This window comes from Myxocyprinus asiaticus, chromosome 38, assembly GCF_019703515.2.
Source record: "Myxocyprinus asiaticus isolate MX2 ecotype Aquarium Trade chromosome 38, UBuf_Myxa_2, whole genome shotgun sequence".
In the NCBI taxonomy this organism is placed as follows: Eukaryota; Metazoa; Chordata; class Actinopteri; order Cypriniformes; family Catostomidae; genus Myxocyprinus; species Myxocyprinus asiaticus.
The window spans coordinates 6271588-6415766 of record NC_059381.1 but is presented as its reverse complement, the minus strand read 5'-3'; the positions used below and the strand labels follow the sequence as shown (position 1 = coordinate 6415766).

At 37.6% G+C, this 144179-nt stretch overlaps 4 protein-coding genes across 7 annotated transcripts in view; 2 read left to right on the top strand and 2 right to left on the bottom strand.

Annotated features, from left to right (window-relative positions):
- Positions 1-3493, bottom strand: part of LOC127428807 (corticotropin-releasing factor-binding protein-like) — a 6970-nt gene extending 3477 nt beyond the window's left edge. Inside the window, exons 1-4 of the mRNA XM_051677415.1 lie at positions 3232-3493; positions 2466-2559; positions 1243-1400; positions 1-14 (exon numbers count right to left, since the gene is read on the bottom strand). The exon at positions 1-14 is cut by the window's left edge and continues 197 nt beyond it. Coding sequence (XP_051533375.1) covers positions 1-14; positions 1243-1400; positions 2466-2559; positions 3232-3318 — 353 coding nt within the window. The 5' untranslated portion in view covers positions 3319-3493. The remainder of the gene's footprint in view (positions 15-1242; positions 1401-2465; positions 2560-3231) is intronic.
- A 23347-nt stretch (positions 3494-26840) lies between these two features.
- Positions 26841-45838, top strand: LOC127428679 (angiogenic factor with G patch and FHA domains 1-like). Of its 3 annotated transcripts, none has more exons than XM_051677193.1 (16): positions 26841-26931; positions 27018-27074; positions 28683-28899; positions 29003-29102; positions 30689-30876; positions 35004-35147; positions 35281-35481; positions 40098-40563; positions 40876-40978; positions 41140-41191; positions 41296-41397; positions 43099-43276; positions 43492-43571; positions 44759-44886; positions 45070-45169; positions 45363-45838. In XM_051677193.1, exons 2-16 carry the CDS (start codon positions 27037-27039, stop codon positions 45567-45569), a joined length of 2304 nt encoding a protein of 767 aa, XP_051533153.1. In that variant the 5' UTR covers positions 26841-26931; positions 27018-27036; the 3' UTR covers positions 45570-45838. The 3 variants fall into 3 exon arrangements, with proteins under 3 accessions (XP_051533153.1, XP_051533152.1, XP_051533154.1); XM_051677192.1 differs by having other exon boundaries at positions 26867-26911; XM_051677194.1 differs by lacking the exon at positions 40098-40563 and adding an exon at positions 37774-37840 and having other exon boundaries at positions 26867-26911.
- A 2675-nt stretch (positions 45839-48513) lies between these two features.
- LOC127428678 (high affinity cAMP-specific and IBMX-insensitive 3',5'-cyclic phosphodiesterase 8B-like) lies at positions 48514-119470 on the top strand. Of its 2 annotated transcripts, none has more exons than XM_051677191.1 (22): positions 48514-48726; positions 78957-79013; positions 85304-85494; positions 91784-91843; positions 91932-91989; positions 92240-92328; positions 92428-92506; positions 94665-94805; positions 94978-95066; positions 95228-95282; positions 102666-102717; positions 104864-104941; positions 107095-107171; positions 107786-107950; positions 110710-110767; positions 111934-112063; positions 112316-112514; positions 112933-113150; positions 114027-114165; positions 114266-114433; positions 114932-115061; positions 115958-119470. In XM_051677191.1, the coding sequence occupies exons 1-22, from the start codon at positions 48679-48681 to the stop codon at positions 116065-116067; spliced, it is 2391 nt and encodes a 796-aa protein (XP_051533151.1). In that variant the 5' UTR covers positions 48514-48678; the 3' UTR covers positions 116068-119470. The 2 variants fall into 2 exon arrangements, with proteins under 2 accessions (XP_051533151.1, XP_051533150.1); XM_051677190.1 differs by lacking the exon at positions 48514-48726 and adding an exon at positions 51377-52199.
- Positions 119471-119614: 144 nt separating this feature from the next.
- Positions 119615-142578, bottom strand: LOC127428680 (WD repeat-containing protein 41-like). Its single transcript, XM_051677196.1, has 13 exons — positions 142069-142578; positions 137902-138017; positions 134795-134843; positions 132003-132131; positions 131570-131632; positions 131311-131422; positions 129264-129326; positions 128955-129078; positions 128297-128468; positions 127991-128112; positions 127782-127867; positions 125915-126051; positions 119615-123820 (listed from the first exon to the last, which is right to left on the bottom strand). The coding sequence occupies exons 1-13, from the start codon at positions 142114-142116 to the stop codon at positions 123680-123682; spliced, it is 1362 nt and encodes a 453-aa protein (XP_051533156.1). The 5' UTR covers positions 142117-142578; the 3' UTR covers positions 119615-123679.
- Between the last annotated feature and the right edge of the window lie 1601 nt (positions 142579-144179).

Sequence of the window (144179 nt, the reverse complement as noted above, 5' to 3'; positions counted from 1 at the left end):
CAGCCATCAAACACCTTAAAGACAATTATAACATAAATACAGAAACGTAACTCAATGAAACTAAACTTAAAAATGTATATTAAGCACAGTTCAGCTTGGCTTGAGTCTGTTGAGTTCTTTTTAAAGGTAAAGTTTGTCATTTCTGCACCACTAATGTCACCAAACAGAATTGCAAATAATAAATGAATAAAAAAATAAATAAAACTGGTTTTCCAAACAGTCCCCTATTGGTCAAACTTCCATTAGTCAAACATATAGTCCTGCCCCAAACTCACACCATTAGTTGAGCCAGTGTTGCAGGATGCTCAAACAAACAGAACAATATTTTAATAGCATACAAATGGTTTACTTATAGTTTTCTCTGCATATTAAGTTGGGATAGCAGTGGTATTTTATCACTGAACAAATGACACATTTCACATTAATTCTCTTCAGCTTAATTTAGTTCTGGTTTTCTCTGTAGATCTCAGATTAGCTCTGTTGGTTCAACTCCACTCATTTTAGTTCCGGTCAGGTCAGGTTGAGTGTACTTTAATTCCCTTCAGTGCAACCATGCTCTAATTGTTTTAGTTCGGTTGAGCTGCACATCAGTTTTGTTTCGTTGCTAATAAATTGGATTTCCGCTCATTTAATTTACGTTTCGTTGAACAGGAATGAATTCAGGTTCACTTGATTAATTTTAACAGTATACCATATGTATACCCAGTCCTATTAAACCCATTCATTTGACATAAATCTTGCACAGTCTGTAAACCGAAAACTGAACTGGTCTGGCTGAACTCATGACAGAATTAGTGGTCTGTAATCACTTTAACTGCCTCAGTGCTGTCGTCATAGTTCTGTTTTGTTTAACTTGATTTTTCATTCAGTTTTGCTGCAGTGTGTATGAGCGATTACTGTTGTTGTAGTGTTTGCATCAGGCTTAAAATGACGTAATGTCGTGATCTTTTGGAGCCCTGAGTTAACCTGGCTTAGTGTGCAACACACACACATGCACAAACAGCTACACAGATACAGACAAACACATAAACAACCACACGTGCTTCCACACATAAACATAATAAAAGTCTGTGTAGTCCTGTTGAAGAACTTTTTGTAATAATAAAAAAAAAAAAACGTTCACATATATTGTTATTAGAGGTCGAGTAGTGTTATTGACAGACTAAATGTGAATAAACCTGCCTACCTCACTGAAAAAGACCAAGGTGTTTGATTATATCTATGTGTGTGTGATCATTTCACCTTTATAAAATCTCCTCCTCTGCAGTCGATGTTGACAGAATCATACTCGATACTAATAATGTCACTGGGCTCGCCGATGAAAAAGACACCGCAGTTTAACTGTGGACGCTCTGCTGTAAATGTGAATTGACCCTCTACAGCCACCATGTCTATACATCCTGCAAGACAGAGATGAAGATAAAGGAAAAAAGAAAAGAACAAAAATAGTTTTAGTGCCAAATTTTACAATGCAGAGAATATATCTTGAATTAAGTTGAATAAAGTGTTTTTCTTGTTGAAAATATAAACCATGTTTATGCTTAAACAATTGCCACTGAGGTATAGAAAACTTCATTCAAGATATATTCTTTAAAGATATACACGTCTTATTAACTTACAGAATTTTCTCCTCTAGTAAATTTATCTGGTTCTAGGGGATTTTCAATATTTTTTTACTGGAAAACAAGACCAAAAATGATTTTTTTTTTTTTGTAGTGTACACAGTAAAATTTTGTTACTACTGACTTGTCTGTACACATGGAATACTGTTACCATAAAAATTACCTTTGATTGTGTAACCTTATGTATTTTAGGTTGATTCAGTCATATATAAATCATATTATTTCTTTCTTGAATTAAACCAGTTCATTTAGATGTTACCTCATGAAGTGCATGATGACATGTTAAGCTTAACTGACAAAACATTATAACATTATTATGAACTAACATTAAAATGTGATGAATAACCATTCTTTAAATACTAGCAAATAAAAGTTTCCAGATCAAGTCATTGTGCTACCAGATCAATTAACAGTTAAAAAAATATGGGTTATTTATTAAAGAAACATCATTGGTAACGTTTTATAATAAGGTTCCATTAGTTAATGCATTAGGTATCATGAACTAACAATGAACAATATCTTTTTTACAGAATGTATTAATCTTTGTTAATGTTAGTTAATTGTTAGTTCATGTTAGTTCATAGTGCATTAACTAATGTTAACAAATACAACTTTTGATTTGAAAAATGTATTACTATATGTTGAAACTAACATTAACCAAGATTAATAAATGCTGTAAAATTATTGTGTATTGTTAGTTTATGTTAACTAATGTTAACAAATGGAACCTTATTGTAAAGTGTGAAATCTTTAATCCAATTTTATATGATGTAAATGAAGTTTTGGCAAATGAAATCCCAGTGGTTTGAGAGATGGTTGCAATTTGGCTCTCTTGTCACTTACTGAGCGCTCTGCGGTACACAAACTCCTCTGGTAACTCTCTCTTCAGTTCAGAGCTCAGCAGAGATAATAATCCTTCCGGGCTGATCTCGTTATCCTGAAAAAAGAAGGATAAACTAGAATGACTTACAATGCTCAGATTAGACAAAAAAAAAAAAAAAAAAAAAAAAAACATAATAAACTTGATTGTGTTTGTTTTTAGAATTCGGTTTAATTATGATTTCAGTTACAGTCCTTGTAAAAAGTCAAGATTTTAGGATTCAGGGACTACAACTTTGAATTTTAGGAGTTCTTGGATACAAAAAAGTCTTATCATTGTTTTCCATCTATAATTTTCTTGAGTTAAAGCAGTTTGTCTCTTGGAGATTATTGGTTTATCGGTTCTTTAATCCACTAACACATAGATTGTATGCTGAAAAATTGAGAATATAATCAATGTCCTTTGTACAATTTAAAGAGGTTCTTCTATTATATAAAGCTACTAAACCAATTTGATAATAATTGGAACCTCTGTTTTAAGAGTGTGAGCGCAACATAAAACATATTATATAATATGCAAGTGTTATATTAGGATGATTGTTATATTCAGCAGACTGTAAAAAAGTGTCTCTGTATACCTGAATTGAATGCTAAATGCCAAAACATGAATAAACATGCAAACATACTCATTTATACACGTCACAATTAAGGATATACACAAAGAAACAACTAGGTGCATTACATACAAATGCACGTTTGCCTATGTAAAGTATGTCAGTGTAAACCTCACCTGTACGTCAAGAAAGCGCGCGTGCCCCCGGAGAGCCGTGACGCTCAACAGGAGGAAACACAACTGCGCGCGCAAAGTCCCCGACATCTCCGTTCCGTGTGTTCGCGTAAAATTGAGCAATAAGAGGAAAATATCGAGAGCTCACACCTCGACTGCTCCTTTTATAACCCCTCACATCGATAGAGGAGGGGGGGCTGCCTGTATAGATCAATTGATATGAGAGAGAAACTTACGTGGTTGTGACGAAAGCTGGAGAAAGAGAGAGAGAGAGAGAGGATAGCCGGGGCATGACAGATGCCTTACGGCTTTAAACTCCCGATAAGACCCCGGTGCGCATTCAAGACAACCTACACACACCCATGAGAATGACACTTGTCTTTATCTGTAGTGAAAATGAACACTCCTTTTCATCAGCTGAGGAAAAAGAGAATTTCACTGAAGTGGGAAGTGGGTGAAGGAAATTAGGAAGTAATGGATGTCACATATAGAATAACTGGAGGCAGTGAGGTATTATCGTGTTCTTTAAAGGAATAGTTCAACTTAAAATGATAATTCTGCCATCATATTTTCATGTTGTTTCAAACAAGTTTGATTTCCTTTTCTTCAGGAGTGCAACACAAAAGGAGATGTTTTGAAGAATGTCAACACGCATTTTCACATAAACAACAAAATGTGGATGGTGATTTGTACTCTCAACCTGCCAAAAGGACAAGAAAACAACATAAAAGTAGTCAGTACAACTCAGGCGCTATATTCCAAGCATTATATTCCAGGTTATATTCCAAGTCGTTTTTCCTCTAAAAATCTTGTCCTTCGTCATAGCTCTCTTATCTCGTTTTTGCTTTTGCATTTTCAAATTGACCGCCTCAAGGGGCGTTCACACTACACTCCATTTATTTCATTCAAACGCATCTGAAAGTGGGAGAATGGAAACCCAAGCTCATGCGAAGAAATTATGACGCTGCGTACCAAAGTTCAAGTTTGGAGAACTATGTACTGCAAATCTCAAGTAGGTATAGCTGCAGGCCGGAGACCTCCAAATGGGGGCAAAATCTCCACACACAAAAAAGGCGGGGTTACTCCAAAATGGGGCGGGGTTACTCCAAAAGGGGTTTGCGGCAACTCCAAAAGGGAGCGTCACTTCTACTCACAGTTAAGGTTAGGGAAAGGGTTAGGTTTGGGGCTCCCTATATCTTCAATGGCGATTTGGAGCTCACGCCCCTTTTTGGAGCAATGCCTGCAGCTATACCCATCTCACGAATCTGGATAATGAGAGGACGCGTGACCAATAGAAGAGCAAAACGTCACACACTGAGCTCTTGTCTTAGGTCAATTCAAAGGATGCACATATTAAAGCTGTATTATGTCAGTATTTTCTAACATTTTTAATATTATATTATACATTTTTTGGGAAGTGTTATTTACTAAAACCAGAAGCCCTCCGGCGTGACATCATATCCTGGTCCGTTGCGTTGCCAGAATTTTTTTTGTATGTTTAAAGCCTAGTGTGACCGCCCCTTCAGGAAGTGTCGTGGCAGGTTTAACGTCAAACACCAACTGGTTCTTCGTAGTTTTCAAATCATATTTACAGCTGATACACGTGGTGTTGCAATTCATGTTGAAACCAATGGCTTTTGTCATCAAACCTGGTTTCAGAACGCATTTTGAATCACAACGTTTGAATATGTGCAATGCCAGTTTGATTTGAAATCTACGGTGGAAGGCAACATTTTGAACGGATAACAATTTAAATTTCAGTCTGTTCATCAAAGTTATCGTTTGGCTTTAGAAAACTTTGAATATACCACACAAATTATAAGACTATTATGGTGCTTTTTGGTCATTTTTGACAGCCTGAGATCACTGAATATTTTGTTATTAGGAAAAGAGCCAATAGTTTATCCAAAAATTTAAATTCTCTCATCATTTACTCACCCTCATGCCATCCCAGATGTGTATTACTTTTTTTCTTTAGCAGAACACATTTGAAGAAAAATTGAATAAAATCTCAGCTCACTAGGTCCTTAAAATGCACCTGGATGGTGATCAGACCTTCGAAGCTCCAAAAATCACAGACAGTCAGCATAAACATCATTTAAACCACTCCAGTGGTTAAATCAATGTCTTATTGATTGCTTTTGGTGAGAAAAATATCTATATTTAAGTACTTTTTAACTATAAATCATCACTTCTGGTCAGCAGCATTATGCACGTTTACGTGAGGGTGGAGTTCCCACACAAATGCCCCATTTTGAGTAAACAAACCGTTAATATTACAGATCTAAACCAAAACCAACGAAGCTGTACAGCATTCCTCCTACTCAGCTGTAAACAGCACTGCTCTTCTGGGTGTATCGCACGTGTCTGTTCTCGCATGAACATGGCAACGCGATTACATCACGCACGTACTGCTGCTAACCGGAAGTGATGGTTTACAGTTAAGAAGTACTTGATCTTTTTCACAGCAAAGTGATTGTTTCATTTAGATGACATTCATTTAACCTCTGGAGTCATATTGATCACATTTATGCTGACTGTCTGTTCTTTTTGGAGCTTCAAAGGTTGTATCACCATCCACTTGCATTTTAAGGACCAACTGAGTTAAGATATTTTTCTACTTTTCTTCAAATGTGTTCTGCTGAAGAAAGAAAGTCATAAACACTTGGGATGGCATGAGGGGGAGTAGGATGAACTAACTTATTAAACATTCTTCAGAACATCTTTCGTGTTCCACAGAAGAAAATCATGGGTTTGGTCTGACATGAGGGTTAGTAAATGATGATGGAATTTTAATTTCAGTGTAAACTAACCCTTTAACATTTATTAATTTTAATTGAATGAGACATTTGAACTTTTCACTTGCTTATTAATATTACTGTCCACTAATTGTCCTAGACTGGTGTTATTTTCTTACACCTAACTGTTTGTCAGGTATGCTGAATAGCAGAGTTTAACCTAAGTAAAACAGATTGTTAAAACTCCAGTTAAACCTATTTTCTCTCAGCTTAAAAGTCTTTGTTAATTAAAGTCATTAGTCATCTCGAATTATAACTCACAATTAGAATGGGCAGGATGTGTGTGTGTGTGTGTGGTAGTGGTCGTTTGTTCATCCTTGTGGGTTACAAATGTCCTTGCATCGACTGAAACGACTCTTAAAACGACTCTGAAGTTACAGATCTCTTTTATTTTTTCAACCCTTTCACTCAAACCACTTGTCATAAAAAGAACTTCTCATGATCCAATCAATTCCTGATATATAAAATCAAGTCCTGCCCTACTGCAAACATATTCACACTGACTTTTAGAAAGTCAAATGGGTTTGGAAAGACATGAGGGTGAATAAATAATGGCAGAATTTAAATTTTTGGGATAACTTTCCCTTTAAGGAGCTGCTCTACCTAAAATGACCCTTAAAATCACGTTTGCTGGCTTTCATTCATTTATATTAAATAGTGTTTGACTTTTTTTATATATATATATATATGAAACTAACCTCTTCCTCCATTCTTCCTCTCTCTCGGTTTACCCACTCTCCATACCTGATGTATACTATCATCTCCAGGGAATGGCAGACACCCATCAAATGCCCTGTTCTGGCATTTGAAACCCAGCTCTTGTGCAGGTGTCTAGTTCTATCTGTCTGGAGTCTTACCTGCCCGGGGTGAGCTGAAAGGTCAGCTGTCTGTCTCACACTTACTCTCTTGTATCAGCAGGGGACATTTGCCTCTTCTGAACATTGGGGTCGGTATACCCTTTTGATTTCTAGCAGAATGTGAATGAATATATTCAGAATGGCATACTAGTACCATACTATTTGTGCAGTATGCAGTATTAGAAATGAACAGAAAGCTTTAGGATTTTGCAAAGTTAAAAAATAAAATAAAAACATGATGTAAAAATAAATATTTAAGACTGCACTTTTACAGTAGGTCACTAAAAGAAAGTAAGCAAAATAAGCAAATTTGTGACTATTTTGTGACTTGATGCAAGCAGTGAGGTGCATTTTGTAAAACTGTGGTGGAGTTACGTGGACATACTCTATAACCATTAAAGATGGCTCTGCATGTCAAAAACTCAAGTTGTTAAATGTGCAGCTTTGTGAGCTCCAAAGTCTGAAGTCTGACTGGAGTCAGACAACCTGTCACCTGAAAGTGTTGAGCCACAACAGCCTGAAAGTAAAAATGCAGAAGAAAGACATCATAAAGATCTCTTCTGTGTGATAAATTAAGGTAACGCAAGCAAGCCATCAGCTTTGCATGCTCTGGAAATGATTGCTTTCTTCCAGTGGCTTCTTTGGTTTTTCTTTTATCCCTCTCCCTTCAACGTTCCTGCTCTCTCCCAGCCAATCTCAGGAGAACAGTGATTATCAGAGGGAGGAGCTCCTGAAGATGGACCTGCCATTGCAGGGAAACAGAGGAGGGACAAAGCACACCTGGAAAGAAAGAGAGAGAGAGAGCAACAATAAAATAAAATTTAAAAAATCCATATCTAAGAGGTAAATATTGTGCAAAGCTCTTAAATACCAGTAAGATCAGGTAAGCTGGAAAGGAAAGGAATGCATTTTTGTTTAATTTAGCATTTTTACTGGTTTACTATTAGTGAAGAAGGAAGGTAAGAAGTTTTTTTTAGGATATTTAGTATCTTTGTTTTGAACCTAGTCACTTGCTACTATTCATTGTTTAGTTACTTATGTTGCAACACATGCACAAACTTGTGCAGTCAATGTCAGTGCAAGTACATGTTGTTATTAAAGCAAAAGGTGGATATACCAAACAGTAAGAAATTCCGAAATTGTACATTTTTGTACATTTTTCAATTCAACTTTTCGCTCAAATTGCTATTGATAATACAATTTTTAATGGAAAATTGTGTTGAATTACAACTTTCAATGTATGGAAAAAAGTATAGTCAACATTTTTCAAGATTTCCCATTTTCTGTATCACAGAAGAAAGTCATATGGGATTGGAAAGTCATGAGGGTGCGTAAATAATGACAGCAATTTCAAATATGGATGAACTTACCCATTAAAGGGAAAACAGTATCTACTCATGTGTCAAGCCCATGCGTGTATGTGAATGTTTCATCATTGATCTCTGAACCTGAACAACTCCTGGAAACCTTATATATTGAGCCATGTGTTTGCTGTTGTAACAATATTTTACGGCTTATTATACAGCATGTGATTTGTTTGTTTTTTGGAATGTGACCCAAATTTGCAACTGATCTCGGCTAACTGTGCGACATCCCCCCTGCTTCGTTTATTTCATGCCTGCATCCATGCAGTGGAGTACAGCAGGAGAGAAGAAAGTATGACGCACTTTGGCAGATAGGAGGCCACTGTTATAGTGTTAATCTTCCATTTCTCTGAGAATATAAATCACACACACAAATTGAACATGCTTCAAGGAGAAAGACACACTAACTTGTCCAAATAGGAACATATTTCCATTGGCCCCCTGAACGGTATGCACAGATAGAAATGTTGAAATTGGTGCAGTATTAGTGAACGCAGGAAGTCTGCTCTGCGGGGAGCTGTTTGAGTGTATCTGTTGCCTTTTTGTGATGAAAAAATGACTTAATGAGATTTCATAAGGTTGCAGTACTCTATTGACAGCATCTACGACATGGTGTCGATTGCCACAGAAAATAGTTTAAACTCATCCCTCAGTCTTTAACAACACACACATTGTGTTGTGCACTTACACTGGATGTCTATATAGGCAAGGCATTCTAGAGGGTTTATAAAGAAAAGTGAAGGTCGTATCCATACAAAAACATGTTTTTTAAATGAAAAAGTTGTCTAAATAGTCCTTTTAATAGTGTGACTACTTTTCTAGACAGATTAACTTCTGGTTATGCATTATAAATGGAATTCCAGTGTGTGGAGCTTGGTCTATGTAAACAGTACTTTCATGATAGTTATGTCATGTAACTTTTTGATGTTCTTTCGCATAGTACGAAAATTACTAGGTTTACCGGCTTTGCATGGTCATGACATGAGTTCAAAGATTGGACTTTACAGATAAGGTTGTTACATACCAGTGTCATGGTATGAGTGGTGGTGGTGTAGTGGTCTAAATCACATGCTGGTTCGATCCCCACAACCACCACCATTGTGTCCTTGAGCAAGGCACTTAGGTTGCTCTGGGCGTATTGTCGCTATAATAAGTGCACTGTAAGTCACTTTGGATAAAAGCGTCTGCCAAATGTAAATGTTAACTCATTTAATTTTACGTTTTTAATCTTATGGCTATACTTTAGAAACTGTGTATGTGTATTTTATAATTTATCTTGGTGCAAAAAATTTATTGAACCTGGAAGTCGAACAGCATTCGCAACAGCATTTTTTCAGAGTGAAAGAGGATAGTAAACAAGAAAAAAAAAAATCATGGAGGGACTTGATTTTATCCATTGGCAAATTAATACTGACTTCAAGAGTCGCAAGCTGTTCAAGCTGAATTTATTCTTTTTCTCATTCTCTATTGCAGGTTTCCAGTATTTTGCACTGAATAAGGATGGCCAGGAAGTCCAGAGACAAGTAAGAATCACACAACGAAACAGTGACTGTGTGTGCGTGTGTGTCATGAGCAATAGATACCACACAAAATGGCCATTTCAAGGTCAGTAACTCTGTTTGGTGGGTATTAGAGATAAGAGGGCACCTCTCGACGAACAGAACCGACGAACAGAAAGATAGAGGAACAGAGGAATGATTTCCCATCTCTGTTCATGGAAAGAGGAAAACGTTCATATTAGAGCTTGAACCCCTGTAATAGGCAATCATTTTGCCGTGAGGGAGGCAAACATGTTTGTGTGTGTGTGTGTGTGTGTGTACAACACATGGAGCATTTGGCTTCAGCATTCCCTGTTTGGATAAATATGATGGATGTGTTTATGAGATGTTCTGGAATTGTTTGGTGAACGTTTGATGATGGCAGAATAATAGAAAATATAATATAACCGTATGTTCACTATGTCAGAGCAGAGCAGAATTCTGGAGAGTTTAATTATTACTTGGGCTGTTGATTCAGTGCATTAATTTAGTGCAATTAATTATATGAAAAATAAATTGCGTAATAAAAATATGTATTTTCCTACTAAGCAACTCAAGCTTGAAGTATTTGTGTTTTTACGAGCAGCATCAGTAGAGGGCAGTTTAGCACGGCTCAACAAACCTTGCTCATTGTACAAAGGGTCCTCAGTTTGTTCCTGGGAGGCAATACTAACCATATGGAGCCTGTATACCTGAATACCCTGCAAGGAGCAACCAGAGGCACCTTTCTCTCATCACGACAAATCTCACCAGCAGCGCAGCTACAGAATGAGAGCCGGTCACTTAAGACACGTTCTTGACGGCTGGACAAAGCACAACAGAATACAGGAATCTCGTGACATGATTTTCAAAGTTTCAACTACTTTTAACTTAACTCAGTGTCCTAGAAATACAGCGTTTATGATGCTGAAAACACTCCAAAAGCATCTATCTTGCCTTGTGAGAGCAGGACAGTTTGACAAACTTACGGGATTTGGAAATAAAATGAACAGTATACTGACTTCTAAAGTCACCTTTTGTATTGTCTAATCAATACTTTAATCGTCTGCCACAATAATGCATTTTACAGTATTTCAATCTGAAAATCTAAGTTATTATATTTATTACAGGCCTTATATTTTATTTATATTTATAATTATTGTAATTATTATGTATACTTTATAACAAATTATCTTTATTTGGAAGCCTTTCTCAGCAAATAATAAAAAATGCGTTTAATTCATCGGCATGTCATGAAATTAACTTGAATAAAAATTATAATTGGTTGACAGCCCTAATTATACAAAAATTATAGTTCCCCACTACCAAGTAGAGATGTTTTTGGTCTTATTTAAGTTATATTTTACTCAAAAATGAAATGAAAATAAAGTAAAAACTGATGTTTAAAGAGATTATTTGCTGAAAACCTTTGCACTTGGGCATATAAAAAACTAGTGGCGGGCCGTGCATTTAAAGTCTAGGCCTTCAGTGTGATTCATTCCATTAAGAAAACACAGTTTCACAATGAATAAGACACCCTATTCCTTTGGGCATCATATATTATGTTGCAGCTAACTAATAATACCAATTGACATTTTAAAAACACGTCTACGCACGAAAGCCAGAACTTGAAACGACATTTAATGCTCAAGCAAGCCTAATTTACACTTAGAAAACTCCTGGTGTTGCTGTAAAAATGCAAAAAGCACTTACCAATTTGTTTGAAGTGAAAATCAGTCCTCCTTTCCTGTTTAATAAATTAAGCAATCACACGGTCATGCAGAAACATCTCAGGTTTGTAAATCCATAAGGATCTCTTTCTCAACGGCGATAGCGGCAGTGATGACAGCGGACTCAAATCAAATCACTTTTATTGTCACACAACCATATACACAAGTGCAATAGTGTGTGAAATTCTTGGGTGCAGTTCCGAGCAACATAGTAGTCGTGACAGTGATAAAGACATATACCAAGATCTCGCGCTCTTCGCTCTTGAATTATGTACATCTCTTAAAGCGTGATTGTGTCACTCAAGGCCAGCTAGAAGGCCTCGACCAGGACATATCCTAAAGATCACACCCACCAAGAACAAATAAATCAATCTGATTGGCTGATGAATCAGACAATCTGACATTAGATGCGTATTCATTTGCACTGTTGAGGGATTCTGTGGAAATTCTGAAGGCCTGAGGGGGTGGAGCTCAGACTCATGCGCAAAAATGAGATTGAGAATGAAAGGATGAAAAATATTTATTTATTTGGCATGTTAGGCCAGCAGAGAAGGCTTTATTGGCCCTGACAATTCGCCACTGGTCAAAACACATTATGGCAGATTTGACTTAAAAGGCGGAAAACGACTCGTGTCTCATGTCTGATTGCATGCAACAAGTTTGAAAATGCGCAAACATGAAACTGTGGAGGGCTGTGAATAAAGACTACATTTTGGTCTGTTCATCACACAAAGCTATCATATGCCTTCAGAAGACTCCGAATAAACACTAGTGCGCAAGTTGTATGGACTACTTTTATGGTGCTTATTTGTCATTTTTGGATCTTGACAGCCTCTATTTTATGCACTCGTTGTATGGAAAACAAGAGCATTCTTCAAAACATCTCATTTTGTGTTCCACAGAAGAAGAAGAAAAAAACTCAAATGGGGTTAGAACGTCATTAGGGTGAGTAAATGATGACAGTTCTTATTTTTGGGTGAACTATTCCCTTAAATAGTGTGTAAAATGTGTCGTTAATTCCAAAAACCATTTGCTCAGGGTAAGTACGGGAACCATAAAATAGCTTGGATCCTCAGTGTGACGCAGTCTGTTTTCAATTCTCTCTGAAATGCTCATCCTGACACATAAAGTGGAGCGTTTGATGAGAGATTGTTGGACGAGGTCACACACAAACGCTTCATGTCATAATGACGAACATGTACAATTTCTTGTTGAGGGGCCTACACACACAGACAGATATACAGAGAAAGAATGACATTTATGTGTGTTTTTTGTGTACATGTTTGACAACAGAAAGAGGAAATTTGTAAAAGAGGCTCTTATTAACACTTGAACCTTATAGAACGAGACAGAAAGAGTGGAAGAGAAACGTGGATGTGTCCAACGCTTCCAATGGAAGCATGTTGCCAGAGTGCCGAAGGTACACACACAGGTTAGACAGTGAGAGTTATCTACTGGGGGACATACCATAGACGTCTGTTGTTTAAATATTAAACTAATTACTAAAGACTGTAGACTGACTCAAACCCAACCCCTATGATGGCATCGTACAACACATCAAAAATAGCAAAGCAAGCAAAAGTTGAAAACACAGCTGAAATGAGCCACCACACAACGAAATTAAAATAAATGCTCAATGCAGGTGACATCAAACATGAGACTGAACTTTTAGTCCACAGTCCAGACCACATCTGGACAAATAAGTACAACATTTTTATTAATATTAATTTTCTATTAATTGTGTCATTAAAAAGTGTTGTGTCATGCCTTAATTTCATTGTGTTTTGGTTTATTTCCTTTGTATTGTTGCCTAATTGTTTTGTGTTGTAGCTTTTCTGTCTTTTTTGGCTTTATTTTATTGTATTATGGATTAATGTTGTTGTGTTGTGGCTCAATTTTGTTCAATTGCAGCTTGTTTCTGTTGTGTTTAGCTTAATTTTGTTAAGTTATGTTTTCTTTCTGTTGTGGTGTGGCTTAGTTTTGTATTGTTATGGCTTTTCTGTTGTGTTGTGGCTTAATTTCATTGTGTTGTGGCTTACTTGTGTTGTGGCTTAAAGGGGTCATGAAGTGCTATTTTTTATCATATTATTATCTTTCCTGAGGTCCAATGATAATGTTATAAAAAAAAAAATTTTTTTTTTTTTTTTTTGCACCAAAACAGTCACAATTTAGTAATATATGATCATTTTCAACACTGTTTTTGGCCCTCTGTCTCCTTAAAACTTCAACGTAAAGTTATGATTGACTAAAATCATGCAGCCCCTCAAAATTAGCAAACTCAGTCGTAAGAGAACGAACAAGCCCCTCAACATTATAAAACTAAATTTCAGGGTTTACACATAACGCACATCCAATACATTGCATCCGAATATATTAAACTGTTCATCTCAAGCACAGCTGTTAACACTCAGCACCATAAACTATCAAACGGTCATGAGATTTTAAATATTCATGAATGAATCGGTTTACTTGCGTTTTTGATGGGGTCCAAGTGAAACTACAATAATAGTTCCTTTGCAAAGCTTGAATCTTATTATGACTGGGTCACAAGCAATCCATGCTTGAGCTACAACAGCAACAAAAAACAACAAACAACAACAACAACAACAACAAAAACAAAACAAATAACTGGCAGCTGTTGTTGCCAGAATAATTATGTAAAAAATACAGTAAAAATGTAAACAACTTTACACTGTAAACACTGTAAAATAAAAAAAATGAAAAAAATAAAAAAATGTTTTTTAATTCGGACCCACTTTATATTAGGTGGCCTTAACTACTATGTACTTAACCATTTGATATAATGTACTTATGATGTACATACATGTTGTTGCATTGTAATTACATTTGAAGTACTTGCATTTAATTACATTTGTAGTTACACTGTTAACTTTACCCTTAACCCAACCCTTACCCCAAAACCTAACTCTAACCCCTTATTCTAACCCTAAACCTACCCTTACCTCAACCTCAGTAGCAGCAAATGTGGGAATTTTGCAGAACAACATGTAGTTACACAGTAAATACATAGTCTTGTATATAATAAATGTTAGTACATAGTATTTAAGGCCACCTAATATAAAGTGTGATCAAAAATTCTGTTAAATTTACAGTAAAAAAAGTAAAAAACTTGATATTAACCTTCTGAAACTATAAAAATCTGCTTTTTACTTTATAAGGTATTGTTAATCACCGAAAGAAAATACAGAAGAGCACATGATGACGTGAAGTTCATCAATAGTGACTCTTCCAGAAGCAATGACCAATAAACTGTAGAGACAGTGCTCAGTGTCACTCACACAAACACTAAACACCATCAGGGTAACACATGTGAAATTAAAATTATGCAGTATACATTAACTAAACTAAACTACATTAACTAAACAAATATAAAACAGAACACCCCAATGTACATAACTGATATTAAAAATAAGAAGAAACATAACTATTCCCATAAAATATAATGAAATGTGATGGGTCATGCAGGAAATTGTGGGAACGCCCGATTATTATTTTTTACTGTAATTTTAACAATAATTGACTGTATAAAGTACATGTACTCTCTTGTTAAACATAATGCAAATTTTTACCATTAATTATACGGGAAAATCATAATTTTTACATATAAAATTTTTTATTTTTACAACATTTTATTGTAAAAACTACTGTATTGTCTTTTCAAATATATAAAAAAAATGTTACTTTATATTTTACAGTTAATACTCTAAATGTAAAAAAAAAAATTCCTGTAGCATTTTTACAGTCTTTTACCGTTCAAATTACAGAATTATTTTACAGTGTACATCTAGTCTATGTTTACATACACCAACAATTAAAAATAGCGCAGACGGGCAAAAGAACGCATCCATGACGCGTTTGTGCTCAAAACAACAAGAGGCAGCAGCTGAATAAAAGAGAATTCCTTCTCCTTTTAGAGTTGTAACTTGACAACGCATCTTTTAAAAGTGGTGAGATACATGGCAGCGGTCTAAGAGTCTGTGTAGTTCATTCTCAAAATAGTCCAGATGGGTCCCCTTTGGTGTTCAGGATTATTATGTCACACAAAGCCTGCTATCTTGACTTGAACTGAGCGCCAGTGGGTGGGGCCAAGGGTGCGATGACGCATGTTGTGGGATGTGTAAATACAAATGAGCAATGTTTCGTGACGTCATGAACAGACAGATTTCAAAACAAGACATTTCAGCAGGGTGGCAACGATAAATGCTCTTTTTAGACTGGGGAGGAAGTTTTGAGTTCTGAAATGAACAGTATGTTTTTATAGTACAGTTACCTCTTAAATGTCTAAATATCAAGGAAAATTTGATTCTTCATTTCATGACCCCTTTACATTTGTTTTCTTGTGGCTTTTCTGTTGTGTTATATCTTAAAAATTGGTAAGTTGTGGCTTATTTCAGCTGTGTTGTGGATTAATTTTGTTGTGTTGTGGCTTTTCAGTGTTGTTGTGGCTTAATTTTGTTGTGTTGTGGCTTAATTTTGTTGTGTATTTTAAGTTGTGTTGTGGCTTAATTTTGTTGTGTCTTTTAAGTTGTGTTGTGGCTTAATTTTGTTGTGTTATGGCTTTTCGGTTGTGTTGTGGCTTAATTTATTTGTGTCTTTCCTGTTGTGTTGTGGCTTAATTTTGTTGTGTTATGGCTTTTCAGTTGTGTTGTGGCTTCATTTTGTGCAGTTGTGGCTTATTTACGTTGTGCTGTGGCTTATTTTGTTTTTGTTATTTTGTGGCTTATTTCCATTGTGTTATGGCTTATTTCAGTTGTGTTGTGGTGAATTTCCGTTGTGTTGTGGTTTACAGTATTTCCATTGTGTTGTGCCTTAATTTTGTTGTGTTGTGACTTTTCTGTTGTGTTGTGGTTTATTTCCATTGTGTTTTGTTATCATTTGTTTGCTTTGCTAATTTTGTTGCGCAGTCTGGGGTCACTGTACAAACCTAACCCCAGCACTAAAAGAAAACATTTAGCATTTTTAGAATAACAAAACATAATTTATTTTATATGAATTTTTTTTTCCAGTTGAGGACATCCCGAGGTAAGAGAAGAGGAGGTCAGGCAAGGAGAGTAGAGGAGACGAGGTGAGACGTGAGAAGGAGCGAAGAGATGAAGAGGATAGAAGAAGAGAAGAAATGAGACAAAAAGGAGTGAGTCAAAGTGATGTGACAAGACAATAGGAGGGATGAGATGCGAATAGAGAAATAAACATTTGATCTGCTGAGACGTAACAGCTGTAATATGCTTAACCTGAGATCAGCTCTTCGCCTTACATCTTTGTGTTTGTGAGAATATTTAATGAAGGTTTATATCTGAGGAGTCAACAGTGCATGCTCTTTTATATTTATTTTAAAACCACTGAATTGTACGGTACACTGATGCGCATCTTTCTAATTATTGATGACGTCGGTTTGAGACTGCTCAAAGGACCGTTTTCTGGTCCCAGATGTCAAATATTTAGAGCCAGATTGAATCACAGGGCCGTCAATAAAACATGCATCTGGCCATTCAGCTGTTGAGCTGTCTCATAGAACATCTCCTCTGTACCACTGTTACATGTCGGGAACAAATTCAATAATACTTCTCAGTTATCACTCTACACTAGCGGCCAACGAGTCGCAAACACAAGCCCTGCTGCCAGATCGATTGATGAGAAATCAATGTGAACATGAACAAATCACTGTGGCTGGTTTAAACACTTGTTCTGTCTGTCTAATGGTGTCCATCTCATCTCAGAGGAGATCTAATCTATGTTCTGAAGATGTGAGCAAAGACTGCATGTGGCAGACACATGTATTAGTCATATCAGAGCTTGGAACACCAGCATACCCATTTGACAAAAATATAATTTGCCCTAATAAAGTGCCTGGCGTGGTCTTCTGTTGTTGTAGCCCATCCACCTCAAGGTTCAATGTGTTGTGCATTCTGAGATGCTATTCTTCTCACTAGAGTTGTACAGAGTGGTTATCTGAGTTACCGTAGTCTTTCTGTCAGCTCGAACCAGTCTGATCATTCTCTGTTGACCTCTCACATCAACAAGGCATTTCTGTCCGCAGAACTGATGCTCACTGGATGTTTTTTGTTTTTGGCACTATTCTGAGTAAATTCTAGAGACTGTTGTGTGTGATAATTCCAGGAGATCAGCAGTTACAGAAATACTCAAACCAGCCCGTCTGGCACCAACAATCATGCCACGGTCAAAATCACTGAGATCAAATTTTTTCTCCATTGTGATGGTTGATGTGAACATTAACTGAAGCTCCTGACCCATATCTGCATGGTTTTATGCATTGCACTGCTGCCACACGATTGGCTGATTAGATAATCGTATGAAGTAGGTGTATGGGTGTTTCTAATAAAGCGCACAGTGACTGTATATAAGCTCAGAGTCAGAACAACAGCATACCCATACAAAAAAAACTATTTTTACATTTTTTTTAATTTATTTTAAAATACAGAAAATATGAAAAAATTGGGAATTATTTATTTTATATATATATATACAGTGGTGTGAAAAAGTGTTTGCCCCCTTCCTGATTTCTTATTTTTTTGCATGTTTGTCACACTTAAATGTTTCAGATCATCAAACAAGTTTAAATATTAGTCAAAGATAACACAAGTAAACACAAAATGCAGTTTACTGTATATATTTGTATATAATTTTAATAAATAAAAAGGAGCACAGAACACCAACATCCCATGCTACAAAAAAATAAAATAAAATAAAAATGTTTTCCTGTTTTACAGTTTCATTCCTGTTTTTCATTCCTCAAATTGTCTTTTATTCTTTTTACACCAACATGGGGCCAGTGCTAGTTTCCAATTTGGACCCATTTCGAAAATTGGTTTCTGTTGGCTCCTTAAACCGCTGGTCTTGAACCAGGTAGTGCTAATGTAATTGGCCGGTGGGTGGGATAATATTAACCCCATGTGATGTTTGGAAAATAACAAAAACTCAATCTGGCTAGCTAGTATTATCTGTACTGTGCCTTAAATGACCTTACCAAACTACAGTCTAATAATTTGATGTAATTAAATTACCAATAGGCTACCCTTTAGAAAAGTACTTCACTACAAAAAGCAGCAAACTACATTGAAGCTATACAATATGACACAAAAGCAGCATTATACGGCTACTTGTTAGAAAAGCAACACTATTCTGAAAATAGCTGAGCTACTGTCATACTACTGAAAAATGTAGTTAAGTTAGTAATGTCACTACGTTTAGTTAGTTACTCCCCAAAACTGCCTAAAACAATATTGTGTAGCAGAGGAATTTCTCATCCAATTCCTCCAAGACCACAAATCTGATGCCAGATTTTTATCTTAGTCTTGTCTTTTATTTCTCCTAAGGCATTTTAGAAGAAACAGCTGAGACAAAGTTGGCACTTCAAAGACACATAACTGATTGTCTCCTTAACAATCCGAGACATTTTGGGGTTAAAACTACTAAGTGCACTGTTTGCCAGGGGTAGTTATTGAGGAAATACCTCATTGATTGAGTTCAGTGTGGCATTTGATAATAAAAAGCAACAGCACATTCATCAAACAGACCATCAGCCCTGGGTGTCCCAACTGCATGACACTTCATTCAGAGTGACACAGGTTTGACACCTTTCCAACACAAACAAAAACAGCATAAACAGCCATTGGGCACAAAATGATTAAACACTGACGAAAGAGAAAAAAATCAGACCAGACAAGCAATCATCTAAAAGAGACCGACAGGTTGTTGTAATGCAGAGTCTTCAAAAACAAAAACACAATGTAATGAGACATCAGTGAGTTGTCTTATATGTGTGTGCGTTTGGTGCATGCCTTCTCCATGTCTCTAAAAACACACTCTATTGGAATCTCTAAATTTAGATTCTGCATGATATTCAGGCCTGATTCTGGCTGTAGCCTCTTCGCCCTCTGGCTCTTCATCTGCTGCGTCCATCAGCCTGTGTGCTCTTCGTGTCTGATGTAGCAGAAGGGTTGTGAATGCTGGACGTTCTTAGATCCAGGATCTTTCCTCAAGAGAACAAGTCTGTGCCATGCATTCAGTGTCGTACTTTGAGAAATGTGAGCTTTAAAACTGCAAGATAACTTTAATTTCAGGATTATTATTTTTAATAAAGTATGTTAGACTACATGTGTATGTAAGGTGCAGTAAGACTTATTAGTGTCATACTATTACTTTTGATCATATAAGCCTGGGGATATGATCAAATAGCGATGATTAACTCATCACACATTTGTGCTATGGGCATGAATCATACCTCAAATTGTGTGGCTTATTGAGGAGAGGTGTAATATTACTTTTCTAAGCAATCAGACTCAAGATTTTCCATAAAAGAGCAAAAAACCGATAGACTTTCATTTGACCTTTTATTTACCAGAATATCATAGAAACTTGGGCAATAACAAACACCTAGCAATGCCATACACTCAGAACACCCTTGAAACTGCCTGGCAAGTGAATGGGGCCAATCCATAATCGTTTAAATACACAGTGTTTCAAAAGTATATTCATGAAAATCTCTTAAAGGAATAGTTTACCCCAAAATGAAAATGCTCTTATCATTTACTCACTCTCATGCCAACCCAGATGTGTTTGACTTTCTTTCTTCTGCTGAACACAAACAAAGATTTTTAGAAGAATATCTTTGAGGGTTCATACAATGCAAGTGAATGGGGTCCAAAACTCTGAAGCTCCAAAAAGGCACATAAAGGCAGCATAAAAGTAATCCATACGACCCCAGTGGTTTAATACATGTCTTCTGAAGCGACACAATCATTTGTGGGTGAGAACAGACCAAAATATAACTTCTTTTTCAATATAAATTTTGACATCTGCAGTCTCTTTGGCGATCGTGATTTCAAGCTTGATAACACTTCCTAGAGCTATCTAGCACTCTGCAAATGCGTCAAACACTAGAAAGTTGAATCATGGTTGAAATCAGGATCGCCAAGGAGACTGCAGATGTCAAGTGCTTTCTGGGGCTTTAAAGTTTTTCACTTGCATTGTATGGACCTACAGAGCTGAGATATTCTTCAAAAAATCTTTGTTTGTGTTCGGCAGAAGAAAGAAAGTCAAACACATCTGAGATGGCATGAGGGTGAGTAAATGATGAGTTTTTTTTTTTTTTTTTTTTTTTTTTTTGGTGAACTATCCCTTTAAGAGTTTTGCTTTTTTGATAGCGCCCCTGCAATACTTGGAAATATAAAGGAATTGAAAAATGTGTGGATGTAAGTGCTGATAGCGGAGGATATGAGCTGCTTTGGTTTGATATTATCTCTGCGCTTTGTTGTTTTTGGAGAGCTGGGATGCCAGGATGACGTGGTTGTTACGCACAACTCCATGTCATTACAATGCAAGTCCTGCAGAGCCTTCCCCTGTGTGCATGATACTACACACACACACACATACAGTCACATAAGCATGATATGCTTGGCTCTAGGACAGAGTAGAATAAACATACTCTTCCAACACACACACACAATAACTCACACTCACGTTTAGATATCTAAATAGGGACATACCATAGAGATTATTGTTTTTAAATCAAGCAAATTATAATTACTACAGACTAATCCTACACCTACAGATAAAAGTTTGCATTTTAAAATTAACCAAACAATATTTTCTTTATTAATGAATAATTTTTCAAATTGATGATGTCCCTAAAAGTACTTAAAGGTGCTATATGTAAGATTGGCAACAAGCGTTTGAAATGGGTACTGCAGTCCAAATTCAAAATATTGGAGAGTTGTCTGCCCCGCCCCAGACTCGAAGCTCACACGGGTTGCCACATTCATTGCTTCAGTAACAAAATACAATAAACTCTTCTAAAATGGATGTAAGGTTTACATAAGATTAGATAGATAAAAACTGTAGCAAGTAGCTAGGGATGGGCATGAGTAACGTTACTCGATTTGGATGTTAAGGAGAAAATTAGCCAACTCAGCATCCGTTTTAAAGGATTTCTGGGCTTTAAGCTGTCTCCATCTTCCAAAGGCATCTCCAATATTTATCCTTGTGTTACTACGCCTCTGGTCATGGTGGTTTTTAGACGGATGGCGAGGCTTTTAAGGTCGGGTGGAATCTGTTATCTCTGATCCAGTTCGTTTGCTGGCTTCCATGGCTGCAGCACGCAGTGTTGTTTGCCTGCAAACTTGTTCAAATCTGGCAACATGGTGGTGTCAAAATACTATTGGTGAGAGGGCAGTGGGCGGGATCACACAGGCCAAAACATAAACAGAAATTCCGGCCCGGAATGGAAACTTCAAAGAAGAATATACTGGCTGTAGCATTGTTATCAGAGAAGCCAGTAGTTCAACTTAGCATGTTTTGTAATTCTCTAATGATGTATTATGGTCATTTTATGATTTAGTACAGTAAAAATATTACATATAGCACCTTTAAAGGAAAGTTTTGTCAGATTTAGCTTACTTTTGGGACAGTTTTGTACGTACCCACACATACAGACAAAACCTCTTACACACTTAAACTAACAAACCCATTCACACTTTTCCTCTTTCTAATCCACTGCAAACTGATGCTACAGTCCCTCATACCAAACACACACTCACACTCTTTTGGGAAAAACACATTTCTTTGGATAAGCCGCAGCGCGCTGAACTCATCACACAGGGCATTAGCATTTTGAATCCTGATTCCGAGAGCACAACAGGAATCTCTGTCATTTATGATGCTACTTTGAGTAGCAGTTCTATGCACAAACAAACACTGATTGAATTCTTAGTGCATTGAAATGGGAGATTGGGGTGGATCATGCAAGAATAAAAAATGAAACAACCTCTTTTATCTCTCTACCATGTTTATCTCTGGAGCATCTGATTTTTTTCTTTTTGTAATAATTTATTTGATAGCAAAACCTAATATCTGGCAGTAAACATGTTTGGGTCAAAGCTTTTGTTAGATGCTGAAAGTTATTTAAAGACAGGTGGATAATAGTAGAGCTTGTGTTTAGAGATCTATAGGGACACAAAGGCTCCAGGTTTCATCTTAGAGAAGGGGGTGACCCATGCTTTGGAAAGTTAGAGACCCTAGTCTTGATGCAATAAGCACTTTTCAAAATTACCTAATCACTGGATTACTATTTTTATCTTTGGAAGATACTCAGGAGTTTTATTTGAGGCACTTAGTAGCAAGTAAGTTACATATACACAACCATAACTATATATATATATATATATATATATATATAGTATACTGAATATACCTGTTTGTTTTTCAGAATCATATATGTGAAGTAGTAAGTACATTTTATTTTTGGATGGACAGACATTCTGATCGTAAAGTCTAGACACATTTTCCACTAGTTTTTTCATCGTTTTCCTTAAAATCATTCATGGAGATGGTTGGTGTATTATTGTGTTAAAATTGATTTCATATTTACTTGCCACTAAATGACTCTTGACAATAAAACAAACTGCCTTTGGTTGCGGTGCTTTTCGGGCACATGGTTACTTCTGGGAGCTGCAAAGTGGACTATATAGTTTTATGCCCCCCTTTCCCACTTTTTCCCATGCTGTCTTCTGTCTCCACTCTTAATATTTACTCTAATACTACTTATAATAATAAATTAAAGTTAATATAAAGGTTGTTTTTTTTTTTTTGGACATGGTGGGGAGTTTAATGTGGGTAAAATTTACCATGCTTTTATTATATTAATATTGTAGTAACCATGCTTTTTGGCCATAGTTTAATGCAATTAACCATGGTGTTACTACAGTAATATGGTGATAATATAGTAACCATGATTAATTTTGTAGTTACTATGATTTTACTACAAAATACCATGGCGATACTATGGTAACTAGTAAAACCATGGTTAGTTTTTGTAAGGTAAGGTTTGGGTTATGTTTAGGGGTAGGGGCTGGTGTAGGGTGTCACACTCAGTGATGCCCCTATTCTGTATGTTAGTAGTTAATTATGAGGGCAAATAGCACCTAACACGATTTGCACTCAGTTGCTTTATGTTGCTATTTAGTTTTATGTGTTAAAAAAATCTTTATTGCTTTGGTGCTACCTTTTGGTGCTACTGTTGTGATTCAGAACAGTATTGTACGGTACAAAAACAAAGTGTCTCAAAAAGGGGACAACATTAAATTGACCATATAAAATTATACTAAATACAACAAATAAATCTAAAAAACATTTTATTTTATATAGTAACTGAGTGAAAAACATAGTGAATAAAAAAAATAAAAAATCTTTAAAAAAAGCAAATTAACCATCCGAACGAACCGAATCACTAAAATGAATGGATTCCCAACGCTACATGTAAGCGAATAGGTGAATAGTTTTTAACATGTTTATTAATATGAACTATCCAAACAAACCGATTCCCTTAAATGATTTGGATTTCCCAGTGCTACAATAGAGGACAGTTTAAGTGAGCGCACTTGACGATTTTTTCATCTGTATTGCTGCATGTGACAGATAGCATTTTGTGACACCTGAAAAATTATCTCGTAACTGCAAAAGCTGCAATCCATTGATCTAATTCTGATTTTGGAGTAAATAAAAAAGCGACACCATTTTGAAAATAGCGGAGCTACTACAAATGAGGTGAAGGGCTGTCTAGAAGGTAATTGTCTGAATGCCAAAGTCTTGCAGGACTCGCACTTGCTGTTACTAAGGTTAGGGTTAGATTTATGGGAAGGGTTAAGGTTAGGTTTAGGGGTAGGAGTAGGGTTTCTGTGGGACTCCAAAGAAACATAATTAACACAGTGTGTGAGCATTGCATGCGACTCTCATGAGACTTTCGGCATCTGGATGGTTACCTTCTAGACATGATCGTGAAACTTACTAGTGCCGCTAATTTAATTTAGCTACTCCGTAACATAGCCAATGTGTGAGATCGAAAGAGAACTGCATTACTGGCCACATCAAGATTCTGCCCTATAGTGAAGGCATCTTATCCCATTATCTGTCATTGTCAATAAAAAAAACATGGGTGATAAAATAGAATGTCAGACTAAAAAAATTAAGCATTGGCCTTTTGACCTTTGACTCAATGATGCAAAAATCTTTTCATTCTTTTCTAGTTTTTGACTTTGAAAGATTTTATGAAAACATGACAACCAGGTTCCTATTGTATGCATCCATTCACTCTAGTTTTGGGGTTGCGATCACAAAGTCTATGCTCATGCAAAACTTACCGCCACAATGCTAAGGGTTTCTGGGTGGTTGTTAGGGTGTCGCTAGGTGGTAACCCAAGTAATAGCCCGTGCACAAGACTGTATTATATTCTAGTCCCTAGATTTGCCCTGGTCCCCTCCTTCAAGCTTAGAAAAATAATAGCACACCTCTCCTGGACAAGCTGTGTGATTAATGCGTCAAAGTTTTTAATACTTAGCAAGTACTACTAATTACAGTGCATATATTGCGTCAGTAAAGAGAGTGTGATGGTTTCACAGTTCTGCTGATTACACTTCCAATATTCAGTTAGGTTTCACGAGATTCACTTGTCATGTCATGAATGTCAGCTGCTAGTGTATACGCTAGTCGCTCGCTTGTGTAAGTGTGTGTGTATATTGTCACCCCAATGACAAGTTCTCACACTGTCAACTTAATGAAGTCAACTCTAAATGTTGTGTATTAATTAAATAAACCCTTCATCTATATGACTAACTGTCAAAGTTTCTGTCATGTTTCTATCATGTTTGGATAAAGTCTGCAGTTTTTTTTAGACAATGAATGATGCACATGAATGTGTTTATGCGCACTTGTGTGTGTGTGTGTGTGTGTGTGTATGTGTGTGTCAATACCTCTGTTAAACCAACAGCTCTTGCTCTTTATGCAAATGCCAATTAGCTTATGCTTGAGGCAACACAACTGTGTAAGTGGTGTGAAGGGGAGCAAGGTGTCGTAAATCTTACCACCTCGTATTTTTTCTGACAGTGAAAACTCAAGCCACCACTCTCTCATTTCCTGTCTATTATGGGCCTGTAAACTTATTTCAGATTAAATACACCTGTAGTCTCATCCTCTTGATTTGGGGGCCTGACACAGGTGTTAGCATATGTACAGTTTTAATTTGATTTAGTCTCAAATCCTGACTAAAAGTGCTTCATGATGTACGCCACAAACACTTTAGCTTCTACCGGGGTTATATAAAACTTTCTACACATGAAAGTTGTAATATTTAAAAAGCAGTTAGCTGAAAGATTTTTAAACCTCTCTAAAAGTGTGGCACTATAAAGATGGTGTTAAATTTTACTTGCTTGTACTGCCATCTGCTGCCCAAAATCAAAATGTATCAAAATAAATAAATGAATCCAGTTCTTTGTGCCAGTTCTTTTTGTCAAATGGTGACATTAAAAACTGAGAGCAAAAGTAGAACATTATCAGTGCCTGCATTTAATAGGTGTTTTGTATAAATTAGTGTTTTTCTGCACATAAAACTCAATTTACGCTAAACATAAACGAGCCAAAGTTTGCACATTTATTATGAACTTTGTTATGAAAGATATTACATAATGATTTTAATAGTATTTCCTTGCTTATTTATTATAACGTTTGTTTGTTAACATAATGGCTATTTCCATACTATAAAAAGTGTCTCATTTGCATAATAAAAAGTAGAGGAATTATCTTAGCCATATGTCCAAACATGTATCTCATTTGCAAAAGCCCTGGATGTTCCATTGGATTTGTAGGGTACAACTGGGCTAAAGGCCCCTCGTGGTAAAAGGCATTTTATCTCATTTCCCCCAAAACACTAAACAGCAACAAAAACTACCACTGTACTTTCCTTAACACCTGTATGTCACTATGCACTGCAAAATATTCATGATTCATGAGATCGTTGCGTGCAATGTCTAAAGTTTAATTTTGTGGTCATTTGATATACTATTTAATAATATTTACAATCTTGCTAATGTATGTAGCTAATGAAAATCCCTAAACTGAGCACATTTATTTTGAGCCAAAATACTTATCATCTTCAGTTTTGTGCAAAGTGATTAAATCAAAAGTTTTATATATATATATATATATATATATATATATATATATATATATATATATATATATATATATATATTTGTGTGTATATATATATATATATAAAGTGGAGCGAATTGATTTGTTATAACAAATATTCAAAGTGGGCTTACATTGACTGATCCAATCACAATGGGGATTAATTTGTTTACAGAATACGTGAGTTATGAAATGCCAAATTTTATTAAAATTAACAGGAAATTGTAATAAACAAAAGGTTGTCACTAGTGGCAGTGGTACAGTATGGAAAATGAAACGACACTGCAGTGAGCAGAGTTCTACACTAGGGGTGCTGTGACGCCATAAAAATAACGAAAGGAAGTTGCGCAGGAGCATCGCGTGCGCCATGACGTTACAAAGTGAAAGTATGGCGGCCTTCGTTGAAGTGGGATTAAAGTTCGTCGCGTTTGCTTCCTGTAACGCACTTTACGATCACACAAACTTCTACACGAATATGTGTCCAATGCACAGTGGTCATATGATGTTTATCTTTGATTTACAGATTGACGCGCACGCGGGGAATGTGGAAAAGCGCAGAGAAAACGGGTGCTTTAAATCGGTGAGGATTATGTGTTCTAAAACTCAAAAGTGCATTAATATAAACATAATTTAAATTAATAGGAACACATTCTTATTAAATATGAAATGAGACTTGGTTTCTGTCCACTTGCGTGATTGCATTTAGCAGATTAATGTCATTGTGATAGCTATGTTTTCTGTGAGTCGTGATGTTTCAGATACTAATTTACATATTATGCATATTAATTGTGTTGCTCTCTCTGATTGGTTGGTCTGCTTGTGTAGGTGTAGTTTATATATACATCTCTGGAAAAAATTAAGAGCCCATTGCAAAATTACCAGTTTTTCTGGATTTACTATTTATAGGTATGTGTTTGAGTAAAATGAACATTTTTGTTTTATTCTATAAAGTACTGACAACATTTCTCTTAAATTCCAAATAAAAATATTGCCATTTAGAGCATTTATTTGCAGAAAATGACAACTGGTCAACATAACAAAAAAGATGCAGTGTTTTTAGACCTCGAATAATGCAAAGAAAACAAGTAAATATTCAAGTAAAAAATATATTTTTTAACAACACAATACTAATGTTTTATCTTAGGAAGAGTTCAGAAATCAATATTTGGTGGAATAAACCTGATTTTCAGTCACAGCTTTCATGCATCTTGGCATGCTCTCTGCCAGTGTTTCACATTGCTGTTGAGTGATTTTATGCCACTCCTGGCGCAAAAATTCAAGCAGCTCGGCTTTGTTTGACGGCTTGTGGCCATCCATCTTCCTCTTGATCACATTCCGGAGGTTTTCAATGGGGTTCAGGTCTGGGAATGTGCTGGCCATGACAGGGTCTTAATCTGGTCTTCCTCCATCCACACCTTGATTGACCTGCTGTGTTGCATGGAGCATTGTCCTGCTGGAAAAACCAATCCACAGAGTTGGGGAACATTGTCAGAGCAGAAGGAAGCAAGTTTTCTCCAGGATAACCTTGTATGTGGTTTGATTCATGCATCCTTCACAAAATGAATCTGCCCGCCAATGTTATTCTGGAAGAAAACTTGCTTCCTTCTGCTCTGACAATGTTCCCCAACTCTGTGGATTGGTTTTTCCAGCAAGACAATGCTCCATGCAACACAGCAGGTCAATCAAGGTGTGGATGGAGGAAGACCAGATTAAGACCCTGTCATGGCCAGCACATTCCCAGACCTGAACCCCATTGAAAACCTCCGGAATGTGATCAAGAGGAAGATGGATGGCCACAAGCCGTCAAACAAAGCCAAGCTGCTTGAATTTTTGCACCAAGAGTGGCATAAAGTCACTCAACAGCAATGTGAAACACTGGTAGAGAGCATGCCAAGATGCATGAAAGCTGTGACTGAAAATCAGGTTTATTCCACCAAATATTGATTTCTGAACTGTTTATATTTATATATGTGCGTGATATATATATATATATATATATATATATATATATATATATATATATATATATATATATATATATTAATGTGTATGTGTATATATGTATATTAAGTGTGTGTGTATATATGCACCTTGTATTTTCTTTATGTAATGCACTTTGAATACCATTGTGTATGAAATATGCTATGTAAATAAACTTGCCTTGCCTTGATCTGCATATTTTTGACAGAAAATACTCAGTGATGGCTGCGGAGGAAAGACCAGAACCTGAACCCAACGAGCAGGGTTTGGAAGCAGAGCTCGTGTCTTTGAGATCACAAGCAGAGGAGCTGCGGCAGGAATTGAAGACATGTAAGGATGAACTACAGAAGTTACAGAAACAGCTCAGCCAAAGCGAAAGACTGCAGAAGACAACTGAGAGCTACAATGAAGATCTCAGACAGCAGGTAAGCTAGGTGCTCGCATATCCCTTTGCTGGAGTCAGTGCACAATCTGGTTCTCACCCAAAAATGAAAATTTACTCATTTACTGTTGTTGTTTTTTATTTAGGTTGATACACTGAGTGCAGAAATCCATGAGAGAAAGAAAAGAGAGAAAGAGAGAGTGAATGCTGAGACTCAGACGGAGGAATACACCTGGACAGAGACAGGTTAGTCTCTCTCTTTTGTTTTTCCTGTATCTTAGTTAAAGGAATGTTCTGGGTTCAATACAAGTTGAGCTCAATCGATAGCATTTGTGGCTTAATATTGATTATTACAAAAATTAGTTTCGACTCATTCCTCCTTTTCTTTAAAAAATAACAAATCTGGGTTTCAGTGAGGCACTTACAATGAAAGTGAATTTGGCCAATTTTTTGGAGGGTTTAAACACAGAAATGTGAAGCTTATAATTTTATAAAAGCACTTGCAATAATTCTTCTGTTAAAACTAGTATATTATTTCAGCTGTAAATTTGTTAAAATTGTAGTTTTTACAGTCCGTTTAGAGTTTGTTAAAATGACATAGTCATGGTAACAAAGTTGTAAAATTGGCTACAAATTACACAGAAAATGTTAGTAAGTGATTATATCACACTAAAATAATTTTTACCTCATATCCTTTGTCTTGTGTCTATACTTTTGAAAAAGTGAGAATTTTAATGTTGAAAAATTGGCCCACATTCACTTTCATTAAGGGGGCTTTCACGCTGGGCACGTTTGTTGCGGTCCGATCCCGAGTGCGATTGTTCCCGGTGCCCCCCCGCAGCTTTGGTCTGGTTTCACACTCACTTGATTCTATCGAACCCCGGTCCATTTGCGTTCATCTTACCTCATCACAAACACACATGGAGAACACAACGCGACTCATCATACTTTGTTTTTTTTGTTATTTTGGTGCCATTATGCACAGCAGTGAACGACAACTGCGTATACAGGTGCATCTCAATAAATTAGAATGTCGTGGAAAAGTTCATTTATTTCAGTAATTCAACTCAAATTGTGAAACTCTGTGCGCTGCATGGTGTAACTCATCAGATGTCCAGGGGAAGGCGGCTTGCTGCTGCTCGCAAACGGCGTTTTTTGAGGAGACAGCTGATTGCAAGGAATTCATTTGCATCTCTGTTTACACTGCACGCTTACGCTCGTGTCCAAGGTGAAGTTATTGCCACTGTCATCTATTATACCCTATATTTATAACCTAATAGTATTTATAAGGTGTATAGACAGACAGACAGTATTTATAGTGTTGTATGTCATTGTGGTGTCATTACTCTTTTGGGACTTTCAGGAATGTGTGGATCCTCGTGTGTTGTTGAAACTAATGATGTCGTCATCGGCTAAAATGCATGTGCAGGTTACTTGACTTCCTGAACGAGTGCACACCCGAGTCCGAGTTGCTTTCACATTCACGCGAATCGTGCTACAGTTCCATTGCAACCGAACTCCAACAGGTAGTCTCGGGTTCGGTACCGCGGTGCACTTCCCGGTCCGTATGACAGCTTTCACATTACCAATTTTTCATGCGAACCGTGCTCTATTTCGAACTAAACTGCCACCCTAAGTGCCTCACTGGAACCAAGATTTCGGCTTTTTTTAAACAAAAGGAGAGATGTGTCAAGGTTTTGTGATAATCAATATTATGCCACAAATGCTGTCGATTGAGCTGAACTTATATTGAACTCGGAACATTCCTTTTAATGATCCAGTCCTCTGCAGCATTGATGTGGAAGTTAAATGCTAATCTTTTTCTGAAACAGATTATTATAATTATTATTATGGCGGATACTATCAGTCTGGAACAGAGACAACAGCAGAAACACAGGAGAATGTTGTCATGGAATCTCAAGAGGCATCAGAACACACAGAGACGCATCTCATAATGACACAGACAGAACAGTCCAATCCTGAGCAGACGGATGGATTGAATGATTTTCCACAAACAGAGGTATCAGAGTCATGTTAGATTATTTACAAGACTACTGTCATGGGTTGCATGTATTTGATATTCAGAATAATTCTGCCAAACACGATTGCTTTTCAAAAAATAGTTTGAGCTCCATAAAGAGTGTTGAAAATTGTTTATTATTATGGTTATATTGCAAAACTAAACCATTTTCTCTATGCTACTCATTAGAAATAAAATTAGTGCATTCCAACATAGTCTAATATATAGCCAAAATAGCCCAACATTTAGCCAAAACAGTCTAATATATGGCCAGAATAATCCAACATACAGTACTGTGAAAGTTTTTCACAAGTTCCTAAAACTTTTGCAAAGTGAGGATTTCTTAAAAAAAATAATGACCTGAATAGTTTTCATTAATCAATTAACATCATACAAAGTCCAGTAAACAGAAAAAGAGCTAAATAAATATTTGGTGTGAATACTTTTGCCTTCAAAACAGCACCAATTCTCCTACTTACACCTGGACACAATTTCTCTTGGTTTTTGGCAGATAGGATGTTCCAAGCTTCTTGGAGAATTTGCTACAGTTCTTCGATTTATTTCGGCTGTCTCAATTACTTATGTCTCTTTATGTAACCTCAGACTGACACGATATTCAGTGGGGGCTCTGTGAGGGCCATGCCATCTGTTGCAGGGCTCCCTGTTCTTCTGTTCTATTCTATTTGCAAAAGTAATGTTTGGGAGTCTAACATTTATATTTCCTGTTGACACACTAAAGTAGCAGATATAAATAACCGTCTTAAAACAAATGTTTTTGTGAAACATCTTATGTGCCCAAGACTTTTGCAAGTATTATATATCCAAAACAGTCTAAAGTATTGCCAAAATGATCCAGCATGTAGCTAAATTAATCCAACATATAGCCAAAGCATCTAATATATGGCAAAAGTAGTCCAACATGTAGCCAAAACAGTTTAATATACATCCAGAATAATCTCATATATAACTATAGTCTAAAACATGGTCAAAATAATCCAACATATAGCCAAAATTGTCTAAATTATGTCCAATATATAACCAAAACAGATTAAGAAATAGCCAAAGTAATCCACTTTATAGACAAAACAGCTTAATATACATCCAAAATAATCGAATGTATGGCGTAATCAGTCTAAAATATGTCCAAAATAATCCAAACTATAGCCAAAACAGATCAAAACATAGCCAAATTAATCCAACATATAGCCAAAGCGGTCAAATAAATGGCCAAAAATAGTCCAGCATATATCCAAAACAGTCTAAAATATAGCCAAAATGGTCCAACATGTAGCTAAATGAATCCAACATATAGCCAAAGCATCTAATATATGGCAAAAATAGTCCAACATGTAGCCAAAACAGTTTAATATACATCCAAAATAATCTAATATATAGTTTAATCAGTCTAAAATATGACAAAATTAATATAAAATATAGCCAAAACAGTCTAATATACATCCAAAATAAACTAATATATAGCATGAACAGTCTAAAACATGGGCAAAATAATGCAACATATATCCAAAAGTCTAAAATATGGTAAAATAATCCACTGTATAGCCAAAACAGGTTAATGTACATCCAAACAAAATCTAATTTATAGCATAATTGGTCTAAAATATGACAAAGAATCTAACATATGGCCAAAACTAAGCCTGTTGCGATTATTAAATAACCATCTGATTGTGGTTATTTGATCTAACCGCGGTTATTTGAGACAACTGCGATTATTGGGCATTCTAATTCCAATCACATTTTAATGCCCAAATAAGGGAATTTTAAGCTAATATACTGTATAAATGCCATTAACGGCATGCTCGTGTGTCATTCAGTTGAACTCTGAATCCGAGTGTCACTGAGCTGCACCGCGGACGTCAACCAGCTTCTGGCCAGAAGAGCATGTGAAGAGATTCTCAAGCACTCTGATGCACATACACTGATGATAGTGAACACAAAGCACTCTGGTTTCACTTTAAATGATAGTGTAATGGCAAATGAACCTGGCTCATACACGCAGTGACACAGAGGAGGAGACGCACGCTTACTCTATTTCTGTGGAGTGATGAAATGATGAAACAAAATCTCAAAGGTTTTGCTTCATGACAAATTAGGGCTCGGGGGTTGATCAGAGCATTAAAATAACATGTGAAAGCGAAGAAATTAGGACAGGAATATTTTACTGTTGCATAATATAATACAATATAAGTATAATAATTTACAGTTGTGCTCAAAAGTTTGCATACCCTGGCAGAAATTGTGAAATTTTGGCATTGATTTTGGAAATATGACTGTTCATGCAAAAAAAAAAAAAGAACTGTCTTTTATTTAAGGATAGTGATCTTATGAAGCCATTTATCATCACATAGTTGTTTGGCTCCTTTTTATATCATAATGATAACAGAAATCACCCAAATTGCCCTGATCAAAAGTTTACATACCCTTGAATGTTTGGCCTTGTTACAGACACACAAGGTGACACACACAGGTTTAAATGGCAATTAAAGTTTAATTTCCCACACCTGTGGCTTTTTATATTGCAATTAGTGTCTGTGTATAAATAGTCAATGAGTTTGTTAGCTCTCATGTGGATGCACTGAGCATGCTAGATACTGAGCCATGGGGAGCAGAAAAGAATTGTCAAAAGATCTGTGTAACAAGGTAATGAAACTTTATTAAGATGGAAAAAGATATAAAGAGATCCAAAGCCTTGAAAATGCCAGTCAGTACTGTTCAATCACTTATTAAGAAGTGGAAAATTCGGGGATCTCTTGATACTAAGCCAAGGTCAGGTAGACCAAGAAAGATTTCAGCCACAACTACCAGAAGAATTGTTCAGGATACAAAGAAAAACCCACAGGTAACCTCAGGAGAAATACAGGCTGCTCTGGAAAAAGATGGTGTGGTTGTTTCAAGGAGCACAATACGACGATACTTAAACAAAAATTATCTGCATGGTCGAGTTGCCAGACAGAAGCCTTTACTGTGCCAATGCCACAAAAAATCCAGGTTACAATATACCCGACAACACCTTGACACGCCTCACAGCTTCTGGCACACTGTAATTTGGAGTGACGAGACCAAAATAGAGCTTTATGGTCACAACCATAAGTTCTATGTTTGGAGAGGGGTCACCAAGGCCTATAATGAAAAGAATACCATCCCCACTGTGAAGCATGGTGGTGGCTCACTGATGTTTTGGGGGTGTGTGAGCTCTAAAGGCATGGGGAATCTTCTGAAAATTGATGGCAAGATGAATGCAGCATGTTATCAGACAATACTGGCAGACAGTTTGCATTCGTCTGCACGAAAGCTGCACATGGGACGCTCTTGGACTTTCCAGCATGACAATGACCCGAAGCACAAGGCCAAGTTGACCCTCCAATGGTTACAGCAGAAAAAGGTGAAGGTTCTGGAGTGGCCATCACAGTCTCCTGACCTTAATATCATCGAGCCACTCTGGGGAGATCTCAAACGTGCGGTTCATGCAAGACGACCAAAGACTTTGCATGACCTGGAGGCATTTTGCCAAGACGAATGGGCAGTTGTACCACCTGCAAGAATTTGGGACCTCATAGACAACTATTACAAAAGACTGCATGCTGTCATTACTAAGAACTAAGGGTATGCAGACATTTGAACAGGGGTCATTTCATTTTTTTCTTTGTTGCCATGTTTTGTTTTATGATTGTGCTATTCTGTTATAACCTACAGTTGAATATGAATCCCATAAGAAATAAAAGAAATGTTTTGCCTGCTCACTCATGTTTTCTTTAAAAATGGTACATATATTACCATTTCTCCAAGGGTATGCAAATGTCTGAGCACAACTATATATATATATTATAAGAATATATTTTGTGTATGAAGCACACATTCAAAAAGCACACCTTAAAAAATATGACAATTATATGACAATTAATCGCCATAGCCCTAAAACAGACAATTAAGCATCATAATTGTTATTATTTGTTTGACAATTAATCGTTAGCCAAATTTCATAATCGTGACAGCCCTAGCCAAACAAATATAGCCAATTTATAAACAGAAATGATAATAATTTATATGAATTATTATTAATACAGTAATATTTATATAACCAGTTTATTCAAGGTGTGACAATGTTTTAGTCTCAGGAGGCCTCTGGAGAAGGTGGCTCTATAGCTGACATGCTCAGAGCAACCGCCGAAGAAGCGTTGAACCAGACCAACTTTGTGTTTGATGAAAGTACTGGCATGTACTACGACCACAGCACTGGGTTTTACTATGACTCTGTAAGTTCTTCCTACACAATCTAAATAATATCTTGATAAAGTTCTCTTGGGACGTTTGACTGCTGTTTATTTGTCATTATTTGTGTAATCTTGACTAATCGCCCGTGCTAATGTGTTTTTTCCTCTTCTCCAGACCAGTCAGCTGTATTATGATGCTAACACAGGCATGTACTATTACTATGACCCAGAAAGCGGAAAATACCAATTCCACTCTAGGATAGAGGTGCCTGCTGCACACCCCGAAGCGGAGCAGACGCCACAGAGGAAGACCAAAAACTGGAAAAACAGGAAGTCCGTGAAGAACACAGATAGAGCTTCCTGTCTTGACGGAGGGGTGAGATACACATGGACACAATGTCTTTGCATAGTTTTGTATTCACAAAGATTTGTATATGCTGGTTGACACCCAATTTGAAAAATATTCACTTTCAGTACTGCCCCACCCCCAACCACCTTCCTTATTTAAGTCCAGCGTGAAAATTCTGTCATCATTTACTCACCCTAATGTTGCTCCAAACTCAGGACTTTTTCTCTTCTGTGGAATACAAAAGGTGCATTCTTCACATGGTTTATTTGCCATATAAGGACAGTGGATAGTGATTTAAAACTGAAAAGCAGAAAAAAAAAAAAAAATGGATACAACCAAATTAAAAGTGATAAATAAAATAAGTAGAATACAACTTATGTACTACATTCCAAGTCTTTCGGAACCCATATTAAATGTAATTTTGTTATTCACTTAAATCAAATCATTAATTATTTGATTTGAGAGTGCATAATGACTTATTCTGTCCATGGCACAAAGTGATCATATGGCTTCAGAATACTTGGAAAATATTGCATGAGTCGTATTGATTACTTTGGTTTTTATGGTGTTTTCTTGTCCTTTTTTTTTTTAGCTTGACAGAGCGGAGTCACTATTATTAACTGTTGTTTTATGGCATATAAAGCCTAGTGTACACTACATGACTCGAGCTCCTCTCCTTTGATGTTTTGAGTCGGCGACTGGTCTGCGACAAGAAGTCTCAGATCTCACGACGAACAATCTTGTTGTGTGCTCACTCCTGCGAAAGGCTGAGACTAGTCCCAGACGCTCGGCAGTTTTCAAAACAGCTTGATATCTAGACATCTTGTCTTCAGGTGTGTGCACTGTCCCGTTGAGCGAAAGACCAACAATGAGCCAATGAAAAATAGAAAGAGCACAAGAGGAGGGCAAGTTATTAGGAAGCAGAAGACAAAAAATAATTAGAAAATAAAATAAAACATAATTCACATCTCCCTACCCACTGTCTTTATTATTTTCAGCTGTTTTTATAATTTTTTTCATTTGCAGATTAGCGCAAATATGCGTAAAAACAGGCACGAGCCGTTCTTTCATGTTTGTTGAAAGAGTAGGACAAGGGATGTGGAAGCAGGAGACAAAAATAATAATAAAATAAAACATCTCCCAACTCACTGTTTTTATTGTTATCTGCTGTTTTTGTTTTATTCTTTTCCTTTGCAAATGGTGCCAATAAAGCGCGAAATTGGGTGCGAGCTGTTCTTTCTTGTTTGTTAACATGTTATCAAGAACAAACTGCATGAGTTTGTGAATGCATTGTTATTTTAAATTTAAGATGCATTTTGGGCAATCCTTTTGAAACGGGACGACGCTGAAGGCAGCTGGAACAGCCAGATTTTCGCCGGTTACGTGCAGATTTAACAGGATCAAAGTAATCTGAAAATGTAAAAAAGCGAATGCAATGCATGAACGTACAATTGGGACACAGATATGAGCTGCATGCACATTAGAAGCTCAATAACAGGTACTGCACTAAAATAACTCAGAATTCAGTTCTAAACGTCATGTTTGTGGATAACTAAGAGAGAATGCGCGCCTGTTTTTAGCACTTTCTCGTCTTTAATTTTTTTGCACTTTATTATCATTTAGGAAAACACAGATGAAATGATCGATGTATGCCCTCATGAAATCAGAGACTCTCTCCTCGAAATCTGAGCACAAGTGGTCAAAAAGAGATGACCAGGTGTTACGGTGATATCTTGCTTGTACATTTGTGATCGGATCACCCAAAACACATCTTAATTCCAGTGTACACATGGTCTCAGTCGGGGACGAATGCTCATGTAGGTGATACACTACAGACCTGAAGTGTTCGCACCAGCACGACGAAAAACGGGACTGTGAGCAGCAGGGCGCCGACTGCAAGGCTTGTTGTGTAAGCTTGGCTTAAACCTCATGTCTTCTTATTAAAATGTTTTGTGGTTCATGGAAGAAAGAAAGTGATATGGGTTCGGAGTTACATCAAGGTAAATAATGACAGACTTTTTAATTTTGGGGGAACTATGCTTTTAAATACTCTATTTCAATTAAATGTTTTTCTTGTTTGAGTCTCAGTTTTCAGTATTTCTTTGGAGAGTTGAGTTCCATTAAACAATCAAGTTGATCCAAGTGTTCCAAAAACAACTTCTGGCTTCTGGTTCTCGCTTTGATTAATAGCGTCTTTTGATTTTGGGGGCCTGAAAAACAGCCTGTGGTCTCAAATAGGGGTCCGTAAACAGTTTTGAGTATTTTAAGGAAGATTTAATGCATGGTGGAGCTGACAGTGTGCTGTTCCTTTCGCTGTAGGTTCAGGATTTGACTAACTCAATGGCTCAGTTGAAGATAGAACCTTTGAGGCGGATTGGACTCAGAGGTACGTTCAGGTCTGGTTCTACAGCTAGTTTTAGCATCAGATGTTTTCAAATGGCCATAATTGCACAGATACCAGAAGTTTAAACAGAAGTCACTCAGTGCAGCTGTATTTAAGTTTTGATTTGTTTTTGGTTATATTTTACTCTGGAGTTGAAGTAGCGACCAAATATATGGAATCTGTGAAATGTTATTAGGCATCTGTGGCAATGCGATAGCAATATACAGTATTTTGCATTTGGCGAATGGTAATGTGATTGAAGTTTTTCTTAATTTAAATAGTTTTAAGTCTGGTATGTTTTATTCAATTGAACACTTATTGTTATAATGTAATGTATTAAAGTGTGCAGTGTTTCCCCTGCCCACAATCCCGCAGACCTGTATTAACGCTTGTTGGTCAAAAAATAGATTAAAACAGGGGTGTCAAACTTAATTTCAGCCTGGGCCACATCAGGGTTTATTTGTGCCCTCAAAGGACTGGTTGAAAATGTGGCACCAGCACCTGCTCTGGTAGCACCCATGCAATTACCAATAATTGAAATGCACATTTGACAGTACAGCATTGATTTTGAGATTAGGATGCAGATGAAAATTATGAAATTAACAACAGTAATGTGGAAAAAATGAACACCTAATTTTTATAAGGCTAAATTGAAATATTCTGGCAGTGTGACTAAGTTGGGTCTTCTTTACAGATTCCTATCATCAGTCTCCTACTAATTAAACTACAGTCACGTCTTGGAATTTCTGAAGGCAAACAAAACAACTTACATTTTCCTACAATCAGAGAGCATTACAAGAGTGCAGATTTTACACAGATGGAAAACTGATAGCTTGGTCCATAATTATATAAATGCACCATAGTTCTCCCATAGTATCCATAGTTTTAACAATGATATTTGTAATAGTTCATGGTAACCATGTAAAACCATGCATGGCTCCTCACAATCATGGTTAGTAACTGTGGTTTCTATATAATTAACTATGGCATTTTTGCAATGAAATAACAGCAGTCTAAATAAATGAAGAAAGTTTTCCTGCCACAACTACAATAGTTAATACAGTACAGTTAGTGTTACTGCAGTAAATCCATGGTAACGTTTTGTAAGCATTGTGGTCTGAGAATTGAAAAGCCTTCTTATTTATGTTTTCTCCTGTTTTCTTTGTCAGTGCCATTTAGAATGTTGGGGCTGTTTGTTTTAAACTAGTTTCATCACCGAGACGAGTTTTGCAACAGACAATTCCGTACCACATTCAAAGGGTTTCGCAATCCCCGCTGTGAATCTCACTGCTTCACAGGCACATTTAAAATAGTCTGTGCGGTTGAGACCAGTTTGCGAATTACTGCACCTGCTCTGCCCTCGTGCTGCATTATTTATGATTGAGCCGTGTTGATAATTGACCCGTGTAGTGCTGTTTCATTCCGCTTTTGAAGTGAGCAAAATGCGCTACAAAACATACAGATGACAGGGGAAGGCTCATTAATATTCACAAGGAAAGAAATAACTGATTGTTCAGTGTAACATTGCGAACCCCTGCCATCCTACGTTTTAGAAATGAGCTCGCGGGCCACTTGAAATTAAGCGTGTTTGACACGTGTTGTTATGCGGTGACATCACTGTGAGTAAGTGCGTGTATTTGAGTGTGTGTGAGGTGTGGTGCCTTTCGCAGTGTAGAAAGTGCACCACTGACTGGGGCTAGCCAGCCTTATGTTTTGTCAAGAATATTAAATTAACCATGTGAAATCCCAACAGCGGTGCTCAATTCAGCAGTGGCGTCGTGCCGCTGCAAAATGCATATAGGGAAAACTCTGTTGTGCATATAAATTGTTTCTATTTGGGCAAGACATCAAGCTATGTAGGAGCTGTGGCTTAGTGGTTAGCGTACATGCTTGAGCACATTGAACCATGGTGTTCATTCAGGTGATGCTAGTTCAGATAGGCTTTTGACATTACCCAGTCACATTCCACCCTCTTCACCACTTCATCTCTTGTCAATAAAAGTAGCAAAAAGGCCAAAGATATAAAAGTAAAACCCTTCAGGGTTTTTAGGTGGTGGTTTTGTATCGCACTGTGTGTTTCAAGTCAGAAATGAACCAACTAAAAACTGAGACTCAAACAGCCACCTCGAAAATATTTTTGACAACATACAAGCAAATTCAAAACTGTTTTCACCTCAAAACAATGATTGTGGAGACACTATTGAAGATGCTGGAAGTAGATTCCTCATCCCTGATTGGCTGAGTGTTTGGTCAATGACAGGACCATAAAGAGGCGGGGCCTGAGTTCGACAGACAGCCTGAAATTCACCACAGAGAAAAGGGGAATGATACGTCTTCACATAAGAAAGGACGAAGGTCTCGATCCCGAAGCCCACAGCGACCCACTAGCAAAGAAAGATCCAGAAGAGCCAAGAGTCGAGACTGTAGTAGAGCGTGTTCGACAAACAGAAAGAAAACCCGGAGACGGAGCGGGTCGCATTCTGATGACGCTTACAGCGGGAAGAGGAAGAAGAGGAGAGGGAGGAAAAGATTGCGTTCTGAGACTCGAAAAGACAGGAAGTCCCACTCTGAACATGTGAGCGGTGAAAGTGAGCCAGAGGAAGGAGAGATCACAGAGTCTGATGGAGAGAAAGAACCTTCATCACAATCATTATCCTCGTCCGCATCTCCTGTCCAACCTGAACATGACAGTCCAGAGAGAGAAATGGAAACACAAATGCAGAAAGGTGAGAGGAAAGAGCAACAGAACGAATGTGGAAAAATGTTTGAGGGAGACACCACTACGTAAATAACGCAATCTGTTTGTTATTTAGAGGTGTGGATGCTGCCTGTTTAGATGAATCTCTATTCTCATTACAGTAATAGAAATTTGGAGTTTAAATGTGCCTAATTGTCAAGAAAATAATGCAACAGTGCAAAAGATAAAATAAACGTTGACTAAATGTAGGCTACATTTATTTTATGCAAAATATAATTTCTTATTTTTTCGAGAGATTCCCTTGTGTTTTATTGGTAATGTGTTTGTATTTGTGTTACAGAAGCCTGGCCACCATGTGTTCGGGTAACAGTGGTTCGTTCGCCTGTACTGCAGACAGGAACACTCTTCATCTTCACAGCTGACACGGTCGCCACCATCGGCAGGTTGGTATTTTTGAGAGAGAGAGAGAGAGAGAAGAGAGAGAGAGAGTGTGTGTGTGTGTGTGTGTGTGTGTGTGTGTGTGTGGAGGGGGTTTCTTTCCATCCTTTATGTTCAGAAGCTTGCAAACAAAGTTATTGTGTAAATGTTTATCATCTCTTTGCAGAGAGAAAGACATGAATCACGCTATCAGAATCCCTGAGGTGGGAGTCAGTAAGGTAAAACAAACACAAAAAGACTCAGTACGATCTTTGATTTTACAGTTTTATGCATATGTGAAGATGGTATTCTCACCTTTTATTGTGTGTTTGTCTGTGTTTAGTCCCATGCAGAGGTTTATTTTGACCAGGAGCAGCAGTGTTATATGCTGATAGATCAGGGCAGTCAGAACGGTACTGTCATCAATGGAAACAGAATACTACAGGTAACACTCAAACTAGCACAGCCATTCTTTCCTAGTATACTTTTGATATATGTATGAAAGAATACATCAGAATTAGGGATGCACCAATTGATCGGCAGTTGCTTATTAATAAGTTATTTGCATTGCAACAAATGCCAAAAACTGTAAACGAATCATAGACACTAATGATTTCTCAGTGGAGCTGTTTTGGAACTTGTAGTGGATATATCTGTCCTATTTTTGAACGTATTTCTACTGTGTGTGATGCTCTCATGGTGTTTACTGGTTGCCAGTGTGTCACAGTGATCTTTGATAGTGACAAAACTTTTCGGAAATTAAAATAAATGTTAGCATTTCACAATTAATGTAAATGTAATGTCATTTTACAGTGTGGGGGAGTTCATATACAGTGCATCAGAAAGTATTCAGACCCCTTCATTTTTTCACATTTTGATATGTTGGAGCCTTATGCTAAAATGATTTAAATTATAATTTTTTTCACATCAATCTACACTCCATACTCCATAATGACAAAGCAAAAGCCAGAAATTTATTAGAAAGAAAAAACTGAAATATCACATTGACATAAGCATTCAGACCCTTAACTCAGTACTTAGTTGAAGCACCTTTGGCAGCAATTACAGCCTCAAATCTTTTTGGGTATGATGCAACAAGCTTTGCACACCTGGATTTGGGGATTTTCTGCGATTCTTCTCTGCAGATCCTCTCAAGCTCTGTCAGGTTGGATGGGGACCGTCGGTGGACAGCCATTTTCAGGTCTCTCCAGAGATGTTCGATTGGGTTCCAGTCCGGGCTCTGGCTGGGCCACTCAAGGGCATTCACAGAGTTGTCCCGAAGCCACTCTTGCATAGTCTTGAATGTGTGCTTAGGGTCATTGTCCTGTTAGAAGGTGAACCTTCGGCCCAGTCTGATGTCCTGAGCACTCAGACCAGGTTTTCATTAAGGATATCTCTGTATTTTGCTGCGTTCAGATTTCCTTCAAACCTGACCAGTCCCCCAGTCCCTGCCACTGAAGAACTCCCCCACAGCATGATGCTACCACCACCATGCTTTACTGTTGGGGATGGGGTTGCACAGGTGATGAGCGGTGCCTGGTTTCCTCCAGACATGATGCTTGGAATTGAGGCCAAACAGTTCAATCTTCATTTCATCAGTCTGAGAGTCCTTTAGATGCTTTTGCAAATTCCAAGTGGGCTTTCATGTGTCATGCACTGAGGAGAGGCTTTTGTGTGGCCACTCTGCCATAAAGCCCAGATCGGTGGAGTGTTGCAGTCATGGTTGTCCTTCTGCAAGTTTCTCCCATCTCCACACATGATCTCTGGAGCTCAACCAGAGTGAGCATCGGGTTCTTGGTCACCACTCTTACCAAGGCCCTTCTCCCCCGATTGCTCAGTTTGGCCGATGTGAAAAAAATTATAATTTAAAGCATTTTAGCATAAGGCTGCAACATAACAAAATGTGAAAAAATGAATGGGTCTGAATACTTCCTGAATGCACTATATAACTGCAGCATACTGTATTACTTGCAAAAGTTTGGCAAGGGGCACTTTAAGAATAACATTGGTGATCAGATAGGTATCTTCCGGTCACAGGGTTAAAATGTCTGTGATCGAATCGGCCTCAGAATTTTTATGATCGATGAACCACTAATCAGAATTGAATCACTGCTGAACCCTCTGGTGTGTTGCTGTGTCCCTGCAGCCCAAAGTTCGCTGTGACCCTTGCCCTTTGACCCACGGTGATGAAGTGAAGATGGGAGAGACCGTTTTGTCCTTCCACATTCACACGGGAACGGACACATGTGACGGCTGTGAACCGGGCCAGGTCATAGCACATCTGAATCGCCATAAAAGAGAGGAGAACTCTGGTATACAGATAGGTAAACACACACACACATTAATGCACCTGTGAAAACGGGTCACTGGGTGGAATGACCTAATCATGCAACAGAAGTTATGTGTTTGAGACATGGGCATAGCTGATTAGATTTTGAATTGTTACACAGTTATATCTTATATCTGAATCAACCCCTCCCTATACACATTTAGACTGAGTATTGTGTAAGTGTATTTTGTGTGTGTGTGTTTGTTTCAGGATCTGTTCTGAGTAAGGAGGATAAGGAGATTCAAAGACAGAAAGAACTGAAGATGATGAAGGTCAAATATGGTCTCAAAGTAAGTTGTCACCTCCTTAAATGAATAATTCCTTCAGATTTTTGGTTGAACTATCCCTTTAACCCTTAAATGCATACCTCGGGTCTTTATAGACCCGGGACCCCATTCCACCCCCTGTACCTCTTTTTTGGAGTTGTGCCCACACCTCTTTAGTATTCCTCAATCTATCTCTTATAAATAGTGACACACAAAAAAGTGCCAAAATTGCACACACACAAAAAAAAACACTTTTTATAATGGTTTAAGCACCAAAAGTGTATAGGGTCTCTAGAGACCCTAGGTGTGTAAGAGTGTCCTAAATTATTTCATATCTACTTAAGTTTTTTTATCACAGGATATGTATTTCTTTGTGTATTGCAAGAGAAATTAGTACTATATGCATACAAATAAACACTATATCACGTTGACTTCCTGTGCAACAATGAACTATCAACAATGGTGAATTATCAGTATTTTATGAATGAAATCTCATGACATTTCAGTGTGAAAATAATGAATCCTGTACTTGAATTGTCCTGATTTTTTGCATTATCTTTTTATGAAAAATAAAACATCAAAATATATTGTGTTTTATTATTTTCTAATATTTGGTCAATGACTAAATATTTGTACCATTTTACACCATCTGGGCATTTTGTACATCCATTTTTGATAGATATAAGTGCCGGGTCTCTAAAGACCCGAATATGTTAAAGTGTTTGGTGAAATGACCATGCATTTAAGGGTTAATACATCAAAAACGTTCATATTATAGGTTCAAGATTCATATTATTGGTTCATATTAATATTTTAAACTGCACAAACTCTCTTGGTGAATAGTCAGGTGTGGGCTTAAACATTGTGGTGTTGATTATCAGTGCCCAATGCTGCCATCTGTTGGTAAGGAATGTAAACATCACATTCCGTCTTCGTTGGCTTGCCCTCATGTATTTCCAAAACTGTGTGACTTTCTTCTGTGGAACACAAAAGGAGTAATCTCAGTGCTGTTTTTTGCCCCCTTCCACACACTGAAAGCATATAGTGACCAGGGACTGTCAAGCTCCAAAAAGGACAAAAACAATTGTAAACAATTGTTGTTTTAAAGTGTTGGTCCATAACTATTACAGCAAAAACAGTTTTGTAAAAATGGATTGAAGCTTTGAACTGCTCCAGTGTGTTTTATGTGAAGACTCTCTGGTGTGTTTCAGAACAGTGATTATGAGGAGCAGAAGACCCTGAAGAACAGCAAGTATAAAGACAGAGCGGAAAATCGTCGGCACACAGTCGGAAGCGAGGGAACGTTCCAGAGAGACGATGCCCCTGCTTCTGTTCATGTGTATGTCATTACATTTTTGTAGTCAAACATTTACAACAATAATTAACATGTAGATTACTGTAAAGTTCTCACGGAACACCTGACAATGTGAAGCTGAATGGAAAGTCTCCAAGGTTACAGATATTTCTGCAGAGTCTGAGCTTTTTGGCATTGTCTGTTTTTGTTTGGTTGGGTTGTATATAGTGAAATTGGAGATGAGAATAAGGGCAGACAGATGCTGGAGAAGATGGGCTGGAAACGAGGAGAAGGTCTCGGCAAGGACGGTGCTGGAATGAAGGATCCAGTAATACTGATTTCTTTTATTACACAATGTTTCGTTTACGTAATGTTCATTGTATGAGATTTAAACTTGTATGTTTACTACCTTAGCCAGAACGCAGTATCTACCCCTTCCAAGTTTTTCGTTTGTCCAGCCAAATAGGGTTTATACTCTCCATTTTAATATTCTTAATTTATACCCTCTGTGTGCGTTCTAGATCCAGCTGGAGTTACGTAAGGCTCAGTCTGGTCTTGGTTCTGGAGTCGCTATGTCAGTAGAGGATGCTTCGCTCAAGAGAACCAAAACCCAACGGAACTGGGAGCGTGCAAGGGAGCGGTTCTCTGACGCCTGCCAGGCTGAATCCACCCATCCTGAAACGAGCCAATCACCTAAAACCTTTTTGAAAAGTCAGGACATGGAGTGATTTATTGGTCATTCTTTGTACTAAGGCCAGTCTTTGGGTTTGCAAAAAAAGGGGGCATGGCCAAGATTTCGGCTAGATGTACTAGTCATTACAATTGACAAAATGATTGACACTTCTTTTTGAAGTTGTAACAGTTTTGAAAATAGACTTAATTTTGATTCATTCATTGTTCATTTTAAACAGTGTGTTTTTGTTCTTTTCAGAATTCAGATCCAAACAGAATATCTTGGACAAATTAACAATAAATGTTTATAAAACAATGATACATACGTTTGCGGTAGTCTCACATTATTACTATAAACGGTTGTTATTCACAATGTTTGTTACAGGTTTCTTCAAGTAGCGGATGTTAGTGCAAAAGTTTTTATAGCTATATACAGTACTGTATCTGTAAAGGCATGTGATTTGTGGATCATATGCAACATTTACTGTGAAAGCTGCAGTTAAACCTGTGGGGCATCGTATTATCTGTCAATCAGAAAAAGAACGAGTTGCACAACTCTACAAATAGAGCCTTCAGTCAGCAGTCTTCTGTCTGTCGAAAGCTATCAAGTGCTTTACTACTGTTTATCCAAGGGCAACAAATAATTAAGTTATTGGAAACTAAAAACCCATGTGAAACTGCTAGTAAGTCTCCTGTATGTTGCCTTGGTTTGCTGTTCACACATAAAGCTGTTGTGGCAAACTTTGTCTCTAGATGGCTCGGAAACCTACTGCTCTGATTTTCTTACACTATTTATTTTATGGCATAAACATTTGCTATTGTTTAGCTTGAGTTTGGATAAATAAAGCCTCAAGAACATGCACTCAAAGAAATATTTCAGTCTATTTTTAAGATTTATGCCATTTTTTGTTTTTTCAATTGTATGACAAATTTGCATCAGACTGAATTGTTTAATCTTGACATGTACTTATAATTTTAGCATAATGTGAAGTATTCGATTAAACAAATACTTCACATTCACGTCTAATTTATAATACTGTGGATTATTCAAAGATTACTCGAGTTCAGTTTGTTGGAAATTTTTCATATAATTGAATGCGTAAATCTAAAACATTAGCTGAAATATATATATATATATATATATAATTTATTTATTTATTTTTTTTTAAAGAATGAATCACCCCTACTTTTCTGTCCACACTTCACTTGCCTCTAAAATAAAGGCAAAAAGCCTTAAAATAAGAAAAAAAATAAAAATAATAACTACTAACAAAATGTACATTACAGTAAGAATTGGGAAATAGATTTTATTAAAGGAATGTTCTGGGTTCAGAACAAGTTAAGCTCCATGACAAGGAAGTTATAATATTGTTTATAACTACACCTGATAAAGTAAGACATTTTACCATACTACAATCATGTTAACACGTATAATGCTAATGTATTGTCGCTATACTTTGAAAACAGTGAATATATTAACATTTACGGACTAACCCCATTCACTTCTTTTGTAATCACAATCAAAAACTTTTTTGTGTGTGTGTGTGTGTGGTAATCAACATTCTGTCACAAATTCTGTCGATTGAGCTGACCTTTGAACATTGAATATTCATTTTAATTATCATGAACATCATGCACAGGGCAGAAACTAAGAAAGTACAGATTTTGCTCTTATGGAAAGAAATTGGTACTTTTATTCACCAAAGTGGCATTCAACTGATCACAATGTATAGTCAGGACATTAATAACATGAAAAAATTACTATTACAATTTGGGAAAAAAAAAAAAAAAGACTTCTTAAACTTCTTCAAAGAGTTCTCATGAAAAAATCCTCCATGTGCAGCAATGACAGCTTTGCAGATCCTTGGCATTCTAGCTGTCAGTTTGTCCAGATACTCAGGTGACATTTCACCCCACGCTTCCTGTAGCACCTGCCATAGATGTGGCTGTCTTGTCGGGCACTTCTCACGCACCTTACAGTCTAGCTGATCCCACAAAAGCTCAATGGGGTTAAGATCCATAACACTCTTTTCCAATTATCTGTTGTCCAATGTCTGTTTCTTTACCACTCTAACGTTTTCTTTTTGTTTTTCTGTTTCAAAAGTGGCTTTTTCTTTGCAATTCTTCCCATAAGGCCTGCACACATGAGTCTTCTCTTTACTGGTGTACATGAAACTGGTGTTGAGTGGGTAGAATTCAATGAAGCTGTCAGCTGAGGACATGTGAGGCGTCTATTTCTCAAACTAGAGGCTCTGATGTACTTATCCTCTTGTTTAGTTGTACATCTGGCCTTCCACATCTCTTTCTGTCCTTGTTAGAGCCAGTTGTCCTTTGTGTTTGAAGACTGTAGTGTACACCTTTGTATGAAATCTTCAGTTGTTTGGCAATTACAAGCATTGTATAGCCTTCATTCCTCAAAACAATGATTGACTGATGAGTTTCTAGAGAAAGCTGTTTCTTTTTTGCCATTTTTAACCCAATATATATATGACATGCCAGTCTATTGCATACCGTGGCAACTCAAAAACAAACACAAAGACAATGTTCAGCTTCATTTAATGAACCAAATAGCTTTCAACTGTGTTTGATATAATGGCAAGTGATTTTCTAGTACCAAATTAGCAATTTAGCATGATTACTCAAGGATGAGGTGTTGGAGTGATGGCTGCTGGAAATGAGGCCTGTCTAGATTTGATCAAAAATGACTTTTTTCAAATAGTTATGGTGCTATATTTCACGTTATTAATGTCCTGACTATACTTTGTGATCAGTTGAATGCCACTTTGGTGAATAAAAGTACCAATATCCTTCTGAAACAGCAAAATCTGTACATTATTCCAAACTTTTGGCCGCCAGTGTGTGTGTGTGTATATATATATATATATATATATATATATATCTCATGTATTGTGCACTCCTCAGAGTTGATCCGGCGGCGCTAGGACCGCGTATTTTCGCACTTGAGAGTGCTATTCATGTAGTTGAAAAAGTTCAGAGAAACTTCGCCTACTTACAACCTCAAAAAGTTCCCAGACAGCCTCGACTGTCGGTATGATCGGGTGGAGCGAATGCTGCCGAAATGTGCTTTCGGGGAGGTTTTATCTGTAAATAAGAGGGATTTCATGTAACCGAACCGCTGAATTTGGACCCGGAGGACTCGGAGAGATGAGCGTGGTTACCGAGCAGCAGCTGTCCAACGGACCTCGAAGAGAGGTGAGATTCACTCTTATCTACTCAAAAGCTTCGAATCACAGCCCACGTTGAGAGTTTCCAATAAAACACGGGTTGTTTGCTTTTCATCCGGCCTTCGAAGGTCGTTTCATAACTAGGTGTTGCTATTTTAGACAGAGAAGTTTAACAAGTTCAACTTGAATCAATGGGACAGTTTTGAAACTGCAATAAGGATAAATGTCACCAGATTCGTATTATTTTATTCGGTGTCTGTAAGATCTCATTTATACTAGGTTTTAATGATTTAAGGCTCAACCTGCCCTGCTTGGGAAAACGTCAGGTCCTTTATTCGGTGATATTCATGAGCTTTAGATTTGTTCACATAGTAACTGTGTATTCCAATTAATGATGACTTAATCTTTTTTGTTTATCTCTCAACTACCCATTTGTTCTATGTAGTTTGTATGGTTTCTATTGAGGCATTGTTGTCGTGGTTTGTAATCTAGGCTTGTTTTTAGCGTAGGAGAATGTTACAATGTTACAATATACTGAAGGGATACACTGTGACACTGAACATTCTATTGCCGCTAAATGTTGCTACATTCCAAGGTTCGATGCATAATAATTGCTGTCACTTCACCTGGACGATGTTCAAGTTCTCCACCAGAGGGCAGTCATGTGTGGCGCTTTGCATTGGAAAGCAAAAGGTCAGCTCACCGATCAATGCAACACGATGGAAGGTTAAAAACCATGCGCTGTGGAGACAAGATTAAGCTTATTTGTTTTGATGCAGAGGAGATGTGCTCATCTAGATCAGTTGAACGAGACTTTGGGATTTTGTTAAAAGGTATAGTTTACCCAGAGAAGAAAATTCTGTCATCAGTTACCCTAATCTTCCTCATTGTTCCAAACACATATGACTTACTTTCTTTAGTGCAACACAAGTTAGGCAGAATGTTAGCCTCAGTCACCATACACTTTCATTGCATGTTATATCTATATAATGAAAGTGAACCGTGAGTGAGGCTGTCAGCGCTTACATTCTGCCTAACATCCCCTTTTGTGTTTCACAGAAGAAATGTACAATATTGCAGCCTGAACACCACCCCCCACCCCCCCACGCCCACACACACACACACACACACTTTAATTGCTCTCAGAAGCACAGGCGCATGAATAAGTATAACAGCCTTGGTTATGTAAATGTTTAAACGCTGCCTATTTTATTTACAGTCTTTGATAATGGTGTTTCTGAGATGTTATTGGCATTTCCAGGATCTGCAATGTCACACGTACAGTAAAATCCTGCATGCATGAGTGACTACTAGAACATTTAGAATACACATGTATTGGACATGTGTAGTATTAAAATGCCTGGCAATACTGAAAAAAGCCAAAAAAAAATTCTCTACCCATGCAAGAATATGTGGAGTTAACTTCTACATAATAAAAAGTCAGTGTAGTCCCTCATAAGCACATCTGGGCATTTACAGATGTTTGAAAGAAACACTTAGCAATGGAAACATTTAAAATAAAATCATTGTTTATGAACCCTCAGTCAGCACTGACGCCCCACAACAAGAAGGTCCCCGGTTTGAGTCCTGGCTCCATACAACTCCAGTGGTTAAATCCATGTTTTCAGAAGTGATATAATAGATGTGGGTGAGAAACAGATCAACATTAAAGTCATTTTTACGATAAATTCTCCTCCCTGCCCAGTAGGTGGCGATATATACAAAGAATGTAAATCGCCAAAAAGAAAAGAAGAATGTGGAAGTAAAAGTGAAAGTGGAGATTTATAGTAAAAAAAAGGACTTATATATTGATCTGTTTCTCAACCACACTTATCATATTGCTTCTGAAGACATGGATTTAACCACTGTAGTAGTATGGATTACGTTTATGCTGCCTTTATATGCTTTTTGGACCTTCAAAGTTCTGGCCACTGTTCACTTACGTTGTATGGACCGACAGAGCTGAGATACTCTTGTAAAAATCTTTGTTTGTGTTCAGCAGAAGAAACAAAGTCATTCACATCTGGGATGGCACGAGAGTGAGTATATGATGAGAGAATTTTCATTTTTGGGTGAACTATCCCTTTAAAGCAGTTTTGATACATTATGACAAAAGTCAAATGCGCACACTTGTTTATTGATAGACTGATACATATCAACCAGGCCTATAAATTGGACGATATCTTGCCATTTTGTGATTATCATCTCCTATAGCCTAATAGGTATTTCAAGGCAGGTTCCCATTGGGACAAATTACCCCTATGGTGTGACAACGGGCCCTGCTATAGGGTAAATGTGTGTTAAATGATCTGTATCTTTTTTTTCCTGAGCAATGAAAGCTCATAGCTTTTTTTGTAGCCAAGACTTCAAGGTATGTGCTTATTCAAAAATTGACATTTTAAAAAGTACCCCATACCTTGAGAAATATTTACTGGAGGATACATCAGGGGATCATTACTCTTGCATTTGCTTATTGTTGCCTTTAAGCTTTGAAATATGATTGCAATTGTGAATAGCACCCAATTTCTCTCCTAAAGATCCTTGTTTACACTGCAAACACCACAAGATGACTTCTAGAATTAATTAACAATTAAAAATATATACACGTGATTATGAGAAGAGGCCGTCACTTCTGTGTCCGTCTGTCACTGATGACGCTAATTTGTCTTAAAGGAGGATCGTGCATGTGAGTTTGAGTGAGACATATTCGCTCTGTCTGTCCAATGCGTTGCGTTACTCATCCGTTATTTAAGAGCTCTGATGTCGTGATGAGCATACCAATGATCAGTTCTGCGAGAAAATGGATCATGTTGAGAAGCTCAAACCTTTAGGACCTTACGCAGAGGTGAGATCAGGGTGACATTCGTGGTTATTTTCCAAAATGTGACATGGCACCGGCGCACCGCGCTCACTGTTGGACAGCCGAGGTGTCATCGATCTGATTTGATCACTGATAAATAAAGCGGCGAGAGAGGAAACATCATGCATTGCGCGTGAATTAACGGGAGCGTGAAGATGGAAGATCTCCTCTCAGTTTCTCCTTGACGCGAACCTACGGAACGGGAGGCGGGCGGTGGGGTGAGCTGAGCGGGGAACCCACCGGCCAATGTACCGCGGGAACGGTGGCGTGACAGCGGCCCGGGAGCCGGGAAGTCAGAGGGACAGTACGCGTCGGCGGCGTTGACATTCGTTCCTCCGGGTTTTACGCAGCGGGGAACGATGGGCTGCGCTCCCAGCATCCACGTCTCGCAGAGCGGGGTGATCTACTGCCGCGACTCAGACGAGTCCAACTCGCCGCACCAGACCACCACCATCTCGCAGGGCACGGCGACCACCCTGCACGGCCTCTTCATCAAGACCGACGCGGCGGACACCATCCCCTCCGTCATCGCGTACCAGAGCAGGCACACACGGACAAACTCCCAGCGGGAGCGGAAAGAAAACAGCGGTGGCCACATCTGCATAGAGGCCGAGACTCAGACCAGCAAAACCAGTGTCAAGGTATGATGAATGAAACACAGTTGGGGCTGAATGAATGAATGACAAGATGGTGGAAATCATTTTAAATCAGTTAATCTCACATTATTTCCATCATCTTGTCATTCATTCTGTGTTTTTTAGAGATCCGGATGTGTTATTGTGAATGGAAGCCACTTATGCTGTAATGACTACCATAGATTTTGTATGATGCATATTATGCATATTAATGCATAATACCTGTTTTGGCATCTTTTATCAAATTTGTAAAAAAAAAAAAAAAAAAAAGTGTTCATTAAAGGTCAAAACCCAGAAATGAAGGAAATGGAACTGAAGCAGTGGCTCCAAAAAGTATTTGGACATTAAAAATGTCTAAATACAAGGCTTTAACCACAGATATGCAGGATTTGAAAAAAAAAAAAAAGCAACAGCACAAGCACGATTTTCAAGCAAAATGTTTCCCAAAAAGAAGTTTGTTAGGTTTCAAGTGATTAAACAAAAGATTTACATTTAAAATCACCTTGACACCAGTTGGTTAAAAGTAAATGCAAAGAAATGCCTTAGAAAAGTGAAGTTAGTCCGGACATAATTTTTTCACAAATGCCATTTAATTTGATCATAGGCATAGATTTAGGTAGGGATGCTAGGCACATGTCCCTATCAACTTTCAGAAAATCAGAATGTTTGTTTATATTGATGTGTTATTTGCTCATGTGCTTGTTTAGATTTCCATTTGTTAAATGCTGGATTACAGAATGTCACTTCATGTCCCTTGGATATCATTGTTTACTCTATGTAGATCTACTTGAAAACAATTGAATTTGCTTTTTACACATTCAAGCAGCAATATCATAACATCACACATTGCCTTCACATAATCCAACAAGTTTATCGCATATCGCATTTTTTCCTCTATATCATGCAGCCCTAGTGGTCAGTTCTAAACCTGTTTATTTCTCAGAAAAAGAAAAAAAAAGAAAAAAAAACAGGCTTATATTTAATGTGGTATGGCAGAGAAATAGGAAATTATATGAGGAAATAATATTATTTTGCCTATATTTCCAGACTTTCTTGCATTTTCTTAAGATTAACATTTGAAATATTTTCCTCCTTGCAATACGTCCCTACCAACTTTCAAACCAAACCTACACCCTTGGATTTGATATTTTGTTATATAATGCAGTGACATCAATTTTAAGTGTGGCTTTAATGTCCAAATACTTTTTGGGACCTCACTGTACTTTGTATTCCATAGCAAACACTGTGAATAAAGTATAATTCATGTTTACATCATAGACTGTCAATGATTTTTCAGTTCACCCTTGCAAATACCATGGTATTATCATAAAATGGCATGGGGGGGGGAACAAAGCAATATGTTGGACACTACCACAATGGTTATACCATGTTATTCTTTGAAGTACCCTATAGTGACATTTAAATGGATAGTTCACCCAAAAATGGAAATTCTCTCATAATTTACTCCTCCTCATGCCATCCCAGATGTGTATGACTAAGATTTTTAGAAGAATATCTCAGCTCTGGAGGTCCATACAATGCAAGTGAATGATGGCCAGAACTTTGAAGGTACAAAAAGCACATAAAGTCAGCATAAAAATAATCCATACGACACCAGTAGTTAAATCCTTGTCTTCAGAAGCGATATCAACAGATAAATATATAAACTCTTTTTTACTATAAATTCTCCTCCCTGCCCAGTAGGTGGCGATAAGCACAAAGAATGTGAATCTGCAAAAACAAAATAAGAAGAATGTGAAAGTGAAAATAGAGATTTATAGATAAAGTATTGATCTGTTTCTCACCCACACCTATCATATTGCTTCAGAAGGTATGGATTTCACCACTGGAGTCGTATGGGTTACCTTTATACTGCTTTAATATGCTTTTTGGAACTTCAAAGTTCTGGCCACCATTCACTTGCATTGTATGGACATACAGAGCTGAAATATTTTTCTAAAAATCTTTGTTTGTGTTCAGCAGAAGAAAAAAAGCCATACACATCTGGAATGGCATGAGGGTGAGTAAATGATGAGAGAATTTTCATTTTTGGGTGAACTATCCCTTTAAGGACCATGGGATATAGTATATCAAAGTATCATTGTATTGTCAACTGATACCATCAAGGAATCATAGTACCACCACAGTACTTTTTATAAGGCTAGAGACAGCTTAACTATGAACTTTGAAGTGCTTGACTAGAGCTTTGAAAATAATAGAAAAATTATTCTTTTTTTCTCTATTTGGTAATGATGTATTTCTGTTTCAGTTTGCTTACATTCTGGAGATGGTATTGGAAGACTGTTGACAGGAATGCTATAATTCCTACCATGTTTAAATAGAATATCAGCCTGATCTGAGTTAATGTGTTTACAGTCAGATCGCAAGTAGAATTCAGATCAGAGATTCTCTCACACTGCAGGTGAACTCCGTGCTGTAACAGTTCACACACTCTAGTCATAATCAGGTCTGTAATAAACACACGTCTTGTTGTAATTTTTGTATAAAGGAGTAGTTCACCCAAAAATGAATAATGCATCATCATTTACTCACCCTCATGTGTTTCGAAACCCACCTGAATTTCTTTCAGGATCAGAAAAGGAGGTATTTATAGTGGAATGCCGAAGATGCTCTTTTCCGTTCAAGGAAAGTGAATGGGGATCACGGCTGTCAGGCTAAATTGTTAACAAAAAGCAACTTAAATTTCAGTCTGTTAATCACTCAATGATATATAGCTTCAAAAGACTTGGTATATTGTGCATGAGTCATATGGAGTACTTTTATGAGGCTATTATAGTGATTTTTGCCCATTCTGGAGCTTAACAGCCCCAGTCCCCATCCACTTTCATTGTTCAGAAGAGAGCAGCTCGGACATTCTGCTAAACTTCTACTTTCTACGATGGAAGAAAGAAAGTAATTTGGGTTTGGAACCACATGAGGGTGAGTAAATGATAACAGAATTTTTATTTTTTGTCTGAACTATCACTTTAAGAATGGGGAAATATTTAATATCGTGGTCAGGGCCTGTTCTGACTAAATAAAAATGATGACCCCTCCATACACAATGGAATTTGTTACACAACACAAATCAAATACTAATCTCATAAAAGCATAAGGACCATTTATAGATCAGAGTATAGATTTATATAATTGATTTTAGAGGACTCTGTGAGTGAGTTCTGTGTAGAGCCGGCTATATATTTGTCATCTTTCAATACAAAAGGAGACACAGTGATTATGGTACAATCTGCTAAGTGTTTGTGTATGTGTGTGTATGTAGTATAGTCAGCTGCTCTCTCGTTCTTAGACTCGATGCCATTGATGTGTGTAACTATGTACAGCTCTCGCACAAATACACGCACATTATCATTGCGTTCACAATCATAACGTTGATATGCTCTACTTACTTACTTTTAGTGTGTGTGTGTGTGTGTGTGTTTGTTTATGAGAATTTTTTTTTTTTTTCGTGTATATGCGAGACAGCAATATCTTGCTATACCCCCTACTGGTGGGTGTGTGTGTGTTTGTGGAAAAACCCACATCCTAAATCAGCTAAGCTGGTCTCCCAGACTGGTCAGCTAGTCTTTTGCTGGTTTAAGTGTGGTTTTGGGCACTTGGAGACCAGCTTAGACCAGCAAACCAGCTGAGGCTGTTTAATATGACTTTTCAGAAGGGTTCTGCTTCTTTGTGAGGAATGGAACACTTTTTTGCAAAATGACATTACGTGGATCCTTAAACATATCGCTGCAACTCCAAGGTGAAATGTCCAATGTGTGGTGCTAAAAGTGAGTTAAATGTTCTCCCAAACAGATGAGGTTTTGAGGGTTAAAGGAATAGTTCACCCAAAAATGATTTTTTTTTACTTACCCTTTTGCCATCCTGGATGTGTATGAATTTCTTTCTTCAGCAGAACACAAATGAAGATTTTTATAAGAATATCTCAGCTCTATAGGTCCTCACAATGCAAGTGAGTGGGTGGCAACATTTTGAAGCTCCAAAAATCACATAAGTCAGCATAAAAGTAATCCATAACCATAATTTTTGCTAGAAATTCTGCTCAGTAAATCTCCACTTTCACTTTCACATTCTTTTTGTGTTTTTGGTGATTCACATTCTTCATGCATATCGCCCCCTACTGGGCAGGGAGAAGAATTTCTAGCAAAAAATTGATTAAATTAAATATTTATATGTTTCTCACCCGCATCTGAAGATATTGATTTAACCACTGGGGTCTTATGGATTACTTTTATGCAGACTTGATTTTTGGAGCTTCAAAATTTTAGCCCCCATATGCTTGCATTTAGGACCTACAGAGCTGAGATATTCTTATAAAAATCCTTAATTGTGTTCTGCAGAAGAAAGAAAGTCATACACATCTGGGCTGGAATGAGGAGGAGTAAATTATGAGAGATTTTAAATTTTTGGGTAAACTATCCCTTTAAAGCTCTTTTGAGTTTACAAATCAACAAAACCTCCCTACCCTGAACCTAAAACCTAAGCCTAATAGATAGTGTCATAAAAAGCAAATGTGAGATAAAAAATGCAATTGCTGAAGCCACCGCATAATTTTGTGGCACTTCTATGACACTTTCGGCTCATGTCTCGAATTACATGTTAAAATGTATCACCTTACAAATCATGCACTATAGTAAAAAAATGCTTTGATGTCATAAGATAGCATTATGTGAGAAACAGGGCGAAGAGTAAGTGTTCACAAACTGATAATCTGCTGTTTTACTCATGATTTGTGTGAAAGAGAACCAAAATCATTGTTTTAGCACCTCTATTGTTTATTTCACCAGGAAAGTGCCGTGGAACGTACAATAAGCCACATAAATATATATATATATTTTAAATGTAGGTATAGTAATGTGATTCTATGTGACTAGGTTTCAAGATTTTGTATTTCTTTCTGTGCAAGTTTGTGTGTGTGTGTGTGTGTGTGTGTGTGTGTGTGTGTGTGTGTTCAGGCCACAGAGTTTGTTTACCCCTCTGGCTGTGTACAGAGCTCTCCAGGGTTTGAACAATCACATGCAAAAAGGCTGATGAATCTCAGACCAGATACACACACACACACACACACACACACACACACACACACACATGGTTAGAGTGAGGTATTGAGGGAAAAGACTTGTAGCTGGGCATCAGTGATTTTGATTGACATACGGACACATCACTGTCACAAGGTAGCCTAACGTAAAGTACAGTCTGATTGGCTGCTGCTTCCCTTCAGGAGGGCAGGAACATTTACAGTAGATAACAGCATTAAACCTAGCCATCGCTGAATAGCGCTGTTCCATGAGGAGGCTCGTCCAGTTAGCATTTGTTTTCAAGGGACAAATTTAGCAATATTTAAACCAAATTAACATGAAGATATAAATCTATCCCTTCTATGGCTGTTTTTTTATGTACCTGATTTAGCAATATTATTCTCCAACGTATTTGTAAATGTCCTTTCCTGTCTGTTAAACAGAAAGCCCAACCTGGTCCAACTTGCGATTGATTTGGCGACAAAAATGGGCGCGTGAAACATTTAGGAATGAAACTTTATGGGGGTCTTTTTTATTTAAAAATTAAATGTATGTTTAGCAATAATGTCATATTTTAAAGGATATATATTTGTTTAATTTTGGCTTTTCAAATCTTTATATATATATATATACTTATACCGTATGTACAGTATATATACATATATATATATTAGGGCTGTCAAATTAAAATTCGAATTTCGAACATTCGTCGAATTTAAGAAAAATAAAATGCACATTCGAGTGCTAAAACTGTGTATTCGAATTTTGGATTCTGATGACTTCAGATCGATCGCATTCTTGCGCTAAAAAGGCTAGACACAGCGCAACAACAGTTTAACAGAAAGCAGGTGTCTCAATATGCTTTTTAAAGTTCTTTTTAATTACACACATCATCTAAAAAACAGTGCTCCTGCACGAGACGCTGAATAAACAAAAACAAAGCGAAACAAAGACGTTCGTCTAGCGTGCGTTTACATAGAAAAATACATGGATGGTTGCAAAAGTGTTCAGTGTGAACAGCCCCTTACAGTTGGTGGAGGTCTTTGGCCATTGCACCTTGCTCTCTTATAAGTGTTTCTCAGATTAAGCAATGAGTTGTTGAGTTAAATGCTTTGTCAGGAAAGATGTTCAACTTGGAAATGTGTGTCTCGAGATCCTCGTGTTCGGTTTCAGTCTGTTGTGTTCTGTCTGTTTGAACAGCCCCTGGCCTGGGCTCATAGTCTGAGCCGCTTCAACACTGAGTTCAGCCGAATACCACTGCTATCTGTGAATATTGCTACTCCACATAAACTCTAATGGATAAAAAAACTGTGTGGAATTTCTCTGTTATTATGAAGCTTGAGTCTGGAGTAGTAGGAATCAGTGCAAGTGTAACACCATGTGAACTGTCTATTGAAGCGTTTTCCCCCCTCATTTTACTTTAGACTTAACATTCGAGAATATGGACCGACTAAAAAGTTTTATTTATTTTATGCACATTAGTTGAAAATGGAATACACTTTTTTTTTTTAACAGCCAGGAATGTAATTTGCAGTAATATAATGGTGCTGAATGGTTTATGTATTTAACACACCCTCTTGTGGACTACGGAAACAACGTCAATTTAAAAAAAAATCAGCTGACTTAAAATTTGAACATTTTTCTAATTTTGAAAATATTTAAGGTAAAAATTCGAACTTAATTTATCTGCCCAGTTGACAACTGTGTATATATATACGGTTTATATCATAATGTGCATCAGCCTGCTAGCAGCCCGCAGGCCCAGCGGGAAAAGTCCTGACTCTCCCGATGGCCAATCCGACCCTGGTGAGAAAAATATTTCGAAATGTGAACACAGATTCCTGATCAGAGATCATATGAGATGGGGTGCCATGGCTTAGTGGTTAAACTGTTATTGGGACAGGTATTTAGAGAGGGGGATAATGGCTTATCTGTGGTATTAGTGTTGTTTAACACATGTAATAACTGCTTTATACAGCTTGAGAATCAGAAACCACTTGTCTTGATCACATATTCTCCATTCTAATTTATTCCTCTTTCTGTGTGTCATCAGACATCTTATTGTCCCTCTTTATCTTCCAGTGACCATCTGTTTCCCACTCAACCAGTATCTCTCTCTCTCTGACTCTCTCTCTCTCTCTCTCTCTCTCTCTCTCTCTGAATGTTATTAATATCCATATACAGAGGCTTCTTTCTAGAAACTGTGAGCTGCTTTACCCTTAATGAACCAAATACAGAGTAAGTGGGGATAGCAGTGAGAGAAAGCAAGAATTGAAAGTCTTTCTGTATAAGTACTGCATTTAAAAAGATCACAGTAAAGTTATGTTACATGTTAGTTACATTTACGTTAGTAAAGTTTGATTTAGTGTTTTCTTTCACTAAATAAACTGTGGTGTTTGGCCAAAGCTGTCTTGCAGTGGTTCGTGCATGGCATTTGACATGTAAGAGCAGTATAGTTATAGAGATTTATATATTGATGTTTCTTGTGAAAACCCTCAGTTTGTGTGGGGTGAAGTGAATGTGTGTGTGTGTATATGGTGTGAATTTGTGTGCATCTTGATCAAACTGAGGTTTTGATGAGTGTTGCTTTCTGGTTGCCTAGCTGTGTGTGTTTAGGTACAGTGTTAGGAAGATGGACTGATTAGCCTTTATAGATAGGATGACACTATGCTGGTTTTATAGTTTTATATCCATAGATAACATATCTGTTTTACGAGGATATTTATAGCCCATTTTAGAGGAACTTCTTTGAACCTTTCACATTAATCCTGAGAGAAAACTGCCAGTGCCAATACACCTCATTTTACAACACCATTATTGACACTTTGAATTATATCTATATTGTAAATCTGTTATCCTCAAGGATTAACTTACATGCTGATAGATAGACAGTTCATAAATGGCCGTGTTGTCTTGTGTGTGTGAACATTTCATATATACAGTATTTACAAAGAAGTAAACAGCATGATTGTCTCAGGGAAAATATAGCTGCTGAATATGAGTATGGGATTTTTGGTGGATTTATTTATTTATTTATTTATTTTATTTTTTTTAAACAAACAACTTTTAGAGAAAAGGCATTGTGAAAACTCTGATCTTGATAATGCTTCCAGGTTTGCGTGATTTAAAAATATATATAATTGTAATATATTTAATATTATAATCTTATAATATATTAATATATAGACATTTATTAAATATTGCATATAATATATTAATATATATTATTAATTAATATGTATAAAACATATATATATATAATATATATATAAGTTAATATTTATTTATAACCCCCCAATTTTGCTTGGTTTTAAATGCAAATAAGGCTAACATGTCATTGCATAGAGTATCTCTTCTTCAGTCTTCAGCTTTGGGAAATTGTCTACAAAATGCACATTAAGTTTGGCTCTTTGATTGCTATCAATGTTTACCCAGCCACAGCCTAACATACAATGAAATTGTGCAAACTGCATTTAAAATCTGAATTAAAGCTGAATAGTGAAATTTCTGCGCCACCAAACGGCTTGACCCTTCGCTAATATTATATTAGATAATATTGATAAAATGATGGAGAAAAGACCTCTTAACACTATTTGTTGTACAAAACAAGCCCAGATGGAACTTGTGATAGAAATCAAGTATTTTTAGCCAATGAAAGGTGCATTTTAATTACCACAGAAGCAGTTCAAGTCTTAACTATCACCAAAACGCAGAATGAGACGTTTTGGTCTGCAATTGGTTTTCATGTGGATTTCAAAGTGGCGCTTGACGCTGGCGGTGATGCCCTAATGCAAACATGCGATTGCTGTAACAAAGTGGATAGTTACATCTACCAGCAGATTAACATTTTGGAGGATGAATGTTTAAGAGATTTAATTCTCATTGCAATGAAAATGCAACCTATGGGGACTAATTCATTTATTCAGCCTCCCAATTATACTTTGGGAAAAGTTTAATGTTACTTGAATTGGTGCTATTTCAGTGTATTTCTATCTTTATACTGTTTGGAAAATGTTAATAAAGCATTATATTGTTACATATTGTTTTGTTTTCTTTCCTAAGATTTATTAATGCATTCTAAGATGCATTTTGACAGGAAAATAAGTATATATATATAGTGTTGATTTAAGCCCTTTAAAAATCAGAGATTAATCGTGATTAACTACAAAAAGTATGCGATTAATCGTGATTAACAATTTGAATCAACTGACAGCACTAATTATATTATATTATATTATATTTAGGACTGGGAAATTTAACACATTAATTTCTGTGATTAGTTGACTTTTTAACGCATTAAAAATGTACAGTATCTGTTTTTCTTACTTCCTGAAACTTTACTGTTTTCCCCCGCTTCCTGTGGCTAAAATTGGCATATATACATTTCCAGGAGGTACACGCTCTACTCGACTGCACATCTTGGCACAGAAATATGGCATCCCATTTTTTTAAACCATTTATTCCCTTAAAATCAGGACAAAATCAAGACGCCGATGTCACCTTAATTACGCTTGTCAGTAAAGTGTCTAGCTAGACGTCACAGCTCGTGTTACAGCAGAGTGATACGTGAGGGGTTCATGTATGGCATCCCTTTGAGTTAAAAAATACAGTTTTTTTTGTACTTTGCATCACTCACTCGTTTCCTTGAACGTGTTGTCTGCATCTCATTAACATGACATCTGCATGTGCCTTCACATTGCTTCACTCGCTAATCATGATTGAATGTTACGTCTGTGCCTTTCATTGGGCAATGCATTTCAACAGGGTTTGATGTAATCACAAATAAAGTGGTTGTGTTCTAGTTTTGTTGTTTAAGTTGGAAAGGATGTTGTCTCAAATGGGTATCTTTAGTGTCTTTTTAACCTTATTAAGTTTTCTCGTTATTCAAGTGGTTGTTCCGGGTTAAGTGTAAACAATCATTATGTTATATACTAACATCATTAAAAATAACAGAAACTTGGGAACATATGGAAACAGAATTACATCGAGGTGATATTATTCTTTCCCTCCCATCTGATATTTATGACAGATGGGAAGATGATGGCTAAATATCACACACAAGAGCATTTTAGTTACTTTGAGTCTTTGTCTAGCGATGGAGAAGCTATGAGTAAATCTATCAGCGCATTCAGAGCTGTAAAGTAGGACATGTTTTGAGAACTGTAGATAATATTTTAAAGCAGATATTGAGTGTATTCAGAACCTGAAGAGCCCGTTCTACCAAGTTTGTGTTCTTACTGCAGAGAAAGGAGATGTCCAGACAACAGGATGCTCTTGTATCGCAGGGCTGAGAGATGATATGGTCATGCTTCTGTAATTGTTCGGCTAAAATAAGATTATTTTGCGGGAGATGACTATGTAATAGGCTCATTCTAGCTTTATCGTTTTTAGTTTACATACACAATCTCTGTATCTTAATGCTAGCCTAAACATAAATTAAATGTTTTGGTGTTGACAGAACGACTGATCCTGTTGATAGACAGATTGACTTTCTTGTTCTTATGCGGGAAATCAGGATACATTAGTGACCACACAATAAACTGTACCATTCAGAAAGAACCACATGCTATACAGATAAATACAATTATTTGGACATACAGTATAAACATTGCACACAAAAGTTCAGTGTTCTCTGTAAAGCAACTTTGAAACAATATGAAATGCACTATATAAATAGATGTATTTGATATTGATTTAATGACCAAATTATTTTCCAAATCACTTTGTTCCCTTTAAGGGAAGACTTGGACATCCTTTAAAGACACTCAAAAGAAAGTGGATTGCAGGCTGAAAAAATGCAGGACAGAGGAAAATCAAATTACATCTAATTTCAAACATCATAAAACATCTCACTACTAGGCTTGGGATCTATGCCTTTTTTACACATCGATAATCTGAAGATTTTCCTGATGATTATCGATATATATCGGGATTTTTTCAGATATAAATAGGGCTGCTCATTGCACAATAGTATTTGTCTCTTCAGACATATTTCTCAACAAAATTTTGGTAAAGTGTGAGCGGCAGGGTAAATTAAAGGGGTTCGCACACCGGACGTGTCTGGTGGACGACTTGGTGCATTCTAAAATTCAAAACAATTATTTATTTTATACAAAACGCACACACCGCCAGCACTGAGCGTCAACATTCTGCAGTGCCATGGAACGCAACTTGCATAGTTTTCCATTAAATTCGACTTCAAATCATTATCAGTGGACAAAGATTATTTACTCTAGTCATCATTGGATGATCTATTGTTTAAATGTATCTTTCATAGAGCCTACACAATGTATTTTCAGTTACAAGGTGTCGTTTTGTGGTTTGACAGCTTAAAGGAAATAATACATAAATGTAATAATAATAGTCGCCATTTCTAATCGTTCAGTTTGCGCAGGTACACCAGTTTCACTAACCTGCAAACTCATCAACATCACTTTGTTCATTCTTGAAGAAGTACCAAAACTTTCCTAACTTTGGACTACCATCTCCTGTGCTGCTTCAGCTTGTCCTGTGTGTGTGTGTGCTTGTGGTCTCCCAACGCTATAATGCCAAACTGTTAAACAGAGGCCAACTGAGTGTATTGGAAAGCACACAAACTGGGCTTCTAATTTAAATGTCGGCTAATTTTAATATATCGATGCCTCAAAAATATATAGCTAAAATAACGTGCAGATCAATAATCGATATATCGATATTTTATGGACGTCTGTCATTGTTGAGCCATAACATTGGATAAGATAAGTTCCCTATCTGTCACTCACTCGACGTTGGTGTTGATGTAGTGACACTAGGGACCAACGTCTCGTTCCCTCCATCAGGGAACGGAGGTTACACCAGTAACCATGACGTATTCTCCACTGTTGACTTCTTGTCAATAAAGTGAAAAAAACACACAAACAAATTATTCAGAGACTTTTCCAAACAGATATTCCAAAGCCAATCCTTCTATAGGCAGCCAATGGACGGAAAAGCATCTGGGACAGGAGCACTGTGCTTCGCCAGAAGTTTCTGATCATAACATTGCTGTTTTAGCCAAAACTTCAGTTTTGCTCAACTATTGGGACAGTCATTAACTGCTCACATTGTCCGAGAGTTATTGGGTAGATGTGGACATGCATCACGGAGCCGTGCTGCAATACATGTTAGTGAATTTGAACATGAACATGAACACATGACGTCTGCCTATACACTTCGCTGAAACACGTAGTTTACCTGACGTCTACATCTCCTCTGCGTCTTGATTTCATCTTGATTTTATGGAAATAAATTGTAGAGCGTTAAAGAATCAAGCCGTTCAGTCAGACGAGTGAGTGATGCAAAGTCAAAGTTGTAAACTCAATGGGATGCCACAGAGCTTGGTGTGGGAGAGATCCTGGCAAGCTGCCGTATCTCTTTGTATCGCCCGAAAACACTCACTCAATGTCATCTGAACACGTGAACACTGTTTTTCTGTCGTCTGTTCTTCAAAATATAATCATATGCCTTCCTTCAAGCATGTGCCTTTGTGTCTCAGCAACAAAATGTGCCACTATGTGCCAAAATGAACATTTATTTTAGATTTGAGTTTTGCTATCGATAGCAAGAGTCTCATCCAATTTAAATGTGGTGGTTTACTACTGCTCAGGTGTTTGAAAGTGAACTTGCGTTGCGTGATAAACATGATAGGCTACACTGAAACCTTTAAAGTGCTGCAATATAGAATATAATTTAATATACTGTAATACTGACACGGGCGCAGCGGCATCGATTCACGCATCGGCAAGGTGAACATGACGATGTATCGTCGTATCGATATTTTGAACACAGCCCTAGTAAACATATGCTTTTATCAAAGATTTATAACTGTAAACATGTGTCTAATTAACCCTTCACAAAAATCCTGATCATTTTAACATATACACTGGTGGACAAAATTTTGGAATAATGTATAGATTTTGCTCTTATGGAAATAAATTGGTACTTTTATTCACCAAAGTGGTATTCAGCTGAGCACAATGTATAGTCAGGACATTAATAATGTGAAACATTACTATTACAATTTCAAAAACAAATTCAGAACTTCTTAAACTACTTAAAAGAGTTCTCATCAAAAAATCCTCCACGTGCAACAATGACAGCTTTGTAGATCCTTGGTATTCTAGCTGTCAGTTTTATCCAGATACTCGGGTGACATTTCACCCCACGCTTCCTGTAGCACTTGCCATAGATGTGGCTGTCTTGTCGGGCACTTCTCACGCACCTTACAGTCTAGCTGATCCCACAAAAGCTCAATGGGGTTAAGATCCATAACACTCATTTCGACTTATCTGTTGTCCAATGTCTGTGTTTCTTTGCCCACTCTAACCTTTTCTTTTTTTTTTTTGGCCTGCACCCCTGAGTCTTCTCTTTACTGTTGTACATGAAACTGGTGTTGAGCAGGTAGAATTCAATGAAGCTGTCAGCTGAGGACATGTGAGGTGTATATTTCTCAAACTAGAGACTCTGATGTACTTATCCTCTTGTTAAGTTGTACATCTGGCCTTCCACATCTCTTTCTGTCCTTGTTAGAGCCAGTTGTCCTTTGTGTTTGAAGACTGTAGTGTACACCTTTGTATGAAATCTTCAGTTTTTTGGAAATTTCAAGCATTGTATAGCCTTCATTCCTCAAAACAATGATTGACTGATGAGTTTCTAGAGAAAGCGGTTTCTTTTTTGCCATTTTTGACCTAATATTAACCTTAAGACATGCCAGTCTATTGCATACTGTGGCAACTCAAAAACAAACACATAGACAATGTTAAGCTTCATTTAACGAACCAAATAGCTTTCAGCTGTGTTTGAAATAATGGCAAGTGATTGTCTAGTACCAAATTAGCAATTTAGCATGATTACTCAAGGATAAAGTGTTGGAGTGATGGCTGCTGGAAATGGGGTCTGTCTAGATTTGATCAAAAATGACTTTTTTCAAATAGTGATAGTGCAGTTTTTTACATCAGTAATGTCCTGACTATACTTTGTGATCAGTTGAATGTCACTTTGGTGAATTAAAGTACCAATTTCCTTCCAAAACAGCAAAATCTGTACATTATTCCAAACTTTTGCCACCAGTGTACGTATTTAAATTATTAAAATAAATGATGACTAACCAATTTCTTGCAAGTTCTTTGAGAAAAAGTATAAAGTTAATAAATTTGTGATTATATTTAAATGTTTGTTTTAATGTACCATAATTGATCGTGATTAATTACAGAAAACTCTGCAAATATTTACTTAAAAGTTTTAATCAATTCACAGCCCTAATGATATATTATATTATATTTAGGCCTGTCAGTCAATTAAAAATGTTAATCAAATGAATTACATGGTGTCAATTAATCAAAATAATGGAAAATATATTAATATTTGCTGTGAACTTAACTGTATAAAGATATTCAATATATAATTAAAAATAAATGTACAGTACCGGTCAAAAGTTTTGAAACACTTACTCTTTCTTTATTATAATTTTTTTTCTTCACATTTTAGAATAATAGTAAAGTCATCAAAACTATGGAATAACATAAATGGAACTCTGGGAATTATGTTGTGACTAAACAAAATCCAAAATAAATCAAAACTGTGTTATATTTTAGCATCTTCAAAGTAGTCACCCTTTGCCTAGAATTTGCAGACATGTACTCTTGACATTTTCTCAACCAACTTCTTGAGGTATCACTCTGGGATGCTTTTTAAACTGTATTGAAGGAGTTCCCATCTATGTTGGGCACTTATTGGCTGCTTTTCTTTATTATTTGGTCCAAATCATCAATTTCAAAAACTTTTTTTTTTTATTATTATTAAATTTTAGTTTTATAATGAAATAAATTAATATGGTGGCATAGTATATTTTTGTCTACAAAACGAATTTCAAACATTTAAGCATACGCCTTCAGATCAAAAGATTTTAAGATCATGAGAAACATTTCAGTCAAGTGTTTCGAAACTTTTGACCAGTAGTGTATGTATTGAAATTATAAGTATAATATATATATATATATATATATATATATATATATATATATATATATATATATATATATTTAATAAATATTATAATTCAGATAATTTTTTAATTATAAATATATTAATAATTTAGGCAGGCCTCACGTTCTTGGATTTTTACCATCTACAGGATGAGTTCTCGCATTTGCGTTCTTGTGCTTTTTGAGTGACTCCTTGTGGTTGCGTCACGTTTTTTTCATAAATGCTAAATTTTTAGGACTTTGTTTCAAGTTAAACATAGTTTGAAACCTGAATTCTGTTGTGCACTGTCAAGCTATATTTGAACACAAGAATGTGTGTTAATTGTTTAAATAAATTGTTTAAATAAATGTTATTTGTTATATTTACATTTATGCATTTGGCAGATGCTTTTATCCAAAGCGACTTTCATTGCACTTACAGGTGCATCTCAATAAATTAGAATGTCGTGGAAAAGTTCATTTATTTCAGTAATTCAACTCAAATTGTGAAACTCGTGTATTAAATAAATTCAATGCACACAGACTGAAGTAGTTTAAGTCTTTGGTTCTTTTAATTGTGATGATTTTGGCTCACATTTAACAAAAACCCACCAATTCACTATCTCAAAAAATTAGAATACATCATAAGACCAATAAAAAAAACATTTTTAGTGAATTGTTGGCCTTCTGGAAAGTATGTTCATTTACTGTATATGTACTCAATACTTGGTAGGGGCTCCTTTTGCTTTAATTACTGCCTCAATTCGGCGTGGCATGGAGGTGATCAGTTTGTGGCACTGCTGAGGTGGTATGGAAGCCCAGGTTTCTTTGACAGTGGCCTTCAGCTCATCTGCATTTTTTGGTCTCTTGTTTCTCATTTTCCTCTTGACAATACCCCATAGATTCTCTATGGGGTTCAGGTCTGGTGAGTTTGCTGGCCAGTCAAGCACACCAACACCATGGTCATTTAACCAACTTTTGGTGCTTTTGGCAGTGTGGGCAGGTGCCAAATCCTGCTGGAAAATGAAATCAGCATCTTTAAAAAGCTGGTCAGCAGAAGGAAGCATGAAGTGCTCCAAAATTTCTTGGTAAACGGGTGCAGTGACTTTGGTTTTCAAAAAACACAATGGACCAACACCAGCAGATGACATTGCACCCCAAATCATCACAGACTGTGGAAACTTAACACTGGACTTCAAGCAACTTGGGCTATGAGCTTCTCCACCCTTCCTCCAGACTCTAGGACCTTGGTTTCCAAATGAAATACAAAACTTGCTCTCATCTGAAAAGAGGACTTTGGACCACTGGGCAACAGTCCGGTTCTTCTTCTCCTTAGCCCAGGTAAGACGCCTCTGACATTGTCTGTGGTTCAGGAGTGGCTTAACAAGAGGAATACGACAACTGTAGCCAAATTCCTTGACATGTCTGTGTGTGGTGGCTCTTGATGCCTTGACCCCAGCCTCAGTCCATTCCTTGTGAAGTTCACCCAAATTCTTGAATCGATTTTGCTTGACAATCATAAGGCTGCGGTTCTCTCGGTTGGTTGTGCATCTTTTTGTTCCACACTTTTTCTTCCACTCAACTTTCTGTTAGCATGCTTGGATACAGCACTCTGTGAATAGCCAGCTTCTTTGGCAATGAATGTTTGTGGCTTACCCTCCTTGTGAAGGGTGTCAATGATTGTCTTCTGGACAACTGTCAGATCAGCAGTCTTCCCCATGATTGTGTAGCCTAGTGAACCAAACTGAGAGACCATTTTGAAGGCTCAGGAAACCTTTGCAGGTGTTTTGAGTTGATTAGCTGATTGGCATGTCACCATATTCAAATTTTTTGAGATAGTGAATTGGTGGGTTTTTGTTAAATGTGAGCCAAAATCATCACAATTAAAAGAACCAAAGACTTAAACTACTTCAGTCTGTGTGCATTGAATTTATTTAATACACGAGTTTCACAATTTGAGTTGAATTACTGAAATAAATGAACTTTTCCATGACATTCTAATTTATTGAGATGCACCTGTATGACAGGGACAATCCCCCTGGAGCAACATGGAGTTAAGTGCCTTGCTCAAGAACACAATGGTTGTGGCTGTGGGGATCAAACCAGCAACCTTCTGCTCACCAGTTCTGTGCTTTAACCCACTATGCCACCACCACTCCACTATATTTAAATAATCACACTGAATTAATGCATTAAATTGACAGCCTTCATTATATTATTATTATGCAACATGTCTGGCAAAATACTATAGCTACTACCACAGGTAGTGTTACTACTGCCAATCTATGGTACATTTTTGTAAGAGTGGAGATGTGTGGAATATACCCATGAGAATATACTCAATAAATGTGATTTGAATCTAGGATCTCCATATCAACCTATCACGTGGTTCCTAAGGTAACAGCACACAGAAACACTCGATCTCTGTCACATCTTATGTAACATGTGATAAGTAAATCTGAATCAATGAAGGACCAGCGGTGCAGCTCGCCTTCTGTCATCTGGGGTTCTAAATTTAGCGAGGATCATATTTTATCGTGACCCCATACTCTCTGAAGGAAGGGCTTTGTTCTGTGTGTGGTTTTATGTGTGTGCATGTGTGTGTGTGTGTGTGTTGTTCTCAATAAAAGCACATGATTCACAGAAAACGTACACACAATACGCTGGGAAAAGGAACACATCACGAGAAAGAGACACTCAGGATGCTTAAAGAAATGGAAAACTCTTAATAAAAGCTGATGTAATCTTTTTTATGTCAAAATAATTTCTCGTATCTTAATATACAGATGCGACTATAAGCCATTTGTGGGATGAATTTTACTTAAAAGTGTAACACTGTGACTCTATCAAAAAATAGAGTTTGTTTGAGCAGCCATCCAACCCGACACAGCAACATTAAGTCAACCAATCCTGTGATTTTGGGACGGTTTGTACAACTAATGGAAGATTGGTGGGACCTACTTTTGGTCCCACTATTGTCTCTGACAGTGCAGTTGTCCAGCTGTGGACAAAAATCAAAATGAAATGGGTATTTGAAGGTGTGTATGTCTGAAAGCTATGAGAATGGCATATGTTTAATACCAGTAAGTTATGATTGCTGCTTAAGAGAAGCTAAGTGTTACAGTCTCTCTTTGAAGAGTACAGAGAGAAAGAGAAAGAAAAAGAAAAGTGTGTTGAGTCAGTTAAAGATCTGAAGAATAAATCTGCTTATTTGTTTATAAACACAGAGCACCACAGTAAGTCATCAAAACAGTTTATGATTTCATCTTTGTATCACTACAGCCCATCTCATAATGTCATTGCATGCTGCTGCATTCCTTAAAGGTGATGTGTGTAATTTTTGCAGTGTTTAAATACTTTTTCCAATCCCAGTTTAATAAGCAGGGAAAACCATGAGTAAACTATTCGTATGTTGACTTCCTGTACAGTGTGAACACTCTGGTGCTTTCAAAACATTCCTCTGTGTATCTGTGGGGCCAGACATGTTTGTCCAAACAGTGGCAGAAGTGGGGTAGGGTGGAAACCTGTTTGGTTACAATCATTATTTATGCAATTTCGTTTTAGGTTAGGTTAGGATTTTTTTCAGTAGCGGTGCTGTTGTGTGTGCATCCACAATCCCACAACGGCAGACCCGTATTAACACGTGTTGGTCAAATAATAGATTAAAACAGGGGTGTCAAACTCAATTTCAGCCTGGGCCACATCAGGGTTTATTTGTGCCCTCAAAGGAATGGTTGAAAATGTGGCACCAGCACCTGCTCTGGTAGCACCCATGCAATTACCAATAATTGAAATGCACATTTGACAGTACAGCATTGATTTTGAGATTGGGACGCAAATTAACAACAATAACATCTGTGGAAAAAATGAACACCTAATTTTTATAAGGCTAAATTGAAATGTTCTGACAGTGTGACTAAGTTGGGTCTTCTTTACAGATTCCTATCATCAGGCTCCTACTAATTAAACTACAGTCATATCTTGGAATTTCAAATAAAACAACTTACATTTTCCTACAATCAGAGAGCATTACAAGAGTACAGATTTTACACAGATGGAAAACTGATAGCTTGGTCCATAATTATGTAAATGCACCATAGTTCTCCCATAGTATCCATAGTTTTAACAATGATATTTGTAATAGTTCATGGTAACCATGTAAAACCATGCATGGCTCCTCACTATCATGTTTAGTAACTTTGGACAGTCTGAAGGGGTGTGTAATCTTTAACTCTCATGATTTTCATTGCTGTTTTTACTAAACAAGCAAGCTGAGATTTCAACTGAACTGTAAGTTAACCATATCACGCTTGATATTTATAAGAACAGACTTGTTTAATAGGGGTGTCATGGATAATTACAGGTCTATGATCCCCTACTCCCCTAGGATTGAATATGATTTCCTCTGTTTTCCTTATAATTAAAAAGATTTGATTGGTATCACACCACTTCCCAAAAGCCGCTATTTCAGAATGGTAGTTACATATATCCTCTTCTCCATGCAACAGACTCTTATCTGAGTACTTAATAATGTAGTTGTTTTCCCATTTACTTACACAGCCATTTGTATATAGAGTAAAAAGAACAGGAGAACTCACACAGCTCTGTGGAAGAGAGTTAAAATCCGAACTAAAATCAACAAAAAGACGCACAAAAGCTTTAGAATTCTCTAGATGCTAGTTTTGTGCCTCTAGTAGCATTAAAATTGCACCCTCATTAAAATCATGAAAATGTATTTACTTCGCCTAATAAATGACTTTCTTTATTCATCTTCTATCACAGTCAATTCATGATTGATAAAATCAAAAATATCCATTAACCTCCTGAGACCCCAGTGTGACTTCTGTGTGCTTTTTCCATTTTCCTTTTTGATATGTAACTATTAGCACCTAATAAACAAGCAAAAAAAAAAAAAAAAAAAAAAACAATTCTAGAGCAAATAGTTTTCCTAAAAATTGATGTCCACATATGTGGACAGTGGGACTCAATTTTAAATAATACATTGAAAGTCTGATTTGTTTTCATCAAACTGTTTATTATGTTTCCAGGAACGTTGGTTTATTCATGTTTTTCAGATGTTACAGACATTACATCAGAAATTAGCTTAAGTCTTATTCAAAGTAATGGCACGTATCATCCAATCATGTTAAAATAAAATTATACATTATAAATTGTGAATCTATGTACTGATTACCATTGTCCTTTGTCTGACAAACATATTGAGTGGTCCAAACATCATCTACAGCCTGAAACTGAACTTTTGGTCGGATTTTAGGAGTGAATGCGCTTGAGCTGCACAAAGAGCTATAGGATGCTCCCTTGCTCCCTTGCTCCCTATTTAGTGAATGACTTAACCTCCAGTGTGTTGTCTGTCTGCACTCGTCTTATAATAGTTCAAAATCCACCTTACTTTCATCCTAACTCCATATAAAGCCTCTGAATGCAAGGTTTTTCCGCTTTAGGATGAACCTATTGATTCTCAATGTGATAATGCACAGTGAATATATGAATGCATTTACTAATGTTAATGAATATGACCGTACTGTACAGTGATAACAAAAGCAAATATAACAAAATTAATATTAAATTGAATCAAAATGACCTACAGATGTGTTAATGTTGAAAGTTATTCAAAATAACTAACATGATTTTTCAACTTTTGAGGGAATTATGTCCGAAAATCCACGTATGTGGACATAATGTTTATCAGCACACTGATGCACGAAAAATTAATGCATTTCTTAAAGCGTCATGTCAAACAAAAATAGAGATGCTACTTATTTCACCCAGTCAGGTTTCAATGAAAAAACTTGGATCTGCACTCATAGAAGCGCTTCAGGGAAATTGACGCCATGCTGTTGTGTCACGTTACTCGGTGCGCCAGAAGTTGAACGCTTAAATGACAGCCTAGAGTGTTGTGAACAATATTCAGTCGGTTTAAATTATGTGTTGTGTATAGTGAAGCCAAAATACAATGTCCACGCATGTGGACGTGCGGTAGCATGAGGTTAAATATAAGTTTCACTGGGAGATACTGTATGTAACAAATGGAAAAAAAGGAGTTCTGAATTCCATTTCATGTTGACTTTAATGTTAGATGTTTAGCTGCGGTGTGTGTGTGTGTGTGTGTGTGTGTGTGTTCCACTTTCCAGGAAAATCCATGTACTGGCAGGGCTAAGAACCACAAGTGACCTTGCATAGGGTCAGGAGAGAGAGAAGAAGAGAAAAAAAAAGTAAAAGAACGGAAGGAGGGAGGAAAATATTCAGCTGGAACAATATATGAAAATGCAACACAAATGTTTGGTTTGGTGGTGTAAATAGGCTGGCTGTGTTGTGCACTCTATTTAGGTCCTCCAAACTTTATATTTCATATATAGGAGGGATGCACTATTTCGTCCACCAATAATTGTCAATCGAAAATGCCATAATTGCTATTTTCGGTTTTCGGCTGAAAGAGACCGAAATGTGAAACACTCACATGGAGAAAAAGCATTGTTTATGTTGCACATTCAGGTCAACATCCCCAAAAGTGAAGTGAGTAGTGTAGTTAACAATAAAGGTTTTCTTAATAGGCTACATATTTTTTATGTAATTCTAATCTGTCTACTCTATTTTATAATAAAATATGTAGTAACAGAAAAAGTGGTTTTGCTGTATCCCTAATAATAACATTTAGAATTTGTTCAATTATTCCAAACAAAGTCTAAATTAAAATAATCATTTTGGGGTTTCGGTTTTCGGCCCAGTGTGTCCAGAAGTTTCAGTACAAGAATTTTCATTTCGATGCATCACTAATATTTAGGACAGCCTACTGTACTAATCAATTGTTTTTTCTCAACATTCTTTATTACTGTTGATAGCCATCTCTGAAAAAATAATTGAACTTTGAAGTAACTTGTATTTACAAATGCAGCTACTCGTATTGGCAAAGTAATTCGATTAATTTGTTTACACATTACACAAGAGTCCTGACACTTTATATGGATTTTTAAACAACATGCGCCCAAAAAGCCAACTCAGGCTACTTTTTACCTGCATGCTTTGTGACTACTGATAGCCATCTGTTTAGAATTATTGTTAAGCATGTAGGTTTAGATTTTTTTGTTTTTAATATAATGCGTTGTGACAGAACTTTGAACGAGTTATTGATTTTCCAACAACATAAGCAATATGTTTATCCTGTCATTTTGTAATTATTATTGAGAAAACATACCTCTTGTGTTGTTTTGTGTAACAAAAGTTTCAGTAATGGCCTTTGGCTGGAAATTGGGTGTTGTGTTGTTTTGGGTTGTTTGCCGATTCTGGAGTGAATTAGAAAGCTAGTGTTACTACTACAGTACATTTCAGAAACTAAATAGTTTATTTATTTAGAGAGGGACAATCTCTCTCTCTTTTAAAGGAGTCATGTCATAAAAAATAGATGTTTCCTTGATCTTTTGAAATAAAAGAGGTTTATGTATTATGTAGATGTGAATACAGTGTATATATAAACAAAAAAAGAAACATTCTCTCACTTTCAACTGCTTTTATTTTCAGCAAACGTAACGTGTAAATATTTGTATGAACATAAAAAGATTCAACATCTAAGACATAAACTGAACAAGTTTCACAGACATGTGACTAACAGAAGTGGAATAATGTGTCCCTGAACAAAGGGGGGGGGTCAAAATCAAAAGTAACAGTCAGTATCTGGTGTGGCCACCAGCTGTATTAAGTACTGCAGTGCATCTTCTCCTCATGGACTGCACCAGATTTGCCAGTTCTTGCTGTGAGATGTTACCCCACTCTTCCACCAAGGCACTTGCAAGTTCCCGGACATTTCTGGGGGGAATGGTCCTAGCCCTCACCCTCCGATCCAACAGGTTCCAGATGTGCTCAATGGGATTGAGATCTGGGGTCTTCGCTGGCCATGGCAGAACACTGACATTCCTGTCTTGCATGAAGTCACGCACAGAATGAGCAGTATGGCTGGTGGCACTGTCATGCTGGAGGATCATGTCAGGATAAGCCTGCAGGAAGGGTACCACATGAGGGAGGAGGATGTCTTCCCTGTAATGCACAGCATTGAGATTGCCTGCAATGACAACAAACTCAGTCAGATGATGCTGTGGCACACCGCCCCAGACCATGATGGACCCTCCACCTCCAAATCGATCCCTCTCCAGAGTACAGGCCTCGGTGTAATGCTCATTCCTTCGATGATAAACACGAGTCCGACCATCACCCCTGGTGAGACAAAACCGTGACTCGTCAGTGAAGAGCACTTTTTGCCAGTCCAATCTGTTCCAGCGAAGGTGGGTTTGTGCCCATAGGCAACGTTGTTGCCGGTGATGTCTGGCAAGGACCTGCCTTACAACAGGCCTACAAGTCCTCAGTCCAGCCTCTCTTAGCCTATTGCAGACAGTCTGAGCACTGATGGAGGGATTGTGCGTTCTTGGTGTAACTCGGGCAGTTGTTGTTGCCATCCTGTACCTGTCCCGCAGGTGTGATATTCGGATGTACCAATCCTGTGCAGGTGTTGTTACACGTGGTCTGCCACTGCGAGGACGATCAGCTGTCCTTCCTGTCTCCCTGTAGCACTGTCTTAGGCATCTCACAGTACGGACATTGCAGTTTATTGCCCTGGCCACATCTGCAGTCTTCATGCCTTCATGCAGCATGCCTAAGGCATGTTCACGCAAATGAGCAGGGACCCTGGGCATCTTTCTTGTGGTGTTTTTCAGAGTCAGTAGAAAGGTCTCTTTAGTGTCCTAAGTTTTTATAACTGTGACCTTAATTGCCTACCGTCTGTAAGCTGTTAGTGTCTTAACGACCGTTCCACAGGTGCATGTTCATTAACTATTCATGGTTCATTGAACAAGCATGGAAAACATTGTTTAAACCCTTTACAATAAAGATCTGTAAAGTTATTTGGATTTTTACAAAATTATCTTTAAAATACAGTGTGTGTGTGTGTGTATATATACAGCTCTGGAAAAAATTAATAGCTCACTGCAAAATTATCAGTTTCTCTGAATTTACTATTTATAGATATGTGTTTGAGTAAAATGAACATTTTTGTTTTATTCTGTAAAGTACTGGCAACATTTCTCCCAAATTCCAAATAAAAATATTGCCATTTAGAGCATTTATTTGCAGAAAATGACAACTGGTCAAAATAACAAAAAAGATGCAGTGTTTTTAGACCTCGAATAATGCAAAGAAAACAAGTACATATTCATTTTTAAACAACACAGTACTAATGTTTTAACTTAAGAAGAGTTCAGAAATCAATATTTGGTGGAATAACCCTGATTTTCTATCACAGCTTCCATGCGTCTTAGCATGCTCTCCACCAGTATTTCACATTGCTGTTGGGTGACTTTATGCCACTCCTGGTGAAAAAATCTCAAGTAGCTCGGCTTTGTTTGATGGCTTGTGATCATCCATCTTCCTCTTGATCACATTCCAGAGGTTTTCAATGGAGTTCAGGTCTGGAGATTGGGCTGGCCATGACAGGACATTTCCATATTATTGAACATAGGCCTATCATTGGCCTACAGTTCACAGCAATCCATTTTTGTGAATTCGTCAATCTGTCTGAGATTTATTATAAGGGCTTGTATTATAAGTACGCGTCAATGTACACCTACGTCAGAGAGATGCTTTTGGAGCGTCTCGGTTGTGTCATAAACATATCATTTTAAGGCTGCTGTATCAAGTTAAATGAAGTTTGATATCTTGAGATCCCTGCCTTTGGATTTGCGCTCCATCAAGCTGTGTTTGTATGCAAGAACGTACAACTTGTGTTGTCTGCTCTCGGTAAGTGTGGTTTGTTCACTGTCTGGATAAGATGTGCATTGCCTATACAGCGAGTTTCACTTACTGCCCCCTGGAGAAAACAGGTGGTACTCCAAGCTTGAATTGCTCATATGGAAGGAATATTCCTTATTACGGTCCGGGGACATGATTAGTTGCATTAACTTTTTTAATACGTTATTTTTTATATAATTTATCGCAATGAATTAACGTGTTAAATAGACATCCCTAATTATATCAAAATATGATATGACCCCTTTAAGGCGATCTTTTAATTGGGTACTAGGCATAATGTGTGCTTAACAACAGGGTCTGTGAAAGAACCCTGGATTACTTCTCACCTAATGGACCTGTATACATTGTTTGTGTGAAACTAGCTGTTATGTTTGTAATTGTGTAATTGCATATGTTACAACTGTAATTGTGTAGCTGCAGCCGAAGAGATTGCGATTATGTTGTTGTGACGTTAATGTCATTCATTGCATCGTTTTCTTTCCCAGTCCAATTAAACAGTACTCATATCTGTTTGTGCACATTTTCACTCTTGACTCTAGATTGCCTCTCAAGGGGCAAAATTAACAGAAAACATGCAGATGACCAAAGTAAATTTATGCCCACTGAAGCTCAGCCATTTACACATGAGTGTGAGAGAGAGAGATTCCCACCCACTTTTGTCTCTTTTCTTCAGAATGATGCTGCTTGATTGAAATGATCTCTGACCTATTCTGTAATATTGCTTGATCTATTTTCTAAGAATTTTCATTTCCATTTTCTATGGTGTATTGTGTAATCTTTTCTATCCTCCGGGTCTATTGCATTTTGTGTCTTTGAATCACTCTGACAATTCTCTCTTTACAATCTCTCTTTTTTCTCTGTCTTAGTGTCTGTTCCTTCCTCTTTCTATCTGAGTATCCTTTTATAGATACAAGAATGTTTATAGAGACCACAGGAAACAAATGTGTAGATGTTCCTTAAAGGAATAACTTTCTTATACATTTTATATGGTGTATAAAAAAAAGTTTTAGACCTCAAGAAATGAATGGTTTATTGAATGATTTGTTTTGTTCCATATACAGATTTTTTTTTCACTTGTTTCACACTTAAATTTAGCGAGACAAACTGGAAAATGCACATTTGTCTATTTGCCAATGGACACTGACAGCATTCTCAAGATGCATGATCTGAAAACAAATCTTTATTTGTTAAATGATTTTGGTTCCCAGATACACTAATCTTGTTTTAATGATGATCATGTTTAGATATTTTACTGGAAAGCAAGACAAAGATACAGATTAACAATAGGTTTTTGTGGTGTTTGTGTGTGTGTGTGTGTGTGTAAATAGCTTCACTTGTTTCTTTTGTCATCACAAAATTGTATGTGTATTATGTGCACTGCTTTTATTCTGATTATGATCTATGTTTAGCCTATGAAGGATTTTTTGTACGTGTGTGTGTGTGTGTGTGTGTTAGACGGTGTGTGACTCCTGCTGAGAAGCTTATGTGTAGTGTTAAAGTGGATGACGCTTTTAAGCCACCTGTTCTCTATCAGTGCAATGTCTCAGCAACGTTTGGACAACACTTTAAAAACACAACTTTTACTTTTTGACTGCACATACCACATCCGGATAAATCTCTCGGGGTGGAGTTTGCGCTGAACAGGATGGCTACATTTTGCCTGCGATCAGATTACATTAATGCAATCTGTAGTACATTATATCTTCACTGGACTGAAGTTGTTTGTCTTGTATAGTTTGTGTAAACGATTGTACTCTTGATCTGGAATCAAAGAGGAAACTTTCAAACGAATGTACCAACAATGCATGATTAAAAACAGGACAGAAATGCCAGAATGTTGCTACAGGGATCAGAGATGGTAAAAAATTGGATGCATTTTAACTGTTTCTTTTTCATTCTAATTCCTACAACATGCAACATCTATCCCTCTGTCTCAGGTGTCTGCTACAGAAGAGCGTTTGGGGCCGATGCGTCTGAGTCAGGAGCCCATACAGGTAAAGTCTATCTAGTCCTTATGTTTAGTCTTTGAGCAAATGCATGTGTGGCTTTTGAAATTGTAGCTGGAAAATAGATGCATGTGCTTCTGTTTAGGTGTTTTCCTGGATGACTTTACTTAGGCTTAGTTTAGTGGTTAATGATTTGGGCTGGTTAAACAAAGGGTGTATATATTCATTTGGCAAATTACTGAGAGTTTATCTTGCATAATCAGTGTATTTAAAGGAATATTTCAGGATCAATACAAGATAAGCTTAATCACTGCGTTTGTAACATAATGTTGCTTACCACAAAAAAACAAAAAAACAATCGCAGTTACAATAAGGCACTTACAATGGAAGTAAATGGGGACAGTCCATAAACAGTCAAATACACACTGTTTCAAAAGTATAGCCATAAGACGTAAACTATACTGTACATGTTAACATAATGTTTGTATGATATAATCGCTTACAGGGTTTACCAGCGCTATGTTGTCATGGCAACAAAGTTGTAGTATTGGAGTTAACTACACTTATAAGGTTAGTTAACACATCATTTTTACATCTTGCGGCTGTACTTTTGAAACAGTGTGTTTCAATGTTTGGACTGGCCCAATACACAAGTGCCTTACTGTAACCACCATCAAACGAGGGTGGAGTAAAAATCAATACAGATACTTTTGATTGAGCCTAACTTGTGTTAAACCTGGAGTATTCCTTTAAGCAAGGCAGTAAAGCTCAGATACATTATGATCTCATATAGAACGTGCAGCGATCTGTTATATGACTAAAATCCCAATATAAGTTTCTAGCAGTTTTCATTATATTATATAATTGATAATTGCAAGCCTTCACTTTGTGGAACTTGTGTCATCAATATCTTGACCTGTGGAATGTCCCTGAGACATCATAATGCACCAATAGGATTTGTGTGGTAATGTTGTGTAATCTCATATTGACCTTGCTGTTATGGAATATCCTTGTGACATCATATTGAATTAATGCAGAGCCTGTATAGTGATGCTTTATGATTTCACGAGTCTCTGAAATGAGCCTCTGTCCTGTGACTTCAAAGTGCATTATTGTCATTGCTGCTACTTCCTGTTTCTGAAGTATGGCAAACAGTCAGGCACCTAAGACCTTACAGTGACTCAGTCAGGACCCCAGAATAATCTTGAGCTGTCTCACAGGATTGACACAGAGATTATCGTGTGTGTGTGTGTGTGTGTGTGTGTGTGTGTGTGTGTGTGTGTGTGTGTGTGTGGTATTAGTGGGAATTATGGTTACCTAAATGTGAAATTGTGTAAGGAGAAATTGTTGTGTGTAGCATTAACCTAATGACTGCCTGACATTTGTCAAGGTAAATTCAGGAGGTCTATGTAATCTCTATGTAGACTCTTTGTGCAACTGATGTAACAGAGAATCAATCAAAACTGATTTTTTAAATGAATCACCTGTCATCCTTTTAAGGTCTTGAATTTAATTTAGCTATTGACTTATAAAACAGACACACACACACACATACACTGAACAGGAGTATTTCAATACATTTACAGGGTTTGGTAGTCTCTCAACTTTGTGTCTGAAGTGTAGTCTAAAAGTGTGTGTGTGTGTGTGTGTGTGTGTGTGTGTGTGTGTGTGTGTGTGTTTTATAAGCTCGTCTTCTTTGATGTTTTGAGTCTGCGATGAGAAATCTTGGGCCTCATGTCGAACGGTCTTGTTGTATGCGCACTCCTGCAACATGCCGAGACTAGTCCCAGACGCTACGGCAGATTTCAAACCAGCTTGATATCTAGACGTCCTGTCTTCAGGTGTGTGCACTGTCCCGACGAGCGAAAGACCAACAATGAGCTACAGCCAATGAAATATAGAAAGATCACAAGAGGAGGGCAAGGTATTAGGAAGCGGAAGACAAGATATTAGAAAATAAAATAAAACATCATTAACATCTCCCTACCCACTGTTTTTATTATTTTCAGCTGTTGTTCTTATGTTTCCAAATAGCAACATGGTTGCGAGCTGTTCTTTCATGTTTGTTGACATGTTCTCAAGAATAAATGCGTGAGTTTGTGAATTAATTTTGTTATCTTAATTTTAAGATGCATTTGGTATGATCTGAAAATGTTAAAAAAATGACTGTATGAACATGTACAGTAGGGACACAGATATGAGCAGCACACACATTTGAAGCTCAATAACAGGTACTGCACTAAAATAACTCAGAATTCAGCTCTAAACTTTAATCGGCCAATAAGAAAACTTAAAAAACTAGTCTTTTCTTACTATGATGGCTCAGATATTGAGGCTACAAGAGCCAAAATGAATAAAATCCAAAAGGCTGTTTATTGTGCAACCAAACTTCCAATACTAACCAGAAAACAATAAGATTTGGTGCACAACATGGGGCTTTTAAATATAAAAGAAAGCTTGAAAATCACCAGGGCGTTTTATTTTATAAATGATTGAAACTTGGCTTCGTTACTATACTCCATATACAAATTAAGCTTTTTAAAGCCTATATATTCACCAGATGAAGAGTTATATATATATATATATATATATATATATATATATATATATATATATATATATATATATATACAGTTGCAATCGAAATGATTCAACCCCCCCAAGACAGTAAGGATTTACAAAGGTAAGCTTTTCTGATGACCCAGAATTTTTAAACTTTACATCTATATCAGTTGAGTGACACATTCATAGTGTGAATATATAACCTAATATTTGTAAATAGCAGGATTTTTTAAAAATACAGCCATGTCATAATTATTCAACCCCTATTGCATGTAGCTGTTTCTTAAATATGTAAGTCTACACAAGTAATTGTTTTAAAACAAAATTAAGTCATCAATCTGCAATGGCACTTATTTAAGTTTTAAAAATGTACGTTTAGCGTTGTAAGCAAAAATGTATTTCTATGCAAAAAAATGCAATTAAAAATAAGTTGACTCAAAAGCTAATAGAAGAGATTATTTCATTACACAAGAAAGGTCATGGCTAAAATTCAATAGAATTTAAAATTGAAGGCACTTCAATTTCCAATAGACAAAGTTGGTAGCACCATTCATACATTTTTTAAATATGGTACAACAGTAACCTTCTTGGGGTGTGGAAGAAAGCAAAACTTCACCAAGGAAAATGTTGACTTGAATATTTAAAAAGTAATAGGAAAGAAGTAGGAAAGAACTGTGGAGTACTGGAAGAAGGTTTTATAGACGTATGACACTAAACTGAAAATGAGTTTTAGACCCATGGGTCAGCAGTACGTCTGGAGTAAGATGACAAGGTGATGACAAGAACGACATCATCCCCACAGTCAACCATGGAGGTGGGTCAGTCCTGTTATGGGGGTGTTTTGCGGCTGCAGGAAACGGCTATCCTGACTATGTGACTGACACCATGGATTCTTTCAGGTATCAGGCCATTTTGGCATGAAAAATGTGATGCCTTCAGTGTGTAAATTGAAGCTCGGAGATCACTGGACTTTCCATTAAGACAATAAAACCAAGGATACATCCAAGTTGTCCAAAATGTGGTTCAGGGATAGTCCATCATTAAAATCCCATTGCAAACCTTTGTTGGGATTTCAAGGAAGCAGTGGCAGCACAGAAACCAAAGAATGTCAATGAGCTGAAAGCTTTTGCTCATGAGAAATGTATACAAATTCTAATAGAGAGGTGTCCGAAGCCTGAGAACACTTACTTGAAACATTTATTTGCTGTTATTAAGGATAAAGGATGCTCCACAAATGATTGACTTTGGGGGTTGAATATTTTTGACATGACATTTGTGGAGAGAATTAGTTATTTTTTATTTTAAAATTTGGGTAAACTGAACTTTGTTCTCAAAATCACTCAAATGTGTATTAAAATCTTACTTTGTTTACTGAGGTTTTAGTTGATGTGTTTTAATTCACATCACCAGAATGTAGTGCTGTGCAGGGGGGTTGAATAATTTTGATTGCAACTGTATATATATAATTTCACCAGATGAGTTTTTGTTGTTGTTGTTGTTGAAGAATAAAGAAATGAGGATTAAATGCCAAAAAAAAAAAAAAGAAACTATCAGCACTGGTTAATCGGTAAAACCGATATATCGGCCTAGCTCTAGTGCAGTTGATACACTATAGTCCTAAGGTGTTCGCACCAGCATGACGAATAAAATGACTGTGAGTCACAGGGCGCCGATTGCAAGTTGCGTAGTGTAAGCTTGGCTTTAGCTATAGTTTGGGGACAAATTTGCACCCAAAAGTAAGCTAAATCATACAAAACCTCCCTTTGGGGACATTTTGGGATGTCCTCGTTTAAAAAAAAAAAAAAAGAAAAGATTCATACATAAATTAAATAATGAATTTAAAAATGATAATAATGCAAAAAGTTTTCTGTTAGCATTAGTTTATAGTAATTATAGTTAGCATTATATAAAAACAGTAGAAGTCTATGTTATATCTCAATTTAGATTGCAGAGCAAACGTGTGCATGCGTTAGTGCGTGCGTGCGTGCGTGCGTGTGTGTGTGTGAAGGTTGCTGAATCAGCAGGGGCCTCAAACACACACTAGCCCAGACTGAACCTGTCTATGGCCTCGTTAGAACGGACAGTGGCCTAAATAAATCACTCACTCACACACACACACACAAGCAAAAACGTACATTTCAGCTCTGTTGAACTGTGGAATGAGAGGGGTGGCAGTGAACTGTTTTCAAAGCTCTTTGAGTGTGGTATGATTACTTAAAAGGATAGTTCACCCAAAAAGGAAAATTATGTCATCATTTACTAACCCTCATGTCGTTTCCAAACCCATGTGACTTTCTTTATTCAGTGAAACAAAAGTAGAAGCTATTTTCCTTATGATGAAAGTGAATGAAAACCAGGGACTGTCAAGCTCAAAAATGGCAAAATGATATAATGCGGTTCATTACTCATATTGCAGCAGTTCCATTGCAGTTCCATTGCAGCAGCCAGTATGGCACTAAAAGCAAGTAAAATTTTCTCACAAAGAGATGAGGTTTTTTTAAGGTTAATGCTCTATCGAGTTTTAAATAAATAAACAAAAACCTACCACCCTAACCTAAACCTTAAATGTAAACCTAACCGATAGTGTCATAAAAAGCAAATGTGAAATGAAAAGCGCAATTGCCGAAGCAACTACATCACTTTGTGGTGCTTCAATGACACTTTCAGCTCACGTGTCAACTCACTTGTCAACTCATGTGGGATCCTTTGCATGGCAAGTGCGACTCTCTATCAGTTGAGCTACCACGCAATTTGATTGTGCCTGAACAAGCTTATAAATGTAGTTGGTTATGTAATGCAAATGTTAAAATGTAAAGCTGCTTTGAAATGATGTGTTTTGTGAAAAGTGCTATACAAATAAAAATGACTTGACTTAAAATGCATCGCCTCACAAGTCATGCACTATAGTGGAAATGCTTTGATGTCATAAGAAAGCATTGTATGAGGAACAGGGTGAAAAGTAAGAGTTTATGAACTGAAAAAATGACGTTTTACTTGAGATTTGTGTGAAAGGGCATAAAAGTCGTTGTTGTAGTGCCTCTAGTGTTCATTTTACCAGGAAGCTACCACAATACAATGAGCCATGTAAAAATCCTTTTGCAAAAATGTTGGTATAGTAACGTGATTCTATGAGACCAGGTTGGATTCAAGACTTCTGAAGACATACGACAGGTTTGAGGAATGGAACAAAATTTAAGTCTTTATATACTGAAAAGTCATGGAATTTATAAGTTGCACATTCAAACATTTCATTGTATGGAAAAGAGCAGTGTAAACATTCTGTAAAATATCTCCTTTGTGTTCCATGAGGGGAAAACAAATCATACAGGTTTGGAACCACATGAGGGTGAGTAAATAATGACGGTTGTCATTTTTGGGTGAACTATCCCCATTCCTAAGCTTAGTTGGGGATTTTAGAGACAATCACGTTGAGTCAGTACTATTTAAGCATTGATATATTTTGATTGTGTAGCATCAGATTTATGCAGTTTTATGTGTCAATAGAAATGGTCATGCAAGTTAGCGTGTGACAGAGCGGGTTTGGGTAAGGCCACTCCGCCCCCTGAAGGTAGACATGAGAAGGTGCAGAATGGGCCTCCCGGGCGAGGTAATGGCGACAAAGGTGTCCTGATCGACCTGGACCATGTGGAATTTCACATTGCTGCTCCATGGTTACACAACACTGAACAGGATGAAAGACTATTGACCTTTCACATGCACTCACCAACACCATCTCTCTCTTTCTGACTCTCTTTCTCTCTGTCTCTCTCGCTCAGGTGTTACTGGTGTTCGCTAAAGAGGACAGTCAGAGCGATGCGTTCTGGTGGGCGTGTGAGCGGGCGGGATTCAGGTGTAACATCGCACGAACAGCTGAGTCTGCCGTGGAGTGTTTCCTGGATAAACACCACGAGATCATCATCATTGACGGGCGGCACTCGCACTACTTTGAGGCCGAAGCTGTCTGCCGGTGGGTTCAGTCAACTCCATCTATCATTTTCTCTCTCTTTTCTGTCTAGCTATTTTACTCTCTTACATGGAGAGAAAGTATCAACACTATCACAGAGGTTTAAATGCATGTACACACAAACAGACACTCTCAAAGTTGGCAGCTCTCCGCATATCTAGTAGTTGCCAAAGCACTATTTCTTTCTCTAGTAGATGTCTATGTGTCTGTGTGTGTGTTAGAGTCTTTGTGTAGTTACTGAGATGTGAGAGAGAGAGTTGTCCTCTCTAATGTAGTGTATATACAGTATATAATATATATATATATATATATATATATATATATATATATATATATATATATATATATATATATATATACATACACAGTATTATATTTAGTATAGTATAGTACAGTATATTTAGATTTACAAGGAATGCTCCAAGTACAAGACAAGTTCAGCTCTGTAGCATTTTGTTGATTTCCACAGAAAGTCATTCATCGATATTGGGCGATAAAAGCAATTACATGAAACTCTGAATGGGGCAAGCTGATGGGTTCTTTGAACTTTTTTCTGTTTCTGTTAATGTTCACATCAACCATCAGAATGGGAAAAAAAATGTATCTCAGTGATATGGACGTGGCATGAATGTTGGTGCCAGACGGGCTGGTTTGAGTATTTCTGTAACTGCTGATCTTCTGGGATTTTCACGCGCACAGTCTCTAGAGTTTACTCAGAATGGTGTGAAAACAAAACCATCCAGAGAGCGGCGGTTATGTGGGTGAAAACAGCTTATTAATAACAGAATTCAGAGGAGAATGGCCAGACTGGTTCGAGCTGACAGAAAGGATACGGTAACTCAGATAACCACTCTGTACGACTGTAGTGAGCAGAATAGCATCTCAAAATGCACAACATGTTGAACCTTGAGGCAGATGGGCTACAACAACAGAAGACCATGTTGGGTTCCACTTCTGTCAGCCAAGAACAGAAAACTGAGGCTGCAGTGGGCCTACCTCAGCAGAAATCTAGATTTGTCAGACCAGGCGTTGTTTTTCCAATCGTCTACTGTCCAGTTTTGGTGAGCCTTTTTGGTGTGCCCACTGCAGCCTCAGTTTCCTGTTCTAAGCTGACAGTACTGGTACCCGGAGGGGTCTTCTGCTGTTGTAGCCCATCCGCCTCAATGTTTGATGTGTTGTACGTTCAGAAATGCTTTTCTGCATATCACTGTTATAACACATGTTTATTTGGGTTACTGTAACATTCCTGTCAGCTTGGACCAGTCTGGCCATCCTCCTCTGACCTCTGTCATTAACAAGCCGTTTTTGCCCACAGAACTGCTGCTCACTGGATGTTTTTTTGTTTTTTGCATCATTCTCTTTACACTCTAGAGACTGTTGTGCGTGAAAATCCCAGGAGATCAGCGGTTACAGAAATACTCAAACCAGCCCGTCGAAATCACTGAGATCACATTTTCCCCCATTCTGATGGTTGATGTGAATATTAACTGAAGTTCCTGACCCATGTCTGCATGATTTTATGCACTGCACTACTGCCACACAATTGGCTGATTAGATAATCTCATGATCAATTAGATGTACAGGTGTACCTAATAAAGTGGCCAGTGAGTGTGTGTGTGTGTGTGTGTGTGTGTGTATATATATATATATATATATAGTGGCCAAACGTTTGGAATAATGTACAGATTTTGCTCTTATAGAAAGATCAACTGATTAGGACATTAATAACATGAAAAATTACTATTACAATTTGAAAAAAAATTACAGAACTTCTTAAACTACTTCAAAGATTTCTCATAAAAAATACTCCATGTGCAGCAATGACAGCTTTGCAGATCCTTGGCATTCTAGCTGTCAGTTTGTCCAGATACAGGAGACATTTCACCCCACACTTCCTGTAGTCTTGTCGGGCACTTCTCATGCACCTTACGGTCTAGCTGATCCCACAAAAGCTCAATGGGGTTAAGATCCATAACACTCTTTTCCAATTATCTGTTGTCCAATGTCTGTGTTTCTTTGCTCACTCTAACCTTTTCTTTTTGTTTTTCTGTTTCAAAAGTGTTTTTTTCTTTGCAATTCTTCCCATAAGGCCTGCACCCCTGAGTCTTTTCTTTACTGTTGTACATGAAACTGGTGTTGAGCGGGTAGAATTCAATGAAACTGTCAGCTGAGGACATGTGAGGCGTCTATTTCTCAAACTAGAGACTCTGATGTACTTATCCTCTTGTTTAGTTGTACGTCTGGCCTTCCACATCTCTTTCTGTCCTTGTTAGAGCCAGTTGTCCTTTGTCTTTGAAGACTGTAGTGTACACCTTTGTATGAAATCTTCAGTTTTTTGGCAATTTCAAGCATTGTATAGCCTTCATTCCTCTAAACAATGATTGACGGATGAGTTTCTAGAGAACGCTGTTTCTTTTTTGACATTTTGACCTAATATTGACCTGAAGACATGCCAGTCTATTGCATACTGTGGCAACTCAAAAACAAATACATAGACAATGTTAAGCTTCATTTAACGAACAAAATAGCTTTCAACTGTGTTTGATATAATGGCAAGTGATTTTCTAGTACCAAATTAGCAATTTAGCATGATTACTCAAGGATAAGGTGTTGGAGTGATGGCTGCTGGAAATGGGGCCTGTCTAGATTTGATCAAAAATTACTTTTTTCAAATAGTGATAGTGCAGTTTTTTACATCAGTAATGTCCTGACTATACTTTGTGACCAGTTGAATGTCACTTTGGTGAATTAAAGTACCAATTTCCTTCTAAAACAGTAAAATCTGTACATTATTCCAAACTTTTGGCTGCCAGTGTATATATATTTCACAAGATGAGGTTTATTGATGAGGAATAAAATTAAAACTATCAGCAACTATCGGCAGAGATTTTTGCTGATAACCAATAGTTCCAAAAAGGAACTATCGGTTTAACCGATTAATCGGTGAAACTGATATATCGGTCTACCTCTAGTCTAATTGTGCAGCAGCATGTCATACATGCTTGATGCAACATTTCCATATGTTTAACTCTGTATGTCTGTGTATGTTCTAGTAGTAGCAAGTCTCAATACTTGCTATCTAGTCCGCCAAGACCCACATTAACATGCTAAATCTTTCCGAGAGTTGTCATAACTGAAATGCACATTGTAAAAAATATCCATAACTTAAACGGTAAAAGAATGTAAAATGTATAATTTAAGGTAAAAATGTATGGTCACACTTTATTTTACAGTACCCTTGTTACAGTGTAATTACACAAGTAAGTACTGAGTAATATTAATTAACAACATGTACTTACTGTAGGTTTAGGGTTAGGGTTTGGTTTAGGGTTAGTTGCTTGTAATTATGCATAATTTTCTGTTATTACTATAGTCAGTACATGTAATATGTATAGGAAGGACACTGTAAAATAAAGTGTTACCAAATCTATATTACAGTTGTGCTCAAAAGTTTGCACACCCTGGCAGAAATTGTGAAATTTTGGCATTGATTTTGAAAATATGACTGATCATCTTTTATTTAAGGATAGTGATCATATGAAGCCATTTATTATCACATAGTTGTTTGGCTCCTTTTTAAATCATAATGATGACAGAAATCACCCAAATGGCCCTTATCAAAAGTTTACATACCCTTGAACGATTGGCCTTGTTACAGACACACAAGGTGACACACACAGGTTTAAATGGCAATTAAAGTTTAATTTCCCACACCTGTTGCTTTTTAAATTGCAATTAGTGTCTGTGTATAAATAGTCAATGAGTTTGTTAGCTCTCACGTGGATGCACTGAGCAGGCTAGATACTGAGCCATGGGGAGCAGAAAAGAACTGTCAAAAGACCTGCGTAACAAGGCAATGGAACTTTATAAAGATGTAAAAGGATATAAAAAGATATCCAAAGCCTTGAAAATGCCAGTCAGTACTGTTCAGTCACTTATTAAGAAGTGGAAAATTCGGGGATCTCTTGATACTAAGCCAAGGTCAGGTAGACCAAGAAAGACTCCAGCCACAACTGCCAGAAGAATTGTTCGGGATACAAAGAAAACCCCACAGGTAACCTCAGGAGAAATACAGGCTGCTCTGGAAAAAGATGGTGTGGTTGTTTCAAGGAGCACAATACGACGATAATTGAACAGAAATGAGCTGAATGGTCGAGTTGCCAGAAAGAAGCCTTTACTGTGCCAATGCCACAAAAAAGCCCAGTTACAATATGCCCGACAACACCTTGACACGCCTCACAGCTTCTGGCATACTGTAATTTGGAGTGACGAGACCAAAATAGAGCTTTATGGTCACAACCATAAGTGCTATGTTTGGAGAGGGGTCAACAAGGCCTATAGTGAAAAGAATACCATCCCCACTGTGAAGCATGGTGGTGGCTCACTGATGTTTTGGGGATGTGTGAGCTCTAAAGGCATGGGGAATTTTGTGAAAATTGATGGCAAGATGAATGCAGCATGTTATCAGAAAATACTGGCAGACAATTTGCATTCTTCTGCATGAAAGCTGCACATGAGACACTCTTGGACTTTCCAGCACAACAATGACCCTAAGCACAAGGCCAAGTTGACCCTCCAGTGGTTACAGCAGAAGAAGGTGAAGGTTCTGGAGTGGCCATCACAGTCTCCTGACCTTAATATCATCGAGCCACTCTGGAGAGATCTCAAACGTGCAGTTCATGCAAGACGACCAAAGACTTTGCATGACCTGGAGGCATTTTGCCATGACGAATGGGCAGCTATACCACCTGCAAGAATTTGGGGCCTCATAGACAACTATTACAAAAGACTGCATGCTGTCATTGATGCTAAAGGGGGCAATACACAGTATTAAGAACTAAGGGTATGCAGACTTTTGAACAGGGGTCATTTCATTTTTTTCTTTGTTGCCATGTTTTGTTTTATGATTGTGCTATTCTGTTATAACCTACAGTTGAATATGAATCCCATAAGAAATAAAAGAAATGTGTTTTGCCTGCTCACTCATGTTTTCTTTAAAAATGGTACATATATTACCAGTTCTCCAAGGGTATGCAAACTTTTGAGCACAACTGTATGTTTAACAGGAGAATACATGTAATACTGTGTTATCAATACACTATTGTTAAAGTTACAGTGAAAAACAATAATCTAGCATTCCCAGAAGTCCCCGCATGACCCATCACATTTCATTATATTTTATGGGAATAGTTATGTTTCTTATTTTTAAATCCAGTTATGTCCTTTGGGGTGTTATATTTTGTAGTTTTGTTCATGTTTATTGCATCACATGTGTTACCCTGATGGTGTTTTGTGTTTGTGTGAGTAACATTGTGCATTATCTCTACGTGTATTAATTATTGCTCCTGCAAGGGCCACTCTTAATGAACTTTAAGTCATCATGTGGCCTTTTGTAGTCACTACAGTGATTAACATACATTTGAAAGTGAAAAGCACACTTTTGTAGTTCCAGAAGCTTTGTATATTACATTTATATAATTTAATAATATAAACAGTAGTGAACTGTAAAATATACAGGCATCAAAATGATAGCCTGTAAAGCCCAGAAACTTGGTCATTGTATTTTTTTACAGTACATTTCTGCCACAGCTGCCGATATTTTACCATAAATATAACTGAATTTTTTTACAGTGTATTTACACAGCAATTAGAATTGCATAAATAATATTTTGAGATTAATCTTTCACATATAAAATGATGAATATAGAAATATTAAATGAAAAGATGAAATTATTATTTTAAATATTAAACTATAATTTATGAAATATATGCTCTATGATGACAACAACAAAGTCTAAGGCTGCTCTGCTGCTACATTTCATTTACACAGGAACAAAGAAGCATCAGAACTGCCTTTGATACTATGGGCTGATGTGGGTCAGACCAGACTTAATTTAGGCTAGCTTTTATGCGGCATTGGGTCTTACACAAAATTTTGACCAGGCACAGAACAGCCTTAACAGAAAAAAATAAAATAAAAAATGGTACAGAAGAATTAAAATAAATGCTTGAAGAAAAATTACTTTTTAAAACCTCTAGAGTACTTTACCCCGGCCCTTAGACTTCAGTTGTAAGTTCAACAGAGAGTCGAATCAAAAATAATTTTCTGTTGTAAAAGACATTATACCACAGATGCTGTACATAGACCTTGACTTGCATTAAACCTGGATCATTCCTTTAAACTTCCTTGAGGAGTTATATTCATATATTGCTGTGTACTTTAATATATCTATTTATATGATTTTGTCATGTTTGTGTAATTGTAATGTTTGCCTTGTGTGTTATTGATTAGGATGATTCGAGTGACCAAGCCTTCTGAGCACACAGTCGTTTTAGCAGTGGTGCCACAAATGTAAGACCTCAGATAAACTCAAAACACACTGATCCATTATCCATGTGTTACGTGCTGCCATCATGTTCTTCCTCTCTCTCTTTCTCAGTCCCACTGATCAGGAAGAGCCATCTGTTCTCCCTCTTCTCTCTGCTGGCTTCTCCAGAGTGAGTATTTTACTCCACGTTACTCTGAAACAGATACTACACATGTCCACTCAACTTAAGGAGGTTTATAATACCTGAATACCCAAAGTTATAATATAACCATTTTTGTATTGTGTTGGGTTGCCACTTGATGTCCAATGTAAAATCTGAGCCCTGAAGCAAAACTGGTTGAGAACCTCTGCTATATGCAACGATGTAAGAAACAGATACTGTATCTCTCTCTCTCTCTCTCTCTCTCTCTCTCTCTCAGAGGTATGTGGAGAACAGCAGTGTATCAGCGTGCTATAATGAGTTAATCCAGTTAGAGCATGGCGAGGTGCGCGCTCAGTTCAAACTAAGGTAAGTCCCAAAACATTAACTTTAATTCCTGAACTGAAGACTACACTGGTGTGAAAGTCACAAAACCTTTAACATTTGTTCGTGTTGCTGTTCTTGCAGGGCTTGTAACTCAGTGTTTACTGCGTTAGAACAGTGTCAGGAAGCTGTAGAGATCAGCAGTGAAGATCGTGTCATACAAGTGAGTTTTGGGATCCAAGCTGAATTTCCAATTGGACTTTGCTTACATGTCATTAAGACGATGTAATGCTGGGGAATTCATTGAGAAAGAATTGTGGCTGGTAAAAGCGCTGTTTATTTGCATGTGCTGACCGTGCTGGTTTAGCACTTGATTCACTAAAATAATTATGCAAATCAGGTAACGGCGCAAACGCGGCCGCAAACTCGATGCAGATTGCACAGCATAATTCCGATTTTGCGGGCTAGTTCTGAACGCTATAGCATTTATTAGTTTACCACCTGCTTTCCTCAGGCGGTAATAGCATGATGTTAATGGTGCCAGGCAAGAGTTTTGTGAATAAAGCAGAATCAATAATGGGCACATATAAAGTAGGTTTGTTTGTGTTAAATACTCATGATGCAATGTTATTTCAGCACTGATTCTGCCTGCTATAATGAATATTCCGGGTTCAATACAAGTTAACTTTAATTGATAGTATTTGTGTCATAATGTTGAGTACCAAAAAAATATTTTGACTTGTCCCTCCTTTTCTTTAAAAAAGTTAAATATGGGTTACAGTGAGGCACTTACAATGGGAGTGAATGGGGCCAATCTGTTTCAAAAGTATAGTCAGAGGACATAAACAATAGCTGGGTTTCCATCTAAATGTTTAGCATTTTTATGCACATTTCTGAAAATTCGACTAAAGAAAATGCGAAACATTGCGTGTTTCCATGAACTGTAAATGCGCATTATCTTGAGGGAGCCTGTCATTTTTGTCATGGAGCAGCTGAACGACCTCTTTGCTTTGGGGAGAATTGTATTTGCTGTAATAAAGCAATTGTTCATTATGTTCTTAAATGCTGCCAGAAGACGTTGCAGAATAAGCGCACATAATGAGAGCCATATACCTGGGAGTGCCACACTCAAAAGTTCTGGTGGATTGTGAGGACCCATTTTACTGAGAATCTGGGCACTTTTGACTAACCAGGGCTATGGTTGAAGAATTGTGTGCCACGGTCAGGCCGTTCGTTGAGCCAGTCACGTCAAGCTCTTACACATATACCATCCGACGAGCGCATTGCCATCACGCATTACAAATGGTCATGACACAACATCGTTCATGCGAATAAGCCGTTTCCATCACTTTAATGTGCATTTTAACTAATGCGAAACTCTAGAAAATCCACCTCCTCATAGTGCATTAAATTTTGTGAAAATTTTGAGAGTTTATTCGGATGTCATGCGTTTCCATTCAGGATATCTTATGCACATTTTCAAAATGCGCATAAAAATAGTTGGATGGAAATGCAGCTAATATGAGTGTTAACAGGATTTTAGTGTGATAATATAGCTTATTAACCTTTTTTATGTAAAGTTATATCCAGTTTTACAACTTTGTTACTATGCTGATGTAATGCCTTTAAAAAAATTTACAGCTCAAATGATGCACAAGTTTTAACAGAAGTATTAATGTAAATGCCTTAATAAAAATGATAAGCTTTACATTTCTGCATTCAAATCCTAAAAAATTGGCCCCATTCACTTCCATTGCAAGTGCCTCACTGTAACCTCTATTTCTGCTTTTCTAAAGAAAAGGAGGAAATTAAGTTGAAATTATTTTTTTGCATTAATCAATATTATGCCATAAATGCTGTTGATTTGAGCTTAACTTGTATTGAACCCGGAATAAGTTTTTGCGTTGAAATACCACGCAACTGATTAGTGAATTTGCCCCTTTGTATCACTTTGTTTCAAAGTGACATCCTTATAAGGACTGCCCCTTTATGCAGTAGAGTGCTTGGCAGAGGAAATAGGGAATTCCGTAAACTAAAGTGAACCACCATTGTTTAAATCTACGCAGAGCATCTCAGATCTATGCAGATGCACTATAGCAAATTTTACCATTAAGAATATCATGCAATGTTCTTCAAATGTTGCATTTATTATGAAAACCAAAAACAAATTAAAATATCGATACTTAATTAAATCTAAATTATATGAATGCTATATTACATACATATAATTGTCATCAATGTATTGGTTAGGAATTGTAACAAAATCCTATCTCAGTGCTAGAGTACAAAATAATAGTGTACATTATGTTGTTGTTTTTTTTACAGTAGTACTAATTGATCTACTGTCAGTTTAATCATTTTTTTTAAATGTGTGTGTTTAGTATGTAAATCCAGCATTTGAAAAGATGATGGGCTACCACAAAGGAGAGCTGATTGGTAAAGAGTTGACCGAACTGCCCAAGAGTGACAAAAACAGCGCCGACCTGCTGGACACCATCAACACCTGCATCAAGAAAGGAAAGGTCAGCCAGTCACAGAGCAATATACATTAATGAGTGTCAGAATTAACCAGTACTATAATGCTGCACTTTAATAAGCTGTGTACCACCTTTTATAAGTGTAATAATACTTTCCCAATGGGGTCTGAAAAATACTTTCTTTTTTTTTCAATGTGTGTGGGGTGGGGGGGTTTAGGAATGGCAGGGGGTCTGTTTCTCACGGAAGAAGTCTGGTGACAGTATTCAGCAATATGTGAGAATCACTCCTGTGATTGGCCAAGGAGGGTAAGTCACATGATCGTCAAAAAAGACAAATAAATTGTTGCGAAAGCAGTTTCTTCTTGTCTGTACTAGTACTAATATGAATACATTTTCAGGGATAGAAGGCTAAATCATTTAAATGCAAACCATGTGTTCTTAATACATTTTGTTTTTTCACCTTCCAGGAAAATCCGCCATTTTGTGTCCATCAAGAGGGCTTATAGTGACAACCATAGACAGGTATGTTACTAATTTGCTTTTAGGTAATGTTTTCATTATGATTCAGATGCAACTTTATAAAATTCCAGCTCTATTGCTTTCAAACAATCGGTATCCAATATATGTTGACTCAGCTAATGTAATGTTCCCCTATTAATAGAGCTCTCAAATTAGCGCCAAATTTGTGAGTGTGCAGGGCCCATGGGGGCAGCAACGGGCAGAAGTGTTAGCTATGCTGAACTATCCATCTTGACAGGTTATTGTCAGGGAGCCAACCAGGCGTCGGGGTTATTAATAACCTCCACAGGCTCAGGTCTAAACCCTGCTGATAGTTCTAGCATTAACTGTAGCTGATAGTTCTAGCATTAACTGCAGCTGCCGATCAGTATGCTCTGCGAGAACGAGACACACAGACGCATGTGTGAAATAGCTGTTGCTTTATTCATTGGACATTTCCAATGACACATACACTTAATTTATACTTAATTTAAATACAAATTAATTTAAAGGTGCACTCAGAATTTTTTTCCTCATTAAAAAAGTTTAACTCCTAAAGACACAAACTGTAATTTTGTAATGTATGTAGGAAATCATTAAATCACATTAAAATGAAGACTCCAGTCATATAAGTAACCTAATAAAAGCTGTTTTATTCTACATGGAGAGGGTCCACACATGGGGGCTGCCATGTTAGAATCACATGACCAGCCGAATACTACTCGCTTAATCTCAGTAACCATCCTGTTATTTGACACTTTCACTCATTGATTAAAGTAATCATGGCTGATTTTTCTACAATGGCATCTGAAACTGAAAACGTCTTGGTTACTGATGTAACCTCTGTTCCCTGATGGAGAGAACGAGACGTTGTGTCGATGTAGTGACTTTAGGGGTTCGATCTTGAGAGCCCCAATCACCTTTACTTAAAATAGAAAAGGCCAATGAAAATTGACGAATGGAATTTGCGTGCCACTCTCCGCACTGGACATAGGGGTATAAAAGGAGATGGCGGGCATCACTCATTCAGATTTATGCTGAGGAGCCGATAGAGAGTCCCGGCCATGTCAGTGGCAGGTTCAGCGCCGCGGCTTGAGGGACACAATGTCTCGTTCCCTCCATCAGGTAACAGAGGTTACATCAGTAACCAAGATGTTCCCTGTCTGTCACTCACTCGATGTTGTGTCGATGTAGTGACACTAGGGGTTCCTATAGGAAACGCAGCAGGCGCTGATCTGTGTCACGAGGCACGGAAGAGTGGACACGGGCAAGCTGCTGCATGCCTCGCAGCGAGCGCTCAACCATGTCGTGACCTTCCAGCGAGTTAGTTAAGGCATCTCCCTAGTCCCGTTAAGGGGGGAGAGGGCACTTACCCAAGTAGGCTACTGGCGGTACCTTTCTTAATTTGCTGTTAAGCAATATCCCGCCGAGCATTTTCTAGAATAGCGCTGGGAACTGCTCTTCCCTCTCCAGGAAGGAGAGCGCTATGGAGACCACATCCTGCCGGAGGGAGGTTAACATGTGGAGCATACCTCACATGGACTTACCAACGGGGAAGTACATATATGGAATGATACCACAGGAGGACCCTATCTACAGAGAGGGTACGCAGCACAGTGGCCGAGACAGAGAAAGCTCTGACGAGGGGAAACACAGATTTCACCTAAGGGGGAAACCGAACAGTGGAAACTCATCATACGGGATTACCTAAGGGGAATCACCATACATGGAGCACTGAGCCCAAGCACACGGGCTCACCTGAAAAGGGGAATAGCACTAGTACTGGGCCTGATGGCGTTACTCCTCTGCCGAGTTCATCACCGGACGGTGCTAAAGAATTAAAGAGGCGTCCGGAGTTCACCGGTAAGGGGAACTGTTGTGGACAAAAAGCGCACATTATCATCTTTGAAAAAGGGGAAAGGCGCAATGCAAGCAGTACACTCAACCAGCCGCCCGGTCTACCTGCTGTTACCGCGTAACACTCGGGTCGAAACCGGGTCTATGCGTAGGTTATAATACCTCGCAAAGGTATTGGGCGTAGCCCAAACCGCAGCACTGCATATGTCTGCTTGAGAGGCTCTCCTTGCCAGTGCCCAGGAGGACGCCACGCCTCTTGTGGAGTGTGCCCAGACTCTCAAGGGGCACGGCAAGTCCTGAGACTGGTACGCGAGAGAAATGGCATCCACAATCCAATGGGCCAACCTCTGCTTGGAGACAGCTTTCCCCTTCTGCTGTCCTCCAGAATAGACAAAGAGCTCCTCCAAGCATCTAAAGCTCTGCGTGCAGTCCAGATAGATGCGCAGGGCACGAACTGGACACAGCTATGACATGGCCAGGTCTTCCTCCTCTGAAGGGAGCGCTTGCAGGTTCACCACCTGGTCCCAAAAAGGAGTGGTGGGAACTTTGGGCATGTAACCGGGCCGGGGTCTCAAGATCACGTGAAAGTGTGCCGGCCCGAACTCCAGGCATTCGCTGGTAACAGAGAGTGCCTGCAGGTCCCCCACCCTCTTGATGGAAGTGAGCACCACCAGGAGGGCCGACATCAGAGACAGAGTGCTGAGCTCGGCCTGCTCAAGGGGCTCAAACGGGGCTCTCTGTAGGGCAGGTAGGATCACAGAGAGATCCCAAGAGGGGATCAGGCGCAGTCTAGGAGGATTCAATCTCCTCGTGCCTTTGAGGAACCTGTTGATCAGGTCACGCTGTCATGAGGGATTGCTGTCCAGTGTATCGTGGTGAGCTGCTATGGCAGCCACATACACTTTCAGGGTAGAGGGAAACAGCCTTTTCTCCAGCCCTTCCTGAAGAAAAGACAGCACAGACCCAGCGGCGTTTCTCTGTGTGTCTTCCCCTGCTAGGTTTCTGCGTCCCATCCAGGGGCCAGAAATGGAGATTCCAGAGGTCTGGCCGCGGGTGATGGAACATGCCTTGCCCCTGAGTGAGAAGGTCCTGCCTCAGGGGAATGCGCCAGGGAGGTGCTACTCTCAGCAGCATCAGATCTGAGAACCAAGTCCGGTTGGGCCAGTACGGCGCAACGAACTGGAATTGCTGCTCGTCCTCCTTGACTTTGCACAGAGTCTGTGCAATGAGGCTCACAGGAGGAAATGCATACTTGCGTAGCCCCCGAGGCCAGCTGTGCGCTAAGGCATCCATGCCGAGTTGGGCCTCGGACAGGGAGTACCACAGGGGGCAGTGAGAGGAGTCTTGGGAGGTGAACAGGTCTACTTGTGCCTCCCCGAATCTCTCCCAAATCAGCTGGACTACGTGGGGGTGAAGTCTCCACTCCCTGCGGAGTGTTACCTGCCATTAGAGCACGTCCGCTGCATGGTTGAGGGTGCCTGGAAGGTGAGTGGCTCACAGAGACTTCAAGGTCTGCTGACTCCAAAGGAGGAGGCAGCGGGCGAGTTGCGACATGCGATGCGAGCGTATGCCGACTTGGCGGTATATGTACACTACGGTTGCTGTGTTGTCGGTTCGGACCAACACATGCTTGCCCTGAATCAACGGCCGGAGCCTCCTCAGGGCCAGCAATACTGCCAGCAACTCTAAGCAGTTGATGTGCCAATGGAGGCGGGGCCCCGTCCAGAGCCCCAACACTGCCTGCCCGTTGAACACTACGCCTGAGTTCGAGGTGCCTTGAGACCTGCTCTAGGGGAACACCTGCCCGTAGAAATGCCAGGTCCGACCAAGGGCTGAAAGTCTGATGGCACTGTGGTGTGATGGTCACACACCGGGTGCCGTGGCACCATGCCCACCTTGGGACTCGAGTCTGTAGCCAGTGCTAAAGCAGTCTCAAATGCATCAACCCGAGGGGGAGAACCACCACCGAGGATGCCATATACCCCAGGAGCCTCTGAAATTGTTTCACTGGCAACGCTATCTTCTGCCTGAAGGTCTTCAGGCAGGTCAGCACTGACTGGGCATGTTCGGTTGTAAGACGTGCCCTGAGAGCGACCAAGTCCAACTCCATTCCGAGAAAAGAGAAGCTCTGCACAGGGGAGAGCTTACTCTTCTCCCAGTTGACCTGAAGCCCAAGTTGGTCGAGGTGCTGAAGCACAAGATCCCTGTGTGCACACAATAGATCTAGTGAGTGAGCTAGGATTAGCCAGTCATCAAGATAATTGAGAATGCATATGCCTTTCTCCCTTAGCGGGGTCAGGGCAGCGTCTGCGACCTTGGTAAAGACGCGAGGGGACAGGGACAGACCGAAGGGTAGGACCTTGTACTGGTATGCTTGTCCCTCGAAAGCAAACCGAAGAAAGGGTCTGTGTCGAGGAAGGATCGATACGTGAAAGTACACGTCCTTCAGGTCGATGGCCACAAACCAATCCTGATGTCGTACTGATGCTAGGATGTGCTTCTGCATTAACAACCTGAAAGGAAGCCTGTGTAAGTCCTTGTTCAGGGCACATAGGTGCAAGATTGGGCGTGACCCTCCCCTTCTCTTGGGCACGATAAAATAAGGGCTGTAGAAGCCCTTGCGCAACTTGGCTACGGGGACGGGCTCTATTGCTCCCTTCGCCAGAAGGGTGGCAACTTCCGCCTGAAGGACGGAGGCACCCTTGCCCTGCACCATAGTGGAGAGGATGCCACTGAACCGGGGTGGGCATCTGGCGAACTGGATCGTGTAGCCGAGGCGAAGCGTCCTAATGAGCCACCGTGAGGGGCTGGAGAGCTCTAACCAGGCCTCCAGTCTCCGTGACAGCAGCACCAGGGGGAAGACTGTGGTTCACGGCAAGGCAGAGCAGGCGCCCCACCTGGAAGACAGCCCAGGGGGGATGTGCTACTCCGCAAGCCCACAATGGTGGCCAGTGTCTGGGGTGGGCGAGCGACCCCAGAGACCAGCACACTTACCTGTTTACCGGCTGTCTCTCGATGGAGAACGAGGGAATGGGATTGACCGGAAAGACTTCCAGCGCCTGGCCATTGTGATTGCGCTGGCCCAGGGAATGAGGAAACTGCTCATTTATTGACCATGTGGGTGCCGAGGCCCAGAGGGCACTCGGCAATGTCATACTCACCACACGCTGGCCCAGGGGCAATGGCGGGGCTGGAGAGATGTCCCGGGCCAGAACGGTCAAGAGCGGTCACCTCATCCCTGGGCGGGCCATGTCAGGACCGCCTCGAAGCCCGTCTGGGGTTCTTGGGGGCCGGCTGACAGGCAGGTGGAGCCGACTTCCCGTGGGAGAATCTTTTTCTCTGATGCCGGCGTGCGGGCTCCGATGGTACAGGAGACAGGGCCGACACCGCAGGGGAATGGCTCTGGCAAGAAGCAGACGGGTTGCGGGACCTCGGTGCCCTGAAGTTGGCTGGGTCGCGCCGCAGCAGGATGTGTTTAATTGCCTCGGTCTGCTTTCTCACCGTCGAGAACTGATGGCCAAAATCCTCAACGTGTCGCCAAAAAGCCCTCCTTGGGAGGTGGGCGCATCAAAAAAGTGGACTTTCTCGGCGTCATGCATCTCCGCAAGGTTGAGCCACAGGTGCCGCTCTTGGACCACAAGCGTGGTCATCGTCTGCCCCAGGGCGTGCACTCTGACCTTTGTTGCATGTAAGGCGAGGTCGGTCACAATGTGCAGTTCCTGCATCAGCCCTGGGTCAGTCCTACCCTTGTGCAGGTCTTTTAGCACCTTGGCCTTGTAGACCTGCAGGATGGCCATGGCATACAGGGCGGAAGCGGCCTTGTAAGCCTTCGTCATTAAAGAGGAAGAGAAATTACAGGCCTTGTAAGGGAGCCTTTGTCGGTCGCACCAGGTGGCTGTGCCCTGCGGGCATAAATGCACAGCTACGGTGCGCTCTACCTGGGGAAGCTCGAGATATCCCTTAGCCTCTCAGCCATCGAGGGTAGTCATAGTGGACAAGCCCGCAAAACATGTACAGGCAGTAAAAGGTGCCTTCCACGACTTTGTTAGCTCCTCATGCACTTCCAGGAAGAAAGGCACCGGGGCGGGTGCGGCCGTGAGTCACGCTCTGAGCCCAGAAACCAATCATCCAGCCACGAACGCTCAGGGCAGGGTGGAGGGTTCCACTTCAGCCCGATGTTCGCAGCCGCCCGGGCAAGCACGGCTGCCATCTCAGCCTCCACCTCATCCTGTGCTCTACCACCTGTGGGCGGGAGCTCAGAAGATTCGTCCGCTTCCGATAGCAGAAGCCCACCCTCCGATGCCGTGACCGAAAGCTCATCCTCGTCGTGAGCCACGAACGACCCATTAAACCCACCCTGAGGCACACCGCCTGCATTGCATGACAGCTCGTCCGGACAGAACAAGCATGCTGGGGGATGGGAGGTCCGCAGAGGTTGAGCCGATGGAAACGCTCCCATGTCCACATTCAGATCGCCTGCGGTGCTTGCCAACCCGGCCGGCTGAGTGTCAGCCCAGGACGGACCGGGTTGGGGAGCAGCTGCGGTGACTCCTTGCTTCATGAAGAAGGAAGTGAGCCGCGACCGCAACGTTCTCATGGGCATGTTCTCGCAATGAGAGCATAACCCTTCCACGAAAGCCGCCTTGGCGTGCTGCCGCCCCAGACACTCAAGGCAGATTTCATGGGTATCCGAAGGGGAGAGATAACAGCCACATCCAGTGGCGCAAACACGGAAGGACATCTTTAAAAAGATGGCAAGTGTTTGCGCGAGCTCTTTTAGAAGGAAATATACTCTTTCTAATATACTCTTTTAGCACCTGCAGACTCAGGCTGCCGAAGCGCCCAGGGGAAACAGCACTCAACAGTGTGAGGGTGACCGCTGATATGCGCCGGAAGAAACCATCAGCGTAGCAAAGAGTGAGAGGACGAACACACATGCATTCGGCTCCGAAGAAAAAATCTGAATGAGTGATGCACGCCATCTCCTTTTATACCCGTATGTCCGGGGCGGAGAGTGGCTTGCAAATTCCACTCGCCAATTTTCATTGGCCTTTTCTATTTTAAGCAAATGTGATTGGGACTCTCAAGATCGAACCCCTAGTGTCAGACAGGGAACTATTGATATTAAATGATGCTGCATCCAAGCCGCTAGGTGTCAGTGTAAGTCTAAGATGACAAAAGACAAAATTTACTGAGTGCACCTTTAATTTAAATTTACTGAAATATTTGCGATTTATTGGTTGCTTGCAACCCGAGTTCAAATACAGCTTGGGTCATTTCCTGCACCATGAAGTAAAATTGGTCCATATAATATGCTATATTCCATGTCTTCTGAAGCCATAAAACGGCATTGTGCGAGGAGCAGACCAAAATGTAAGTGGTTATTCACTTAAAAACTTTGCCGCTTACAAAATGTTTTAATTTTGAGCGTACTACACTTTGAGGATCAATACTCTGTTCCATTTGGTTAGTCTGGTCCACATTGCTGCTTATTCTGTCCCAAAGGACCACCCACATCTGAAAGAGCTGATCTGAGATCTGTGTTTACAGGTTCACAAACTCAGCCGAGAAGAGAAGCTCTGTGGTGAACTCTTACAATCAGGTACCAGACCCTTTTGTCCTAGTGATTTTTTATTTGTTTACTGTGTTTGCATTAGAAATACCTTATGCACTATTGTTTTACTAGCACAGTGTAAATCCAAAATGATTGACAGGGTTCCCACACTCATGGAAACCTTGAAAAATCAGGGAATTTTAAACTTGTGATTTTCAGGCCTCGAAAAGACACGGAAATATGTTTAGTTATCCTCAGCTCTGACATATTTCATTGGTTACAGATTGCTCTTTGTGAGTGCAAACTCTATTACAGTAAATTAGACCTTATGTAGTAATCACTAAAAGCTGGAAATCAATTAAACTCATTGAAAAGTAATTAAAAGTCATTGGTCAAAAGATATAGGAACCCTGGATTCAATATTATAGATTTTATTTGTTTTACTTTGAAGCAAACAAAAGGTTGATTCACTTAGAATGAAAATGCACAGATCAGTGTTGCATTGAGAAATAGAGAGAAAGGAAGAGAGAGCGAGAGATGTGAATGTATACAGATGGCTACAGTGCACCCTGGGACATTTGATTGTCAGACTGTTAAAATTAGCCATAACGATTTGCTTGCCAATGTATTTGCTTGCATGTATGTGTGTCACAAGACAATGAGTAACCGCAGTCAACATTTCACATCATTAATGGTGTTTGCTAAGGCAAACATATCTTTTATTGTTTCTTATATTTGTACAAACCCTAAGTATTAAAATGTCATGTGAATCAAGTAATCTTGTTAGCTAACCACATAGCAATGCACTAAGACCTCCCAAAACACCCTTGTAGCTGCATAGCAACAGACTAGCAACCTACCAGAACACCCTGGCAACCATCCAGAACACCTAAGCAACTGCATAGCAATGCGCTGGCAACCATCCAGATCACCCTAGTAACCACATAGCAATGTGCTAAAAACCACTCAGAACACCATACCAACTGCATAACAACACCCTGGCAGCCAAACAGAACACCCTAGCAACTGCATAACAACACCCTGTTAACCAACCAAAACATCTTTGCAACTGCTTAGCAACACCCTGGCAACCAACCAGAACACCCTAGCAACCACATAGCAATGTGCTAAAAACCACTCAGAACACCAGAGCAACTTCATTACAACACCCTGGTAACCACCCAGAACACTCTAGCAACTGCATTGCAATGCATTAAACAACTCTTAGGACACCTAAGCAACTGCATAGCAATACCCTGGCAACCATACAGATCACGCTAGCAACCACACAACAATGTGCTAAAAACCACTCAAAACACCATACCAACTACAGAGCAATGCCACTGCAACCACACAAAACACACATGCAACTGCATAGCAATGCATTAAACACCTCTAGAAACACCTAACCAACAGCATAGCAACACCTTGGCAACCATCCAGAACACCCTAGCAACGACATAGCAATGTGCTAAAAACACTCAGAACACAATAGCAACTGTATAGCAACACCCTGGCAACCATCCAGAACACCTTATCAACCACATGTCAGTGTGCTAATAACCACTCAGAACACCACAGCAACTGTATAGCAACCCCCTGGCAACAACCCAGAAAACCCTAGCATAGCAATGCACTAAAAACCTCCAAGAACATATTAGCAACTGCATAGCAACTCCTTGGCAACCACCTGGAACACCCTAGCAACCACATAGCAATGCCTTTGCAACCAGCCAGAACTCCCTAGCAACCACATAGCAATGTGCTAAACCAGCTGCATAGCAACACCCTGACAACCACCCACAACACCCTGGTACCATGCTGCCGAGTTTTGCACAGACAGGCACCACTCATGATTACTTGTAGTCTTTATTTTCCTTACAATTTTATGGAATATATAGGAGTATTTGGTTTTCTCGCACTGTGTGATCCCCATGATCGTCATCTTTATCCTTCTAAATGATCCATCTAAAAAAATTCTGAGCTTTTCTGACTGCTGTGCTTCTCATGATGTAAATTATAATGATAATGATGATGATGTAGGTGAAAATGAGTGATGCTAGTTAGCTGTAATCAGATAAGACATTTTTCATATAGGTATGTCTGTGAGTATATGATTCATATAGTTATGTCTGTGAGTGTATGTATGTGTGTGCACACTCATTGCCTTATCTCCTCTCTTGTTTTTACTCAGAATGTAATTCCATGCATCACAAAGACCGGAGGAAAGAATCTGTGGACGTCAGATCAATCAGCTCACACAGCAGTGATGGTGAGAGAGAGAGAGAGAGAGAGAATGTGTTTGATCAGAATACACCAACATGAATGAGGGACACAAATACTGATACAGGGGGATAAAATAAAAAAGGAAAACTAGAAATGCAAAATTAGAATAATGAAAGAATTAAAACAAAACAGTGTAATGATAAACGTGTTGAAATGCTGAATTTTAGTTCACCCAAAATTGAAGATTCTGTCATTATTTACTCAACCTCGTGTTGTTCAAAACAGTATGACTTCCTTTAGGTGAGCACAAAAGAACAACTGTTCAAGAATGGACTGTCAATTGTTGTCCATATACACTGGTGAGCCAAAACATTATGGCCATGTGCCCAATATGCTGTTGGTCCTCCGTGTGCCGCCAAAACAGCGCCGACCCGCTAAGGCATGGACTCTACAAGACCCCTGAAAGTGTCTTGTGATATCTGGCACCAAGACATTAGCAGCAGATCCTTCAAGTCCTGTACATTTCGAGCTGGAGCTGCCATGGATCGGACTTGTTTGTCCAGCACATCCCACAGATGCTCAGTCGGATTGAGATATGGGGAATTTGGAGGCCAAGGCAACACCTTTAACTCTTCATCATGTTCCTCAAACCATTCCCGAACAATGTGTGGCAGGGTGCATTATCCTGCTGAAAGAGGCCACTGCCATCAGGGAATACCATTGCCATGAAGGGGTGCACCTGGTCTGCAACGATGTTTAGGTAGGTGGCACGTGTCAAATTGACATCCACGAGAATGGCCGGACACAGGGTTTCCAAGCAGAACATTTCCCAGAACATCACACTCCCTCCACCGGCTTGTCATCTTCCCACAATGCATCCTGGTGCCATCACTTCCCCAGGTAAACGGTGTACATGTAGGTGGCCATCCACGTGATGTAAAAAGAAAACGGGACTCATCGGACAAGGTGATCTTCTTCCACTACTCCAAGGTCCAGTTCTAAAGCTCATGTGCCCATTGTAGGCACTTTCGATGGTGGACAGGGGTCATCATGGGAACTCTGACCGGTCTGCGGTTACGCAGCCCCATACACAGCAGGGTGCGATGCACTGTTTGTTGTGACACATTCCTCCCGTAACCATCATTAAAATTGTCTGTGGTTCAGACCAGACGGGATAGCCTTCGTTGCCCTCATGCATCGATGAGCCTTGGGCACCCAACACCCTGTTGCCGTTTGTGGTTTGTCCCTCCACTGACCTTTTTCAGTAGGTACTCGACACTGCTGACCGGGAGCACCCCACAAGTCTTGCTATTTCAGAGATGTTCTGACCCAGCCATCTGGCCATAACAATGTGGCCCTTGTCAATGTCGCTCAGGTCTTTACTCCTGCCCATTTCTCCTGCATTCAACACATTGACTATGAGAACTAATTGTTTGTTTACCATCTAATCTACCCAGACCTTGACATGTGGCCTTGTTAGGAGATGATCGACGTTTATGAATGTGCTCATCTGTGTAATGAATGTGAATGGGGCCTTGGACTGTCGAGCTCCAAAATGACCAAAAAAATGAGCATTAAATTATCAAAAAAGTTGTTTATATGACTATAAAGACCTTAGTTAGGGTAAACACAATAATACATTTTTTGACTGCACTTCTGTCCCTCACAGTCTCATTTCAAATGAAGTATGTCATCCACCCTGACTAAGGTCTATTACAAGTCTTTAGCTTTGTGTGAAGTAAAAACTTCCCCTCAAATCAAACATATTGGCGTTATTCGTTTTGCATCAGGTTTGTCAACGTCAACGATGATTGGTCATGTCAGGTCCCTTTGATGATAGCATTTTCCTGTTTGTGTGAGTTATCCCTTTAAAAAAACGTTTAGAGGTATTTATGAAAAGAGAAACAGAAGAGAGAGGACAGAATGAAATGAATGAATAAATAAGAAAGAGAAACGGTCTGTGTGTGTTCATGCATGCATGTTTGTGTGTGTATGAGTGTTTGTGTGTTATATGAGTCAGACTTTGTGTGTGTGTGTGTGATAGAGAGATCTCTGACTGAGTGGGGCTCTCTGTGATGTGGCGAGCGTTGATGACATCAGCACTCCCACTGCCTCAATGCACTCTGACGCACACAGAGCTATTTAAAGAGATCTCTATATATCTCATATGCTGTCTTTCTCTCTCTCTTTCTCTCTCAGCTCCCAGTCTACAGAATCGCAGATATTCCTCTATGGCCCGTATTCACTCCATGACTATTGAAGCTCCAATCACAAAGGTACACCTGCCTTATTACACACACCTAAATACAGATGCAAAAACATTTATATCCAACTACTGTACATAATCAAAGAAACGTATAACTGCTTGTAACATCTGCATGCTTGTACACACTGACCATCAATAACAATATATAAAATCCAATATAATTATTTAATATCCGGCTATAAAAATTTTACATATTAATTTCTTACCACAATTCATGACCTAATTTCAGTTTTAAAATGTTATTGATGCACCAAATCCCCTATATACATCTAGATGTAAATTGTCCCTACAGTTACAGTACATTTGCATCTTAAGCGTATTATAATTATGAATCACACCAAAATATTTAAACAAATTTTAATATACATCATCTACTCTAAAACACAGCATATGACTGCATTACATAAACACAGCTTTTAATGGCTTTGTCTGCCTAAATGTAGGCCTGTGGTTGTATTTACGATCGCTTATGTGTGACTGAGGATTTGTTTAAGGCAATAGATGAAAAACAGACCTCAACGGAAATTCTTTACACTTTAGAGATATTTATGTATCTAAACCGCTGATTAGTGTTCACTCTCAACCTCCCTTTGTCTTTTTCTGCCTGTATTTTAATCTCTGTAGGTGATAAATATCATAAACGCAGCACAGGAGAGCAGTCCCGTGACAGTGGCGGAAGCTCTAGACCGTGTTTTGGAGATCTTGCGGACCACAGAACTCTACTCACCCCAGCTGGCCTCAAAAGAGGACGACCCCCACACCAATGACCTGGTGGGGGGACTCATGAGTGTAAGTCAAGGGTCGGGGGTATCTTTCTCTTCGTCTGGTCAGGTGACCCTTTTATTTTCAAACACATAACTAATACATATATACTATATAAGAGACATTATGTCCTGTGCTATGTATAAGGTATATATAATGATTAGTATTACATTTATTTGTACATGGTTTTTACTGTAAATTATTAATTATATTTTTTTATTTTCTGAATAGTTTATTTTATATTAATAATAATATATTAATAATTATAATACTATTAGTTGTCAAATCCTTGACATTTTATTTTGTAATATATGTATTTTATTTTGTATTATTTTTAATTTTATATAAATGATTAATATATATATATATATATATATATATATATAATATTATTATTATTAATTAATTAATATAAAATAAAAACTTTAAATAATACAATAAATAAACAAATATTACACATGTATATTTTAAAATCTTTAACATTTTATATACACTTCACATTTGACTTTATATTTATATTTTTGTTTTATTTTATATTAATTATTAAAATATATTACTATTTATTTTAAAATCCTTAACATTTTATATTGTAATATATTTTATTTAATTTAATTTATTTTTTTAATTAATTATTAATAATAAATGTGTTATATATATATATATATATATATATATATATATATATATATATATATATATATATATATATATTACCGGTCAAAAGTTTTGAAACACTCATTCTTTATTATAATTTTTTTTCTTCACATTTTAGAATAATAGTAAAGTCATCAAAACAATGGAATAACATAAATGGAACTATGGGAATTATGTTGTGAATAAACAAAATCCAAAATAAATCAAAACTGTGTTAATTGGAAACTTGCTGTAGGTGAGAGTGAGAGTGTGAATGTGTGTTTGCCCTGCGATGGACTGGCCACCTGTCCAGGGTGTTTCCCTGCCTTCGGCCCGAGACAGCTGGGATAGGCTCCAGCACTACCTGCGAGTGCAACCCTATATAGGACAAGCAGCTTTAGAAGAGGGATGGATGGATTTTAAAACCTTTTTATATTGTAACATTTCATATTTTTATTTTATTATTCGATTTTATTTTAAATTATTTATAATTTTAGTTTTATTTTATTTTAGATAATCATTAAAATATATTACTATTAATTTTTAAGTTCTTAACATTATATATTGTAACATTTAATATGTTTTATTTTGTTATTATTAAAAAAAAATATATTTTATATTGATTTTTGATTAATTATATTTTATTTTACCGATCCCTGTTTTTGAAATTCTTAACGTTTTATGTTGTAAAATTATTATTATTATTATTATTATTATTATTTTTCTTTAATTATATTTTACTATCAATTATTTTTGTGTTTTATATTAGTTATTAGTAATATATTAATATTAGTAAAGTCTAAAAAAAATAAAATAAAAAGAATCCATTATATGTCCCCTTTAAGTGTTTGTAACTAAATGATTCAAAGACTGTGTGATACACAGTCTTTAAATACACTTTAAACAAATAGCAAATTGTCATATGCAGCACAGATCAACATGAGAAAGGAAGGAAATGCAAAGGACTGATTTCCTGTACACAAATAAAACCAAGAGAGAACATTTTCCAACCGAGAATCGTCATTTCGGGTGAAATTCAGACATGGTCTGCCAGGAACCGTGTCCTATATCCAGTATATGACTGCATGTGAATAGCAGTCAGTAGATGTGAATGCTCATGTTTTTTGTGGAACAGATGCATTGAGCTCCATGCTGTCTGGCACAGACTGGTTCACAGTTAGCCAGCAGAATGTGACGACAGTACTGTGTTTGTTTACACACCAGTCTCTGTGTCTGTCATCCCCACATCTGTTACTTCAAACGTGTTCCTGTATTGAACAGTGTTTAAAAATTTTAGCGTTAGGGGTTTTTAAAATAACTAACCCTAAGTATAAGCAATAGTATGATTCAGACCGTTGTCTTTCATAATGTCATTTTTCTCTGTTATACTCTGTTACATGGAGGCCAAACGGATGTGATGTGCAGATATCAAGAGTTTAAATGACATTTTCAGTGCTCGGTCTTTTTGAAGGAGGGTCAAAGGTCAATCTCACAGTACAATAGCAGAGTTGATACACACACGCTGTGGTCATTACATTGGGTGTGTGTGTGTGTGTGTGCGTGTGTGTGGTGGGTTTGGGTGGTTTACGAGAACATTTTTTTTTAGGTTACAAACTGGTAATTACAAGGGTATTATGCTATAAATGTGGTTTATGAAGACATTTCTAGTGTCCCCATAATTCAGATCGCTTAAACATTCTAAACAATGTTTTATTGAAAATGTAAAAATGCACAAAGTTTTTTTGTGAGGGTTAGGTTTAGGGTTAGGGGATAGAATCTATAGTTCGTACAGTATAAAAATCATTATGTCTATGGAGAGTCCTCATAAGGATAGCCACACCAACATGTGTGTGTGTGTGTGTGTGTGTGTGTGTGTTTTTTTAATATTTATGCATGTAAAGTTCTATTATCTTACACCTGTAGCATATCATACAGTTTGTTTTGAATTCTGGAGTCTTTCTGTATTTGGATCTGGTTTTTGTGTGCTAACTGATAACTTATGATGATAGCACATGTACACATGCAGGCGTGAGTTATGGGTAGTGCGGTAGTGCTGTGTTAAATGTGTTGTTATGATTAAGTTGGCTGGAAACAAAATTTTGACTTTATTACTCTTTCTTTGATATATTAATGTATATCCTTTTTCATTTCAGGATGGACTCAGAAGGTTGTCAGGGAATGAGTATGTCTTCTCCAAAAGTGCATTAAACAGTAAGTTCTAACCCTCAAAATGACTTAAATATAAATATAATGAAGTCTTATAATCCATTCATTGCTGAAATGATCTGTCATGTCTTCTTGAAAAGAAACAGAAAGGTTCGATATTGAAAACCAGCCAACTTGAATTCAGAGTTGATCCTGTTTACTTTCTTAATGTTATTAAAGGGATAGTTCACCCAAAAATGAAAATTCTCATCATTTACTCACACTCATGCCATCCCAGATGTGTATGACTTTTTTTCCTTCTGCTGAACATAAATATTTTTAGAAGTGTATTTCAAGTGAATGGTGACCGGACCATCCAAGCTCCAAAAATCACATAAAGGCAGCATAAAAGTAATCCATAAGACTCCAGTGTTTAAATCTGTATCTTCATAAGCGATATAATAGGTGTGGGTGAGAAACATCAATATTTAAGTCCTTTTTACTATAAATCTCCACTTTCACATTCTGAAAGAGAAAGTGAAAGTGGAGATTTGTAGTAAAAAACAAAAAGGATTGAAATATTGATCTTTTTCTTACCCAAAGCTATCGTATCGCTTCAGAAGAGAGATTTAACCACTGGAGTCATGTGGATTACTTTTATGCTGCCTTTATGTGGTTTTTGGAGCTTCAGAGTTCTGGCCACCATTCACTTGCATTGAAGGATCTTTGTTTGTGTTCAGCAGAAGAAAGAAAGTCATACACATATTATCTGGGAAGGCATGAAATTGAGTAAATAAGAAAATTATTATATTAAATTAAATTAAATTATATTAATCAATAATATCATAGCCCGCTTTTCACTATCCAATCAAATTCCAAGGGATCAAATCAAGTCCTGTCCTACATGGAAGTTATTTGCCTGGTGAAAACCATTTCATGTTGTCCTTATATGTATTATACAACTTTGTTAGTTGCATAAGAGCCTCTCTATATAAGAATATCTGCTACATATCTTAAATATAAATGTTTGCTAAATGATTCCAGATCGCCTTAAAAGCCTGCTGTGTGGAATTTGAACTTGAAAAGGAATATGTCTCAGTATTCAGTGTTTGTTCAGCTATTGCAAACCTTTCATACATTTTTTACAAAGCTGTTAAAAGCATTTGAAATATGTTGTTATGCTAGTCTGTAATATTCCATTTTGACCTTGAACCTTTGACCCTCAACTTTAGATATGAGTCAAAGTCAGCTGGCAGCGCCTGTCCCGTTAAACGACGTCCCGCCCTCCATCGCAGAGCTGCTGAACAAGGAAGAGCGCTGGGAATTCAACATCCTGGAGCTGGAAGCAGCTACACACAAGAGGTACTAGAGAGAAAGAGATAACTTAATAATTACGTTACCAGCCAACTAGCAAATAACTTTGTTTTATTTACTTACCAAAGACAATTTTTGCTTGAATTTGGTGATTGGTGAGTGTTAATTTTGTACCCTGGGTGGAAGGGCATTATATAAGAACATTTTGCCTGATTACATATCTACAATATTGAGGCACTTTTACAGACACCAAATCCTTATAGTGTGTGTGTGTGTGTGTCTGTGTGTGTGTGGGTGTAGGCCGCTCTCATATCTGGGTCTGAAGATCTTCACTGCTTTCGGTGTGTGTGAGTTTCTGAACTGCACAGAAGCCACATTGCGCTCTTGGCTGCAAGTGATCGAAGCAAATTATCATGCCTCCAACTCCTACCACAATTCAACACATGCCGCCGATGTTCTGCATGCCACTGCATACTTCCTGCGCAAGGACAGAGTCAAGGTACTTCTGTCGATGAATCAGAATACAGAAATAGAAAGGTCTCATTTACACTTTCAGCCAAAACAGATACAATTTTAAAAACCAGTCCCTCTTGAGCAAGTTTGATTGATGGTTTGGTGGTAACACAGACTCATTAAATTATTTAAATAGCTTTTTTTCATAGTTTTTGAGTATTATGTTGCTCCATACAGTTTACAACTGAGAAGAGTACAGAGCTAAAATGAATTTGACCTGGGCCAAAATAAATTGAGGTGTAAACTGGATTGAATCTGAATTGATTCAAAATCATTAGAATCTCTTATAAACTAAATTCCATTTGAACCTAATCGAATTATATTGTGCTGACCTAAACTATATAGATTTGAATGTACATTTATTTAACTTATCTATATCAATGGTATTTATTTTATCTTTGCAGGGCAGTCTAGATCAGTTGGATGAAGTTGCAGCGTTATTAGCGGCGACGGTCCATGACGTTGATCACCCAGGTCGAACCAACTCATTCCTGTGCAATGCAGGAAGTGAACTGGCCATTCTGTACAACGACACGGCCGTCCTGGAAAGTCATCATGCCGCTCTCGCATTCCAGCTTACCGTACAAAACAACAAGTGTAACATCTTCAAAAACATGGAGAGGTATCAGCATCCACATACACGAAATCATATGTTTTTACATGCAAAAACTCATGTTTAAATAATTTAAATAATAATAATAATTCTGGAAAAGTTGTTCTGGAAAAATAGTTTTTTCTTGTTTTAGACATGAACCTACAGAGCTCCTTAGAGGACAGGGTGGGAATTTTTTTTCTGATATAGTTTTGCGTGCCCTCGCAATAAATTTACCATGGTTTTACTATAGTAGCCATGTTTTTTATTTTTGCTTAACAAAAAATCATTGCCAGTGGGGTAAGAAAAATAAACTTCATGCAAGATTTATTGTCTTATTATAGTCGGAATATCTTATGCCATTTTGCTTCTATTCAGAAATATTAAGAAAATTATTTTTGGGGGGCCTGGGTAGCTCAGCAAGTAAAGACGCTGATACCACTCCTGGAGTCGCAAGTTTGAATCCAGGGCGTGCTGAGTGACTCCAGTCAGATCTCCTAAGCAACCAATTGGCCTGGTTGCTAGGGTGGGTAGAGTCACATGGGATAACCTCCTCGTGGTCGCTATAATGTGGTTCGCTCTCGGTGGGGCACATGGTGAATTGTGTGTGGATGCCGCAGAGAATAGCGTGAAGCCTCCACACGCGCTACGTCTCCACAGTAACGCGCTCAACAAGCCATGCGATAAGATGCGCGGATTGACGTTCTCAGACATGGAGGCAACTGAGATTCGTTCTCCGCCACCCGGATTGAGGCGAGTCACTACGCCACCACAAGGACTTAGAGCGCATTGGGAATTGGGCGTTCCAAATGGGGGAGAAAAAGAATTCTCCTGTATTGAAACGGACTCACAATGATAAAATAATAAACGCACAAACTTACATACTTTCAATCTCTCCATACTTAGGAATCAGTTTCGAAGCCTACGGCAAGCCATAATAGACATGGTGTTGGCCACAGAAATGACGCGACACTTTGAGCATGTCAACAAGTTTGTAAACAGCATCAACAAACCCATGAGTGCTATTGAAGAGACAAGCTCCAATGTAAGATGCAGACATTAATGTATTTCCATACTTTATGTGTGTATGCAGTCAATCTAACCATTTAAACTCTGTAATCGTTGTTGATTTGCATGTGTAACAGAGTGAAGGCAGTGATTGTGAGGGTCAGGCCAGTATTCGCAACTCTCCTGAAAATCGGCTGTTAATTAAACGGATGCTGATTAAATGTGCTGATGTGGCCAATCCCTGCAGACCTCTAGAGCTCTGTATCGAATGGGCAGGACGCATTTCAGAAGAGTACTTCGCTCAGGTAAACACGGATCAGTCACGTATGCACCCACCCACCTCATACACTTTTATCTATGCTTACAATCTCTAAAAGACATAAAATATCATTTGGTAATTTGGCTTATTTTAAAGTGAAACAGAATATTCAGTGTTAAATTTAGGGTGGGGCTTGATTTTATTCATTGGAATTTGATTGGCTGAAACATGTTATGCCTTGATATTATTGGTGAATATTATTTTTCTCAGGCCAGACGGCCTTGGTTATGTCAGTAGAACAGAAAAGTTGTTTCAGAGGTAGCAGCAATATATTACATTTTGGTGAAAGATTATCAAAATATATGTTTTTTTTTTATTTAAGTGATGCACTAATAAATTGTGCTCATTAGGTCCACGGGCATTTACTAGGAAAGTAAATATGGTCAGTTTTGATTTCATGTTGTCTTTAAATACACAGCGTATTTGTCTTCCTCTCTTCCAACCATTATCTTACTGTGTCTTTGATCTCTCTGTCTTGTTCTAGACTGATGAGGAGAAAAGACAAGGTTTACCAGTTGTCATGCCTGTGTTCGATCGGAATACCTGCAGCATTCCCAAATCCCAGATCTCCTTTATTGACTATTTCATCACAGACATGTTTGACGCCTGGGATGGTATGTGTACAATCACTTAACCCCAGGTTGCTTAGGGGATTTAAGTTAGGGCTCAACAATAAGGATTTTGGTCAGTTGTTTATTATTTTATATAAATTTTTGTTGTGTTTAAAAAATTCACCAAACAATAAGAAGAAAATCATTATTCCTGTAAAAAAAGAGTAAGTTTGTGTGCATGTGTATGTATCTGTGTTTGAGAGAAATACTTTCCCAGGCCATCTTTTGAGTCATCTGGTTCTCCTAAATGAGATGAAATGGTCCATTAGTAGTAGAAGATGTTGGACCAGAGGGTTGGGAATGGGATGGTTGATGAGATGGTTGTGATAATATTATCCGGAGGTTGAGCAGAATGTGGTGAGCTTTGGAAACTTTAAGTCTGTATTTCCCACTGAGCTGAACCCCAGAGAATAAACCTGCTTACTGTCGACACACAACAGCTATGATGTCATGGAAACTTTAAAAATGGCGGAGAGGGGCATGGGGCATGTGTGTGTGTGTGTGTGTGTGTGTGTGTGTGTGTGTGTGTGTGTGTGTGTGCGTGAAAGAAAAAGAATGTGTGTCTGTGTTTGTGTGTGTGTCTGTGATTTCCGTAGTCTGGGGTCAGGATTCAGTGAAGCTCTATCTCTTGAGATCTCCACAGATTTAGTTCCCAAGGTCACGACGGGGTCAGTTTATCATAGAGGAGTTGTGTGTGTGTACCACACTCACAAGAGGATGTACCAGAAATTGGAGAGTGCATGCATATGTGTGAACACAAATTGTCATACAAACAAACACACACACATACACCCCTCTGTCTGTAGTTTATATAATATACAGTATGTGATAGGCAGATAGATAGATAGAGTACACATTTCATTATTCATTCCCTTAAGTTGATTCTCTCTCTCTCTCAGCCTTTGCCAGTTTGTCAGGCTTGATGGAGCACTTGGCGGAAAACTACAAATACTGGAAGAACTTGGATGAGTTGAAGTGTAAAAGCCTGCGACCTCCGCCTCCTCCGTGACCCTGATGAACCCTACCCTCCTGGGGTCAAAGGTCAGAAGTCATGCCATGAATGTAGCATCTCTACCTGACCTCAATAGATTCCGTTTACTGAACGCAGATCAGCAGCCCGTTTTCCCGACGACGCTCCACCCCTAGCGACAATCGCCCCGGTTACAAGGGTAAAACACAAATGAACGACAAACAAATGCACTTTAACCAATCCTCCTCCAGCATCTTTTCACTCTCTTTTCTCTTTTTAAATCCTTCTGTGTCTTTTTGGCTGTTTTTAAACATTTCTGGACAACGATTTTTGTAATTGCATACTTGTCTGGAAGAAGATCACGATTTTAGTCCAGTAGAGGACAGTATATATAATCTATATTCTCAAATATGGGGTATACAGTGGGACTGAAGACATTTATGCTCATAGAGGTCTGAAACTGAAGACAAACCCATGAAGACACATATATACATTATAAACAGACATGAACTCCTCGATCACAGATCTGAATGCCAAAAGGGCTTTATTTAGAGTCTGAAGAAGTTGTAAGGAGAACAGTACCACAGAGGCTACAGGTGTTTTCCACGATGCCTAAGTGCAGGAAGGCTAAACCCAAGTGAATTACCCTGTATTGGGATGTACAAAGGACCTAGTACTGAACCTTGAGGCACACCACAATTTTCCTTCAGTACCAGCCCACCTGCTTCTTTCTGGTTTGATAAAACTGGACAAGAATGGAATAAGTTGACTGAATTTTGTCAACAGAAACAAATGTCAAGTTGCCAAAATGGCAGAACTGAAGACATTCTAGCACTGAGCATGATTCAGTGTTTAAGAATGTAAAACTGTGACGGATCAGCTCACCGAGAGCCATCATTATTCCAGCACTTTCTGTATCAGAACAATTCAAGCCTTTCTCAGACTCCAAGGACTGGTGTGTATTAATCAATAATTTTGATATAAATAGCCAATAATAACAAAGAATATATTTCGCAAAACACTGTATATCCAGACACATACTGTACCAAAATGAAGCTTGATGATGATGATGTGTGTGTGTGTGTGTGTGTGTGTGTGTGTGTGTGTGTGTGTACTCAAATGTTATGATTGTGATGAATGTATCGACAGATGAGAACATTTCACTCACAACATTACAGTTAACATTCCTACTGTACTTCACCGTCCGTATGGACACAACATTCCCTAATCTTCAGTGTTATACTGTGTGTAAACCTTCATTTCAGAACCTAAACTACAGCACAGCCTCATAACAAGACCACCCATACGCTGACATTTGCTCATGTCGATGGGTGGCTCGCACATGTTTTAAGTGTTAAACCATTTTTAAGTATTTACCAAGGAGCTTGGATGTATACTGTGCCGGAATCTCTGGTCTACTTTTACCTAGGCAAACAGCCATAGTTTGTCTGTACTGTCTTGATTCGAATGAATCCATCGTGAAAGGTGCGTTTATAATCAAGTTTTTAACAAATGTTTAGCTGAAGCTATTTCAACTTTGTGACAGGGACTGAAAAAGAGGGATTTTCTCTATTTGAACAGAACGTGGCTTTGTTTATGTTTGTTCAAAAACACCAAATTTTTGACCAAATAAGAAAAAAAAAAATGTAACACGTAATATTTCATGTTCTAAGTGAAATGGGCAGATGGATGCATACTGGAGCTAAACAGTGTTGGCTCACAGACAGGCTTAGTTGGAATTTATTAAATGTTTATTTTTGGTAGAAGTTTGGCCCTCTAGTCTTTATGTGTTGCGTGGACTTGTCGTAAAGAGCACTTGAGCAGGATCATGAGAACGTCACCTTTACATCACAATGACTGTTCTAGAACACACAAGCACAACATCACAACAACAGAGAGTTCTAGAATGTTCTGAAACAACTAAAGAGTTCTAAAGAGTTCTGGGACTGCATCACAAAGTTAGGTTATTGTACGATGGTCTTGTAGATTGCAGCATTTTTTTGCTTTTATAATGATATTGTAAAATGCTCTGGACAGCAGAGTTTTGATGGTGCATTTGGAGCAGCGTGCAGGGTTTTGATTTTTCTTCTTTCCTGTCCTCTCATCCTTCCTGATTTTATCTGTTTCCCTCCTTTTTTCTTTTTTGTTTAATGTGATCATTATAGTTGAGGTGTGGTTTCAGTAACACTTTCTATGAAGCTTGTATAAAAAACGGATTAAAAAAAATAATTCTTGATGCATTATAAAGTAGGGATGGTTATCAGTAATGACGAAAATAATTATCGGCTATCTGTGTTTTATGAAACTTCTATATCAAGGTCTTCCTATTATACATTTATTTATAATGGCTTGTCTTTGTATCCCACTACGACTTTACAAAGTGCATTTCAACAGTGGTTTAACCTCGTGCAACCTCGCGAACACATGCGTGGATGTTGTATTTTGGCTTCGCTATACACAACGCATAATTTAATTTAATTTAAACTGACTGATCTCAGTTCAGGAGACTCTGTGCTGTCAGTAAAGGGTGAAACTTTCGACGTACAGACTTATGTGACAAAACAACATGGCGCTGATCACAGCGGAGTTTGTCTTTTGGAGAAACGCCAACAAAACTACATCTAGTAAGAACCCTAATTACGTTTTTACATTGAAAGATGTTTGAGTCAAAAGATTAGTCTCTAGTTTCATATGATATGCCATTTTTAAAATTTGAGTGATTTATCACGAAACGCTAAGCTTCTAAACAAAATGTGCCATAATGTGTACAACAGCACAAGATTTTCATCAGAAATCCTATATTTACTCTGCATTTTCACATTGATGGAAAACATTTCCTTTCAGAGGATTTATATGGAGTTAGGATGAAAATAAGGTGCATTTTGAACTGTACTGAGACCAGTGCAGGCAGACAGCACACTGGAGGTTTAGTCATTTACTAAATAGGGAGCAAGGGAGCATCCTACATCTTTCCTATGAAGCCAAATGCATTCAATTCAAACTTTCTATCAAAAGTTTAGTTTCAGGCTGAAGATGATGTTTGAACCACTCAACATGGTTGGCAGACATGGCACAATGGTAATCACTACTTAGATTCAGAATGAATTATGCTAATTTCTGATTGGTAAAATGCTTCAGCATTGGCTATCACCTGTTTGTTTGACGTGCAAAGAGAGAACACTGAGATTTTGTTGCCAAAGTAGGAAAAAAAAAATTGAAATATAAATGTCAAATCAAGTCGAATAATTTTTATTTGTATAGTTTTTATTTGTGCTTTTCCCAGAACACATTGTTCCAAAGCAGCTTTACAGAAATCAGCTGTAATGTCAGTAACGTCTCAAAAATATGAATAACTAACATTCCTGGAAACATTTGTGCATTTGATTAAAAAAGACTTTCTATAGCTTGGTATTATTTAAAATTGCACAACTTAGTCCCACTGTCGACATATGTGTACATACATTTTTAGGAAAACTGTTTGCTTAGATTTGTTTTGTTTTTTTTTTTTTTGTTTATTTTGTTTTTTTGCATGTTTTTTAGGTGCTATTAGTTACAAATCAAAAAAGGAAATGTAAAATGCACACAGCAATCATGCTCGGTCTCAAGAGGTTAAATTATTTACGGTGTGATTATACAAATAAGATGTATTATATGATATAATGAATGCACTATAATGCATTTAAAATGCCTTTATAATGTACATGCTTCATAGAAAGTGTTCCAGCGGTTTATTTTAAAAACAATGTTTAACACTGCTATAATACCATATATGGCCAATCGACAGCTTTAGAGTGTATATACAGTTTTGCCCATTTATTCATTTATTTAGAGCTACCCAGACTATGCAACTGTAATCAAAGGAAGAAAAGGATTTATAGAAGATATGTCAGGTTTGCTACAAGTTGTGTCAAAAGTTTAAATATGATCTACAGTGAAAATAATAAGGAATGCACTGGTCACCCTCTAGTGGTAAATTCAGACAACTGCAAACATTCTGGAAATCCATTGACGGTATCACAATCACAAGTATCAAAGAACTCACAAAAATGTTTGTTTGTTTGTTTCCTAGGATAAATTGTTTTGTTCATTTTTCATAGCGGTATAATCAATGATCCGTGGTCAAGAAATCCAAAACAAAACCCCACATGCTATTTTTTAAATGGTCTTTATTAGATGATTAAAGAACGATTTAAGAAATGAACAAACCATACTTTATTGCACAACGGTTCATTTTATTCCAAAATGTTCTTTCATGTCAGCACAATAAGTTTGAGTTTTTTATTTGGGATACATTAGGATAGAGATTATGGATACGGTAACGTTTCAGAGTATGGATGTTAGATGGAGGTTGCTGGCAGTTTTGCAACATCCTGTTGTGCATTCCTGTCCATGTTAATGCTGTGTATAGTTTGTTTGTTTGTGTGTGCACGCTGAAGACCAACTCCATTGTATGGCTGTATTGATTGGCCAAAGGCACAGTAACATTTAAATGAGAATTTAATTTAATGAGAATTATTTGAGTTTAATTTACTTTTGATTGCAGACCTTGGCAAATTTGAGCACACTTTTTACATTTGGTGACATCTCTTCTGAAAATATAGAGGTGGCATGTGAGAAAACTGGGGGGTGTTTCCAGGAGAAAAGTCTAAGATGCCGGAAACTTAACCAAAAGTTATCAAATTGTTCTCAATTATATCAGAATCAGTTTTATTCACCATATACATTTACATGTATTAGGAATTCTTCTTGGTGTTTGGTCACAGCACAATACATTCAGCACACACACAACACAATTATATAATATACAGATTTACAAATAAACAAATACAAATATTGCACCTAATATACAAATATTACACCCTTGCACACCAGTGAAAATGAAAGGCTCAGAGTGCATTAAAGGTAGTGGAGCAATTGTCTGTCTTTGAGACACAACTGAGATATATAAGAGATCTCGTATGTTTGTTAGTTTCTTATGGGCTCTGAGCTTCCACAATGAACAAATTAATCTTGGACTGCTGATCTGCTTGTTTTCTTGTGTGTGTGTGTGTGTGTGTGGAGAGTTTTTGGTCTACAGCTCAGATGAGTTTTGATATGATCTGTTTGGTCTTGGGCTCTGGTTCTGGGTTTAGAACCAAGAGAGATAAGCCATAGAACATTCTAGAACTTCTATATAGGACTTTTAATGGAAATGTAGGTCATAAAATGGTGTATCTATTCCCCTCTTTTCCTGTTCTTCTCCCTTCTCGTCCTCTCTCTTCCTGTCTTTCTGTAGCTACTGTATGTCAAATCAGGGCTCCTGTAAACCGGCATTGTCCTGCCCTAGAACAAACTGTTTCATTTTACTGTCAGACACAGGGTTTATAGGCAATTTAGAAGAAAATATGTACAAAATGAATCTCTTTTCAAGTTCAGATGTTTAACTAGGAATTTATATGGACTATTTTCCAGATATAAATGGGTAATGATATTAGAGACCGAATTCAGGAACATGCCTTAATCTCTTATCAACACACAACAGGCTAGACCTGTCCTCATTCACTTAGTGTGGAGCGTTGAGCCTGAGATTACATTCTGGATCCGGTTTGAAAAATGGAACGTCTTGCCATGGCAGCCATTGTTGTTTCATTCTTTGATTCCAAAGTTCCATTGTGATATTAAAGGTGCTGTAAGCGATGTTAACCGTTCTAGAACTTCCATGAGATTTAGCCGGTGAGCTAATGAGAGATGACGCAGGAGAGCTTCTTAATTTCACAGGTAAGAAAAATAAATATGCAATTTGGTGTCAGTAAACCTAGTTACACTGACCTTGCACAACTAGTTGACAAAAGCAACGGTAGCAAACTTGCGTTCTCACGCGACAAACGGACAAGCATCACGCTCTCAGCTTCCTTTTGTTCATATATGGCCTGCCCTGTAAACGCGCTGAATGATTGACAGGCAGAAAGTGCTTCAAAGTCTTTTGATTGGCTAATCAAATAATCTGACGTGGATTTTTCCCACAGAAAAAATAACTTTATACAGGTTTGGAATGGCATGAGGGTGAGTAAATGATACGAGTTTTCATTTTTGGATTGACTATTCCTTTGAGACATGGAGTTATTACTGTATTCTCTGAGAATTGTTCTTAAAGTTCAGTATCGCAGTTTCAGCTGTACTTAAATTCTTTCACGAGGGAATCTCCAGGTAAAGTTTGCAGAAATGCTTAGACTAATGGGAAGTACGTTTACTTGTTTTCCTCCATTATCGCAGTCGGTGCAGCCAAAACCATTTCAGATTTCCGTGCACAGACCATTTTGTGTTGTAATTCAACACTTTCATTTTGCAACAACCAAAAGTATTTTTGACAAAGAAGAAAAAATTATATAAATAAACTTTGTTTCTATGATAATTCATTGTCTCGTGATAGATGTAGAACAGTCCCTGGTCATATTTGAATGTTGTGTTGATTATTTTCAGATACTATACATCCTTCACCCTCACTATGAAAGGGCTCTCCTGCTGGCATGCCATTATGGCCCAACAATGACATAATAATTAGGAGCAGGTCATGCTCTGAGAACTAAATTACACATGGACAGGTTTGATTAGTGAGCGTAAACTGCATTGGATTCAGATTATGTGCCAATTACTGTATTTTTGAAGAATAGCTATGGGGAATGCACAAAACTGCATTATCCCCTGTGCAAGTGTATATACAATATTTTTTAATGAACAAATACAATATTACTGGGAGTAAAAATTACCACATGTCATTCTACAGGTTTTGTCTTTTGAAGGATTTTATTTTATTGTCAGTTGTACAAAAGAATCTTTGTTGCTTAAAATTTGCTTTACTGTTGTTCGTTTTGTCTACATTTACTGTCGTTTGGAGATGTCTCTCCAAGTTTGAAACCATTGTGTTTGTGACACACACAAAATAAAAATTTGCAATTCTTTTCAAAGTCTTTTTGATCTGAATTCACATTTACACACCAAGCTTAAATCAACTGCAGTCTTGCTAATGTAATACTTTGCAATAAGATTGTGTCTATATTAACATTAACAATGAACAATACTTTTCTATTACAGCATTTATTAATCTTGGATGGTTCATTTCACATAATAACTTTGAAAGTTGTATATGTTAATATATTACGAACTAACAATGAATAGTATATTTCTAAATCAACATAAACCAAGATTAATAAATGCTGTAAATAGTTTGTTTATTGTTAATTCATGATACCTAATGCATTACCTAATTTTAACATATAGAAACAGAAACTGGAAAGTGTTACCAAAGACTACACAAGCATACATTCAAGAGGTATTCGTGTTATTTGTGCAATCAAACATTCAGATTTACAATTATATAAGATAAACAACACAAAATATTCTCATATCATGTCAGTCACCTAGTATATACAAAACTACATGTTTTTAAAAATTCCAATAAGACACTGAATTAACAGCCATTTATAAAACCATCAAGTTAAAATTACAACACCCATTTCATAATAATGTTTTAAAGCACATTGTGACAATGTAATGTAAGGTTTTGAAAGAATTTGTAAGGCAAAGAAAAGTGTTCAACAGTTAAACTGCACTTGCATGCATTAAATGATGCTTTCAGTACACAGAAACTGATCCCAGGCCTGGGAATACATTTTCATAGTCCCTGGTTGTCCTCCAGTTTCTGGAAGAGGGCGAGACTGCGCAGCTGCGACTGCAACTCTCCATCTTTCCACACGATGACCAGGTGATCCGTGGAGCAGGTGACCAGACCCTTCTCCTTGAAACTCAGAAACATCTGCAACACAAACCCATAAAGGAAATGCGTTGAAGCCCTGGATACACATTTTGGTTAATCATAACATGTAAATATGCTTTTTTTTCCTTTCTATTTTTGATATTGATAAACTAAATACACATTTTGAAAAAAAATATATTATAAAGCGAGTTGTGATTTGATCTGACTGGTCTTAGGCTCTATTTCTGGGTTAAGGATCAATAAAGATATGCCAAGGAACATATATACAGTGGTTAAAAAATATTATTTGGACACATATTATACATATACACATAAACATACACATTATATACTGGCCAATAACCGATAATGATGCCGATATGTTGCCACTTACCTTATTTTTTCATAGGAATTATGCTTTAAAAATTTACAAAGAGGTACAAAAGCTCTTTTAACTGTTAAGAAAGATACAAAAAATATATATATGATAACATGATGATTGATATATGAAATATATTTTGTACTTCTGCTGATTGAAGCAATGACTTAAGCACTGAATGCAAACTATATATTTACTAGATTTTATTTTAACCGTGCAAGGCCATATTGTGATTTCAATCTTAATTTAATGAACCATGCCGCATTAATAGATATTATACCGACGTCTCGGAAGTCAAAGTCTGTTGGTTTTAAAGCTTTTGATCGTTTCCCTCATCATGTAGCCTATAGGTAAGTGCCGCTTTCACAACTGTCACGTTTATGGTGATTTTTCCACATTAACATGAGAATAAGAGAGAAAAATAAAATTAAATATTACATGTTCTTAAGAGTGCCAACCATTCTACATTTTGTGTCTATTATTAATAGAGAATTCACAGAGTTTTTACAAAGTGTGTTGATAATTAATTATAAATAAACCATCAGTTTTTCATATCAGCGTTTTCATTCGAATAACTGATATGGTGATGGTTTTAATTAGGTCAGTAATTGGCCAATAAATACTGGCAGCCGATACATCGGTGCATCCCTAGTTAAAAGTCATAGCAAAACATTATTTCTGAGAAAATGTCTAGCGTCATTTAATTACAGATGCCACTTGGTTTGCTATTTATTTATTTTTTCCCCAATCTAATGTAATGACATTCATTCATATATTTTACGTGTTAAAATACTTTCTGGGGGCCACTGGTAAAAGTGTCTGCCTAATGAATAAATGTACAAAGCGGCATCTAGTGCATTCAATGTTTACATGTTTTCAGTATCAGTCTGTGGAAGTCAAACCCATGACATTGGCATTGCTACAGGAACTATACAACATTCTTGAACTTTATACAGAGAACTAATAATAGAAGTGTAGGCCATTAAATGATGTATCTATTTCCTTCTTTTCCTGATCTCCTCCCTTCTCATCCTCTCTCTTCCTGTCTTTCTGTGTTCAGTGGTAAAAAGCTACTGTATGTCAATCAGGGCTTCTGTAGGCCTACATTGTCCTGCTCCACAACAACATATTTCATTTCATTTCATTTCATTTGTCAGGTTTATAGGTTCTTTATAGCTGAAGTGTGCAATTATTTTTATGTAAAAATACTTCCTACCCTACTACAACAAAATTAAGAAGCATCAATTCTAAGTAAGACATCTGTAAGTTGATTCTATCAAAAAGTGTAACTGTGCTGCTTTCACACTTGTTTGAGGATCCTGAGACCCTGTTCAAGTACCTGCCTTTATCTTTTGATATAGCTAAATACTGTATACACTAAGATAAGGCATAATAAAACATAAGTATGATCACTTTAAAGAAAAAACATCTTTAAAATATGGTATAATTGTGTGATGGTAATGTGATGGGTGTGTTAGTGAAACAAAGATAGAGTACATGTCAGATGATCAATGTGAAAGTTGACTTGTATGTAGATCACATCCTTCACTCTGTCAGAAACTTTAATTAAACTGCGGTTCAAAAACGATTCCCTGCTCCACCCAGGATCAATGTCTCCTAATAAGACTCTCTTTCTACACAGACAAAATCGAAAGCTTTCATTTAAAACTAGTTCATGAAAAACATTCAATAAAACTAGTCAAAGTTAAAATAAACTAGAACAACAAAGCCAAAAGTTTAGATGATTATCCAACCTAGTTACATGACCAGCATACCTGCACAGCTCCAGAGTGACCAATCAGATCGCCTGTCGGTTCCAGCGAGCGCAGACCATGGACTGCTGGGAGTTTCTTGGCAGGAGGACCGTTCTGTTTACTGGACCTGCCAAAGGTGCCAAATATCCCAAAAATCCCTGAAAGTAAAGTCGGACGTTCAAATGATGCAAACATAATGGAGCAAACTAATAATGATGTAAAATAAGTTAAATATAAATTAAATCCATGAGCATTCGTTTTTAATAATAAATTATTAAATGTACCACTACCTAGAGTTATTCTGCCTGAAAAATTTTAAACATTTTCACAATTTATTATAATTAATATTTTTATACCTATAAATAAATACATATTTCATTGGTATAATATTATAGATTATTGTAGCATTTAATACAATGTATTATTATTATTATTACTACAACAAAACAGCTAATAAATATTGTAATTTATTATTATTATACAATATATAATTGTATAACATGTACCACTCCTGTAAATGTATCTACCTCACAAAATGTAAACATTTATTATCATGTATTATAATTATTATTTTTCTAATAAATTCACACAAAAATGTATAAATGTTTCAACCCTTTAAATGTTATTTACATTTATATAACAATATCATACTAAATAAATACATTAAAATGTATTAATTTAAATTTTAAATTATAAAATTTACTGCAATTTCTTTCATCTGCCTCACAAATGTCAAGCATTTATAATTATTATTCTAATAAATACATAAAATAATAATATTTATACATATTTATACATTACCATAAAAATAACATACTAAATATTATAATTATACAAATAATTATAATTAAAACATTTACTTTTTACAAATAATAAATGTTTTAACCCTTTAAATGTTATATACATTTATATAATGATATACAGTATATCATACTAAATAAAGAAATTGTAATTGATTTAAATTTTAATGTTAGCATTTACTACAATTTCTTTCATCCTCCTTGCTAATGTCAAGCATTTATTATCATAATTGTTATTCTAATAAATACTCAAATTAATAACTTAATATTTAAACATTTACATAAGATCGTACTAGATAAATATTATAATTATATAAATATATTTATTTATAACATTTATTATAATTTCTTTCATCTGCCTCATAAATGTCAAACATTTATTATAATGTATCATTCTTATTCTAATATTAAATATAAAAAGTAATAACTTAATATTTAGACAATTTTAAATATTTTTACATTAATATAACAATACATTTACTAAATAGTATACTTCCATTAATTATAACATTTTCTTTCATTCATTTTATCTGCCTCACAAATGTCAAACATGTATTATAATGTCTTATAATTATTCTAATAAACAAAAATAAAAAACTTATACAATCATACACATACACTAACTAGTAAAAATATATATAAAAACATTTACTTGAGTTTATCTGCCTCACAAATGTCAAACATTAATTATAATGTATTGTGATTAATATTCTAATAATAAATATGCAAATAAATAAATTGGTTATATATTTACATAACAATAATTATTATCAATTCTTATAATTATGGAACATTAGAAAAATCCAGTGTTGTGTTTTTATAACTGGGCAGCTCTCAGGAAATTATTTTACAGCAGTTGGACTGAATCACACACACATTCCTTGCACAGGATGACAGATAAATGATCGCTTAGGCACATCTGGATCACATTCAGACAAAGAAAAAGAAAGAGGGAAGGAAGGATATGGGTTGTGCTGGAAAGGGATAAAGGGGTGAGAAGGTTTTAAAAAGATTAAAAAGATGAGTGGAAAGAACGGAGGCAGAAATGATGAGTGGGAAAGCTGTTAAAGGGGGTGTGTCCTTCTCACCTGAAGACGCGGGCTCAGCAGGTAAGGGGAGGTCTTGCAACTCCCACATCCTTACACTACCATCCTCAGAGCATGACATTAACTGCCTGCAAAACAAAAACACATTATATAACACACATACAGGCTGCATTTGTCAGATACATTCCATCAAAACATGTAATGCTTTATTCGAATGATGTGGAGAATATGTTTTGGAAAGTGATTCATACCCATCATCCTGCAGCATGGTGTGTAAGATATTAGAATCATGAGCGATCTTCCTGTATGCCACTACACTCTTCATTGGCACATTATAAACATAAAGACCACTGCCCACAGCTGCCACTATTATCTAAGAGAGACAGAGTTTTAATGTTAGGAAAAAATATACATTTACAACTTTTAAATGTCATAAAAGACTATAATCAGCACATATACATGCATAATTATTTATAATGAACATCAACAACTGAGGCTTTTAAAAGGTGTAAAATTCAAACACAATGTTTACATTAATTGTCTAATCAATCCGTTACCTCTCCATCAGAGCTCATGTGTTGAATGGACCTCTCAATTTGTTTCTGGTTAGTCAGTCGGACCTCATCTCCCGCTGGCTCCTCCCACAGAATGAGCTCATAAACTTGGATCGTCCAATCGACATAATCCCAGAGGATGAGCTCACCAATATGAGAGCCGCTCGCAAATAATCTAAGATGCAGGAAAATAACCAACGTTAAACACAAATCCCAATACTTAACACACAGTACTCAATATTTGTCACTGTTTAGTAATTAAACATGCTTTCTTAAAATGTACAATGTACAAACACTGGGTAGCACATACTTTGTGCCTGTAGGCACAGTTATATAAATGTTTATTTGTAGACACAAAAGTTGATTATCTAAACTATGTCAGCATTAGATAAGAAAATATAATTGATAAACCAATGCATAAAAGTATGAAAATCTTGATAATAAACGTAAAAACTGTAACTGCTGCATAGATTAACCATACACAGAACAGTGAACGATACTAAAAATTAATTTTAAATGATGTAATGTTTTTAAAAAACTAGATTAATCAATTAAATAGAGAGCAGAATACCAGTATAAGTGTTAGCTGCAGCCCTATATGCAATGTTTTAGTGTTTGAACATAAGATTTGCCATTTCTCTGTGTAATGTGTAATACGAGCGTGTCATGTATGTTAAGATCACCATTGATCTTGATGAGAGATCGGATTGTGTCCTGATGTTCAGCTAGATGCCGCATGGCCATAACAGCAATATCTGAACCAGACACATTCAACTTAAATATCACTGAAAAATCAGAAACAATAAAACATTACAACAGTTTTCCCACAGGCAAATTTACCAATTATGGTAGCTTTAGAAGCAACATGGAAATCATAATTACTTTTAGGTTCTTTTGAACTTTTTAAGAGTTTAAAAAAACTTTTAAAGCAAATTATTTGTAAATTATTATAAATGAAATATCACAACACCAATCTCTTTATCTATGGCAGCTGCTATGAAGTTCTTCGGGATTTCCACCATGGCCGAGATACCTTCAAAAAGTAGCAGAAGACAGGAATTTCAAAAATTAAAAACTAACTGATGACAAACTACAAATTTTTGACACTTAATTTGACAGATACGGTGGCAAGAAAAAGTATGTGAACCCTTTGGAATTAACTGGTTTTCTGCATTAATTGGTCAGAAAATGTGACCTCACCTTCATCAAAGTCACAAGTATAGACAAACACAATGTGCTTAAGCTTACAACACACAATTATAATCATTCATGTCTTTATTGAACACATCCCATTAAACATTCACAGTGCTGTGGAGAAAGTAAGTGAACCCTTGGATTTAATAACTGGTCAATCCTCCTTTGGCAGCAATAACCTCAACCAAGTGTTTCCGGTAGCAGTGGATTAGACCTGAACAACGTTCAGAAGTTATTTTGGGCCATTTTTCCTTACAGAACTGTTTCAGCTCGGCCATATTCTTAGGATGTCTGGTGTGAACAGCACTCTTGAGATCATTCCACAGCATCTCTATTGGGTTAAGGTCTGGGCTCTGACTGGGCCACTCCAAAAGGTGGATTTTCTTTTTTTGAAGCCATTCTGTAGTGGATTTACTTCGTTGTTTAGGGTCATTGTCCTACTGCATCACTTAACTTCAACTGAGCTTCAGCTGGTGCACAGCCACCCTGACATTATCCTGTAGGATATCTTGATAAACTTGGGAATTCATTTTTCCCTCGATGATGGCAAGCAGTCCAAGCCCCAAAGCAGCAAAGCAGACCCAAATCATGATGTTCCCTCTACCGTAATTTACCGCTGGGATGATGTTTTCATGTTGGTATGAGGTGCCCTTTTCACGTAATACATAGTGCTGCGTGTTCTTCCCAAACAATTCAACCTTAGTTTCATCAGTCCACAAAACATCCCAATAGCGTTGTGTAGTGTTAAGGTGGTCTTTGGCAAACTTCAGGAAAGCAAAATTTTTTTTGTTGAAAAGTACTGGCTTCCTCTGTGGTGTCCTGCCATGAACACCATGCCTGTTGAATAATTTCCGTATAGTAGACTCATAAACAGAGAAGTTAACCAGTTCCAATGATTCCTTCAAGTCTTCAGCTGTAACTATAGGGTTCTTTTTTACCTCATTGAGCATTCTGCTGTGTGCCCTTTGAATCTTGGCTGGATGGCCACTTCTAGGGGAGTAGCCACAGTACTAAATCATCTCCATTTACAGAAAATTTGTCTAACTGTAGACAGATGAATATCTAAGTTCTTCGAGATAACTTTGTAACCCTTTCCAGCATTATGAAAAGCAACAATTCCTGCTGCTAATTCCTCGTAGGTCTTCTGAGATCTCTTTTTGAGAGGCATGGTCCACATTAGCAGATGCTTCTTGTGAATAGCAAACTTAAAATGTTTGAGAGCTTTTTATAAGTCAAAGTAGCTCTAACCCACACCTCCCATCTCTTTTTGTTAACTGGATGCCAGGTTTGCCAAATCCTGATTCTAATTATCTTTTGTTGATGTCATTAGCCTAGGGGTTCACATACTTTCCCCAACCTAAACTGTGAATGTTTGAATGATGTATTCAATATGTACAACAACAATATAATAATTTGTGTGTTATTAGTTAAGATTATATTTATGTTTGTTCATTATTGTAACTTAGATGAAGATCAAATTTAAACATAAATAAATGTATTTACAGGGTTCACATATTTTTTCCAGCTACTGTATACTGAAGTAATTGTGCTATAGTAATGTTACGATAAAAGCAAACAGTTAACTGTATTTAACAGTTGTGGCTCAGAGAATACGTTTCTGTGTTGTATATGCTCTGCCCTCTTTGTTGTATGTAAAGCTTTTTGTTGCATATAAAGCCTTTTAAGTGATATTAATAAGGAAAATTTAGAATTTTTACCCAAAAATTTGGGCAAATTAGCTTCAGAAAAGGTGACTAGCTGAAAAGGTGATTAGTTGGCATCCCTGGTATTTATTCAGCTGTGTGTGTGTTTGGATTGTGTACCTGCATCGCTGAGATGAACAGTTTTACATTGCAGCTCAAAGTCTCTGTTCCACACACACAGTTCATTTCCACCTGAGAGCCACACATTTAAACGATCCAACACTAGCAAACACTGCAAGCCAGATACATTGTTATAAGCACACACATAATCCAACATCTGCACACACTGAAAGAGGAAGATGTCTGTTTATACACACAATTCAAGACCTACGCACACTGAAAGAGGAAGCTCAAAGAAACCACACACTAAACCATTTACCTTCACAGAGGACTGTAGATCAGACACATTCTGAACTCTGTTTCCTGTGTCTGGATCCCATAACTGCTGTAGAATTAAGGAAAGCCATCTCCTAGATAGATTCGGAATTATTAAAAGCGTCAACCCTGTTACCAGCATAACTGTTACTTATTGAAAAAATTAACTATTCCATAAATGTAAATAAATTACCATCATCATTTCAGGAAGTGATCTCTGTATGGACGAGGAAATTACTCTTATTCTTTTTTTAATCAATTTATCTAATAAATTGTTAGGTTTGTCAGAAGGGCACAGTCTTAAAGTGTTAACTCTATGACCATAATTTTGTATAGTAAACAAGTTGGGTATTTGTGGAAACATCAGCATTACATTTTCTTTGTAATAAACACCTTGTAGTGTCATGATGTCTGTGTGTGTGTGTTTAAAAGGATACACTGAGTGTACGATCTGATGATGCGGTAATGAGCGCAGTGTGCGCGTTTCCGCCTCTGATGAGGGTGTATGATGTCATTGCAGTAATCTGTTGCGTATGACCGCGCAATTCCAATAAACAATCACCCGTCTGAAACAAAAATACACAAACATTTTTTGTTCAGATTTTACATTATACTTGGTCGACAGAGTGGCTCTAACATAAGTATGTCAGTATAAACTTAAATCTTGGAAAAAAAATATTCATTTAGTTTTTTCTGGATTGTTTTCATGTGAATAAAGAATTACATAATAATTAATATGAATAATATCCATAATATGCTGGATGTTAAAAATTCTGGACAGAAATTTTGAGCACTGAAATATAATATTTCAGCATACTTTACTAATACACTACTTGATTATCATTATAAAAGTATGTTATATCAACTACTCAAACTACACAAATACACACAACAAAAATGCACAAATCTTCTTATCAATCTACACTCCATACCCCATAATGACAAAGCAAAAACCAGATTTTTGAAAACTGAAGTATCACACTGACATAAGTATTCAGACCCTTTGCTATGACACTTGAAATTTAGCTCAGGTGCATCCCACTTCGCTGGATCATCTTTGAGATGTATCTACACTTTGATCGGAGTCCACCTGTGGCAAATTCAATTGATTTGACATAATTTGGAAAGGCACACACCTGTCTATATAAGGTCTCACAGCTGAAAATGCATATCAGAGCAAAAACCAAGAAATGAGGTCAAAGGAACTGCCTGCAGAACTCAGAGACAGGATTGTGTCGAGGCACAGATCTGGGGAAGGCTACCAGAAGGTTCCCAATAGCACAGTGGCCTCCATAATTCTTAAATGGAAGAAATCTGGAACAACAAGGACTCTTCCAAGAGCTTGCCGCCTGGCCGAACTGAGCAATCGGGGGAGAAGGGCCTTGGAAGAGTGGTGACCAAGAACCCAATGGTCACTCTGGTTGAGCTCCAGAGATCATGTGTGGAGATACGAGAAACTTGCAGAATGACAACCATCATTGCAACACTCCACCGATCTGGGCTTTATGGCAGAGTGGCCAGACAAAAGCCTCTCCTCAGTGCAAGACACATGAAAGCCTGCTTGGAATTTGCAAAAAAAAGCACCTAAAGGACTCTCAGACTGTGAGAAACAAGATTATCTGGTCTGATGAAACGAAGACTGAACTGTTTGGCCTCAATTCCAAGCATAATTTCTGGAGGAAACCAGGCACCGCTCATCACCTGTGCAATACCATCCCAATGGTGGTGGTGTTAGCATCATGCTGTGGGGGTGTTTTTCAACAGCAGGGACTGGGGGACTGGTTAGGGTTGAAGGAAAGTTGAACGCAGCAAAATACGGAGATATACTTAATGAAAACCTGGTCCAGAGCGCTCAGGACCTCATACTGGGCCGAAGTTTCACCTTCCAACAGGATAATGACCCTAAGCACACAGCCAAGACAATGCAAGAGTGGCTTCGGGACAACTCTGTGAATGCCCTTGAGTGGCCCAGACAGAGCCAAGACTTGAACCCAATCGAACATTTCTGGAGAGACCTGAAAATGGCTGTCCACCGACGGTCCCCATCCAAACTTACAGAGTTTGAGAGGATCTGCAGAGAAATCCCCAAATCCATGTGTGCAAAGCTTGTCGCATCATACCCAAAAACACTTGAGGCTGTAATCGCTGCCAAAGGTGCTTCAACTAAGTACTGAGTTAAGGGTCTGAATACTTATGTCAATGTGATATTTCAGTTTTTTCTTTTTAATAAATTTGCAAAGTTATAGAAAATATGTTTTATTGCTTGGTCATTATGGTACCCCATAATGTAGATTAGAGTGTAGATTGAAAACAAAAACAAAACAAAGCATTTTAGCATAAGGCTGCAACATAACAAAAATTTTAAAAAATGAAGGGGTCTGAATACATTCTGAATGCACTTTATTTGTAAAATCTAATTTGCATATTTAGAGTATCATAACATTAAAGGAATGGTTCACCCAAAAATGAAAATTCTATCATTATTTTCTCAACCTCATTCCAATCCAGATGTGTATGTCTTTTTTTTTTCTGCTGAACACAAACAAAGATTTTTAGAAGAATATCTCAGCTCTGTAGGTCCATACAATGCAAGTGAATGGTGACCAAACCTTTGAAGCTCCAAATAAAGGCATTTAGATATTGGATATAATCCATTAGAGACTCCAGTTGTTAAATCCATGGGTTTTGGGTGAAAACCGACCTATATGTATTTCATTTTTCACTATAATCTTGACATCACCAGTCTCCTTGGCGATCATGATTTCAAGTTTTTCCTACCACCTACATTTCTTACATACCAAAACATATCCTAACACCATCTGTCGCCTCTGCGCATGCATCAAGCACTAGGAAGTGTAATCAGGCTTGAAATCATCATCCTGCCTAGAGACTGCAATGGCAAGATGTACAGTAGAAAAGTCGGTTCTCACCCAAAAACAACTAAAGTTTTATGGATTACTTATATGCTGCCTTTATGTGCTTTATAAGTTTCAAAGTTCCGGCCACCATTCACTTGCATTGTATGGACCTACAGAGCTGAGATATTCTTATAAAAATCTTTGTTTGTGTTCAGTAGAAGAAAAAAAAAGGCACATCTGGGTTGGAATGAGGGTAAGTAAATAATGATAGAATTTTTGGGTAAACTGTCCCTTTAAAATATAATCAGAATATTTGATGTATTTAACATGTCATTAACATACAGTTAGCATATTCAAGGAGTTCTGCTCACCTCAACATTCCAAATAAGTACCAGGCCATCATCATCTGCCGATGCAAACCTGACAATCACAAACCACAAAAAACCTGAGCATTTACCTTTACTTCATTTGACTCTTTTAATTGTTTTAAATTTACAAAGCACAAAATATCAGACCCTTACACAATGAACCCCCAACCCCAACAAAAAGCATGAACTAAAACAGCTCATCTTTCCCGATTAGATTTTAACAATCGCTTCATTCTCAGATCACCTTTGACCTGCTGAGCTTAGAAACAAATCATTCGCAGGAAGAAGAGAATGATACCACGATAAAGGGATGAGATACAGGAAGTATGGAGGGGCTCAGAGAAAAGGAACAGTACTCTGGACTCTAAAAGCAATCAGCCACATTCTACACACTGCCCACACCTGAAACACTTCTACTGCACTGAGATCATCAGGAGCAGCCACCCGTAACACACACACACACCTAAATCATAAACCCACAATCAAACTCGCTTCTCCCTCACTTAATTACAATGTGTAGCAGTGCATTGCATTGCGTGTTTATATACATTAGGTTTTTTTAAATGTCCACTGTAGATGCTTCTATGCCTTTGGCCCAGATATGATGGACACAAAGAAGATCTTGAAAACACTTAAATATGCGCATCTAAAACATATACAGTACTGTCTCTTCCACATCAAATATGAAAATAAACCCCTGTGGTAAACTGCAGTGCACTGTGTTTGTTTTTACATGCATATGGTATTACCACATTATATGTCCAAAGAACATGGTACTCCAAATGTACCTTGTCCAAATAAACATGGCATTACTATAAAAAATTTAGTTTACCAAGGTAAATTTTCAAAACACATGGCATTACCATAGTACACGTCTAAAACACATGGTATTACCTTCGTACATGCCCAACATCATGGTATTACCATGGTAAATGTCAAAAACACATGGTATTACCACAGTAAATGTCCTAAACACAAGGTATTACTATGGTAAATGTCCAAAACACAGGGTATTACCATGGTAAATGTCCAAAACACAGGGTATTACCACAGTAAAAATGTCCAAAACACATGGTGTTACCATGGTAAATGTCCAAAACACAATGTATTTACACGGTAAACATCCAAAACGCATGGTATTACCTCGGTAAATTTCCAAAAACGCATGGTATTACCTCGGTAAATTTCCAAAAACGCATGGAATTACCACAGTAAATGTCCAAAACGCATGGTATTACCACAGTAAATGTCAAAAAAAATGGCATTACCACAGTAAATGTCCAAAACACATGATATTACTATGGTAAATGTCCAAAACACAGGGTATTACCATGGTAAATGTCCAAAACACAGGGTATTACCACAGTAAAAATGTCCAAAACACATGGTGTTACCATGGTAAATGTCCAAAACACAATGTATTTACACGGTAAACATCCAAAACGCATGGTATTACCTCGGTAAATTTCCAAAAACGCATGGAATTACCACAGTAAATGTCCAAAACGCATGGTATTACCACAGTAAATGTCAAAAAAAATGGCATTACCACAGTAAATGTCCAAAACACATGATATTACCTTCATATATGTCTAAACAAAGATGGTAATACCATAGTACATGTCTAAAGCACATGGTATTACCAGGGTAAATTTCCAAAACACTTTGTATTACCTTTGTACATGTCCAAACACATGGTATTACCATGTTAAATGTCCAAAATACGTGGTATTACCGCAGTAAATGTCCAAAACACATGGTTATACCACAGTAAATGTCCAAAACGCATGGTTATACCACAGTAAATGTCCAAACCGCATTGTATTACCATGGTAAATTTCCAAAACTCATGGTATTACCACAGTACAAGTATAAAATACATGGTATTACCTTTGTACATGCCCAAAACACATGGCATTACCACAGTAAATGTTCAAAACACTTTGTATTTCCACCATAAACGTCCAAAACACATGGTATTAACTTCATAAATATCCCAAAAATATGGTAATACCATAATACATGTCTAAAAAACATGGTATTACCAGGGTAAATCTCCAAAACACATGGTATTACCACAGTAAATGTCCAAAACACATGGTATTACCACAGTAAATGTCCAAAACACATTGTTATACCACAGTAAATGTCCAAAATGCATGGTATTACAATGATACATTTCCAAAACACATGGTATTACCACAGTAAATGTCCAAAACGCAGTTATACCACAGTAAATGTCCAAAATGCATGGTTTTGCCATAGTACACATCCAAAATACATGGTATTACCTTTGTGCATGTCCAAAACATATGGTATGACCATGTCCAAAGCACATGGTGTTTCCACCGTAAACGTCCAAAACACATGGTATTACCTTCATAAATATCCAAAAAAGATGGTTTTACCATAGTACATGTCTAAAACACATGGTATTACCATGGTAAATTTCCAAAACGCATTTCCAAAACCTTTGTACATGTGCAAAACAAATGGTATTACTATGTTAAATGTCCAAAACACATGGTATTACCGCAGTAAATGTCCAAAACGCATGGTTATACCACGGTAAATGTCCAAAACGCATGGTTATACCACGGTAAATGTCCAAACCGCATGGTTATACCACATTAAATGTTCAAAACACATTGTATTTCCACCGCAAACGTCCAAAACACATGATATTAACTTCATAAATATCCCAAAAATATGGTAATACCATAGTACATGTGCAAAAAAAAAAACATGGTATTACCACGGTAAATGTCCAAAACACAGGGTACTACCTTTGTACATGTACAACAACAAGGCATTACAAAGAAAGCAAGGTAATGCCATGGTACTTTTCTTTAAGTGATGCAGAAGCAGTTGTTGTGGAGAGGCCTTCTGCCCAGAGGTGATGGACAGTGGTAAGAGGATCTAGAGGTGTGTGTACACACACACACACACACACACACACACACACACACACACACACACACACCCCTCAGAAGCTGTGATGATTAAGCTCTTGTCACGCTCTGTAAGTTTGCTTTTGGAGAGGATCTGGCTCAGTCTGAGCTGTCAATCACTGGTCAGAGGCAGAAAAGGAGGAGAAGAGGATTGCTTACCTTAAGTCATCAATCTGCACCAGAAATCGAACAATGTCAAAGTGTCCTTTCAGCACCTGCATCTCAGTGAAACAGTTTTTGGGCTGTTCCTCCCCAATGAACAGCTCTGCGCTCTTCTGCACACAGAGCAAAAATAATAGACAAACGAATCATTGCTTCAGTCTAGCTGCGAATCTGCTGAAATGACTGCTGTTTGCTCGACTGGGTCAGTCTCTCTCTCAACAGTACGGCCCAGTCTTTAATGATACCGGACACTGTCTGGGTACTATCCTGAGATTACCAGAACATAATGACAAGAAAATGGACTTTTACAATGGTCATTATACAAAACAGGTGCCTTTTGTGTGCCTTCATTAACATTAAGTAAATCAAGACTTTAAAGGATAGTTCACCCAAAAATAGAAAAAAAAAATCATAATTTAATCACCCTCATGTTGTTCCAAACCCCACTATTTTCTTTCTTCCATGGAACACAACAAATGTTAGGCAGAATGTTAGTCCCAGTCATCATTTACTTTGATTCTAGTTTTTTCCACACAATGAAAGTGAATGGTGATTGAGGGAAGAATTCTGCCTAAAATCATCTTTTGTATTCCATGAAAGAAATAAAGTCATTTAGATTAAGAGCATTTAGTCATTTAGATTCTTTTTCTTTGTTCCTTAAGGTTAACTTACAATATTAGTAGAATTTTTTGGCACACAAAACAGTCATATATTTGTAAAACATAATAATTTTTGCTATGTCACGAGAAAAGTTTACACTTAAAACGTTCAAGTCTCCGAATACATAATTTAGGCATTTAGGGTATCGTTTGAAAGCTTAGAATCTGAACTTTGCATAGATAACTATCACTGCATTCTCCATTTATGCTACCTAAAATAACAAAATCAGGTTTGAAAACATATGCGTCGAAAATCAGCGCCACCTAGGTCATGTGTTAGAAATATTAATATGAATATAAAAATCATATATCAAATGAAAGCTCTCATTCTCAGGAATGCGACTGTATAGTTTATTTTATTGCCCTAACACCACAGTTTAAAAGATTTTAAAAGCAGTGACGTGCATAAAATCATGCAGATATGGGTCAGCAGATTCAGTTAATGTTCACATCAACCATCAGAATGAGGAAAATATTTAATCTCAGTGATCTGGACCATGGCATGATTGTTGGTGCCAGACTGGCTGGTTTGAGTATTTCTGTGACTGCTGATCTTCTGGGATTTTCATGCACAACAATCTCTAGAATTTACTGAATGGTGCCAAAAACAAAAAACATCCAGTGAGCGGCAGTTCTGTGGATGGAAACGACTTGTTGATGAGATAGGTCAACGGAGAATGTCCAGACTGGTTCGAAATGACAAAGTCTATGGTAACTCAGATAACTGCTCTGTACAATTGTGCTGAGAAGAATATCATCTCAGAATGCTATTCTAAGATGTGGGTTGGCACTGTTTTGGTGGCACAAGGGGCACCTACACAATATTAAGCAGGTCGTATTAATGTTGTGGCTGATCGGTGTATATTTTATATATATATATATATATATATATATATATATATATATATATATACACATATACACACACACACACACACACACACAAACAATTGAAATCAGAAGTTTACATAAACTTAGGTTGTTCATTAAAATTAAATTTTTTAACCACTCCACAGAATTCATTTTAGCAAACTATAGTTTTGGCAAGTCATTTAAGACATCTACTTTGTTCATGACATGAGTAATTTTTCCAACAACTGTTAGAGACAGATTGTTTTCATTTTAATTGACTATATCACAATTCCAGTGGGTCAGAAGTTTACATACACTAAGTTAACTGTGCCTTTAAACAGCTTGGAAAATTCCAGAAAATGATGTTAAGCCTTTTGGCAATTAGCTACTGATAGGCTAATTGGAGTCAACTGGAGGTGTACCTGTGGATGTATTTTAAAGCCTACCTTCAAACTCAGTGCCACTTTGCTTGACATCATGGGAAAATCAAAAGAAATCAGCCAAGACCACAAAAAAAATAAATAAAATTAAATTAAAAAAAGAATTGTGGACCTCCACAAGTCTGGTTCATCCTTGGGAGCAATTTCAAAATGCCTGAAGATACCACGTTCATCTTTACAAACAATAGTACGCAAGTATAATACCATGGGACCACGCAGCCATTATACCGCTCCGGAAGGAGACGCATTCTGTCTCCTAGAGATGAATGTAGTTTGGTTAGAAAAGTGAACAACAGCAAAGGACCTTGTGAAGATCCTGGAAGAAATAGTTAGACAAGTATCTATATCCACAGTAAAACGAGTCCTATAACGACATAACCTGAAAGGCTGCTCCGCAAGGAAGAAGCTACTGCTCCAAAACTGCCATAAAATAGTCAGACTACAGTTCGCAAGTGCACATGGGGACAAAGATCTTACTTTTTGGAGAAATGTCCTCTGGTCTAATGAAACAAATATTGAACTGTTTGGCCATAATGACCATTGTTATGTTTGGAGGAAAAAGGGTGAGGCTTGCAAGCCGAAGAACACCATCCCAACCGTGAATCATGGGGGTGGCAGCATCATGTTGTGGGGGTGCTTTGCTGCAGGAGGTACTGGTGCACTTCACAAAATAGATGGCATCATGAGGAAGGAAAATTATGTGGATATATTGAAGCAACATCTCAAGACATCAGCCAGGAAGTTAAAACTCGGTCGCAAATGGGTCTTCCAAATGGACAATAACCCCAAGCATACCTCCAAAGTTGTGGCAAAATGGCTTAAGGACAACAAAGTCAAGGTATTGGAGTGGCCATCACAAAGCCCTGACATAATCCGATAGAAAATTTGTGGACAGAACTGAAAAAGTGTGTGGGAGCAAAGAGGCCTACAAACTTGACTTAGTTTCACCACTTCTGTCTGGATGAATGGACCAAAATTCCAGCAACTTCGGAAAATGTGTATATATATATATATATATATATATATATATATATATATATATATATATATATAAATCTATTAATCTGAAGATTGTAAAAATATTATTTGTGAATAATTTGAGTCTTTTTTTTAATTATTTGGGAGAGTTGATAAAATAATGAGACATATTTTTGGCAATTACTCCACAGTATGGTGAGCTTTTAAATTTGAGTGTGAAAAATTGCAAGTGGCAGCCCAGAAATGCACCAGAATTGAAGAAGTTAATCAGAATCAGAATGAGCTTTATTGACAAGTATGCTTACACATACAAGGAATTTGTCTTGGTGACAGATTTGTCTAAGGTGAGTAAATGATGACAGAGTTGTCATTTTTGGGTGATCTAGTCCTTTAACAATAAATAGCTAACATTAACTTTTACTATACTGTGACAGACATTTTTCTCAACACATTAACAAGAATCCAGTAAGTTTCTTTCATTTTTAAACTTCTTAATTAATCGTTTTGTCTTCATTGTATCGTTTTGGCCTATCCCCAACCCTGTGTTTCCAACTTCACCTTACTGCATGAGCAAATAGCTTTATGTACATTTGGACTGAAAACAAAAAGCTAGTAGGCTACTTTATTTTCCCCCCCATAGTTTTATTTTAGAATTTAGATGACAAAGTGATATTCTCCAGGTTCTGAATCAACCCTGTTCCCATTAAATCTATATACTATTAAACTACTGTACCATTCCATAAACTTTCAAAATGACTGATACTTTCAGGAAGTGAACTGCATTTTTCTGTTAGGTTTGCCAGAAGTGGTTAGGTTTGTGTCAACTCTTGTTATTTTGCTTTTATTCATTAAACCATTGTTTGTTGAAAATAAGTCAGTAGTAGATATATTAGCATTATATTATTTTATCTGTCAAAGTGTTATGAGGCTAGTCGTGGCTAAATAAGCTGTCAACCCTATTACTTTTTTGAAGACAAAAAAAGAAAGAAAAAAATAGTTGAATTACAACTTGTATTTATTAATATAGCTTTATTGCCACTGTTTGCCTGACAGGATGTTTTAAACCGTACAGAAGTGTACTTTAAAATCAGCTTTTCGAAATGAAAAGGTCACCAGTTTCATAGAAAGACCAATTCATTGACAATAAAAGTTGCATACAGTTCTCTATCTGAATTTTTTTTTTTTTTTTTTTTTAATTTATTTTATTTATTTTTTTAAAGCTTGCTTGTACTCACCTCTACTGCCCCCTGCGCATCCCGACCGCCCAGAATCCATCGCAGCATGGTGGTATTTAAAAACCCCAGCACATTTCTGCATGCAACCCAACAGATTTTGGACACAAACTAAAACAATAGAGCAAATCAGTGTAGTTGCATATTGCGAAACAGCCTGTCAGGCACACGATGCCTCCCAGTCCTGATGATATTCCAGATGAGCGGTCTTTAGTCATAAATGATCAATCAGGTCAATGGAATTTCTAGAACTGTGACGAAGCGTAACAAGGTAGCGGCATTTGATTGACATGGCGCGTCACGCGTTTGATACAATGTATCACTTCTGCGCCGTTTCTGCTCGCGAGCCCATATACTTCAATTAAAATCACATAAAATAGGTAAAATCAACTTCGATATAAAAAATAAAAAACCCAAATCATCATTGATCACTACGAATTCATTTTTCCCCTACAGATACGCATGTGATCTATGACAGCTTCATATCAGCTGCTGTTTACCAAACAAATCTGCGACTTCATGTGACTTAGTACGGAAGCTTCCAGCGGACAAATCCGACCGACGCTGTTTTCGAAGTGGAAAATACCAAAGTTCTACATTAGTTTATCTTGCGTTGTATGTAAACAGTTTCTATTTAAACACCGGACACGAGTGCATAACATTTAGGCCTACGTTTAATGAAGAATCCGCATATAAAACTATGCCTATGAAAATATTAAATTTTCGTTTATACTGTTGGTCTTGTAGTTCAACATACAACCGCTAGATGACAATATGCACCAACACAACAATTGAACTCAGCGCTGTTAGGCCTTCATACCTGTGCACTGAGACTAACGAGGTTATCCACTGTTTGAGGGATTCTGTGTGAGTGAAATGTCTGTGATCTCCTCACAAATGTATTGTTTACTCCCATAGATGCTTCAGTATGGTATCTGACTACAGTGGGGCCAAAATTACACCTGCTGAACAATCAAATAGGCATATTTAATGCATTGTTTTATGCCTTTATCGTATTCCACAGCATCTCTACTGACATCTCTCTGGCTACATCTTTCCCTCAAGTCTGGAAAACAAAGTGATGGACTCTGTGTCATTATTTAAGGATTACCATCACCTCACTGTCCAGAGATGTGGCCCCTTTCAAAGTCTCAAGTGGCCCTTGTGACCCTCTATACAGACACAAACATGGGCACAGATGAGTGAATAACGTGTGTTCTCAGATAGAGAAGAGTGTGTGAGCGAGTGTGACCTTCATGCTGAGCTGTAGCGTTGATTTCTGATTTAGTGTCAATCCGCTGCGCTTGTCATGCCAGGCGAGGTGCTTTCCACATGGTAATAGAAAATCTCAAGGGGGGGGGGGTATGTTCAGATACTATGTATCTGAACAGGGGGCCAAGAAACTGAAATAACAAAATACTAAAAAAAATGGTAAAGAAGGACATGAGAGAGAAAGCAAAAAGAAACAGAAAATGTAGGCCTAATTCAATATAGTCAGTTAAACTCTTTTTGGGTAGGCTACTTAATTGTACCATAAGAGCATACTGTGTACCTTTAGTACATTTCTGGGTACCCCCAACCCCCCCCCCCCCACCAAAAAATATACCTGCTCAATACCTTTTTGTCTCCTTAAAGAAATATTCCAGTTTCAATCCAGGTTAAGCTCAATTGACAGCATTTGTGGAATAATTACCCCCAAAAAATGTTTACATCTTTTCTTTAGAAAAAAGCACATATCTGTCTTACAGTGAGGGACTTACAATGGAAGTGAATGGGGCCAATCTGTAAACGTTAAAATACTCTCTGTTTCAAAAGTATAGCCAAAAGATGTAAACAAAATTAATGTTAACATGATTTTAGTGTGATAATATCGCTTACTAACCTTTTCTGTGTAAACTTGTATACAATTTTATGACTTATTTGGAATGACAGCGCAACAGCGTAAACCCTAAAATGATTTAAACAACTTTACAGCTCAGAGAATGCACGTTTAAATAGAAGAATTAATGTAAGTGCTTTATAAAATTATGAGCTTCACATTTCTGCCTATAAATTACAACAGCACATTCACTGCTATTGTAAGTGCCTCACTGTAACCTTGATTTTTTAAACAA

Coding starts and splice junctions, on each gene's coding strand:
- LOC127428678 (XM_051677190.1), top strand. CDS start 51,918: ATGGGCTGCGCTCCCAGCATCCACGTCTCGCAGAGCGGGGTGATCTAC. Junction 110,768..111,933: donor CTCCAAAAGTGCATTAAACA/GTAAGTTCTAAC, acceptor CCTCAACTTTAG/ATATGAGTCAAAGTCAGCTG. Junction 115,062..115,957: donor CATGTTTGACGCCTGGGATG/GTATGTGTACAA, acceptor TCTCTCTCTCAG/CCTTTGCCAGTTTGTCAGGC.
- LOC127428680 (XM_051677196.1), bottom strand. CDS start 142,116: ATGCTGCGATGGATTCTGGGCGGTCGGGATGCGCAGGGGGCAGTAGAG. Junction 138,018..142,068: donor ATGCGCAGGGGGCAGTAGAG/GTGAGTACAAGC, acceptor CTCTGTGTGCAG/AAGAGCGCAGAGCTGTTCAT. Junction 134,844..137,901: donor GTGCAGATTGATGACTTAAG/GTAAGCAATCCT, acceptor TGTGATTGTCAG/GTTTGCATCGGCAGATGATG.
- LOC127428679 (XM_051677192.1), top strand. CDS start 26,883: ATGGCGGCCTTCGTTGAAGTGGGATTAAA. Junction 27,075..28,682: donor AAAACGGGTGCTTTAAATCG/GTGAGGATTATG, acceptor TATTTTTGACAG/AAAATACTCAGTGATGGCTG. Junction 40,979..41,139: donor ACGGTCGCCACCATCGGCAG/GTTGGTATTTTT, acceptor ATCTCTTTGCAG/AGAGAAAGACATGAATCACG.